Below are 144,179 nucleotides of genomic sequence, written 5' to 3'. Positions count from 1 at the left end.
TGAGTTGGATGAATTCAAAGTTTCCAATTCATATTTTTCATGCCTCACATATAAATGTTTTAACCAAGGCTTACCAGACATTGAGAAAAAATGCAAAAGGAGACAACACAGGTAAACAATAAGAGGCTTAATAGGAACACAAAATTTGGAAATACATATTAGTGGAGATAGAATGTATAATCATTGAGAGACTGAGGGACTCAGTCAATTTGACTGAGGCACAGTTGAATACATGTTGGCAGTAAGAGATGGCTAAGAAGGTATGGAAGGGCCAAACCACAGAGATGTTGTGTATCACCCTAAGGCATTTGTGTTTTAAAGGATTACATAATAGGGAGGTAATGAAGTATATAAAGGGGAATAACACAGTCAGGTTTGTATTCCGACAGGTTTATTCAGTTGACCCTGAGGCAGACAGATAGAAGGGGAAAGAAATTACAGGCAGAGGGACAAATTAAGAGATTATTGAATTAAGACAAGGGAAAATAAAGGGTGGGCCAAAAGCAGATTCACAGTTGTCTGTATGGAAGATAATACAATAATTAATAAAGAATAAGGAGGAATCAAGATGGTGGAGGAGTGGAAGTCACACTGACCTCCTCTCAGGCCCAACCTGGAATTACAACTAAATTGTGGAGAAATCACCTGGAACAAACAACTCAACAATAGCGAGAGAGGAGCCTTGTAACCTTGAGACAGAAGAATCGGTTTTAGCGCAATCTAACTGGTAAGGAGTGCAGTGAAGACTCAAGAAGGCAGGTGGGGCGCCCACATGCCGCAGCACCAGAAGGATATTGACACAGCCAGTTGGATCCTCCTGAGAAGAGCGGGGTCTAAAAACCAAAAGCGGGGATCTCTAGACCACAGCACCAGAGCCCAAAAAGTACACAGAAAAACAGCCAGCTGCGAAAAGCAGCAGGGTTGCTCTCTGCCAGAGACAGGTGGCTGGAGACACAAAGAACTGTTTAAAGGGCGAATGTATAAATTTTTATTTGCAGCCACTTACCCTGGTTTCCGGCAAAGGCCGGGGCAGCGTGGGCTGCAGATGACTAAGGAAAGACTGGGGAAGGAGGCTTTGGGGAGAGAACAGAGAGAGTAGCCAGTGGGCTCTCAGTGCTGACTCACCCCCATGCGGCAGCAGCCGTCTTGCTCAGGCAGAGAGCACTCCCCTGAGCGTCACCAGCATCAGACCCAATAGCCCCGCCTTCTCGAGCCTCTACCGCACTCCTTACCAGTGAGATTGCGCTAAAACCGATTCTTCTGTCTCAAGGTTACAAGGCTCCTCTCTCGCTATTGTTGAGTTGTTTGTTCCAGGTGATTTCTCCACAATTTAGTTGTAATTCCAGGTTGGGCCTGAGAGGAGGTCAGTGTGACTTCCACTCACTCCCCCGCTATCTTGATTCTCCCCTATGCTAATGTTTGTCATGGTTAAACCAAACACTTTTATAAATGCTGTCCCAAGTTTTAAAAATATCAAATATTTACCGTGGTATATACTTTTGTATACAGTGTTGTAATTTAATGTAGTATTTAAATAAATCTTAATTATTCAAATTTTAAAATATTACTGGTACTGTATCTTTGGAAAGTTCTAACTTCTTGTGATTCTGAAAGGGTTTCAGCATTCCTATAATGTTTATCACATTTATCTGTTTTACTTAACTCTGAGTTCAGTACTCTGAGCAGAGAACATAACTCTGCTTCTAACCATTTCTCTTTAGAATGGCTGATGGCAAACATTAAATGTAGAAAGAATTCAGAAATTTAATCGAATAATAAATTTTAAAGGTAACAGTACTCAGATTAGTTGTTACAAATCCTCTTCATTGACCTTAACATTTTTTTCACTCACAGATTTTATAGTTAGACTTAATTAGGGGGACTTAATTGTACTGATTATTCAGGCAGCATAAGGGGGAATTAGCTGTTGGACAATGATGAATAACTGAAGCTTACCTATTTAACTGACAAAATTTATTTCAACTAGTTTTAAAAGAAATATTTCTATAATATTTAACCTACTTTCCTTCCTTTTAGGCAGGATGTACTCAATACAATTTAAAGTTTCGGATGATTTAAGGATATCATCATAGTATTTTAATTATGTACAATGAATGATTCTTAGAGAACCACCACTGATACTTGGATTGTTTGCTCCTTCACAAAGAAGTTCCAGACTGTAACAGATTTTGTTTTCTGTCTTTTCACCTCTTGCTCTCTTTCCTTCCAGGCTACTTACTAAGCTGTCTGTTTACTTGTCTCTAGTAGAACATCCCTACCCTTTCTAATTGGTTTCTCAATTTACAGAAAATAAGAAACAACAAAACAATGAAGTTTCATTCATTAGCCATTTAGAGATGAAAAATATAGGCCAAAGAAAGTGCAAGAATGAGTAGAGGAGTAGATCAAGTGTATAGGCAAAAGAAATAGCATGGTAATAATGATAATTCACATTTATTGAACACTTATTATGTGAATTAACTTATTAAAATCCATACAACTCTATGAGACACAATCATTTCCATTTTAGAAATGAGGAAACTGTGGCACAGAAAAACCCTATTTTGCCCAAGGACACACAACTAATTAACTGGCAAAGGTAGATTTGAACTCAGGCAGCATGCTCTAAAGCAGTGGTCCCCAACCTTTTGGGTACCAGAGACTGGTTTCATGGAAGACAATATTTCCACGGAAGGGGATAGGACAGTGGTTTTGGGATAATTTAAGCACATTACATTCAACCTCACCTCCTGCTGAATGTCCTAGTTCCTCACAGGCCCCAACTGGTACCAGTCCACAGTCTGGAGGTTGGGGACCCCTGCTCTAAAGCTCATACTTTTAACCACCATGCTATATTGCTTATTTATACAAAGTTATGAAAGTAAGAGAGGATCTGGTGTTTTGGGCAAGTTACTACAGGTAATGCATAAAACAGAAAGATTGCAAATGTGCATGAGTGTTGCAGAAGAGAAGGCAGAAACCAGATCTGAGGAACCTTGTCTGCCAGGCACAGGTGTTTGGATTTTATCCCATAGGCAATAAGAGCCATTCAGCTGAAAGGCAGCAGGATCACATTGCCTTTGATAAAGATGTCTTTGAGATTAGAAAGGAGAAAAACAACCAGAGGCTAGAAGTTCATGTAGGAGGCTATTCTAGAACTCTATGTGAGAGGCAATAAAGACCTGAACCAAAGCAACAGGTGGGAATAAAGGCTTCTGGTCAAGACGGTGATGTAAGTAAATGCAGTACTTTAACCCTCCCACAACCACATCAAAATCACAACTAAATTATAGAACAACCATCACTCTAAACTGCCTGAAATCTACCTGAAGTCCTATAACTACCAATATAAAGAAGTCACAATGAGACCGGTAGGGGCGGTGGAAACATGAAATGGGCAGACCCCCACATCCATGTGTGGCTGATAAAGTTGGGAGGGATATTTCTGCTGTAGAAGTCTCCCTTAAAGCCAGGAGTCCCAGCCCCACACCCGTACCCGCTAGCTGAGGGTTCCAGGGCCAGGAAGAGAAGTCCCTATGACTTCTGGCTGCAAAAACCAGCAGAGATTGTGGCTGAATGAGACAGAGGGATGCTGGAGTCCCAGCCAGTTCCTCTTAATGGGCCTGCACACAGATTGACTCGGATTCACTCCCTCTGAGTTCTAGCACTGGAGCAGCATCATGAAAGGAACCAGGGACATATGGGAAGGAATTGAATTGTCTAGTATCAGGGTAAGAGCTGGGAAGGGCAGCTTTCTGCCAGACAAAAATGCTGGCAGAAGCCATTGTTCCTTTTCTGAGCCCTCCTTACAGAGAGCCAGCAGGTGGGGGCCATATGTGAGGCTCCATTAACTTGGCTACCACTGTTTGCCCTGCTCTGGTGAGTCCCTGAGACACCTCACCCAACCTGCAGGCCCATTCATGCTCTTTCCAATGGTTTATCCATACAAATGGCCTGCCTTGGCCCATGTTTCAGACTCTTAAAATCTCTCAAACAAGCAGCATCTGGTTCTGGCATGCCCTGTACCTCTTGCTAAGTGGCCCCAGACTTGGCACTAGTAGCAGATGGCCTTGGTTTGCAGCTCTAAGCCTAGCACAAGTAGCAGCCATCTGGAGATAGCTTTGTAGCTCATGCCAGGTTGTCCCAGGCAGAACTGCAGAGGGAGGTGACCTTGGCCTGCACCTCCTGAAAGGCCCCAGAGCTAGTGAACCCAGTGGCTCCAGACCACTTTCAAGTACCACCCAACCACCGAGTACCAGAGCCCTGCAAAAGTAAGTCCTGCTTTGTGGGGTGAGCTGCTGCACAGGTGATCCTCCACGGTAGTCACAGACAGTCCTTGCAGCTGATCAGCCTAGGGGTAAACTCCTCCCATTGATGAGCCAACAGCAAAAAAGAAGGCTCAACTGCAACAGGAGGGTATATACAGCCCACACAGAATTGGTGGGGAGGGTGCATCTGGAGTGCTCAGCTTGGGTGATCAGGGAGGCTGTGCTGTTGGATCCTATAGAACATCTCCTACCTAAGGGCACTCCAAGCCCAGGAGATGTAGCAGCTCTACCAAATACATAGAAACAAACACAGGGAAGCTGCCAGGATGAGGAGGCCAAGAAACATGTTCCAAATTAAAGAGAACAAAACTCCAGAAAAAGAACTAAAAAAAAATGGAAGCAAGCAATCTACTGGCTGCAGAGTTCAAAACACTGGTTATAAGGATGCTCAATGAACTTAGAGGACGAGTAGATGAACTCAGGGGGAACTTCGACAGCATAAAAAAGGACATGGAAACCATAAAAAAGAACCAGTCAGAAATGAAGGATACACTAACTGAAATGAAGAATTTACAGGGAATCAAGAGTAAAGCCAAGAATCAAATCAGTGAGTTAGAATATAAGGAAGCAAAAACCACCCAAACAAGAAAAAAGAATACAAAAATGAGGATAGTATAAAGAGCCTACTATAGTTGAAGGGACTCCTTCAAGTATACCAACATTTGCATAATGGTGGCACTGTAAGGAGGAGAGCAAAAAATTGAAAACCTATTTGAAAAAATGACAGAAAACTTCCCAAACCTAGACATACAAATCCAGGAAGCATAGGGAGCCCCAAACAAGATGACCCTGAAGAGGCCCAAACTAAAACACATCATAATTAAAATGACAAAGAGAGAATCTTAAAAGAAGCAAGAGAAAAGCAGTTAATTCTCTACAAGGGATCTTCCAAAAGGTTGTAAGCTGATTTCTCAGTAGAAACTTTGTAGACCAGAGGGAGTGGCAAGAAATATTCAAAGTGAGGAAAAGCAAGGACCTACAACCAAGACTGCTCTATCCAGCAAAGCTGTTACTTGGATAAAGAGTTTCCCAGGCAAGAAAAAGCTAAAGGAGTTCATCACCACCAAACCAGTATTACATGAAATTTTAGTTAAAAAGGTCTTTAAAATGAAGAAAATATGATAAAAAATATGAACAATAAAATGGCAATAAAAACATATCTGCCAACAACTGAAAAAAAAAAAACCAAAATAAGTGAACAAGCAGAACTAGAAAAAGAAGAAAGAAGAAGGAAAAAGAAGAGGAGGAGGAGGAGAGAGAGAGAAGGAAGGAGGAGGGAGGAGGAGGGAGAAAGGGGGAAGGAGGTGGTGGGAGGGGGAGGAGTGAGGGGGAGGAGGTGGGAGGGGGAGGAGGAGGAGGAGAAAGAAGGAAGGGGAGGGGAGGAGAGAGGAAAGGGAGAAAGGAGGATGGAGAATGGGGAAGGGGAGGAGGAAAAAGAAAGAAAAAGAAAGAAGAAGAAAAAGAAGAAAGAAGGTGGCTGCCAGATGATTCAGTAACCCTCTTCAGGGTATCTACCCGAAATGCCTGAAAATATTTATTCTTAAGGAGATATGTACCCCTATGTTCACTGCAGCATATGCATGGTGTGTATTCTGCCTTTAATAGACAAGGCAGTTGTATAGATGAGTTTGGCATCCAAGGAGAATAGTTTAAAGATAAGGATTTGGATGTCATCTGTATATAGAGCTGGCTGCTGAAGCTATTACTATTCACTTAGAGTGTGCAGTTTTTCTCTAATATGGTCCTTCAATCACTTAGGTACCAATACTTTGAGTTTATTTGTGAAAAGTGTAGATTCCTGGGCATCACCCAGGTCCACGGAAATAGAATCTCTGGGGATAAGTCCCAGAAATATATAGTTTAACTCCCCAATTGATTTTTATGCAAATTAAAGACTAAACATCACTGATAAGGAGCAAAAAAAAAATGTGTTAACAATGACTTCGAGTTTATTAGAAGTGTGTCTACAACAAGAGTAAACAAGTTCTGAAGAAAGATGGTAAGGGCCTAATAAGAAAGTGTCCAATGGGTCTTTTAGCAAATCTAAGCCCCTACTATAAGGTGCATTATTCCTTTATGTACCAGAAGAAAAAAAACTAGGAGACCTCTCATATAAAACTGGAACAACAGAAAGGCTACAAATGCAGTGTAGGATTAATGGAAAATAAACCCACCATACAGAAAGAGCAAGAAAGTTGAAAGTATCTTTCGAGTACTGGGTACCAGCTTGAGGGGATTTTATCCAAAAGACAGTTCTTAAATACTTTTGTAGTCTGAATTCATACTACCAGTGGGGTAAACAAAAAAAGAAAAAACAACTCTCCAAACAGAATTTAACTGAAAATGGTCTCACGTTGATATTAGCACAAATGACTGGTAGAGGCAAATACAAATCCTCTCTGAGGTAATCTGACCTCAATCCAGGCCAATAAAGATTACAAAATGTATCCCTACTTTAAAAAAATGTTTTAAAGGTGAAAAAATATGTCTTAGAATCATTGAAATTAAGTAAACTGAAGGTACACCAAGCTATTCTGAATGGGGTGGGGAGGCTATTTTCTGGTTCTAAAATGTATTCCATACATAATCTCATATAGGAGTTGATTTATTTTAAAAATAACTATGAGGTAAAGGCAGATTATTAAAAATTCTTTCCTCCCCATCACATCTATTTTTTAAAACAATTCCTCTAAATATAAAGTGTCATCGATTAAAAAAAACAGAAAACAAACAAAACCACCAAGTGAGATCAGGCCCCTTGTACCCCAGAGTTCATGTAAATGCTTCAGCATTCTCTGGGATTTAGCAAACTAGATTACAAAATTCAACACAGGCCCTGGTAACTATCCAGACGCAACAGAAGAAGAGCAAAGTTGGCTCCTGTTCAGGATGACAATTTACAATCCCAGTCCAACACTCAGTATTCCTTCTTTCACTCACAGGCCACGAACACACTAACTTAATGTTTTCGTGATATCCAGAGTACCCTGTCCCTTTATAAGTAAAATTAATATTTTCTCAACAATTCCACCATGAAAAAATTATTTTAGCACTTTTATAATTTTTCAGTAAGGAAATGCATTCCTAGTTCAGACATGCATTTCCATCTTTTCCAAGGGAAGCATAAACATTGCACAAATCACACACCATAGTTGTTCTGGGATCCTATAAAACTGCAATATCATTGTATAGCAAGCACATCATCCAAACAGATCATTAAAGGTCTAAAATGGCTTTAGAGTGAAAATAAGCACCAACGGATCATTGCGGAGAGTTCCATAATTCGAATTTAGAAATAAACCAGTTATACAACCAACCACTGTTAGCATCTCCCTGCTTTGAGTGGGTGAAGGCTTCAAGTCCCTCTCACAGAACAGTCTCATCTAGAGCAACTGATGTAAGACTGATTCGACTCAAATCTGATTCTGAATCTTCCTCAGGGAAGAATCTTCCTACCCCAGAAGCAAATGTATTCATGTACGTACACATGTATGCGAGTATAGGGATTTTCTATGACTACAGAAAGTGAGGTTTCCCACACCCCTATCTATAATTTAATACTTACTTTCTCAAAGAAACAAGGAAACAATGGCCAGATAGTGCCACTGCACTATATGGTTTCTGGGCGGATCTGTGGGAAATCCACTCTGAATGTCAGTGTCAATCCACTCAGTAACTCTTGGAATGAAATTCGTTAGTTCGGTTTGTGTGCTACGTAATAGTTAATTGAAACATTTTCAAAGTGCCTCATAATCCTGTTATTCAGAAACCAATGAAACTTAAAACAGTGTAGAAAAGCACAGAATAAAAAGTAAAAATTTTCTACCGCTATACTGCTGATTTGCAACCACATCTACTGCTCTCCCTCTCTGAAGGTAACCACCATTAACAGCTTCTTGATAAGAGAAAGAAAAACGTTTTTATACGTAAATACTTTGTTTTGGCAATTCTCCAGAGGTAAATAACAGTTAGCCAGCAATGGAGGAAAAGATTCATCAGATTCTAGAAGCACAGTGATTTTTTCAATTACAGCATTACTGGTTCATTCCTCACCATTACATTCCTCTGAACTGTTGCTACTTTCTTTGATTTAGTACTGATAAGACTAATTCTTTTCTTACGCATTCCCCCTCCATTTCTATGGAGTTGAGGACAGGACTGAATCTGCAAGATTCCACTACCAGTGGTGTCCTTTTGGCGTCTCTCGGCCACACTGGAAAGAGTTGTCTTGGGCCACACATTAAATACACAAACACTAACAAAAACTGATGAGGAAAAAAAAGGTTTTAAGTAAATTTACGATTTTGGGTTGGACTGCATTCATAGCCATCTTGGGCCACATGCAGCCCACGGGCCACAGGTTGGACACCCCGCAAGGAATGTGACATGGAAAGGGCTCCAAAGTCCTGGATTCTTTCCTTATGAATAACCTTATGAATATATACCACGTATATCTTAGTTAAGTCACTTCCTTTCTCTTAGCTTTGAAAAATATAAAGTATTATGTAAATATGTAGTAGCAGTGATAAACTATCCTCTGAAAGTTTCAATTTCCTTACAACATGGCCTTTACAAATATTAATCTTGGACATAAACTCTTCCCTTGCCTCCCCATAATAATTCATTTTCCTATATTTGTTTCCCTAAATCTTCAGACTTGTTAGGTTGCGATTCTCCCTAGTAGGCAATGTACGTAATTCCTCTTGAAATTACACACACACACACACACACACACACACACACGTATATATTCTTGACATTAAATTATTCCCAAAGTTCTTACAACTTTACATTTCTAGGAATGTTATCTTTATAGGAGCTTTTGTTCATATAATACATTTTCATGTTTCCATTCTCACATATGAGTGAGTGTACCTGTAACCTATATTATTTGATAAGGCAGTATATCCTAGCTGTTTAGGAGTGGACTCCACAGCAAGACTCTTTAGGGATTAATCCTGCATGATCTGAGGCAAGCTTCTTAAAATTTTTGTGTGTTTTCCCCCTTATGTATAAAATGAGAATACTATCTATCTATTGCAGAGAATTACATGTGAAGAATGGAGCTCGGTTCATAGTAAACACTCAAGTCTCAGTTATTACTGCTATCTAAAAATCTATATATTTTGGATATCACATCCAAAATTTTGTCAGTATGATTCCTGATGTGTATTATCCTGAGAAACCACAAAATCCCTTTTGAACTATCAAAACCTAAATTACATACAGTATCATTTTAATATTATGCCATACTATATCCCAAACCCTCCAAATAGGTAATCCATAAATGCTATATGACTTTTCCACAAAGTAAAGTGCTCCATTCCCCACAATAATTAACCTACTTATAGTAACTTCATATTGCTATTGTGCAAACTCAAGTTTTTTATCTAATACCTTGTCTATGCATAGCCTTCCAAGTGACAGTATCACTTTGGGGGTGTCCCTGATTTATTTTTTTCTGCTCAAGATGATAATTTTTCTTTCTTTCTTTTTTTTTACAAGTACTGACTACCACTTCTCTGAATTTTAAGAGCTCATATTCTCTTGAATATCCTAAAGGCACCTCAAATTCACATCCAAAACTGTATAATCTTCCCCCTAAAAACTGTTTTTCTTTATTTTTAATCTCACTTAATGGTGTCATCCTATTCCCCAACCTTTAGTCCTAGAGATTTCAACACCTAAAACACTTGAGTCATCTACCCTGCCCTGTCTTACCACCAGTGACTAGGTATGCCCCAGCCTGGGCCCCTGCCATTTTTTGTCTGGACTATTACAGTGACCTTCTAAAGTAATTGCCCTGATACTAATCCTGCCCCACTAAGACTATCCTCAACTCTGCCTCTAGAGTGATCTACCTAAAATGACAATCCAGTCACATCATTTCAATGCTTAAAACTCTTCATTGACTCTTCACTGCCTTCAAAGTAAAAATCAAGTACATTCTCAGGGCATATAGGGCCCTCCATGACCTGTTCTCTACCTATCCAGTTCTTTTCTCCTGCCTCTAATGAGTGAACACATGTTTCTGGTGTTCATACTAATTTCTCTCCCTGAAATGTTCTTTCTCATTATGCAAGGCACAGTTTAGAAGTTAATCTGTCCATGAAGCTTTCCCTTTCCTGGCTCCCTGAGGCTGGGTTAATTAATTCTCTTCTGTGTATTCCTAAATGCTTCATATATTATATTGAAATAATCTATTCAAGTCTTCCCCACTAAACTGAAAGCCATGAGGACAGGGACCATGTTTGATTCAACTTTGTAACCTAAACACCTCATTCAATATTCTTAATAAATCCTTGTTAAACTGAAATGGTCATGTAGATCTCCAAGATAAATCCTACTGACAAGTCATCTCAATATAAGGTAAAAGGAAGATGTCTCTGCCATTCAGACAAGAGAGGTTTAGTCCCTAACAGCAGTGTCTGAGTTATTCTGTCAAAAAGCAACCCAAACACCTAGGTTTGTCATAACATTACTTTCCATGACATCCAGAGGCCCATGTTCATCATTCCAATTCTTACTCCTGTTAGCAAGTTATAGTACCTTATCCACACCAATGCTTGACCCATATGTCTGAAGTGAACAACTGATCTAAAGGGCTAAAGTAATCTATCGATGGACAGAGCTGTTGACAGGCTGATCTGTAAACAGACATCATTAAGTCCTTACGTTTTTTCAAACTAGACTTGTTGCCACAGCTGTCAGATCTTAACGTGAGAAATAGCATATATGTTGTAGAATAGCACTGGGGGCAAAAGGATAAAACCTGATTTCCCTCCATGCTGAGGTGGAAGCTTAGTGAAAATGATCAAAATACATTTTACCTTAAATGCACATATGAAAATATGTATTACCTCCTTAAATATTCTAGTTCTTCATCAGTTTCCAAGTTTACTTCTAGGTGACCATGTCAAATACTAAAAGTGCTGAGGGCCCTCTAATGTAGCCCTACCAGCCAAAACACAAGCAGCATAGAGAAGACCCTGTGATGGCTAAACATGAGATCTTTATTGCTCCTAAGAACTTCCCTTGAGTCCAAATACAGGCTGCTCATGACTGTGCCTGCATAATTCAGTTCATTTAATATTGAGATGACTTTTCAACAAAATTAATGTTAAAAATTTGCATAATTTTTAGTTTTAATTCCATTTCAACTCTAATAATATTTGCGGAGTGCCTAACATGTGACAGACTTTGCGCTGAGAGATGGAGGTAGAGAGAGGAGGAGGTTACAATCTCAGGGAAATGCCTAAGCAACTTGGGGCTTTGAACCTGCTCTAAAGTAATACAAATTTGCTGCTGCATAAAACGGAGTTGGCCCCTCCAGTGCGGCCTTCATTACGGTAGTTGGCCAAGCTCGCCAGTCCCATCCACACTAGCTCTGGCTAGGACTGCCTAGCCTCCTTTAATGTGACTAACTTTCCTTTTTCAATTAAAAACTTCAATTAAAAGCTGCAAATTATAGTCCATCAAAAGATAGAGAATTGTAGTGTGGCAAAGCCAAATAGTTAAACACATTTGCAGTGATAAGTTCAATCATTAATATTATTCTTATGAGACTAGAGAGTATTTGAAGAGCTTCAATTATGAAATACATGCTCACCCTATAAACTTTGGAAATTATAGAATAAAAAATCACCATAAATTCTACCCACCTGAGATTGTTAAAATATTGTTAATATTTTCATATCTATTAAATAAATCAGTCTTTTATTAACTTATTCAAAGTTAGGACTGTACCACACAATGTATATGTAAATTGTCTCTACTTAATACTATATGATCACCATTTTCTTGTGTCATTAAATATTCTTTTAACATATTTTTTAATGGCAGTAGATATTTATGTATTACAACTTTTAAAAATTAGGATACAGTCTAGAAATGGTAGCATTAAAGACAGCTTTAATACTTCTGATACATACTGTCAAATTGCCAGGAGCTTTGCTTAGACTGAGACAAAAGTTCTACAGTTGGCAATTCTAATCATGTTTTGAGACTATTTCTCCCGTCAACAATACTCTATTTCAGATCAATTTTCTCTTGGTTAACTTATTAAAGATTTGTAACAATCAGAGCTAGAAAAAAATATAGAAACTGTACATATATAAAGAAAGTAACACATGTTATCAATTTGCCTACTAAGTTGTTGATAAAAGTATCTCTAAAACGCTTACTAGGGAGAAAAGGAGATTCTAAAAAATATTTAAAACAAATATACTTTCCTTTTTTTGACTAAAGCTCATATAGATAAAATTGTTAAACTTAATTCTGCAAAATGTATGTAGTCTTATATAGTATGTTCTTCATATCTGTACTAAAAGGCAAAATCTAAATAGCAACTAATACTTTATAAGTATTAGTTTATACATCATAGTTTGTCTTAATAACCTTAAAAAGTAGTATTATTCTTACTAACGGTCATTTTTTAACACAGAGAAAAACTGAGGCAAAAAGATTGACTCGCATAAGGTCATGTTTCTAATAAATAGCAAAAATAGAAATCAAACTCAGGTTTCCAGACTTTAAATGTGGTGCCTTTCTGTTTCTGCACTGTTTGCCATAAATCATAGATAATCCATTCCCTCGCTATATTTAGCTTAAGGTTAACACGTAAAAAGAAAAAAGATTTTATTTATTTTTAGAGAGAGGGGAAGGGAAGGAGAAAGAGAGGAAAAGAAACATCGATGTGAGAAACATTGATAGGCTGCCGCTCGTATGCGCCCTGACAGGGGATTAAGCCCGTAACCCACACATGTGCCCTGACTAGGAATCCAACCAGTGACCTTTCACTTTGCAGGACAAAACCCAACCAACTAAGCCATCAGTTAGGTTAACATTTTCCCTTGTATAAATCCACACCTGAAGAAACATGTTTGGCTGAGTATAATTCAATTTGTAAATTTTCCAAAGAAAACAAATACTATAGCTACCAGAATTATTTTCCCTTAAAAGAGACTTACTATGGAGACAACTAAGAAAATCATAAAATACATTTAAAATAAACTCTGTTCTCACCTTTAAAAAAAAATGCATATATATCCCTAAAATAAAATTTTCCATTTCTCCTTCCTACTCAATATCCCCAACCACCTCTAACAATGAAAGAATATTTATTTGAAGTTGGTAATTTGTAACTTTTACAAATGAACTGTCATTAATTTAGCATTATCTTCAACATATTTAATTGCAGTTTGTGGGATTTAATTTAGAGTTGCTTTAACAAACATAGTTTTATTTTAGCAATGTCTGCACACATCTGCCTTTCTCTATAGTTCTTTAAGAGGAAGGGACCACATCTTATTCATTATTCTATTATCCACTAGGCTTATGATGCAGTAGTCATTCATTAAGTATTTGTTCCTTATTCTATTACCCACTAGACTTACGATGTGGTAGTCATTCACAAAGTATTTGTTGCACTTAATTCAATTAATGTAGCAGAAATACATACAAAATATACCTTAGTCTAATAGTTAACAAACACTTATCAGCATATGTAATACATACATTTTACTTTTCTGAAATCAGAATTCACCTTTAAGTTTATCTGGCAACATTTTTTCCTTCATTGTGGTACATAAAGTAATACTGTGCCTTGCAATTTTTGACATCTTAGATTCAATGAATAAATTGTTTATAAAAATATATAGCAAGAATATTTTTCTCATGGTCTTAAAGAGGTAAATGCAAAGTGCTGATCATAAATCACTATAATTATGTAAAGATGTGAGGGCATAACCCGCATAGATGGCTCTCCTGCTCTATCAATTCAGTATGTTAGGTCTTCAAGAGTCACAACTTCTTTGTCGTCATCTTCTTCATTGTATTCTAGTATGTGCTCCTTAGGGGCTCAATAAAGATGAGCTATATAAATAAAAACATTTGGTCTGGGGAAGGGAATAATTGGGGGAGAGGGAATGACCCATGTTGTAAATGAAGAAAACATTATAAAGATAACTTGACTTAAAGAAATTTTTTAAAAGTATATTTATGCTAATATTTAAAGATTATAGACCTACAACTCACTAAAGAGTCATACTATTAAACAGTATTTACCAAACTGTGTCCTATGAAATACCGGTTTCATAGGATATTAATTGAAATTATTCCTTAAATTAAACAAATTTCCAGGCAAATCAATTTTGGAAATGGGTAACACAAAATTAAGCAACTTCTTCAACTGCAAGTTTTGTCACTATTTTTAATATTATACTATCATTGTGAATTTCCAAAGTAGAGATACAGCATGTATTTCCCAAACTTATTTGCAGCAGAAACCTTTTTAGGAGGGATTCATCTTGAGAAATCAGCATTCCACAGAACACACTTGAGGTAATATCTATAAACTTCAAAGCAGCTCTGTACAGAAGACAGCTATCAAAATATGATGAGATATGTAATTGATGATATGAAATAACAACAGATAACAAAAATAACAAAGAGGAAATTATCCAAAGCATCCTCATTGCATACATAGAAATTCATACTTCCAATGTAGGAGTGCTAAGGAACAGAAAAAGACTTCATACATTAAAAAAAAGAAAGAAGAGTTAACAATTATTGTGTTCATGTTGTTAAACTCATCTGATTTAGTATTATAGATAACCAATCTGGTAAATCTGACTAAACAGCATGAAAGAACTGTAGAGTATCTTCAAAAGCACCTAACAGAATCATAAAATATAGCCAAATGATTCAGTAGACTATAATAGTTTCTCATTAACATGTGAAATAAAGATGATTTATAAAAGAGACAGTAAAATTGAGCAACAGAATTCAAACAATTGGCATACAAGCAAGAAAGAGAATTTGTCTCATATGTTCTAAATGAATCAAATCTAAAAATAAAACACACCACAACAGGTCTCACAGCCATCAACTGTCCCTCTCTGTACAGAGGAATTTATGAAAATGCAATCAAGTTGAAATAAAATAAGTGAGGAACATTAAATAAGGCCTGGTGTCAGAGACTGCTCCCAAGCACTACTACTTACTGGTGGGGCGTTACATTTGGATTCACTGGTGTAGTGGTGATGATAACAGTTCTAACTAGTTCTGTGATGCTACCCTAATTAGTGCCTTAACATCTCCATAACTTTCTCTATATATAAAATAAAAGGGTTGACTTAGGTAATCTTGAAGCTTTCATTTATTCCTAAAATTCTACTAAAAGAAAGGTAAACATGAAATTTTATTGAAGCTTCTGCCATAATTCTTGAGTTATAAACCCCAGATAATAATAGAAGTTACAGTGAGTAAAATACTCTTATAAATACCTTGATGATCTTAGACAGCCTAAGTGAAGATTTTAGAAACTGAAATGCATATTTTTAGTTATTTCAACATTTATTTACAACACTCTTGTTCTAGAAAGACTTAACTTATTAAATGACATACAATAAAAGGTAAAATAAAATATTAAAAATTCTGATCAGAATATTTAATTAATATAAAATAGAGAAGTTCCACTCCAACCTAAATGCAGAAATAGTGAATGACACACAACATTTAAAAAATATATATAGCCAAACTCAAATCTCAAATTCCAAAAAAGGGAAATATCCAGGTACCAAAATAAAAAAAAAAAAGGACAACACTGATGCCATGGTGGTAAATGGGATCTGGGTTTTTAATTTTAGAAATAAGATTTATTAAATGTGTAAGTCTAATTTATTAGATTTAGAAAAGCTGTGTAATTACTTAGGAAGGAAGATGTTGCTTATTAGACTTGAAGGTTTGTCTTCACAGTTGTTTACAGTATTTTAGAAAACATGGTAAGCAAAACTGAAAAATGTACTTTGAAATGCGTTAGTAATTTAAATTTATAAATGCTATTACATGTTTAAAGAAGTTAATTTCCTATACTTAACTAGTTAACCTAATACTAATCAAAGAAAAAGTCAAAGACCTTATTTCCATGCAGAAACTACTAGATCTAAAAACTAATCTAGTAAAAATTTTAAGTTAGACTCAAAGGCTTAGGAAAAACTAAACTTAAAAAATTACAACTTTAACAAATAAAACACTAATTAAAACAAACTCAAAGTATTATTTTTCACAAACAAAAATCCACCTCAGACACTAAAAATACCATTTGAAACAAGGACGCTCATTACCACTACTATTCAATACTGAACTGGAGATCCTGTCAAAGCTATGAAATGGGGGAAAAGAAAAAAGAAAAAAAAGGAAAAGATGGATAAAAATTTAAAAGAAACAAAATTATTATTTGTAGGTGATACAATTATCTACAAAGAAAATCCAAGATAATCTGGGTAATCTATCTAGAAAATGTAATTTTAAAACATATTCACACAATAGAGTCAGAAACCAAAAGAACCATGGCAATAATCCCAAATAAAAATTTGTAAAATCTTTGTGAAAAGAACAAGGGGAAGGGACTACTTTTCCAGTTATTAAGATTTAATAGCCATATTTAGTAATTAAAACACTGGTACTGGCACAAGGTAAGACAAAGAGACTAATGGAACAGAAGAGTCTAGAAGCTGACATTGACATATATGGGAATTTGGTAAATGAAAAAGAGGGCATTTTCATGGAGAAAGGATAGACTATTCACAATTTATATTGTGAAAAATAAACATATTTCTACCCAATGCCTAACACAAAAATGAATACCTACATATAAACAACAAATATGTAATTGTTTTAGAAGAAAATACAAAATATTGGGTAAGGTTTTGTAATAAACAAGACAATAGCATAAACAGGAAAGGAAAAAGTGATAAAACAAACTATGTTAAAATTAAAATTATATATAATAAAAGACACCATTGACAAAGTTCATTTTAAAAGCCAACATACGTAACAAAAGATTAGTATCCAAATTACAGAAACAACTATTCTACAAATCATCAAGAAAAAGACAAACAGCTTAATTAGTAAAGCAACAAAAGATATAATCAGTAGTTAACAGACGAGAAAATATAAATAATCAAAAACCAAAGATACTTAACTTCAGGAAATGTAATCAGGAAAATGCAAGATAAAACAACAATAAAAAACTATCTCACACCTACTAATTGACAAAAACTTAAAAAAAAAACACCTTGCCAATGTATGGCAAGAAAATGGGGAGATGAAAATTTTCATTAACTGATGGTAGGAATGTAAACTTGTGAAAAACTTTGAAAGACAATTTTAAAACAGTGACGCTGTATATACCCTGTAACTCGGAAATTCCACCCTTTAGTATTTATGAATGAACTCTAGAGAACGTGGCACATGTTAATTTAGAGACCCCCCAAAACACAGAATTTATTAAAAATTATGTATTTACTCTTAGATATTTAAACTTCAGTCACCTTCAGAGTACTGTTCATTTGATGCAATACACCTATTGAGATGTTTCTTCCACTGCTCAACAGTTTTTGAACTCGCTGGTTTTCCTTTTAGTGCTTCTGCCATTTTTATTTCACCTCTTCCACATCAACAAATGTTTCCCTTTGAGGACTTTTTCCATCCAGGGAAACAAAAAAATGTCACTAGCGTCAGATCTGGTAAATACAAAGGGTGGGGCCCAGTGATCATGCCATTTTTCGTCAAAAACTGCTCAACATTTAGCACTGTGTGGGCAGGTGAGCTCATACACCATCCATCATGAACTGGACAAATGCGTGGAGTCTTCAAAAATAATTCACTGAAGCAGAACGCAGCTTTTCACAACAACGCCAGCTAGTACACTGATACAGATGGGTTCCTAGAACACTCAACTAGCAGGGGAAGCCTGTACTACAAGGGGCTTGCCCTCCAGAAGAAACCCCACCTCCTTCTATAGTGATTTTCACTGTAGTCTTGCTTCTTCCAACAGAAAAAATGAAAAAAATAACAGGAGAATGTATAAATTGTGTCATATTCATAAAATGAAACACCACACACCAGCTAAAATAAAGAAAATTTACATTTAGCAACATAGATAGGCTTTGAAATTACATTGTCAAGCAAAAAAAGCAAGTTACAGAATGATAGGTATCATAGATGTCTTTTATATAAAATTGTTTTAAAACAGAAAGACTATATTATGGTACCAAAAGCACTTCCACACACATAATTTTTTATTCCATTAAAAAAATATAACAAATGAGGCAAAATGTTAACATTTGTTCCTTCCAGGGGTAGGTAAAAGGCTGTTTTTTTTATATTATTCTTCTGTTTGACATATTTAACATTTCCTAAAAATTACACAAAATTTCAGTATCTTGTATATATGCATATATTCATATAAAGTAGATAAGGGAAACAAGAGTAGGAAAATAAGAATGAAGATAGCAGTGAGATTGGCTAATAACATTTATGCCATACATTGCGAATATATGCTAGGGTTGGTACACAAATCTATCAATAAGGACAAAATAAATACAGATTAATTAATGTTATAGTTTTAAAAAATATTGAAAAATACACAAGAAATATTGGCAATTTAGACATTCTAAGCACATTCCTGTAAATACAGATACAACAAAGATAAATGAACTGGAGAGAATATTAAAAGTAAACTTGATTTAAGTGGCTTATTCATGAAAGACAGAAGCACATAACATGAAAAAAAAGAGACTGTATTATGAGAATAGAATGTATGATGGTGTTTTAGAAAGTAGATCTCTTAAAAGCTGAAAAGAACATAATTAAAAATCAATTTTGTGAAGGAATGAATTCAAATCAATTTTGTTAAGGACACCTTAAAAATAAAATGTAAAGAATTAAATTTAAAAACCTTCATGATTCATCTGGGCAATACATACATGCATACACACCATACATACAACACATAATTATTAGGTTGGCCAAAAAGTTGTTTGGTTTTTTGTTTCTCTCTATAAGATGGCTCTACTAGCACTTAGTTGTCTTTAACTTCATTTGAAACAATTTTGTTAGATTGTATTGTGACAGCTGCCATAGCAGCGTGCATTTAAAAAAAATCTTTTCAAAATGGATAAATTTTTGTATAGCCACTTTAATATTAAAGATGGAAGAAAATACACAACATTTTCAACATATTATTTTGGAAAATTCACATACATCATGATGGCATAATACAGGCACAGAGTAAACACACTATGAACATTAACCATTAATAACTATTGGATTTTATGTGTCCATGTGTGTGTTAAACAGCGGTCCCAAAACTTATTAGAATGAGACAGAAAAACAAAGAAACAAACACACAAACAGAAGAAATGGTGACAACCACTTAAATGCATGATATACATTATTTTATGGAGTCTTCCTAACAAGCCTATGAGGTAGTCAGCCAGTGGGTCAAGTATTTGGGGAGCATCTACTATGTGTGAATCACTGAGGCACTGGGAGGATAGTGGTAAAAAAAAAAAAAAGACAGAGTCCTCAGAATCAAAATGGCGCAGGAGTGAGCGGAAGTCACACTGACCTCCTTTCAGGACCAATCCGGAATTATAACTAAACTGTGGAGAAATCATCTGGAACAAACAACTGAACAATAGTGAAGGAGGATCCTTATAACTTCTGACAGACAGAAGAATCAACTTTAGCACAACCTAACTGGTAAGGAGTGTGGTAGAAACTTGAGGAGGCAGGCGGGGTCCCCATGGGTGGCAGCACCAGAAGGACATCAAAACGGCCAGTTAGATCTCCAAGAAGAGCAGGGTCTAAACCATAAGTGGGGATTTCCAGCTTACAGCACCAGAGCCCCAAAAGTACACAGATAACAGCCAGCTGTAAAAAGCAGCAGGGTTGCTCTTGGTTGGAGAGGCAAAGAGACATTTACAAGGCCAATGCATAAATTTTTATTTGTAGCCACTTACCATGGTCTCCAGCAAAGGCTAGGGGAGAGTGGGCTGGAGACGCCTGAAGAGAGACTAGGGAAGGAGGCTTTGGGGAAGAGAACAGAGAGAGTAGCTGATGGGATCCCAGTGCTGACTCCTCTCCTATAAGGCAAAACCATCTGGCTCAGGGAGACCATTCCTCTGAGCGGCAGCAGCATGAGAGGACCCAATAGCCCTGCCCCAGGAGGGACTCTGCCCCGGCTCAGTGGTGCTAAATACTGACTGCTGAGTACAGAGTGGCAGCTACAGATAGCAGATCCCTAGCTAAAGGCGACTCAGAGTAGTCTAAAGACACTTGAGGAGAGACTAGAGACAGAGGCTTTGGGGAGAAAACTGAGAGAATACCTGGTGGGATCCTGGTACTGACTCCTCCCCCATACTGCAGCAGCCATCTGGCTCAGAAAGATCAGCCCCTGAGCGTCAACAGTGTGAGAGGACACAACAGCCCCATCCCCAGGAGGGACACAGCCGTAGTCCAGTGGTGCTAAATACTGACTGCTGAGTGCAGAGTGACCAGGTTAATGGCTGAAGGAGACAACCGCAGACAGAAGATTCCTGGAAGTCTCAAACAGACTGCCTAAGGTCAGACAGCGTCAACATCTGACATCATCAGGGGCAGATCCAGAAAGTAAAAACAGTGGTCTTCTACCATAGAAGTTCACACCACAAAGTCAGGAAATCAAGACAGATCAATGTAGGAAGGAAAAGCAAAAAAGAAGAGTCTCACAAATAATGGGAAGACAAAGAAACACCCCGCCCTCAATCGAAGGAAAGGAGGAATCCCCTGAAACAGAACTAAATGAAATAGAGGCAAGTAAACTATCAGATATTGAGTTAAAAACAACGGTTCTAAGGAGGCTCAATGAGCTCAGTGAGCTCATTGGAAATTACAAAAAACTACAGGGAAACTACGAGGAACTTACTGCAAACTATATCAGCATGAAAAAGGGCATAGAAACTATCAATAAGACACAAGAGGAAATGAAGAATACAATTTCTGAATTGAAGAACACAGCAGACGGAATCAAAAGCAGGCTAGATGAGGTAGAGGATCGAATCAGTGAGCTGGAGGAGAAGGTAGAAAACAGCTCCCAGAAAGAGCAAGAAAATGAAAAAAGACTCAAAAAGAATGAAGAGGCACTGAGGGAAATGCAGGACAACCTGCATAATATCCGTGTAATAAGGATACAAGAAGGAGAAGAGGAAGAGGGATGGAGAACCTGTTTGAAAAAGTAATGATGGAAAACTTCCCTAATTGGAGGAGAGAAAAAAATTACACAAATCCAGGAAGCACAGAGGGTCCCATTCAAGAGGAACCCAGTGAGGCCCACTCCAAGACACATCATCATTAAAATGGCAAATATCAAAGACAAACAGAAGCCTAAAGCAAGCAAGGGAGAAACAGGTAGTAACGTATAAGGGAGCCCCAGTATGGCTAGCAACTGACTTCTCAAGAGAAACATTACAAGCCAGAAGGGAATGGCAAGATATTCCAAGTCATGAAAAGCAAAGGCCTAAAACCAAGACTGCTCTACGCAGCAAGGCTCTCAATTAAAATGGAAGGTTAAATGAGGAGTTTCCCAGACAAAAGAAGGCTAAAAGGATACACTTCCACCAAACCAGCATTACAAAATATGCTAAAGGGACTGCTTTAAGATGATGAAGAGAAACAGTCTATGAATGCCCAGTTCCTTTCGCAGTCACCAATACTTGATATTACCAATATTTTTAATACTTATTAATCTGATTGTGACAATGATGTGTTATTGTAATTGTTACATTATTATTTGTTGAAACTAAACCTGTTTTTGTATATTTCTTGCCTATTTCTATTACTTTTAAAGAGCTTTAATTGACTTTTTGGTATTCTTTATCCGTTTTTTTTATTAAATGTTTGTAGAATTTTTTCCCTAAGAAAAAACAACCAAAACTGTTAATCCTTTTTTAGATGTGTTGCAAATACTCTCCTATTCTATTACTTGTCCTTTAACTTTTTTATATGTATATTACTATATAGTCTTAAATGTTTAATGCAGTCATATTGTCAATATATTACTTTATAGCTTCTGGGTTTGAATATGTTACTTCAGGGTAAGAATAATATTATTTTGTATTTTTTCCTAAAACTCCATAGATTTTACATACTGATTTTTAAGTCACCTGATTATTTTTTTGTATAATGTGTGAAATAGGGCTCTATATTTGTTTTATTTCAAGTAATAGTGGTATATGCACCTTATTTGTTAAATAAGCCTTATTTTCCCCATTGATTTGAAATATCCATTTAATCATACATTGTTAGACAGATATATATGTTTGTTTCTAGAATTCTCATTTTATTTCATTGGTCTACTTGATTATTTCTGTGCTGGTGTAATGTTTTAATTGCTGAGATTTTATAATGGATTTAAATTTTCAAATATTTTATCACGGATTTCGACATTTAAAAAGTAAATAAATAAAATCAATCTGTATTTAGAAAGAAAGAAAGAAAAGAGAGAGAGAGAGAGAGAGAAAGAAAGAGAAAGAAAGAAAGAAAGAAAGAAAGAAAGAAAGAAAGAAAGAAAGAAAGAAAGAAAGAAAGAAAGAAAGAAAGAAAGAAACTCCTCCTTTTTGCGACAACATGGATGGAACTGGAGAATATTATGCTAGGTGAAATAAGCCAGTCAGTGAAAGACAAATACCATATGATCTCACCTATAAGTGGAATCTATTCAACAAAATAAACTAATGAATAAAATAAACAACAAGCATGGAAACATGGAGCAGACTGAAAGTGACCAGAGGGGATGGGGAAGGAAGACAATGGTGGAAAGGAGGAGGAAAGACTAAACAAACATCATGTATGAATGACCCATGGACATGGACAACAGAGTGGGAATTGACTGTGGGAGAGGAGGGCAAAGGAGGAAAAACTGAGACAGCTGTAATAGAATAAATATGATTTAAAAAAATTTAAAAAAAGACAGTCCTTGCTCTCAGGGAGCTTCTATCCTCATGTAGAAGAACAAACAATAAACATGAGGCACAAATACATTCAAGTGGGTAACTGAATTGTTTTGAAAAGATTATAAAGTATAATAGGTGTTCTATTTTAGCTAGAATGATGAGTTAAGACATCTCTGAGAATAGGGATTTTGAGATGAGTACAAAACAGTGAAGAAGAAGATCATGTGAAAACCTTAGATAATAGTACTGTGAGTAGAAAAAAAAAGAGCATAGCATATGCAAAGATCTTAAATTTGGTATACTCACAAATCACAAATATAACAATGGATAATAATATACACTGTAATTTAAAGATAAAGAGCACTGTTGGTTGAGCATCATCCCAGACGCCAAGAGGTTGCCGGTCTGATCCCTGTTTGGAGCACATAGTGGAGGCAACAGATCTATATTTCTTACATTGATGTTTCTCCCCCGCTCCACACATCATTCCTTCCTCCCTCTCTCTCTAAAACCAATAAGCATGTCCTTCGGTGAGGATTAAAAAATAAATAAAATGAAATAAAATTTAGAAAAGAAGAAAATGGGGTTTGGTTTTAGGAAGGTAAGCAATCTCTATAAGATAAATGGCAGAGGCACAAATTTGAAGGTCTAACGCCAAATTCAATGGTCTCATGGAAATGCTATGCTGACTTTCTCCTCAAAGTCAGCAAAACATCTCAACCTGTTCTCAGCCATGGAAAAATCCTGTTTTCCAAATGTACTTATGATAAATGTCTATTCATTATGTTGTACACTTGAAACTAATACTGTATGTCAACTGTAATTGAAAAATTAAAAATTAAAATTTAAAAAAATCATAGTGTCACCTGTTCCACTTCCTTATACATTTCCCCTCAAGACTGAAAATAATAAAGTAAATTAAGTGTACTTACAAAAATTTACCAACCTAAAGAAGTTCTTCTAAATTCCATAACGTCTATTTACTTCCTGCAGCAAAAATTAAGGCAAGACATAATTAAAATAAGAAATCCAAATTAAACAGCGTAAAACTATATTACAGTAAATAAAATGTTATGTGACTGGTTAATTAAGTTTTACTAAGCTCCGTATTCTTTTAATATCATATAGATAACGTTAGTGATGAAATATGGTGTTTTAATAATTTCCATAACAAAGATGAATACAGAGTCCTTGCTCAGAAATACAATCTCTTATCCTGCTGTTTTAGGAGAAAAATAATCGTCATATTTTTATTTATAGTAACTTTCCTCAACTTAACCTTAAAATGCAAAATATTATTAAGGCTAAGTTGCAAGCTTGAGAAGAATAAAATGTAAGTCAAGAATCTTATTATAAAATTTTAGAAAATGCTAACAATAGCATTTTTCTGTTCAATTATAAAGCATTTTTATAAATATTTCGTTAATCTCAATCAAAATGAAGGACATATTACTTTACATAAAGACATTTATTTTAAAAACACTGTTTCTTGAGAGTCAATTTACATCAGATGCTAATCTAAAATCTTTATATACATTATCTGATTAAATCTTTACACCAGTGCTGGGAAGGTAGGTACTATCCTCCTTTTACAGGTAAGAAAACTAAGACTATTACATGGCCCACATCCAAAGTTAGTGAAGTGAAACAATTGGTCAAATTCACACTGCTTGTAAGAACACAGTTGGAATTCAAACCCAAGTTTCTATGGCTCCAAGACCCATGGTCTTCTCATAATTTCAACCTCCAGTTACATCTCACAATAGTTGGGGTTTCATTTATAGAGCTGTTCAGCAGTATTAAACATGATTAACATGTTCAAATCTGGAATTAGTATCTTCCCAAGACTGGAGTCCCTACTATAGTTCCTATTCTGATTAATGGAAGGGGTTACTCTTCATCTGAAAAGTAGTCCTCCCAGTCATTTTCATTATTTCTCTCCCATATCCAAATAGTCACTGAATCCTGCTGATTCTACCTCCTTCTCTCATTATCTCTCATACAGACCTTTAGCTCCTACTCTCTCTCTTACCCTCCCTGTTAAGCTAAGGTTTTCAAAGAATGGCCCATAATCCACAAACACTGTATGTTCCTTAAGGGTAGTTTTCAAGGGCAGCTTCTTATGTATGCTGCTGTATACTCAGTGTGAATCACAGAACTTACCCATAATAGCTTTTCAATAAATACTGAACAGAAGGAATGCAAACATCTAGCTTCCATCCCTCCATTCCCTTGCAAGTGCCATGAAAAAGGTCACTGATGAGTTCCTAATAGGAAAATTGCATTGCTTTCATTATTAAGACCCAGATTCTCAGAGGCTGACAATGGAAAAATATCCACAAGGAGAATTTATGAGTTAAATCCATTAGCTTAAATCCTTATCCTCAAAATTCCCCTTGGAAATCTCATTATCACTGTCCCTCCAGCCTCACTGGGAGAAGGGCGCTGCTCCCCTTACAATGCTCTTGCCTTATGGTTATGACTCTCCCTTACATCTTGATACAGCAAAGATAAAGTTATAATATTTAAATAAGACTTTAGCAAGGCTAGATTATAAGAAAAGACAAGTGTAGACACCAAAAGGAAACCAGGCAGTGAATCTGAAAAGTCACGATTTTGTCTCTGGGCCATTTAGGCACCATTCTATCCTAGCTTATGATTCACTTTAAACTGATGAGCACTACTTAAACTCTCACCACATTCCCTCCTTAAAGACTAAGACTAGGAAAGAGCAGCTCAGAGAGATCCTGTGATCTATCCATCCCCACCGAAATCCCTTTATCCAAGTCATAGTTTCCTGACCTGGAACGGACATTTTCTTGGTAAAGGTTGAACAAGAGAAACTCCAGGCCTTTAGGGGAGACTCTCCCATCCTCAGGCAGCATCATGGTTTTACCCTACATGCCACCCCAAATCAATCAATCATTATCTCAATATAGCACAGCAATTCAACGTTTATATGGGAATATACACCAGATGCATATACACTACTGCAGTAGGGACTACTAATGTCAAACCATCTAGAAACTTTAGCTTTCTAGACATGTTGGTAGAATTCTGTGTATTGACTAGTCATTCCTTCTTGAAATTTTCTAATCCTTTGCCCATCTCCTGGTTACTGACTATCTCTGGTTAATTTCAGACTTCCCTGGCTTTTTTCTTATTCTGCATCCTCTCCATAGTCAATAGTGGTTAAGAGTTAGCTTTGGATCAATTCCACCTTTTTTTTTTTAAAGCTATGTAAGGATAAAAGGATATGCAAAGCATTTAACACAGTGCCTGAAACATTGTAAGCACTTAGGCATAGTAACATAAAACAAAATATCCCAATAGGCTGATAGTTTCCAAATATATATCCCTAGCTCAGACCTTGTTGCTGAGTTCAAGATCAATGTACTCCATATGATATGTGGGGCCTAGGAAAACTTGAAAATATTACCCTCTGAGAACTAAACTATAAATCAGTGTACTTGTGTGATGGACCAGAGCAGATATATGCAAAGTTAGCTTAGAGAGACAGAATGGCTCTGAGACCACAGACTAGGCTATAATATAAATGTTTTAACATATTTAAAGAAAGACTATTTTCATCAAAAAGATGTCAGGAATGAAAAAAGAGAAACAGAAGGCAAAAATGGAGGCAAGTAACGCTCTACTGTGGAGGTTCTCATAGCTCACGTAGATGGAGGGAAAGGAATAAATTTGAGAGATATGTGGGAGATAAGATTGATAGGACACAGTAATAATTTGACTATAGAAATAATTTGGCTCTAGAGGTATGAAGAACAGGAAGAAATCAATAAAGCTTAGGTTTCAAATGATCGCAAATGGATGGTAGTGTCTTAACTGAAATAGGAAACACTAAGAATCAGATTCAGAGGAGATGCATGCATTTGGTTTCAGGCATGTTGAGTTTGTGGGGCTTTTGAGATATTTAAGAAGAAACAGTAAAGAGATAGATAATGTGAAGGCTGAAAGTGAAGCTGGATGGAACTATATATTTAATAGTCATCAGTGGTGGTGAAAGCATGGGTGTGGATGAGGTCAGATTCAACTACATGGTAAAATAGGGATTTAAAAAGCTATTCTACCCTTTGTGGGTTGGACAAAGGATGATGAGCACAAAGCGACAAGAAAGGAATGGCTTTTTTGTTTATTATTTGTTTTATGAAATCATAAGAAGTTCTCATTTTTAAATTCTGATTTAAACTGGTAGCATTAGAATGTAGCAAGGCTTTCCAAAAAAAGCCTTATTCTTTGAAATTAAAAAAAACAACACCAGTTCTAAAAAAAAAAAAAACCAGTTCTTTGAAATTATAAAGCTGTTCAAGGATAAGTTACTTTCAGCATCTGTCTGGAAATTTCATAGTACCTGTCTCTTTGCAGCTTCATAGTACATCAACACACAGAACGGTACCCCTCCCAGCATATACACGATTTGGCTTATTGCAGTTTCCTGAAAATACCACCTCTCTCTCACTTCTGGGCCTCTTTTCTCTTGCTGTTCTTTTGCTCTCTCATTGCCTAGAATGAGGATTTCCCTGACTTTCCAAGACTGGGCTAAGTGATCTTTTTAGCCATCCCAATGATATCATGCGGTGCTATAGTTATGTTTAACTATTCGTTTCTCTTAGATAGTTAGGGGCTGTGTCTTTTTCACTGTCGTATACTCAGTACCCAACAAGGCTAAGTTTTTTGAAACACATCTATTCGGCAATGTGAACAATTAAAATCTAATTTAGTTATCAGTCCACTGATGACCTTTCACACTACAACTTGTCTTAAAAGGAATAATTAAAATAAAATAGTACTTTGTAATGGTGAACCTCTTAAATAAATTAGAAGACTTTTTACTGGTCTTTTTTCACATAGTAATTTTAAAGGATGGAAAAATTCAAACCAAGGAATGCTAGTCTTATATAAAATGGATTTGACAACTCTCTTTCAAAGCCCTGCTCGGGATGTCATTTGTGCAAATAAAGCACAGAACACCGCTCGGGCAATGTCAAAGGTGCAATTGCACTGGGGTTCCCTCACCAGAAAGGGCGGAAGCAGAGGCAGGAGCGCAGCGCACCTCCTCCTACAGCATCCTGCTGACCTGGCCTTTTTCCACTTTCTCCGACTCTCAAGATGCCCATCTATTTCTACATCCGCGCCTACTCGCGCCCTCGGTCTTGGGCACCCGGACTAGTCCTTCCCACGCATATTACTGGAAAAAGTCCCTAGACTGAGGAGGACAGCCCTAGATGGCTTCGTCTCTAAAACCCCAGGGGATATGGAGGAAGGGAAAATCCTGTCAAGGAATAAGTGGCGGCCAAGCCGACAGTACCCTCACCGAGCCGACGCTCTCAATCTCGGCGTGTGCTAACCGTTGACTAGCGGACCGTCACAGGAAACGTTGCAAGGGCTCCTGGGGCCTGTAGTTTCTGTCGCAAACAGAACGCGCCAGCAGCATCAAAACTACATTTCCCAGAAGTTAACTAGATGACGCCCTACCTTCTTGAGGGGTTTGGCATAATAAAGAAACCGTCACTATTTTTAGGTTAATCTTAAAATTAGGTTAAGTTTCTTCCAGGAATGTGCCTTTGCCCTCTTTGCTGTGCTTGCCTTATCCGTGAAAGTTACAGTACTTCAACTCCTCCTTACTTTTCTCTCTCCTCCAGGCCGCAGAATCCAAACGTCAAGGTACGGAAAACGCCCCACGGCGCAAACAAGTGTCTCTTAAGGCGCATGCGCCCTTCTCACCATCACGCACGCGTAGCAGCCGGCAACCGTTGGCTGCAGTGCGCGGACTAGGGGTCCGGAGGTAGCCTGCGGAGGGCGGGGCTTTTTCCAATGGCTTTGCCTCTGCGGGTCGCGTCTGCCTGGGCAGGGAAGAGGGCGCTAGGGCAGGGACGGCTCCCGGTTTGTGCCGGGCGGAGAAAGGGGAGGGGCTGGGGGTGAGGACCCCATCTCCCCTCCCTGCCCCCGCCCTGTGGGACGAGCCCCACCGATGGGCCTGGGCGAAGGGGCGGGCTATACGCTTAGGGCCCAGCGGCTCTGCCAGTGCCGCGGCCCATCCCCGCGATCGAGGATTGCCCGGCAGCCGGGTGCTCATCTGATTTAGCGAGCGGTGGGCGAGGACGCAGAGATCGGAAAAGAAGCGGTATCTGGACGAGGGTCTGGAGCCGACCGGGCAGGTGACGCTTTCCTTCCACGTCGCTGCCGAGACATCGACTGCTGGAAGCTGCCGCCCCCGGGAGCGCCTGGATCTTAGGCTGCAGCGGCCAGTGAACTAGAGTTCGGCGAGCTTTACCAGCCAGCGTCCTACCGGCCGCAGAGGCGCAGGGAGGAGCTGCGGAGGGCGGGGACTGGTGCTGGGGAGGGGCGGGGTGGGAACGCACCCGAGAACTCGGTGGCAGCAAGACAAAAAAAAAAAAAAAGAGAGAGAGAGAGAAAGAAACACCTCACACACCAAATGGCTGGAGGGCGTTCAACCGTTACCAGCCTTTTTGGGCAGAGCACGGATTTGACAGCTCCACAACGTGAGGATATCCGCTGATCCTGCAAGACGGAGGCGAACACTTCCCTGTCTAGCAAAGCCAACTTTCAACTTTCCAACTTTTTTCAGTCTGACCAGAAGACTGCCCCTTCGTGTAGAAGGAAAGGGTGAGCTCTACCTTATAGATCGTTTGAAAGACATCAGTATAAAAGACACTCTGGTTCCAAGTGTCACCCAGACGTGTGTTTTCATGAAGATTCGATTTCTCTGATTTTATTCTCAAATTTCTCATATTAAGAAAACACGGTGCTTTTGGGGACATGCTAAAAGGTAACTGAAGACTGCAAAGAAAAATCTCCAGTTGTCATGGCTGAAGGAGAGAATGAAGTGAGATGGGATGGACTGTGCAGTAGGGATTCAGCTACTAGAGAGACAGCACTGGAAAACATTAGGCAAATAATTTTGAGAAAAACTGAGTATCTTCGTTCGGTGAAAGAGACACCTTGTCGTCCATCGGACGGGCTTTCAAATGCTGTTTCTTTGGATGGGTTGAATAAGCTTCTTGCTCATCTGCTTATGCTTTCTAAAAGGTGTCCCTTTAAAGATGTAAGAGAGAAAAGTGAGTTTATTTTGAAGAGCGTCCAGGTAAGGAAGAGCATTATAATTACAACCGTTTATAAAGTATAGTGAAATTTTACCTGCACTTAAATTCACTTTGTATTTACTTCTAATAGGTTATTATATGAACTTATATTATGAATTCACTCTAAATTTTAAATTTAGAGTGTTCTGTAAAACATTGAATGTGTGGCCAAAATTGTACAAGATGAATTAAAGTAAAAAAATTTTCAAATGTGAGTAAACAAGTATTGTCTTTCTAGAAAGCTGTAGCAGAAACTGCATTCCTCCTGGAAAAACGCATGAAAGTTACAGTTAATTGCAAGTAAAGACTTGCTTTTCCTTATATTCATTTTTACATGTTGGAAAGTGTACCCAGTATGTTTTTCACATTATTACAAACTGTTCTGTGTGGAAACTTTTCACATTTGAAAGTCTCTAAAATGATAAAGAATATCAAATGTTTCCTTGTCAGCTTGTTGAAGATAATAGGTAAAAACAATTTTCTCTTGTTCTTAAAAACAAAACAAAAAAAATCCAGGGTTTGTTCTCTAAATGCAACCTTTATTTAAAAAAAAAAAAACCCCACACAATTATGTAAAATAATGAAGGCTTATGTTATAAAAGATGACATCTTCAGATTTAAAATTTGGACCCAGGTGAAGTGTATGGTAGAGACACTTTTATGGTAAATTACTCAACCAACTTTCTCTGTGTTTGCTTAAATTGTTTGTTTCTTTTCATTTTCACATACATACCTATTTAAATAGTGAGTGCAACAGGTTAAACATGTTATAGTTTTCTTCCTGTTTTGTACATAATCAATTTATTCTACTTTATTAGATTTATTAAAAAGGTTCTTTTTAAAAAAAAGAGAGAGAGAGGGAGGTTGTCTCTAGATATTAAGAATGCTCAGTAACCCTCCATGCCTGTCAGTCTAAATTACTCAGTCTGCATGTGTTGTTCAAAGTCATAGTGTGAGCATAGTGTGAAAAAAATCAAGAGCAGTTTTTAAAATTTATAATTTACTTGGGTAAATATAGAAGGTAGGATTACACCTTTTCTATTCTGACTTGAATTTAGTTTAAAGCAATAGAAAAACAATCATGTCCATAAAATGAAGACTCTTCACGATCTTGTGATGATAATTCTTACAAACACTTTGGAAATAATCATTAAAATTTATTTATCTAGAGTTAACCAGAGAGGAATTTATTTTCTACATACCTGAGGTTTACCCTTTTAAGCATCAAGCTACCCTTTTAAGAAAATTATTTCTCTATCTCATAGACTGTAGTGACTACAACCACCTTTTTTTTTTTTGTAATGGGATTGTCATTATGCACATCAAGTACTGTTGCATAGCTAAGGGTGAGTGTATAAGACCATATGATCCATGTTTTTTTAATTTTCGTGTTTAATTTTTGTGTTTAATTTTATCTCTTGCTGTCAGTATACTTCATTTTGCTTTCTTCTTTAACCTTTCATTTTGCTGCTTATTTGTGTTAAAATGGGAAACCAGATAACCGATTTTGTTAAGAGTTATAGTGAAAACAAAAGTAATTAGGCTCTGGGGAGTACAGGGTTGGTCAGAGGACTGTCGTAGAATGGTAAGTAAATGGGTTCTGGAGTCAGACAGATTGTGCTCAAATTAGCTCCTTTATTAATGTACCACATAGCGTCAGACAAGTAAGTCATTTGACATGTTTTAGCCTGGATTTCCACATCTGTACAATGGGAATATTAACATAGAGCTGTCTTGTGAATTAATGTGATGTAAAGGGCCCCACTATATAGTGGATGTTTCTTTCTACTTTCGTAAGTGAAATATATGGACTATATTTCAAGATTCACTCATCCTGCAAAATGATTCAAGAATCTCCTCCACTTCATAGGTTTCAAACTCTCTTTTTCATCTCTGCATCTATTGCACTTTATTCCTGCCACAATTTTAACAGGCACTTTACTTATATCGTGCTATAGATATGTTTATGTGTCTGTATCCCCCAGGGAAGGCTGTAAATTCTCAAGAGTATTGGCTGGGATTTGGAAGCTACTAAATAAATATCTAGTGGATGAACAAATGTATATTTGACTTCTTTTTGTTTCTTATCAGTCTGAATAGATGAAGTTACCGAATTAGGGAGTTTCCATCCCCACATCTTTCAATCATGCCTTCATTCAACAAGTGTTTATGGAACCCCAGATGAATGCCATTCTAAGAATGAGTACCATTGATGAACAATTTTGACAGTCTACTGAAAGGAGACAGACCAAAAAGAAGTAAATAAATAATGTAATTTTAGATAATAAGGGAAGACTTCCCTGAAGAGATGACCATTTAAGCAGAGATTTAATAAATGAATAAATATTATCCTGGCAAAAACAAGATTTTTTCGGGGGGGGGGGGTAGCATTCCAGATGTAGGGAACAATATGTATTGAGGCCTCATGGCAAGAAAGAGCAGATAAGTCCTTGGAACCGAAAGTAATACACTGTGGTTGGAGCATACAGTTTGATGGGGGTGTAAAAGCTTAAGCTCATCCTCTGGAGTCAGACCTGGCCCCAACACTTTATTAGCTCTTCAGCCGTAGTTAAATTACATAATCTCTCATTGACTCAGTTTTCTCATCTGCAAAATGAGGATAATGCTAGTTCTGCCTCTCAATGAGAATAAAATGAAGTAATGCTTGCAATGAGAATAAAATGAAGTAAAATTTCTAATGTGCCTATCACATAAGAAATGCTCAATAATGTTAGGATTCTTATGTTTTTAGGCAGCCAGATAACAGAGGATCTTGTAAGCCATGTTAAAGTATATGGACCTTACCCTAGGAACAATGGGAAGCCACTGAGGGGTTTTGAGCAAGATGGTGACATGATCCATTGTGTATTAGAAGGATTGCTTTGGAAGCAATGTATTCTAAATGTATTTCAGAGGTCAGGAGTGGATGTTCAACATCAACATCAGTTAAGAGATTATCCACTAGCCCAAAACAAAAATGATGGTGGAGTAGGATATAGTGGAGAAAGTCAGAAAAAGTTAATGGGTTAGGGAGATAGCTATAAGTTAAAAACCGTTATAGTGTTTAATTGGATATATAGGGGGTGAAGAAAATAACAATATCAAGGATGGCTCAAAAGTTTCTGGCTTTAACTACTTGGTGAGTAGTTCAGTCATTTCCTGAGACAGAAGAGTGATAGAGGGTCAGTTTAGGGGGAATGATGAGTTTTGTTTTAGACATGTTGAGATTATATTGCCTATGTTACAGCCTATTAGAAATAGCTCACAAGGAGATTTCTGCCCCTGCTACTACTGTTCTCCTTCTTCCATTATCTCCCATTTCTCCAGACTTAACCAATCATCTACCTTTATATCCATCCCTCATGTAACTGCAGAGCCTTTTATCTAAAATGAAAATCTGACCATGTTACTTTTGTGCCTAAAATATTCTAAAATAGGACGTAATCTAAACTTCCTAAGAATTCCAGCATCTTCTGGCTTCTACGTACCATCCTAGCCTCACCGCCCACCACTCTGAGACTCACATGGGAAACCAAATAATTCAAAGTAGTGTTCCATAATGCTTTTCCATACTCGTTAGTTAAGTAGGAAAAGATGAACTGCCTTTGCAATTCCTGCAGGGGTTCCTGAAGACCCTTAATTCTCTAGGTCAGCCCAGATGACTATAGTTAGGAAGGGAGGGATGGCAGGGCAAAGGTAGGATGGGTTCAACTTAAAATGGCTAAACCTGTTACACACACACACACACATGCACGCACGCGTCTTTCCAACACATTTTTGAGAACTGTTCTGTGCCAGGCACTGTACTCAGGACTGGAAGATCAGTATGATTTGTTCTCTGCTTTTGGGGAAAGTCTTCTATTCTCATAGGAGGCTTTTTTAATTTTATTTTTTAAAAAATTACCTCCATAATACCTTTTCGATATGCTTGATTCCCTAAACAAAGGAACAGAGGTAATACATTGGCTTAATACACTAATAGAGCTTACTGGAAAACTATAATTTTTATGATACATGTAATTAGGGGAAATGGGAGTGTATGTAGAGTTGTAGTTGGAGTATTTAGTTAGTATTTCAACTGGTATATTGGAGTATGTAATTGGGGAATATATAGTATGTAGGTTTAACAATAAGAGGGTTATTCTTTTGCATAATACTGGGTTGGCCAAAAAGTCCATATGGTTTTCTCCATAAAATAAAAGACACATTTTTTCATTTTCATGAATAACTTCATTGATTTGTATATTTTGAGTATGTCAGCTGTCTTCTGCATGGTATAACATTGATTGTTCTCAATGTCTCGATTTGATCACTATCAATTTCAACTGGTCTACTCAACTGTGGAGCATCATCCAGCAAGAAATAACACAAATCACTTTTGACATGTTTGATCAGTCATAGCACCTTCTCTGTATACTGCACAAATCTTTTTCTGAGTTTCAGTTGTGTTTTTACCTTTCTTGACATAATAAAGCATAAAATGCTGAAAATGTATTTTCTTGCATCTTCAGTATTAAAATGGATACACAAAAATTCACCAATTTTTTTATATATGTTTAAGAAGGCATATATAAGAGATATAACATATATCTCATAACATATGTTGGTACGGAAGAAGGGGGACAGAAGGCAGTCAGGTTTGGCCAGAGGCTGTGATTAAAACTGTTTTTATATCTAACTAGATAATATATTGTTTTGGTCTAGTTATAATTTTGATTCTTTTTGATTAGAAATAATATATAATGATGCTATAAAATATAGTGTATTAGGGACATTCTGGAAGCAGATTTGACCTTTTTAAATGCTTGTTTTGATTTCTTTTTTACCATGTCTAGTCAAACCTCAAAATTTAAGGTAGTGCCTGTCAAATAGTCACTGCTGACTCTTAGATCACAGCAAATATGAGATTCCTCTTTGAGTATTTATACTACCCTTCTCTTTTCCATATCCACTATATTCTGGTCTTTCTTATTTTATTGATACCCTGAGAACTCTGGGCTTCTCTACTCAGTGCTTCCTCTCATTCCTCTCTGGCCACTATCTTTTCTTGCTTTCGAGCTCAGAAGAGAATTCTGTTTACCTGTGGGTTATCTGGGTTTCTTTGAATGGAAGTTGTGAAGAAATTGAAGGTAAATCTTTAACTTTAGTTTTTCTAAATGGTTTGAGGTCAAGTAAAGAGCCTTTTAAGCCCACTGGCTTATAGGATGAATCATATCTGCACTATCTACCCTGAGTATCTTCTTTTTAACCTAAATACAGCCTGTCCTCTTCTTTTGTTCTGACTTTTCAAAAAGATTGACACTAACAGGGATAATCTTTTTTTTAAGTTTTCAAATTTTAAATATGTTATTCATTTTATTCAAATGGTCTCTAGCATGGAAAAAAACCCAGGACGATTACTTTTAAAAATATTTTTCTAACATAGTTATTGTTTGGTTTATAAATGAGAAGTATTTAGGGAGTTTTTGTAAGATAACCGTTAGGACCATTTATTGGATTTTCCCGGTTGGCATTTTTATTGTTAAATGTCTGCTAGTATTACTAGTTTACTGTCACAGTTTGTGATGTTTCAATTTATAAGAAAAAAAATGAAACTTGGCACACAAGAATTATCTGTCTTCTTATGCTCTAAACTCTTTAAATACTCAGAAAAATCTAATTAGGTTGCAGTGAAATATGTAATTACTTTAGAAAAATGATATACTTTTAGTTTTACATTTTATTTAAATCTTACCCTATTTTTAATTTAAAAAGGGAAAGGTTTTTAAAATAGGTTTATAAAGTATTACTTATTATTAAAAAATTATCTTAAAACAACTTCCTAAGTTTTTAAATTGTACTAAATGGAAATAAAATTAATGATGTGAATTTTGTGAATTATATTAACCAAATCAACTGTCATATATACATATTCATTAAATGTGCAGTATTCACTTAGTTTTTTAACTTAATTGTTTAAATTGACAAGATTATATACATATATCTCGTTTTAAGAAATTAGCTAATTTGTCAATTCTATGTGTAATATTCAGTAAAGTCTAATTAGAATCATAGTTTATTCCACTAAAAGTGAGCATTTACTGTTTTGATACTTCGGTGTTTGACAGGCATTGCATACACATCTTTAAATTTTACATGATTTCATTTTCTAGCAGGTTGGCAGGTGTTAGCTGTCTATAATTATAACTGAGTAATTTTTCAAATGCTATTCATAGCCTAAACACAGCAAGAAATTCTTCCGATCATGTGATAAAGACCAAGCCTTGCAAAATAATGTTAGAGTGGTATGTTCAATGACACTGAAGGACATATTTAGGAGAAGCGTTTCAAAAGTAAAAAGTGATAGGTTTTCTCACAAAATGAGTTCTTTTGAAGTCACTGATGGTGATTATACTTCACCAAATTAAGGTGTACCTACTTTCTCAAGTAATGTATACATTGGCAGACTTAGATTATTAAGTATAACCAAAATTTACTCTGTTTTTTGATGACAGAGGTTATGAATATAAGAAATCATTAAAAATTTTATTGAATCAGTATAGATTTTACCATTTAACCTAGTGAATTATTTCTTACCATTTCATTCATTAGGTGTTTGTTGTGTGCCTACTACATATGCCTACGCTATGCTCATCTGTCTTTTGACACGGCAAAGGAAAGGATATAAGTTTCACTTAATTTTAATAATTATTCTACTTGAAAAAAGAAGCTTGCATTTTCTTTTCTCTCTGCCTTGTGATGTGATTATAAAAATTAAAGGAGATAATATTGATAAAGTGTTTTATAAACTTCAATATACTGTACAAATTTAGTTATGAATAAACTCTTTGGAACTTTTAGTAATCTGTAAAATCAGGGTAATAATACCAATCTCACAGAGTAGTTTTGAGAATCAAATAACATGAAAAGCATGTAGAAGTTGGCCTGGTACGTAGTAAGTGCTTGACAAATATTGGTGATGAGGATGAAGAAAAAGACGCTGAACTTGACCTAGGCCATTTAGCTAAAGAGTCAAACTCCAAACTAGCATTACTTTCAAAATTTTTATGTTTAGAGTTTAGGATTTTTATATAATTGATTTTCATACATGGCACACTTTGTATCTACATGTATTAATACCCCTAATTGCCTTTTTGTACGCTAAATTTGTATATGTTAGCTGGTTAATGAGGATGTCCAACTTTATCATAAGATTTTTCTAACCAGCTACTGCCCCAGGGTAAGCGTTGGCCTTGCCCAGAGCTTTGCTCGAGGGTTGGTGATATGGGAGAAACTCAACTCTTCTTACCAATGCAGTAAAGAATTACAGAGCAGTAAGTCTATTAGTGTGTAAGCAGGGTATATTCGTGATATGTTCTCATGGAAGAGAACGGGTCTTGCCCAGGTTGGGGAGAAAGGCAAGGGCAGGAGTAGCAAGAGCTGCGGTGGCAAGAGCTCCAGGTCCTTTGTTCTGAGGACTTACACAGTTGGTGAGATAGGGATGAAGATTTTACATATTGATTAGCAGATGAAGGCAGTGCCAGCTTTCCTGGGGATGGGGGCTACGAATACCCAAAGCTGTTTATGGGCTTCTTCCATTGGGCACTGTGGGCCGTCTCCCATCTTTCGGGCCTTGGGATGAAAGCACAGTTTCAAAGGCTTTCTTTCCCAGGTAGTGAAGACAATACATAGAATTTCAAGGACTTCCTTCTTCCTGTGTCAACATGGTATTTCTTTTGATATTGTAACACCTGGCAATATTATCAGACCAGGTTCAGGACTGCTGAGCTAGTGGGTGAGACATATCTTCTTCCTCCTCCCTGCCTTGGTTTGCTATCTCTCCTACCTAACAATAGCACATCTATAGCGTCTATACCCTCCTTGGAGTCCAACACCATTCTGGTATGTCAACATGGCAGCAGCAGGGAGGGGTTGTAAACAGACAGCTACATGTGCCATCCAAGTGGTCAGGTGCACATGGAGAGGTCCATGGCCAAGACCTGTGCTTCAGTACCTGGACACAGTTGGAGGATAATGGTCAAGACCATGGGCTTTGGAGTTAGTCGGACCTGGCTTTAAATCCTGCTCTGCCAAACTCTGTGACCTTGGGCAAGTTACATAACCTCCTTCAATCTCAGTTCCCTCACAGAATTTGTGAGGATTAAACACGAGGTAACACGTGCAACACTTGCTGAAACCCAGTAAGCACTCAATGAATGTTAACTGTTAGTATTATGTTCTGCCCACACAGTATGATGGCACAAAACTCATGTGCTTTTTAGGGTACCCTAAGTCTCTGGGCAACCAGAAAAGTTTTCACCTACTTTTCAGGTTCCTTGACCCTAGGGAATAGCACTCCAGAGGAAATAGCACCTCTAGGAACCAAATTAAGGATTTTATAAACATTTGTTTTAGTTTTCTGGGGACTGGATTTCTCCCTTGACATGATGTTAGTCTATTATTCCACTTATGAACATTTGACTTTCAAATATACTTTCAGGGACACATAATATAGGAAGGCAAATGATGACTTGGATGCCAGTGTTGTCAGTAAGCAACTGAATCCTCTGTGGCTGGCTGATTTGTGGTTGATACTTGAGGCAAGTTGTCTACCACAAAGACTGCTTGCCTTGAAGATCTAATGAAGAGACCAGAACTGTACTATCAGTGTTCCTATTTTGAGTCCCCCAATTGGGAATCTGACATATTAAGCAGAAAGTTCCAAAATAGCCCTTTCACTTTTGCCAAATAACTGACCCAGCCTAGGCAGCTTGGTATGATTAAGAACAAAGTAACTAAGCAAAGATTACATTGTCAAAAGGATAACCCAGAAGAGGTACCAGGGCTTGAAGGGAGATTGAACCATGTTGGATTTCTTGAATTTGCCTGATTGTGTGACAGGTGTCTTTGGGACTCCTCCTGAGCTTAAATGACTGCCCCCATTATATTCTGCCATGACAATGGAGCCAGGTTATCCTAAGTGGTCTTCAGCAGTCTCTTAATCTTTCTGCTTTGTAGAATGTATACTTTTGAATGTAATAAAAATAGACATTCTGTATGCAAAGACTAGTGTTAGCCCTTTTCATTCATTAATTCAGCCTTCACAATATCACCATAAAAGTAAGTATTATTATCTCCATTTTATGTATCAGGAAAAAAATCAAGCTGCAGATAGGTTAAATAACTTGCCCAAGGTATCATTGCTAGGGGAACCCGATTTTAAACCCAGGCTGTGAGACTCCATAGTCTACAAGTTTCACCATCCAAGATACTACACTATCTGAATAAAAATTTAATATAAGGTTCCTAACAGTGAAAATATATATTACTTTCTTTTCTAAGATATTTTTCCTTCAGAATGAAATATAAAACTTTGATCTTTCCAGAGGAAACCACATTCTCAAATGTTATTAAATTGCACATCAGATTCTTATTCAAACTCTCATCCATCTTGAAATTGCATTTGAACCCTGTCGAATCTTCACCTTTCACTGTGGTGTGTTAATTTTCATTATGCTGTCATTATAAATTTCAGCTGATGGCAAGGTGGCTCTGCACTGTGATCTTAGAAGTATGGTATACAAAAGGCTGATCTTTACATTAAGAGATGACCAAGTAAGATGATTTTTTTTTTTAGTGAACTGCCTAAAAGAAAATTTGGTATATTTCCATGAGTAATAGAGTCAAGATTAGCTTTGAATGTTAAAAGAACATTCTCCTAGCTAGTTCATTGTTGCCATGACAGTGCTGGCAGGGCAAGTGTTGTAGTAACTCCTTGCAATGATCTTATTTTAGACCCTAACGTTTGCAATGCCGAACATCCCCTTCCCTGCCCTGCAAGTAACTAATGGAAAAGTACTGGTTTTATAACTGGCTCCTGGCTTTGTAGCTGAAAGACTGCACTATTGTGGTCTTAAAAAAATAGTGTAGGAGTGTTGAGTATTTTTCCTGTGGATTATGAATGTTTGAAATTTCCCAAAATATGGTATTGCATTACATGTCATACAGCAAGTTGTTTACAGCTAAAAAGAAAAGGGACCTCAATTGTCTTTTCAGAAATCAACCCCAAAATGTATCATACATTGAGTTCATATAGAAATCATTTTTCCATTTGCATGTCTCCAATGCATACTTTAAAGTTTTTGGATTCTTATTCAGTTATTATGGAAAATTAGCATTAGGACCATAAATTATGTTTAAACAGTGTAGAAAAGGACTTTTTTCTTCTTACCGTAATTGAACATTTATCTGATCAAATCTGAATATTGTAATCTCAATTTACTTAAATTATGAGCTAACAAGTTATATAATAATTTAAAAAAATTACCCAATTTTAAAATTGTATACTTAAACTAACAATTTTTGAGGTGTTTTAAAGTACCTCACTGATATTTTCTAATTGCAAATCATGTTATAACTATACTGTTAAGTAGAAAATATTTTCAAATTCATAATAGTAAGTACCACTTTGTATACTTTTGCATACCATTTGTTCAGAGTTTTGATATCTATGGCATGTGCATTAATGCCATAAAATCTAGTATAACATGATGAAACAAAATGATTTTGACAACAAACCTTGTCAAAGAAGATGGAAAGTTTAATTCTATACTTCCTTCACTAGTGACAATTACTACAAATGATTACATTTGCTTTTTTCCTAAATTCTGCATCAAAAGCTTAGTTCATCTATCTTAGATGCTGATGTAAGCAAATCTTGCACATTTGGGTCTGTACTAAGTCATTGAGTATGAATGTCAGGCAAGCCCTTTTCTTTCCTTTTTCAGTTTAATGTATAAAAATAACTTGCTAAACAAAACATTGATGCCAAGCTAGAGATGTATTTGGATTTTTCACCAATCAATGGGTATTTTAATCTTGATTTTATTTCTTTTAGTGCATTTTATTATATCCTAGTAATTATTCAGATTAAGCAGTGTTTAATTCCAACCAATACCTGCGTTTGATGGCTTTTTCTGGAATTTGGAAGAAACTGTGTTGTAAAATATCAAGAGTCAAACCTTGAGATAAATATTCTGTCATTTTGATACTTCATATTTATATTAAATGTTTTTTGTTGACAGGAATGAAATGAAGTTATGGTTAGTTTTTTCCCCTTTGTTAAAATATTTAGTAACAGGTTTATTTTGTTCCCTCAAACCCCTCAGCACCTCCAGCTGACCTCCCTCCTCATCTAAGGCCAAAATGGGTGTAGTTTTTTTAAAGTAAGAATTCATTTAAAATTTTTCTTTGTGCCTGCAGCTCTTCTGGCACTGTGAAGGATATAAAAAGAAGTAGAAGATAATGACCACCCTTAAGTCTTTTGCAAGACTTAGAGGAAAAAATTTAAGAGCAAATTAAGACTGTGACTAGAAATGTTAAATTTTATGGTAATAAGTTAACAAAAGTGTAACTGTTGGTGGGGGAGTGTATACATAGTAATTTTACATTTAGGAAGCCATCTGAAAAAAGATTTATGTTTGATGATAATTACCATACTGCTATTTATAATATAAATGTATTATCTGTATGTACTTTTATATATAAGTGGGTAATCATCTAAATACCCAATTTAAATTATGGATCAATTAAATTATGGTACATCTATGTAAAAGACTATTATACAGTTATTAAAATCTGTTTTAAAATATAAGAAAAGAAAAAATTACATATATAAATGGAAAAGCAACTTTAAAGCAGTGTGCCAACCATATATATTTTTATAGAGAGGGCAAAAAGTTAAGAAACCTAAATGCACCAAAATATGAACCATAATTCTCTTTTAGAGGTAGAATTATTGGAGACTTAAATTTTTCTTTTTATAATAATAATCCTTACTAAATATTAAATTTTTAGTATTTTTTGAGTTCTTAGTATATGCCAGGCATTGTCATAAGCATTTTACATATAACATTTGCAAAATTTTAAGTGGGTTACAGGTTTTGAGGAAGCTCTCCTCTCAAAACAAAACAAATATACAAATATGAATGCAGCCACTCACTGTAAGTTTTTGGTTTATTTAGCCAGAGAAATAAGAACTTCTCAAAAGCTAGGCTTTCTCATTGAGAAGGAGCACTTGTAGCAAGCCTGGGTGCTTCATTCCTTGGACCTCAGGTCTCCTACAGGGGTTACAGCTGTTGGTGACACTGTATGGGTCATGCCAGACCCGTAAACCGTAATTCTTGGTATATTTGGGGTTTATGTCCACATTCTGGAAGAATTTATACAAACTATGCATTTTCCTTGAAAGCCCATTTGCCTGCAATATCTTTATTTTTTACCTACAGCAATTATGTGAGGTGAGTTTTACCTTTCATAGATGAGAAACACACAAGTAACTTACCTCAACTAGTGAATACTGGGAATCAAGAGACATGTCAAACTATGAATTCTATGTTCTTAATCACTAACCTGTTTTCCTATAGTAGCCTCCCTATTTTGTTGCTTTGTTTTGTTTTTGGTAATGAACTTGCTTTATTTTTGAAAATAAACGCATTGTGGAAAAATGATATATGGAGTGTTATAGCAATTCAAAGCAAGGGAAGGCCAGGATGGATCAGGACAATGAAGGCAGTTTAATGGAGCAAATGAGTTTTAATGTAATAAATAACTTTCCTTTTTCAGTTCATCTATGTGTTTATGCAAGTATACACTGTTTCTATCCCAACATGCCCAAACCAAACCTCTGATGACTGGCTGGAAGTAATTAATGCTCTGTTGTATTTTCCTGCAGACTAAGTTTTGGCCTCATCTTTGTTTCCTTTTTGTGGCCCTTTTATTTTTCTTTCACCATCTGTCGGTGCATGTATGAACATGTAACTATGACTTTTATCAAAGCTCCTTCTCACTATAGTGTTGGGCATTATAAATGAAACGGTTCCAGTTCAGTGGTTTCCATGTAGTAATACCATCATAATTTAAAGATTGAGAGGGCTAAAAGAAATTGTAAAATTTACATTAATTATATTTTACAGCTCATTGACAGGAGGTAGAGCTAGGCAGCATCTTGATGAATTAATCTTAGTATAACCAAGGGCAGATGTTCAGCCAGTATTTATTGGCACAGCAATACATATAAAAATACTGAAGTATTTTCATATCAACTGGATATAGTAAATAGAAACTGCAAAAGCAATAAAATTAATAATACATAGTCAATATGAGTGGTTTATCTTAGAAACCACATAAGCACTTAGGTTCTAAGCCGATCTGGTCACTGAAGCATGGAGCTAGGAAGTTTCTCCAAATGCCTTGTCATTTATTTCGGATGTTGAGGTACAGTAGCCTCTAGATGGGAGAGAGAGATCAGGCAGGTGAACTGAGGAGAACATAATCTGTAACCTACAAAAGAAGTGCCCAGTTGTACTAAGGGTCCAGGCCTTGGTGGTGACTGAAGAGTCTGCCACCAGCCAGAAACAGAAAGACCCTCAGGATGTCTCTCAGGTGGGCTCAAGAAACTTTGATTTGTTTAAGAATTGAATTAGTTATCTGTTGCTTCATAATAAATGTGATGGTTTAAAGCGATACACATTTGTTATCCCACTGTTTCTGCGCAGCATGATTATGGCTATAGCTTACCTAGGATTCTGCTTTAGAGTCTCTCATGAAGCTGCAATTAAGATGGCAGGCAGGATTGTGGTCTCACTTGAAGGCTCAAACAGGGAAGGATTTCCTTTCAAACTCACATAGTTGTTGGCAGAATTCAATTTCCTGAGGGTTGTTGGATTGAGACCCCTAATTCCCGGCTGGTAGTTGACTGGAGGCTGCTCTCAGTTCCTTTCCATGTGGGCTTCTGTACTTGCTTTTCCAGAAAAGGCACCTGAGAAGAGCAAGAGACTAAAGGGTGCCAGCAAGACAGAAGCCACAGTCTTTTATAATCTATTCTTAGAAGAGACATGTCATCACTTTTGCCTCAGTCTGTTCATTAGAAGCAAGTCACTAGGTCCAGCCCATACTCAAGGGAAGCAGATTACACATGGAATAAATACCAGAAGGTAGGGATCATTGGGAACCATTTTAAAAGCAGGCTACCACAACATATCTCCTGAAGCTAGAGTTTCGGCAGAGTGGGCCTTCCTGCTGTGAAGAGAGTTGTGATTTAGGGTATGTGTCCAGGAACCTAATTAATGTCTAGAAGGGAGTGTGTTCAGCAAGTGATAGTATGAGCCCAGGCTCTGTTCCTTCTCCACCTTGCAACCAATCTCCAGTTAAAGGAACCTTACATTAGCCTGGCCAATGGATGCCCTTCCCCAGGCCCTGCCACCTCATTGGCTGGGGCCCATCAAAGCACAGTCGGAGAGGTCAGCCCACCTGCCTCTAGCAGCTTCTTGATCCTTTCTCTTTCTTTTCTACCTTCCCCCATGATGCTTCTGTTCCCCAATTATTCCTGTGTGACCTAGGAAATTTCCTACTTTCCATTCTTTGCACTAACAGTAAAATAGTATTTGTCCAAAAGGTAAGAAGTGGTCAACACCTTCCTTTTCATTGTACAATGGTTATCTAATGAGCTGTGAATCAAATCTCAGCTGTGTCTATGATTTGAAGGAAAAGCATATTAAAAAGAAAGCCCAAAACTTTTATGAGCATTTTCAAAATGAATAATGAATGAGATTAAACGTTATTGCAAATCCAAATTTTTTTCAAATCTCCCAAACTCAAGCTAGTATACTTTACTACCAATTTAATGGTATCTGAATGGGAACAGATGAAACAATTTATATATTTTTTCATTTTATAAACCCCAATCTTTATGGATTTTGGCTATTATAGATCCAGACCAAAATGATTACATATCTGATAGCAATTTAAAAAAATTTTTACCCTACTGAATGCAATGTTAAGTTGAGGCTAAGAAAGTTCTTGATATATATATTTATACATATAAATATATATATATATATATATATATATTTAGAGAGAGAGAGAGAGAGTTCTGTCCAGAAAAAGTCCAGCCATTATAACAAGAATGGTTTATATGACATCGATGTAACCTGGCAGCCAAGAAAAGTGGACTGGAATGTGTATCCATGAACAATGACTGTACTAGTCAGTGGGGTGGTAGAAGCCATTGAGTAAACATGTGTACTGCGTAGCCATCTCATTCAAATGACTGGGTGAGTAGAGCAACAAATCTGCATCAAATTTTGCATGCTAAGCTTCACCGTTCCTCCACAGGAACTATTCAGGTGATTCAGAAGGCTTTCGAGGGTGATACAATTAGAGAAGTGCAAGTTAAAGTGTGGCACAAACGCTTCAAAGATGGTCGAGAATCTGTTGAAAGTGATCCATGTTCTGGAAGGTCTGCAACAAGCAGACCACCTGAGAATGTTGAATGTGCACAGGCTGCAATGAACAAAGATCAGCGACTGACAGTGTGAGAACTAGAAGCTGATCTGGGGATTGTAAAAACTACTATGTCTGAGATTTTGACACAGGATCTTGGCATGAAATGTGTCATGGCAGAATTTGTTCTGTGGCTTCTGCTACTACAGCAGAAGAAACATCGTTCTGCAGTTGTCAATGACTTGAGTCAAATTGCTACCAATGAACCAGATTTCCTCAAGAAGGTCATGACTGGGGATGAATGATGGGTCCACAGCTATGATCTGGAAACAAAGGCCCAGATCCCAATGGAAGTCACCTGGTTCCCATACCTAAAGAACTTGCACAGCAAAACTGCAGCAAGTTCAAGACTATGTTAACTGTGTTTTTTGATTGGGAAGGTGTTGTTCATCATAAGTACTCCCCTTCAGGCCAAAAAATTAATGAGGAGTACTACCTCAATGTTCTTTGTCCATTGGGAGATGCAATGCAATGATAATGGCAGCAGCTATGGGCAACTGGTGATTGGCAACTTCATCGCAAACACATGCCTGCTCATGCGTCACATCTCCTGCAGAGTTTTTTTGTGGAACATCAAGTCATCCGGGTGACTCAGCGCCCTTCAGCCCGGATTTGGTGCCCTGTGACTTCTGGCTTTTCCCAAAACTAAAATCACCTTTGAAAGGGAGAGATTCAGACCGTTGATGAGATTCAGGAAGATATGACGGGGCAGTTGATAGTGATTCCAACAAAGAATTTTGCAGTGTTTTGAACGGTGGAAGAGATGCCAGGAGTACTGCGTGAGGTCCCAAGGTGCCTACTTGGAAGGGGACTGAGGCATAACTGTCCTATGTACAATGTTTCTTGTATCTTATATTTTCAATAAATGTCTCTCATAGTACAGGGCTGGATACTTTCTGGACAGACCTCAAAATACCTCATATATAATTTATTTTCTTGTATTTTGTTTTTAATATCTTGGCCAAATATTTGATTAAAATTAAATTATTTTTCCCATGTATATTTTAAATCTAGAAAATATACATAATCTCTAAATGCTAATAACTTTAATCTCCAGACCATGGTTTATGCTTTTCTACATTTTCCAAAAATTTTCATAATGGGTAAATCTATCTTTCCTAATAAAACCATAACACGTTATTAAAAAGAAAATAATCACAATATACCACTTCCTATTCATAGCAGAATGACCTATGATAAGTAGAACTTCAGTATATTCTTTGACGTAAGTTTCTTCTAATGCACTATATACTGATTTTAAAAGCTGCAATTCTTTAATTTACTTATGAAATGTCTTTCTTTCAAGATTTTGGATGTTGATAAAGCAGATTTTTTCCTAATGAATTTCATTTCTCTTTTTTTTTGTTTGACTTCATCACACTGGATAAAAAATTTACTCTGAATTCTCAGCTTGTTGTAGCTTTTATGAGTACTAGATGGCACTCTTGCTCAATTGAAATCTAGTTTATCACTCATGTTTTGGTGCTATGGGCCTTAAAAGACTTGAGTGTGCAACTTAAAAATGCTTATGTTCCCATTTTTGTCTTAAAGGAGGAAGTTTGGGAAGAAAGGGGAAATTTCCAAGTTTAAATAGTAGAATTTAACTGGTTCAGTTTTTCCATTTATACAGAAATCATGATATTAATGCTAATGATATCAGTCATTCATTACACAAATATTTATGCACCCACTATCTTTAGGCATTGCTCTAGGCACTGCATACGTCAGTGGGCAAAGAGATGAAAATCTCTACCCTCATAAAGCTTACATTCCAATGCTTGGATTTTTTTCCAGGTGCCATTCTATGCTCGTACTTGCACTTACCCATTAGCTCATCATTTAATAAGAGGAAGCTGATGAACAGAGAGGTTATTTAACTTGCCCCTGTTCACCTAGTTAATTGTAGGTAGAAGAATTGGAATTCAAACTCAGACATTTGGTCTTTGGGGTTCTAGTGATCTCAACATTATACTGCCTCTCAAAACTAAAGAGTATTTTATGATTGATTCTGTTGAGTGTAAATAATACAAATTCGCCTATTTATAATTGTCCCTAGATCTGTTCAATTTAAATATTCCCATTTTTACTGAAAAAATACTGAGTAAATAAAATGCTTATTTTTAAAAGTGATTCTGTAGTTAATTAGCTCTGTAGTGTCTTAGCTCTTTTAAGATAATGTAGATCAAGTACAAACATAGCTGGCCTTGCTCAAGTATGTATTTAATCATCCTTATAGCCCTTGTATTAGCCATGTAGTAATTTGGGTATGTTCCATTGATGAGAACTCTACCAGATTGTGATTCAGCTGTTGTATAATGAAACATGGACATCAAGTATCAAAAGTTACTGTTTTACTTGCTTACATGCTATACTATGTCATTTTACACTTTAGTAGTACTGCACTCTGTTTATAAAAAATAGAGTAAGGTCAACAATACACTATGTAGCTGAAAAATTACACTGACTCTTAAATCATTTCTTAGTAGTCTAGGGATGTGTTTCATAATTTGGAGGAGGAGGGGGAAATTTAACTTACTACTCTAGAACATATATATGATTTATATGATTTACACAATTCTGGTTCTTGAGAAATACAAGTATATGTAATTGTAAGTTATCCTAAGTATATGCATATTTGTATTGCTCAGGAACCAGAATTGTATTCAGCAGCATACTTGTTCTAAGCTACTGAGTATACAGGGAAAATCAGCTACTTTATAATAAAAATATTGGCGACTAATTCACACATAGGTAATCAATAAGTAAAACTTGCCTTCAGGGAAGCCGAAATAAACAGTTCTTAAAAACCAGCTAGACTAGGCCTTATATTTTTTCACTCCAGAACTGTGTTAGATAACAAAATTATGTTTTTACTATGCTAATAATTAGAGTTAACTGTCTTTTAATTAAATGAAATAATTAGTAAAAGAAGATCACTCTGTTCACTAGGGAATAGAAGGACATTTTCAGAGCAGAAATTTATTTTGGCAGATGCTACAATTTAAGGATTTTCAGATTGCGGGTTATGGCTTTTATAGGAGCCTGTGTGCCCTTAAATTGAATGCAAAATTGTGTAGACTTTGAGCATATTGCTTGGGAGAGAGCCCAAATTTTATCAGATTTTAAAAGAGATTGTAACCCCAAAAGATTAAGGACCACTGCTAAATCTAGAATGACCTACTGCACATTATTTTCCTTAAACTTTTTAAAGATTTTATTTATTTATTCTTAGAGAGAGGGGGCAGGAGGGAGAAAGAGGAGAGACACAACAATGTGCAAGAGATACATCAATCAATTGCCTCTCACATGCCCCCAACTGGGGACCTGGCCTACAACCCAGTCATGTGCCCTGACTGGGAATTAAAGCAGCGACCTTTCAGTTCACAGGCCAGCACTCATTTCACTGAGCCACACCAGCCAGGGCTATTTTTCTTAAACTTCCAAGGAAAGTTTAAGTAATTAAAATTTGGGAGTTTTAAGCCAACAAAGGGGAAATTCTGTTGATGCAACATTAGGTTATCTTTCTTGGTCTGTTGATCTTTTTGTGGTGTGTTGGTGATATTGGTACTTGAAGTATTCATGATATTTATCATAAACTGTCAAGTCCACTTTTAGAGGTTAAAAGTTCAAGTCTTGCTTCAAGAATATTAAGACACAGGGAGCTTAGCTGAAGCACAGCAGAGCTCCAACCCTCATGTTAACATGATCACTATCTACCTGTGAGCCACTGAGATATTAGGGTTGTGTTTTTTCCTCAGCAAAAGCTAATTAATACAGAAATTGGTACTAGCTAGACTACTAGGGTCCATATCCTTGTTCTGCTTAGCTGTCTGACCTTGGGCAAATTACTTAACATCTCCAAGCTTCAGTTTTATCACCTGTAAAATAAGTCAATTGCACTTTGTATCAATGAGATAATAGCAAAGAGAGCAAAGAGAGTCTTGCTCTCTTTAAGATTCTCAGTACAATGCCTGCCTTAGTACTTTTGGCAAAAAAAACCTTAACTCTTTCCTTGTATATGTCTCAGTTGTCTAAAATATACACCTCTTCTTAGCTTCTAGTTCCTCATCTTGATTTTCTTCTTAGCCCCAAACACTAAATGATACTGTTACTTTTGGTTCTGTCTGTTCCATAAAGATGAAGACTTTTTCTTGTTCATTGTTGGGCTCTGTAGGCCAGTACTAACCCATACAAACAGATGTCCAATAAATATTTGTCAAACAAATGAATTAATGTTAGTTATTATTGACTTTGTGATTTTTGTCTACAACACCCCTCCTCTCCCTAACCCCCCACCACCGGCCCCACCTGCTTAGACCAGCCTTGGCAGCTTTTTAAATGAGATGGGTAGGCGAAGAGGAAAGTCTCTTTTCCTACCTGGAGTAGCCAAAATTATAGCTTCAAAAGGAATATTAATCTCTTACAGGCCATATAATTTCTGTATTCATATACCAGTATAAATTTTACTGGTATATGTCAGAGTGTGTGTCTCTCCCCATCTGCCTTTAATTATTGATGCTTTACACTTTGGCTCTTTCAATATAAAGATCTGAATCTCAATTTATTCCTCTATTACTTCTTTTTGTCCATTATCACTGTTGTATCGGTCCATTTTGATCTGTTGTTAGATAAGTGTTTCAACCTCCATCTTAATCTTCTCCCGTATGTCCTTTCCTTTTTGTCTTTTTACTCTATGTCTTGAAGAGTTTCCTGAATTTACTTTTCAAATTACAAATTTGCTCTTCACCCTGGTTTTATTATATGGTGCTCCTATTTACATGTTTATTCAGCAGTCATGTTTTTAATTTGCAAGAACTCTTATTCTCAGGACAGTTGATTCTTGTATTATAAGTATTTTATTCTCTGTAATTCAAGGAGGTCAATATAATTTTTTAATTAGGTTTTTTTCCCTCCCTGCTGAAACAGCCAGGGTCCTGGCAGGAAATAGATGCACACTTAACTTGGGGTGCCTGAAGAGAATGACGGTGTGGGTGGAGTTCAGGGAAAACCAGCCAAGGATAAAAAGCATTTTAGACTAATGACAGCTGTAAGTCTCAAGAGGCAAGGTTTGGGAGTAGTTACTAGAACCAGTGAAATTACAGCTGTAGGAGAAGGTTGCCTGCCCAATAGGAACTGTGGCCTGTGGTAGAGGAATACACTCACTGCAAGCCCTCAGCCTTGCTGGGAGGGAAGTGGAGGAATAAATACCCTAACCTTCTTCCTCCTTTCCTTCAATCTATTAGTGTCTCCCATTAGAAGAACTTAATTCTAAGTCAGATGGCAGGGGAACCCCAATGATAGTGTCCCCAGAGGTGAGCAATTTGAAGCACAAAACAAAGAGTAGGTCAGAGAGTCAATTCGGAGAGGAAAGTAGAGAATATTCAGCATACCTATACTGTGTCTATTTTATGCTATTTAAGAAGGCCTCTTGATGGGTGGATTGGGGCTGTGAAAAAAATAGCACTTTCGGCTAATCTGGTAGAGGGCAGCAGCGAAAATCAATTGCTCTAGGGAAGAGTCAAGATGAGAGCAGTCAAGGGGCGAGGGAGAGTCAAGATTTGAGGACTCAGAAACAAGGGAAGCGAGATGGAAAAGTCTAGAGAGAGGGACGACAACAAGATAGGGATAGAACCATTGGAATGAGGGTCTGCCAATGAAAGGGATCCCTTTGAAATGTTTACATTTGCTCTTACTTTCTTTTAATTTGGAGGACAATCATATTTTGCATCCAGTTTTAGGGTTTTTTCTCTTCCCATATTGTAAACTCTGTTACCTCCAGAATGTCCATAATAGACTTGTACACTTGGCTACATATTAATGGTGCTTGGGGAAGTGCTAATGGAGTGGGCGCTGTGCAGGGAGGCTGCCAAGAGAGCTCAAGGAAGTGCGTTACAGCATGGAGGGACCCGCGGTGCCGGTGACAGCATTCCTTTGTGCCCAGATAGACTAGATCCTTGGGTCGGGGGCAGTGATAAGTGGGAGACAGTAGGGTCCAGGTTATTCTGTTGACTAATAAGGGCTGCAGGACAGGGGGACATCCAGACTGCAGGCTCTTGGAGTTATATGATCTTTTATTTATCAAGAAAGTAACTGAATTAAATGGTATTAGAATGAAGAGTTAAAACACATATATTTTAAATAAACCTATCTTAGGAAACATAATTAATTTTGTTAATATTGCACCAGAATAACCATCTCCAATGAGGTAATGAGATGATGACAGGCTTTTACATCTTTTTTCCAGAGCTGCATGTGTCTTGCATTCTGGCATCTCTTTGCTACAATACTTCAAATGTGATTTTTGCAGTACTGCAAGTCTTCATTGACACTTGACTCAGGCAAATCATTTTTTCTATGCATGGACTCTCTCAAACTTTTAAGTTTAACACTGTCTTTCACTATTGCAATGTATTCGTTTTGGGGGCAGTGAGTAATTCTTCTTTTATATTTAAAAATATTTCTATCTTTGTTGTTCAAGTGGTTTAGGAGCTTCCACCATTTTACCTATCTTCATGGACCCCTTGCAGCCTCTCTCCCTCTTTGGTGATTTAATATTTGTTCCTTAGACTGAAGTTAATCAATTTTGAATTGTATCATATTCTTAATTTTGTCTTGTTAGGTTTTGGGTATTCTTTTCATTGAATCTGATGGTTTGGTTGTTCTGGGTAGATTTCCTAAGAAAAAGCATTTAACATATTCCATCATATTCCTAAAATCTCTTTAGCTCTCCCCCCTAAAATTAAATAACTATTTGGTAAATTTGGGGGTTTTCACTTTGCTGTTAAGTTATTTAAGTACGTTGCCATTGTTTTTCATCAGTGGTTCCTTCATAGTCTCCTCCAGGCTGAGTTCCTTTTCTACACTGTATCACACATTCCTGAAAATAGATTATCTAGTTGGGTTTCTTTGGTTTCAGCTTTTGTTAAGTTTAAATACCATCAGATAATATCAGTGTTATGATAACATGTTCAGATCTTAATTACTCAAATTTTCCTAAAGGAAATAGACTAGGGTCCTATATGAGTCCTACCTACTTCTTTTTCATCCTATTCCAGAGGGATTCACATGTCTCTGTTACCCTCATTATAGAAGAAAAAGAGAGATAGTAACCCCCACCCCCAAGAAAATAAATATCTTAGTGACTTGAATCTGTGCTCCCTAAAGAGGCTTGTGCTTGCTTCTCCCAACATTAAGAAGCTAGAGCTAAAGGTCTAGGGAGAAAGTTATATAGATAGAAATTGTAGGTTTGTGTCTTTTTATTATTAGTTTATGGATATATTATTAGGCCAAAAAGCAAGATATGGGATCTAAGAAAAGATTATATGTCAATATGAATATTAGTTTGAGAGAATTAATTTGAATGTAAAATCAGGATTTCTAGAGTTTTCTGTGAGTTTCATAACTTTACCGTCCATTGGTGTCTCTTTCAAAATTTAGGGAACAGTTCTCCTTCTTAGCTACTTAAGGTTCTTACCTTACATTAAACTAAAAGAAGTTCCAATCTCTGTAAGAAGTCTTCAATGTGTTGGTTTTAGACTATATTTATTGTTAGAATTTTGTGTTATAATAGGTAAAAGATATTACTATATTTTAAAGAAAATAAATTATATTTTTAAGTTTTGTACTTATTTTGTTTTTAATAAATGGGCAGTATTTTGTGACACTGAGAATATTACTATCACTATGTCTACAAATGTCTGAAGACAAGTGTGTGATCCAGAGCCTTTTCTACACCTGAGTACACATGTATTTTATTTTTTGGCCTTTAGCCTTGTCTCTATGAGGCACAGTAATCTTGTTTTATTTTTTTTTAATTCTCTAGCCATCTCATTCCATCTTTGAAGCCACTTTAGAAAGAACAACGCTGCTTCAGAGTTTCCTTCTCATGTCTTCATAATCAAACAGATGGGAATATGTAGGAAGAACAATGAAATGATTTTAGAAACTAAATTAGTTATATTTTAGTTTTTTAAAGCATAGTGGATTGTTATTTCTTTAAAATTGAATAATAAAAAGAAACAGATCCCTGAACATCAAATGAGTAAATAGAAGTAGGAAAAGGAAAAACTAAATAATAGCATTCATTCTTATAAAGCTAAGAAGCATCATAATAAATAATAACACCATTAGGGGAAAACAATATTTTTATAAACCTATAAGAACACCAATAATGATAATAATTCTCAAATATGCCTATAGTTAAAGAAAATATAACCTTATAAAAGTTAAGGTAAATAGATGTGAAAGTAAGAAATAATAGGAAAATAGAATTATAGAGTTAATGAGCTATTAAATTTGGAGACTGAAGGAAAGAGATACTGAAAATAACTGTAAATTTTAAGTTTGGCTGATTAAAAGTATTTATTGTCCAGTAGCTGGAGAAGTAGTTGGGGTAAATATTAGGGTAAATAACTACCCCAGTTATTTCACACATTTTATTCAAATAACATAATTTCTTATGTGAAAGGATATGTATATGTTGCAGTCGATGAGAAAACTAAGAGTACAGAGTAGTATTATTGGAAACTATTTTTATTTTGTCACAACATGTTTGGCAGTCTGAAGGTTTGTAGACTGATAGATGTAGAAAGTGGAAAAGAAAGGGCTCTTGGTTGTTATTTTGCCTCCTTACACATATAGTGATTGCTGAAGGGTTACTAGTTTAACACTGTATAGCTTTGCCAACATTAAAGTGTATCATCAGTGATGTAGATTTGTTTGCATTTGATATACTCTCTGTGGCTTTCTTTTTTTTCTTATTTCTAATATTGGATATTCTCTAAGCTGGTTAAAAAAAAAACAAATTTATTATGACCCAGGTTTTGATTTGGTGATTGATGATGTCTGTGGCTTTCATATCTTGTCTTTTGTTCTCAAGTATATACTGTCCTTAAATCATTTTCTGTGTTGGCATCAATTAGTACATCATGGAACATCTAGGTAGCTGAATCCATGATGCTTTGGGGTCAAGTATACAACCTCCAATTATAGCCTGGTATGTGGCCTGAGTCACCTTTAGGTTTATTGACTCTGAGCTTACTCTGTAATTATCCATAAGCTTTTATATACATCTTGGCATATAATTCAAGAATATACGGGTATAGATGTTATAGGATTTGGAATAATCATAGCCTGTGGGAAAAAGTTGATGGAGTGGCAGAACCCTAGAAATTGTCAGATGTCAAGCAAGAAGGCTAAGTTCACTAAGATTCTAAGGCTATTTCATGATTATTTTACCATTTATTATTGATTTCCATCTCATGAATTTGAATTCTTTGGATCCCGAATTGTACAGGTGGCACAATTTTTCTACTATTTAATTTAGCATTGATATGAGCAAAGTAAAAAGCTTAAAGTTGGGGTGAAATAGAAGAAAATCTAAGTTTTGTAGGTTATTAAGGGTTTTTTTCTCTTTAAAAGTATAACTATTTTAAGATATTTTTAAATACCAGATGACTTGTGAAGTTTTCCCCCCTCCTTAAAATGCTTTATTTTTTTAATCAATTAAACCTACTTCTTTATTTGCATTTTAAGATCCAAAAAAGGGAGCTATAATTGTACAGGCAATACCTTACTGAATACCGATGCCTACTTTAATGCCTTATTAATTCACAGTATACAATGAATATCTTTCTGTGCAAGTTGTAAAACTCCCCTACTGAGTAATTTGTAAACTGGGTGGCAAAATAATCAGATTTGAAGATGTGCACAAGATGCACATTATACAAAATATCATCAAAAAGTTAAATCAGCAAAGGTACACCAGAAAAATGCAAAGGGAAAACAGCAGTGGTGACAGTATTAATCTCAGAAGAGACATCAGGATTCAAGAATTTAGATAAATGTCATGATAGTGAGTTCCTCAGTGATAGTACCCTAAACTTCCTCTTGGTTACTCTCATCTCCTGAAGATGAACATTTTCCCATCATCTTCATCCCCTCCCATCTCTCATTGTCATTGAAGTGGCCACTGGGTAAGGCCCATGGGGTATTTGGGGTGAATAGATTCTTTAAAATACTTACTCCTGGGCCTGTCCTGGCAGCCTCCTTCTCCTCTATCTCATATATATCTTTCCCCATCTCCTGACAGACAGATGAGGTCTATCCAGAAGGGATCCAGCCATGTAATATGAAAAATAGAAACATTTATTGAAGAAGATATAGGATACAAGAAACATTGTACATAGGACAATTATGCCTCAGTCCCCTTCTAAGTAGGTACCTTGGGTCCTCACACAGTTTTCCCAATTGCCATTAGCTGCCTTGTCATATTTTCCTGAATCTCATCGACAGTATGAAATCCCTTTCCTTTCAAAGGTGATTTTAGTTTTGGGAAAAGCTAGAAGGTGCAGGGTGCCAAACCTGGACCATAGGGAAGCTGAGGCACCAGGGTGATTTTATGTTTCACCAAAAGACTCTGCACCAGTTGTGGTGAATGAGCGACATTGTTGTGATGAAGCTGCCAATTGCCAGTTGCCCATAACTGCAGCCTTCTGAATCATCTGAATAATTTCCACAGAGGAATGTTCAAGCTTAACGTGCAAAATTTGATGCAGATTCGTTGCTCTACTCCCTCCGTCATTTTAAATGAGACCACCACACCATACACATACTCATTCAACGGTGCCTACCACCCACACTGACTAGTACAGTGAAGTTGTTATTGTTCATGCATGCACATTCCAGTCCACTCTCCTGGGCTGTCAGGTTATATTGATGTCATGCAAACCGTTGTCATTATGTTAACAATGGATGGATTTTTGCCCGACAGGCCTCGTATCCCTGCCTCCCTCTACAAGCTAGAAGTCCACCCAACCCCCGTAGGGCTAATGGTTACTGGGACTCAAACAGGGCAGTGACCAAGCACCCAAGGGTTGCTTTACTTTGCACAAAGGTTTTATTGCTCGTTCATTTGGTAAAATTTAAGGTGTCTTGTTCTCTCTGAGACCGGCTGTGAAATGCATTTCAGAATTTTCAGGTGAAGGAATCTCTAACAATTGTATATTTACCTTCATGTTTAGATTCATATTATAATATTTTTATTTTTGGTTGCTCTGTCTTTGTCTCTCTCACATACACACAACTTTAAAATTCTGACATATAATTTCCATTAGTGTTTTGGTCAAGCACACAATTCTATACATGGCCTCACAAAATTTATCCCTGACTGGGACAGTTTGATTATGCCAGATTTATAAGAGTAAACCAGGATGAACAGACACCTTCCCTAAAAGGTCTTATGTGGTCTGGCTTTTGCTTATTTCTGCAGCCTTGCCTTGTAATGTATTCTTTCTTGCTCTGTATGGCCCAGATTCACAAGCTGTCTGCAGCTCCTTTTTCAAGGGTACCGTGCTTCTGAGTGCTTACTCTTACAGACAGCCTTTATACATGCCTTTCCCTCTCCCTGGACAGAGCTTTTCTTCTCTCTCTTTCACCTAATGAACTCCTACTCTCTCAGATCTCAGTCATAACTTCCTCAGGTAAGCTTTCTCAGCCTTTCTTGACTAGACCCATTCTCTCTCATTATTTTTCAGAGCACTATACTTTATCACATTTAGATTATTCTTGAGTTAATTTCCTTCCTCCATTAGAGTTAGGCTTCATATAGGTAGAGGCCATGTCAGGTTTCTCATCATTTATTTCTCCACTCAGTAGGGACGTAGTAAAAGCTAAATAAATATTTGCTAGATAGTTAATTTAAAAAGATAAAGATAAAGATCAAGTTCACTGCATAACCCAAAATATTTATGTGAAGTCAATTCTGGTATGTCTCGGTTTTTGTTTAGAATAAATAATACATTTATATTTATAATTGGAAGTGTTTAAAGTTTTAGAATTTTTTATTTTTACATTATACGAATAATAAAAGGTTCCAAGACAGTAAATTTATTGAAAATTTTTTTTGATTAAGGCTAATTTTTTTCTTATATAACATGCCTTTCACTTATTTAGGTTTAATCTGTGGACTCACATGTGGTTCACAAATCTCTATATTAGTTAGCTCATTATTCTTTCCTCCTAAGGGAACTTTAAATTAGAAAAAATCTATTGCTGCTTTAACTTTAGATTATGCACATTTTAAAATCAGACTTCTGAGCTGTAATATGTATAAGATATTTCCAAGAATTGAATGCATTTTTTAAAGATGTTAACTTTTTGTTATTGTAGCTATTTTAATCACAAATTGAATCAATGCTCATATCCATTTATTGAATCAATCATTTAGATTTATTTGATTTGAAGTCAACCTATCCTGACAGAAAGATTGAGAGGGAAGTTAGAAAAGGTGGTGTTACTTTCCCTCCTGAGATATTGAAAGGCATAAATTTAAAGAGGGAGGGACAGGAAAAACATGATAATTTCTGATTTTCTTGGTCACTTGTCGTGGTGAGAAAATAGCTACTTTTCAGTGACAAATTTTCTGAGGCTTACTAGTTGCTCCATGGCACAATCAGTTCTGATCATATTTAATTATAATTAAAATAATATTGAATTATTCTATGTAGTTAGAGTAGAGCATTCTACAAATGCTGTGCTAATTATAGTTCTTAATGGCCTACTTTTCCTGACCTAAAAAGGTAAATGAAGGAGGGAATTGTCTTTGCCTTTGAGGGATTTTCCCTCTAAAAGAGATTAGCTCACTGTCATTGCTATTTATTTTCACATGTACTTTTCTAGGATCTTTATAAAACTCTACAGTACTGAGCTAATGCATAGAAAAGTCATACTGCATCTTCTCCCATAGGAAAGAAGACTTGGCAGATCAAATCTCTCCCACTCCAATTAGAAATTGTAAAGTTTTATAAATAGGTTCTTTCAATAAAAGAGCTTAGGCATAGATGGTATTTATGGATCAATAATGTACACGGGAAGCATTCATTTAAAAATGCTGTTACAACATTTCTTATAATACATCTCTTAGAAGTATCATTTTATATCTTTTAGAATCTATTTCAGGAAAAAATATTCAACAAATTATCCTTTTTAATGTTTTATATTGTGATGTGGCTTTTTCTACAGATTAGGTGATGTTTACTCTTTAATATAAATGTATATGCATGTTGTTATTATTGTTTATTAATGCACAATGCTTAACAGAGGTCTTGCTTTGGTGCTTTTAATGCACAGTGCTTAACAGAGGACTAGCTTTGGTGCTTTCAGGCTGAGAACTAAAGGGGCAATTTGACCAAAGTAGGTCAAAGAGTACCATGTTGTGGCAGAGGGGAAGTCCCTGAATTTACTCACATTGTCTTGCCTCTGGTGGAGTTCACTTTCATTGTTATGGTTTATGCCTGTCTGCCTTTGAATGGAAGCAATATTCAAATTGCAAAAGAGTCTGGGGAATATTAGCATAAATAACTTTTTAAAATAATAAGTTATTGTCTGTTATGGAGTTGGGGTTGGTAGGGCAGCAAAGGATAGAATAAAAATTAGAACTGAATTTAATCCTAGATTCCATGCAAAATTATGCATAAATATAATACGTTCTCTAAGTATAACATAGGAAGTGCTCTGTAGGCCTCTGTGAAATAGGAACTGATGTTTCAAAATTTGCTTGCCTGTTCTGCTTTTTTATATGCAGAACTATTGTATAAGTGACCATATTTTAGAATTAAGGAGCTGTTCCAGGTTTATCAATTCATGTCAATTTGTTTTGAACAGAGGCAACTAATTAAATATTATAAGCAAATCTACTTACTGATCATTGGAATAGTACCTATCACATTTCTATGAAACACCATTTTGTGCCTGTTTGACTATGTATGATTAAGTTACTATTAGAATCTAGGAGTATACTTCAGCTGCTTCAAAGATCCTAGAAATTTTAAAAAATGGCTTCCTTGGATTGGTTAAATGTTAAGAAGTTATCTATATGTATATCTATACACATATATGTATATATGTACATATACTATATATCTATGTTATATATATCTATGTTATATGTTATATATCTATATGTTATGTGTATATATAGTTATCTGTGTGTGTGTGTGTATACATTTATATACATTTTGGAAAACTATGTTCAATTTGTTGTTTCCTCAAATATAGTATTCCTGGTATCTTGGATCATGTTATCCTTTAGAGCAGGTTTATTTTTCTGGCTAAATGGCCTTTTATTTTTGCTCTCCCCACCCCACCCCCTTTCCTAAGGGCAAAAGACCCGTGAGAACACTGAGTCTTTTAGAGCTCAGAGTTGCTGAAGTTACTTTCTATTCTTACATTTGCCAGGAATTGCTGACAACTTAAAAGCTATCATATGAGTGAATACCAGTTGCCTAGATTGTTTGATGATTTTGGACAAGTGTGGATCAGGATTTCCTGTAATTTTTCTTCCTCTTCTGGGCCATGTTGCCTCTATCTCTGAGCAATTGTACACTTGGAATGAAAAAACAAAGCAAGGTCACTGGATCTAAATTACTTTTACCTCTGTGCCAAATGAAACTTTCCTTCTGTTATGTGTTACAACTTTGGCATCTTTTGGCACCTAGAGAGAGATTTGCAGTTAGGAGGGGGAATGTGGGGTTTTTAAGAGGGGAGATTTTTTTTGAGCTGAAGCCTCCCTTTTTCTGTATTTCAGTCATGGTAGAGACAGTCAGTTCCTGCTCTTTGGCTGAAACATGTTCTAGAATCCTATGGATTATATAATCCAGCAGTTTAGAATTCATTCCTGAATTCTCTGTATTGGGGGAGTATAGCCAAATTAATTTTAAAAAAGGACATGTCAGAGGGAGACATATTTTAAGAAGTAGACATTCTATTGAAAAAATTGTAATTGCTAGCTGAATGAAGGGGATAACCTAAGCCATTGCCTTTAAATCCCAGGAGTGCCTGCAGGACAGCCTGGGCATTTTTTCTGGGTCAGGAAATGAACAGCTGGGTTCCAGAAGATAAGAGAAATATGAACTTCTGAGGAGAGGCAGGTCTTTGAATAAAAGGAACCTCTCTTTGGAATTATTGAATGTGTCAGTTAGGAATGTGTTTGGCTGCAAATAACAGAAAATTTTACTATGTTACTTAATTAGATAGAGGTCTCCCTCCATAAAAAAAAACAACCTTAATTTAGGTAGTCCAGAGCTGATGCTGATGCTCAAGTATATTAATAATGACCCTTTACCATCCTTAGAATGTGATTCTCATTCTCAGGGTAACTAAATCGCTCTTATACCTTCAGGCATCACTGTATTTTTTTATCTATTGCTGTATAACAAATTACTCCAAAGCATATCAACTGAAAACAAACATTTATTATCTCCACAGCTTCTGAGGGTTGTGAATTGAGAGTGGTTTAGCTGGGAGGCTCTGGCTCAAGTCTCTCATGAGGTTTAGTCAAAATAACAGCTGGAGCTATAGTCCAATAAAGGCTTGGTTGAACTGGAGATCTACTTCCAAGCTAACTCATGTGATTATTGGCTGAAGGCTTCAGTTCCTTACCACATGGGGATCCTCATGACATGGCAAAGGGGGAGTAGGGGAGTAGTCTTTTATCTTGGAAGTAAGATATTATCACTTCTGCTATATTATACTGGTTACATACTCTGATACAATATGGGAGGGGACTGCCCAAAGATGTGAAGAACATGAGGCAGGGATCACTGGGGCCCAAAGATGTGAATAACATGAGGCAGGGATCACTGGGGCCCTCTTAGAGGCTGCCTACCATGCTAGGGGGACCCCCAAAATGGAATTTATTTATAAAAAATTGTGTATTTATTCCTACTTGTTTAAACTTCAGTCACCTTCAAAGTACTCTCCATTTGATGTAATATACCTATTGAGATGTTTTTTCCACAGCTCAAAACAGTTTGTGAATTCATTGATTTTGATACCTGTTAATGTTTCTGCCATTTTTTGTTTTACCTCATCCACATTGGCAAAACATTTCCCTTTGAGGACTTTGTCGTCCAGGGAAACACAGAAAAGTCACTTCGTGGTGAGATTGGGTGAATAGAGAGGGTGGGGCGTGGGGGCCATGCTGTTTTTGGTCAAAGACTGATGAACACTCAGCGCAGTGTGGGGTAGGTGTGCTTGTAAATTGCCCATCGTGAAATGAACAAATATGTTGAAAGAGTCTTCAATATAATTTCACTGAAGCCCAACACAGCCTCTCACAACAATGTCAGCTGGTGCACTGATACACATGGGTTCCTAGAACACTCACTTAGCCGAGAAACCTTTACTGCAAGGGGCCTGCCCTCCAGAAGATAATTCCAGGGGTTTTGGGGGGGAGGGGTGCCCCCTATATATCACAAATATGTTTCTGTCAGAAAAAAAAGAGACTGTGCTGACAGACTTCTGTTTGTGTCTCAGCGGCCAGAACTGTGTAACATGGCCTCTCAAAGGAGTCTCAGAAATCAAGTGTTTAGCTTTTACAGCTTCTGTCATAGAGACAGGCAGGGGAGAAGGGTTTGAGAAATGGAGTTTTTCCCAATGTCCATTGTCTGCCATTACCAAGGCTTTTAATGATTGTAACTAATTTTAATTTGTTGTCATTACCTATTCTTAGAGTAATAGGTAATGTTTCTGGGACAGATTTAATCAACAGAAATAGGAATAAGAGGAGCCCTTAAATTTAAAAAAATTTTAATTGAGAAATAATTGACATTCAACATTATATTAGTTTCCAGTATAAAATATAAAGATTCAAAATTTGCATACATTGCAAAATGATCACTATAATAAATCTATTTAACATGTATCACCATAATTACTGAATTAAATGTTTTTAAATGTAGTGACTCCTCTAGTTGTTACAGAAACAAAGTTCTTACTGGTTTCTAGCTATCAGAAAATATCTGAAGTTTACTTAATTATGAATCACAAAATGATTTATTATGCAGAAGGTTTAGGGTTTTTCTCTGTATTCTTTTATACTATTTGCAAAAAAATATTCTGACATTAAAAATTCTGAAATTTGAATCTTCATCCAATGTTTATATTTTTAGACCTAAAAAGATAGTCTTTTCAGTATAATAAACATTTACTGAGGCCTACCATAAATCATGTACAATTAGATTAGTAACTTATACACTTTTTGGAAAATTTGAAAGAATCCCCACCAGGCACTTTTTCAATTGGTGATTTTTTCTGTCTAATGATTGCTAAATTTATGTGAACCATATTGTTGATTGGAATAACCACATTTGCTTCCCATTTAGTCTTTTAGTAGTCAATATAAAATGATATTTTTAAAAAATACCATATAACTGGAAAACATGAGAGTAGGATCTGAAATAAACTGAGGACCCAAGAGGAAGTGGAGAGGAAGGTAGAGGAAGTTGGATGAAAAAAATAAATTAAAGGGAGGTTAGGGCCAGATTGTTTTACTCCTTATTTTCCTCTCTACCTAGATACCAGGTAGGAAAAGAGTTCTCTCTGTAGTAAATAAAGCTGAAGAGCAAGAGGCACCATGGAGCCACTGGCAAGTAGAGGTGAGGATTGGTATCTAGATCATCAAAAATACTATGGGGAGAAGAGACTTGTTCCATAAATGTGCTAGAATAACTGTTTAACTTCTTGAGGAAAATAATGGAGTTTTGAACCTATATAATTGATATTTAATTTGACCTTGAGTTAGGGAAGGTCTTTTAGAGAATAAAGACAAGGGAAGAAACTTAACAGAAAAGATAGTTTTGATTGAATAAAAAATTAAGTACATCAAAAAAATACCATAAAATTAAAATATAAATCACAGATTGGAAACAAAAGTTACTTCAGGTCCACAAAACATTAATATTCCTAATATATTAAAAGCTCTTAAAAATCAGTAAGAAAAAGTAAAAGGCAAAAATAGGTAAGTTATAAATAAGCAAAAATTGCCAACAAATGTGCTACAAGGTTAACTTCACAATAATAGAAGAAATTTTTTAAGGTTTTTTTTCTTTTGCCTACTATACTGAAGGTTTTTAGAAAGTGATAGTCCTCAAGTAGGTCAGGATACACTGCATGTAAATTAATGTAACTTTTCATAGCTTTGTATTCAGTCATTGCACTTAGAACAAAAATATTAATTCACTGTAAATCTCTAATGGAATGCTTTAACTATATTTTTAAAAGATTATAAAAATAAGATATAAAAAATCTGTTAAAACTATGAACTTTAGACTGTACTCTCCTATTAAACTGAGAAAACTAATAAATTTATTATTCCTTTCTCTTCTGTCCTGTTTTTGGTAGTTACTATTTTATATTCTTAAGATTTATAACATTTAAATTTTATTCCATAAGTATAACTCTTAATGTTATTCTTGGTTCTATACTTAGGTAAATTTGTGGTTCATCAATAATATGAATACTCAACAGAAAATTAAATTAATAATAACTTAGAACTATGTTCAGGGAATTTTAGCCAGATCCCTCCACAAAATAAAAACAAACAAACAACAGTAAAGAAACATTTTGCTGGTAACATTAAATACTGACATGGAAAAAGTTTGAGCAAGAAATAATCCCAAAATAAAGGTGAAAACTACTGAAACTGAACAAAGTAAGTTTACCAATTTAAAAAAAAAAGCAAATCATTTTCCCATCACCTTTGAAGAAATTAAACTTGTTAAAAATAATAGTCACAAAAGACAACTCACAATGGCAGAAACCCCCATCATTGTTCAAATTTGATAGGGATGACAAAATTTGATACGGAGAAAAACCTGAGGGATAGTTCAAATCTTTATCATAAAATTTATGGGAAAAGAATTTATTTCAATGAAAATAATTTGAGGAAGCTGAAAATAGAAAAAATTGATTATAATATAGCTATATTATATAGATAATTGATCATAGAATTTAGTTGCCTCAGAAAATGCATTCTAGATGAAATTCATTATTGGTTTAATTAATAATAAGAAATATGGAGTCACACATTCTGAACCTTCAAGATTCAAAAGTCTGCATAAATGAATATATAGCAACTGGTCTATGTGTTAACAGAGATTACAAAAGATTTGTCACCCAAGGGTCCAGTCGACTGAAAGTAACACAGCGTCTACATGACATACGATCTTGTGATTGTTGGCATATAGGGAGGATATTTTAAGTCTGTATCATAAAATACCTTTTATTATAAACTGTCCCTGTACACTCACCTCCCACAGCCTCATGAAGAGCCCAAATTTTTCTAACTTATTCTCAATGGTATGTTTACAGTTTCCATTTTCTTAACTGTTACACCATCCTTCTTAGACTGCTACTATGTCTGAAATCTATGTCAACTTTCCCTGCTTCTTGCTCAGCCCTGGGGCCTCCACATGCCTTTATATTAAATATTGGCTGAGTAACCAAAACCCGTTACAACCTAGCCCAAAGCCATTTTCTAGAACTGTATAGAACTCCCTTCTGTAGTTGCACAACAGACTCAGAAAGAAAAAAGACAAAAACAAATGTCTTTTTAATTTATCTACATTTCACTTCATTTTAAAAGGTATTTAAAAGCTGCAACTTTTGTTCCTAAAGTGTCAAGACTTAGACATAGATATGATAGGTTCCAGAAAATATTTTCAAAACTGAGCAAACGTTCATCCTTCTATTTCTTGCTTCATTGAATCCAACCTTTGTGAATATTCTTCCTCTTCTTTTTGAATTTCAAATAAAAGCAGTAAAAGTGTCTGTGCTTTTTCATTGCATTTACAATTGAAGACAGTATATCCTCTCTTTTTTTTTACTGTCTCAATTTTCCTGCCACCACTTTCCCCTGCTCCTCCCACCCTCACCTCCCACCCTCACTCCTTTCCCACTTTGGCTTTGTCCATGGGTCCTTTATACATGTTCCTTGATTTGACCCTTTCTCTTCTTTTCCCCATTACTCCCCTGAAGCCAACATCCTTAATGTGGCTCATGAGGGCTTTTTCACTGCCTTGGTCCTGCCTCTTCCTCTAGTCTCATCCTCCTGTTTCCCCTTACTCTTGATGTTCCTGCTTAGTTCACTGGCTTTGTTGTTGTTCTCTCTTTGATTCCTGAGGAAGTCCCCGCATCTCAGAGGCTCTCTCATGCCTCTCAGTCTACAAGGAATGTCTGCCCCCTTGTACTCTGCCTCCCCCCTCATCATGCTTTATTAATACCTTCTAATCCTATATATGTCAATATAAATCTGAGCAAAATCTTAATTTTGCTCAGAAGTGGGATATGTCACATATGACTTTAGATCAGCTGCTTTATTGTCTGACTTAGCCCCATGGCTTATTATTTACTAGCTACATAATCTTAAGTAAACTATTTGTCTTCTCTCTGACCCTCAATTTCTTTATCTGTAAAATGAGGGGAAGTAACTTTGACTCTTGAAGGTACTGTGATTATTAAATGAGACAATGAGATAAACCATATAAAATACCCAACACAAGGCCTGATATCATTTAATGTTGTACTCAGTAAATGTTAGATAAAGTTTTTCCCAACCTACCTCCTATCCCCAATTCCCTATAAACACACACACATACAGAGCCAAACAGCCTAGGCCAATTCCTATTACTGTGTAGAGGCATGAACATATATACCTCTTATTCCTAACATTTACAGCTTTACCACATTGTAATTTTAAATTCATTTTTGTATTGTTGTTCAAGTACAGTTGTCTCCATTTTCCCCTTAAAACCCCCTGCTGCCCCATCCTCACCTCCCACCCTCAATCTTACCCCCTGCTTTGGCTTTGTCCATGTGTCCTTTATATATATTACTTGACAACCCTCCCCCTTTTTTCTCCCGTTACCCTCCTTCCTCATCTTCTCCCAGTATGCCACTGGTACCTTTCAAGCTGCTACGCCAGTGCTTAGAGGGAGTGAGTCTGAGTAGGTGAGTCCATGTGTGGGTTCTTTAAGAGGAGCTGCTTGGGACTCCAGAAGTTCCTCCCACAGATTCAATCTCCACTGGTTTTTGCAGCCAGAAGTTGTGGTGACTTATCTCCTGGCACTGGAATCCTGGGTTGGGGGAGTCCTGGTGTGGGTCTGGGACTCCTCATTTCTGAGATATCCCTCCTGAATTTTTATCTACCACATGTGGGTATGGGGCCAGCCTACTCCATGTATGCACCTCTCCTACCAGTCTGGATAGATGTGGTTTCCTTAATTCCATAGTTGTCAGTCTTCCATTCAACTTGATTTCTAATGGTTCTGAGTGATGGTGGTTCTGTATTTTAGTTGTAATTTTGAAGTGGTTGTGCGAAGAGGTGAGCCATGTCTGCCTGTGCTGCCATCTTGACTGGAGGTCCACAAAAAATATTTTTAAAACTTTCTAAAGTATTTCTGCAATGTATGGGGGGGACACTTTTAATTCATTCATTTATTCAGCAAGTGTTTATTGAGCAGCTGCCCAGGGAATGAGGCTATAATAAAATAGCAAAAATCCCTGTTTTTCTAGAATTGCTATTCTGGTATTTTGCATCTACCTTTGTGTCTCTGGTTTGAAACTCCTCTTCGACATCTCTCCTAAAAACTCTTGATGTCACATTAGTGATTTATCATTTTCATCTTGTGTTCAGTTACAGGAAAAAAGAAACCAGTAACTGTAGTTTCCAAACTCTTTGCAGTTCTTCAACCCACCTCAGGTTTTTATACCTTAGAATCATTTTTGATACTATAGTCCAAGGTAAAGGTGATAAAGGGGACTCAATTTAAACATCCCTAAAGGATTACATTTTCTCTTTCAAAGAGTCAATTCAGATAGTGTTTCTCATATAATTTTGCAGCTTGTCCAACTCCCTTAATGTTAAAAATAGTCAGCTTATTTGCTTTATTATCTTTAAAGTAGCACCATTATAGTCCCACTCCACTCACATCTACAGGAAATAAAACTTTTCAATCTTTGTAATAAATGATTCTGATTCTCTTAAAACTTCACAGAACACTGCTAGTTCATAAAACCAACTTTAAAGCCACTAATCCAAAAGAATTTTATTTTTTTATTTTTAAATCATGTTTATTCTATTACAGTTGTCTCAACTCTTCCCTCTTTGCCCTCCGCCCCCCACCCCCCCCCGCCACTGTCAAAACCCACTCTGTTGTCCATGTCCATGGGTCATACATACATGATCTTTGTTTATTCCCTTCTGCTTCTTCCTACTATTGTCCTCCTTCCCCATCCCCTCTGGTCACTTTCAGTCTGCTCCATGTTTCCATGCCTGTGGTTTAGTTTATTCATTAGTTTATTTTGTTGAATAGATTTTACTTATAGGTGAGATCATATGATACTTGTCTTTCACTGACTGGCTTATTTCACTTAACATAATATTCTCCAGTTCCATCCATGTTGTTGCAAAAGGTAGGAGTTCCTTCTTTCATTCTTTCTTCTTTTTAAAATGCAGATTGATTTTTATTTTTTTAAATGTCAAAGTCCATGATAAAATATTTAAAAATTTAAATCCATTATAAAGTCTCAGCAATTAAAACAACATGACACCAGCACAGACCAATGAAATAAAATGAGCATTCTAGAACAAATATATATATATATATATATATATATATATATATCTGTCTAGCAATGTAATACATGATTAAATTGATATTTCAGATCAATGGGGAAAATAAGGCTTATTCAACAAATAAGGTGCATGGACCACTGTTACTTGAAAAACAGCAAATAGAGAGCCCTATTTCACACATTATACAAATAATATTTGGGTGAGTTAAAAATCAATATGTCAAACCAAAGGAGTCTTAGGAGAAATAAAAAAATAATACTTTTCTTACCCTGAAATAAAAATATTAAAACCCAGAAGCTATAAAGTAAAATATTGACAATATGACTAATTAAATATTTAAGATGACATAGTAATATACATATAAAAAAAGTTAAAGGACAAGTAATAGAATAGGAAAGTATTTGCAACACATCTAAAAAGTGTTAACAGTTTTGGGGGATTTTTTAGGGAAAAACTACAAACATCTAATAAAAAAATTGATAAAGAATACCAAAAAGTCATTTACAGCTTTTTAAAAATAATAGAAATTGGCAAGAATATACAAAACAGGTTTAGTTTCAACAAATAATAATTAAAATAACACATCATTGTCACAATCAGATTAATAACTATTAAAAAATACTCATTAAAAATATTGGTCAAGAATACATATCAAGAATTGGTGACTGTGAAAGGAGCTGGGTATTCATAGACTCTTTTTCTTCGTCTTCTTAAAGCAGTCCCTTTAGCATATTTTGCAATGCTGGTTTGGTGGACATGTATTCTTTTAGCCTTCTTTTGTCTGGGAAACTCCTTATTTCACCTTCCATTTTAATTGAGAGCCTTGCTGGGTAGAGCAGTCTTGGTTTCAGGCCTTTGCTTTTCATGACTTGGAATATTTCTTTGCCACTCCCTTCTGCCTTTCAGTGTTTCTGTTGAGAAGTCAGCTGCTAGCCGTATTGGGGCTCCCTTATATGTTACTACCTGTCTCTCCCTTGCTTGCTTTATGATTCTCTGTTTGTCTTTGATATTTGCCATTTTAATGATGATGTGTCTTGGACTGGGCGTCATTGGGTTCCTCTTGAATGGGACCCTCTCTGCTTCCTGGACTTGTGTGACTTTTCCTGTCCTCCAATTAGGGAAGTTTTCCATTACTTTTTCAAACAGGTTCTCTATCCCTTCTCCTCCTCTTCTCCTTCTGGTATCCCTATTATACAGATATTATTACGTTTCAGGTTGTCCTGCATTTCCCTAAATGCCTCTTCATTCTTTTTGAGTCTTTTTTCATTTTCTTGCTCTTTCTGGGAGATTTTTTTCTACCTTAACCTTCTGCTCACTGATTCATTCCTCTGCTTCATCTAGCCTGATTTGATTCCTTCTACTGTGTTCTTCAATTCAGAAATTGTATTCTTCATTTCCTCTTGTGTCTTATTGGTAGTTTCTATGTCCTCTTTCATGCTGATATAATTTGCAAGTAAGTTCCTCGTAGTTTCCCTGCAGTTTTTCGTCATTCTCTCTGAGCTCACTGAGCTCATTGAGCCTCCTTAGAACCATTGTTTTGAACTCAATACCAGATAGTTTATTTGCCTCTATTTCATTTAGTTCTCTTTGTGGGGATTCCTCCTTTCACTTCGAGTGGGGGCGTATTTCTTTGTCTTCCCATTATTTGTGAGACTCTCCTTTTTGCTTCTGCTTCGTACGTTGATCTGTCTTGATTTCCTGACTTTGTGGTGTGAACTTCCATGGTAGAAGACCACTGTTTTTCCTTTCTGGATCTGCCTCTGATGATGTCAGATGTTGACACCGTCTGACCTTAGGCAGTCTGTTTGAGACTTCCAGGAATCTACTGTCTGTGGCTGTCTCCTTCAGCTGTTTATCTAGTCACTCTGCATTCAGCAGGCTGGCTAAGACACCACAGGGTAGGGCAGAGTCCCTCCTAGGAGCAGGGTTATTGGGTCCTCTCACACTGCTGCCATTCAGGGGAGTGGTCTGCCTGAGCCAGATGGCTGCTGCTGTATGGGAGAGGAGTCAATACTTGGATCCCGCCAGCTACTCTCTCCGTTTTCTACTCAAAGCCTCCATCTGCATTCTCTCCTCAAGCATCCCCTCAAGTGTCTCTAGACCACTCTGTGCCCCCTTTAGCCTGGAATCTACTATCTGTGGCTGCCACTCTACTCAGCAGTAAGGCTTTGGCACTCCTGGGCCAGGGCTAAGTCCCTTCTGGGGGCAGGGCTGTTGTGTCCTCTCACATTGTTGCCACTCAGGTGAGTGGTCTACCTGAGCAAGATGGCTGCTGCCATATGACGGAGCAGTCAGCACTGGGATCCTGCCACCTACTCTCTTAGTTCTCTCCCCAAAGAATTTTTAAACTATTGCGAAACTGATCTCTAAAGTGAGTTCCTCCATTTCTTAACAGGAGTTAGTTTGTAAATCAGTTGTTTAGGACTCAGGTAAAGTTCCTATATATATATAGGGCAAGTATTAATACTTGCTGATTATCTTCATGGATCAGCTTGTGGGGGCTAGATATTATTCAGATCTTTCTGACCATAACATCCTACCATTTATAATATTCCTATGGAAGTGTGCATTTTGAGGACCACATCTCCTGTATCTAGGCAGTAAAAGCTGTGTTTTTTTCCTTCTTGCCTTCCCATTCTAGACTGAGATCTAAAGAATGGAAATTGGGTATAGAAAGGAAGGGAGGTGAGTAGCAACTGTTGGCACCAGTATTAATTCTGCACACTTATTAAAAGAAGATAGCTCTCTTGGAAAATTGCTCTGTGGTCAAAACTAGAAAACAGAGCATTTGCTCTGAGGCTTAGAAACCTTAATTAAGGATTATGTGAGACTGGTATTGTGATTTGGGAGATGGGAGGGAACTTCTGCTTGCCCATTTGTATAGACAGGTTATTTGAACATTGGGTACTACTTTCATATTTGTCTGCCTCTCTTAGGAGGCTAATTTCATCAACCTTTTAGACCATTCCAAATAACTTTATTCCTCTCGCAATAATTTTTATACATTTAAAGTCTATTTTAAATATTTAAAGACTGGCCATAATGTCTCTATCCTTAGCAAGATGGTAAATCTATGACTATAAACTGAGATGACTTCTTTTAATTATTAAAAAAAATCCATGTGTCTTTCCTAAGTTGAGAATGTGTTTACTGCTGCCTAATAGGTGCTGTTGCAGACAGACACCACATCAGTTGACAGAACAAGCCTGTCAGTCCATGAACAGCTCCAAGTTGGGTCAGTTATTGCTCTGTTTGAACACTTTTAGATTTGAAGCTCCACCCTTCACTGGCTGTCATGTGATTAGAGCAAGGTTGTGACATGCCGCACAACTTGTTAAGAACTGGAAAAGTAGTTAAGTCAGATGCTTGATAACCACTTTGGCTTTTTCATTGAATTGGCCAATATTTTTACTTCAGATACAGTTTTACAAATCAGTTTTTCCTATACTTACCACCTTTACTTTATTCTTGTTTTAGTTATATTTAATAATACTTTCATTTATGAGTCTTCATTTTAAAATGTCTTTCAAATCCATTTCCTAGGTTTCAGGTCAAAGTCAGGCATATAGTTTTATTTATATCTTCTCTGGGTATTTATATTTATTTTAACATTCATTTCCTGTAGTGTGATTTTCTTGTTGGAAAAAATTTTTTAAAGGACACATGGACATGGACAACAATGTGGTGACTGCTGGGACGAGGGAGGTATAAGGGGTCTAAATGGTAATGGAAAAACATATAATAAAGATTATATTTAAAAAATTAAAAGTTTTATGTAAGTTAACTTCCTTTCAGCTCTATGTTGTTAAAATATATATTAATATAATATGCAACTGACTGCAGGATGTGTTATATATCAATATATAAATATGTACTATGTTAACAAATAATAAATATCTACTCTCCTTTTCTGATGCAAACTTTTCTTACCCTGATGTGCCAAGTTGTTTTCAAAATATTGTAGTGGTGATCTTGGAAGACAAAAGATTAAGTGAGGTCCTCCTCCCCACGTTTTTAATAATTTAAACATTGTTTTAAAAAAAGAAAAAAGCTTATTTGCTCTCCTGAGAGTTTGCACTGTGAAATTATAAATTGCACAGGTTTTTAAATTTTTTTTCCTTTTAAACATGACTGAACATACAATGAAGAACACTAGTTTTGTTTTGTTTTGAGCTAGAACTATGGGTTTTGCTTTCCCCTCTTTTAATTAAACTGTCTCAGGTTTTATGTGGAGAAGCCCCACTAATGATAGGAAGCAAAGAAAAGGGCCAGAAGGCTGGTGTCGGCAGGCTTCTCACCGTGGTCATTTGGCCCGTGAATCAGTCCCTCCTTATTTCAGCCCAGGGTCTGGGAAGTGGGGCCCTTTGTCCAAGAGAAAAAGGGCCTGTTTCCCTTCTTTTTCTTTTATTTATTTATTTTAATTTATTTTTCAATTAAGTTAGCATACTATTTTATTAGATTCAGGTGTACAACATAGTGATTAGACATTTATATACCTTACAAAGTGATTACCCCAGTAAGTTTTGTACCCAGCTGACACCATACATAATTATTGCAAAATTGTTGATTGTATTCCCTGTGCTGTACTTTTACATCCCCATGAGAGGTCCATTTTTGAGGGACATTCTTCTTGTCATTGTTTTAGTGAATGTTGAGAGCAAAAATATTGCATCAAACTTTTTAAACCTTGTAAATACATCATTTTTTTTTACTCCTTATGTACCACAGTGTGTAAGTTATTGAATGTGGAGGCATTGGTTTTCTTTTAGAACAAAGGATAAAATGCACTTTTTTCAATCCATATGGATTCAAAATCTAATTCTTATTTTCATTTAGAATTCTTCCACAGGCAAAGGACTTTCTCTCAAGAAGCTTACAGAAAGGTGGATAGGTAAAAAAAATAGGTAATCAGGCTGTTGTAATACATAGTAATAAGTGCTCTGAAGAAGGTTGTGCAGGGGATTTAGGTGGCTGAAAATGAGGGGTCACAGAAAGGGAATGGTCTTGGAAGGCTATAGAGAAGAGTAAAGCCCCAGCTGGCTCCTGAAGCCTTACTGAGGAGTAGCGAGTTAAAGAGGTGAGAGTTAAGGTGCTCTCATCAAAGAGATTAGAATGTGCAAAAGCACAGAGTCATGAGAGGTATCATGTTTGAGGAACTGTAAATTGAACTCAGTATGATTGGAGAGGTAGGCTGAGACAAGATCCAGAAGGGAATTGTATGCCATGTGAAGAATCTAAATTTTATTTTGAAAGGTAAAGGGAGCCTGTGAAGGATTGTAATATCATCAGATCTGCAATTTAGGAAGATTGCTACAGTGTGGAGAGTAGGCTGGAAGGTGGCACAGACAATGAAACAGAAAAGAGACTGTTGATACAATCTACTGGAGATTATAATCCAGTAGATTGTATCAACAGTAGAGACCAGGACAGAGAGCAAAGTGACAAGGTTGGGTTGATGGTAGGGATAAATTTGACAGTTTTTAGGATGTGGAATATTCAGAACTTGGCAAGAGATTAATGAGAAAGTCAGAGAAGTCTAGAAAAGGACTTGCAGGTTTCTGCATTGGACAACTGGATATATGGTGAGGCCCTCATGGAGACAGAGAATGTAAGAGGTGGTAATATAAAGGGATGGGTAGGAGGAAGGTGATGAGTTTGGCTTTGATGTGTTGAATTCGAGAAGGCTGTTAGATATCAAGGTGTAATACATTAGGTAGCTGGATAAATGTGCCTCAAATGCAGAAAAAAGGACTGAGATGTAATTACAGCCACAGAGTTCATGGTTGGTGTTATGCAAGAGTGAGATCACCCAAGGAGAAGATGTACAGTAAGAAGGCGGATGATGGATAGAACATTGGAGAACATCTATTTAAAACAAAATAGCAGAGGAAGAAGAATCTATACAGGAGATTGATATTGAGTGGGCAGAAACAGAGGATGAAACCTGAAAAGGGATATTACCCCAGACACTAAGGTAGGATAGATTGCAGAAAAGGATTGGTCAACATTGTCAATTGTGGAAGAAGAGAATAAAATTAAGTCAAGACCTATAGGGTATTAATGTCAGAGCTAGAGGTAAAAGAAGGAAGCAATGGAGCAGTATCTGATAGACCCAAGAAGAGGAAAATGCTGAAATAGACAATAGATATTCATTGAAAATATGGCATGCCAACGTGCAAAAAATAGTTGAAATTGAGAGGAATTTTGCCATTTTAAAAGTAGTTGAGCACAAGAGGTCCACTGTAAGAAGACCTGAAAAGGCTGGAGCAACATAGCTTTTATGAACTTAAAAAACTGACTTTTCAGTGTCTTCTTTCTAGGGCAGTGTTCCATATTGAGGGACAGTTGCTGAGAGTGAATAAAAATTAAGGAGAATAGGGACCATATAGATGAAAGGAAAAGAAAGTTTATGGGAGAGGAGAATAAAGCCCAAAGAACTGCAGGAAGCAAGCTGCCATAGTTTTGAACACTATAAAAAAAACAAACAGAAAAAGAAATTTTGTGAAGTTAGAAAATCTGTCCTTACCCTATCTCATTCAAAAAGTTCAAGGAAGCCAATTTCACATAAAAATGAGCAATATATGAAGTTATGATAAGAAAAAAAGAATGAGTTAAATAATATCTCTACAGATAGTGAAAACATGCTTGAAAGATTACCCGAAATACTGTAACCTACTATTTCAAAACAAGTTAAAAGACATTAAGATGTTGATTTAATAAATGAAAGAACAATAAAAATGAGAATTAGAAAAACTCAGAAGTGAGGCAACGTAACTACAAAGAATTAGAAGTATGGGTAAAAGGAAAAATCATTTCAAGAAACTAGAAGGAACACAGGTCCCAATAAGTAATGCCTTAAGAAAAATATAAAGGCGGGGAGGACTTTTAAAATAGAAAAGAAATGAAGAAAACATTTAAAAGGATTTGTGAGAAATGACAGATAGTAAGGATAGGCAGAGAAGATCCTATATAATGAATGATGTTGAATAAATCCTAAAAACTATGCTTCAAGGAAACTTTTCTGAAATTAAAAAATAAAAAACTAGATATGGAAAGATTATAACAATACCAAAGAATATTGACCCAGAATGACCATTATGCCATGATACAGTCATATTAACTTACAAGGGAAAAAATTAAATCACAATTAGACTTTTCAATAACAATACCAGAAGAAAAGAGAGCAACATATTTAAGATACTGCAAGAAAGTGTAAGCCAAGGATTTTCTAACTTTCAAGTGTAGACAAGAAATTTATCAATATGTAAGAGCTCAGAGAATCTGTCTCTGATGATCGCTTTCTCTAATCTATTTAAGAATGAGCCTCAGACCACCAGAATGACTAAAGACATCAAATAGGTGTGCTTACTGCTACTAGGATGTCTTTTTACTGCCTTTGAGACCTCTTAGCAGACAGAATAGTGAAATATATGTGTATACTAATCTGTGTATATACAGGTATCTGTAAGTATTTCTATATGTAACCATCTCTATATTAAGCTAATTAGGAGTTTGTACTGATGTCTCTAATTCTAATCCATTACCACATGGATCATTCTAGAGACCTCTCCTTACTTATCTGTAAATTCCCACTTCAATAGTGAGAAATATGGATCACACCACCCACAGTCTTTTACTTACTCAATTTCAGTACACATGTATAGCAGTAGCCAAATTGTTAACCCATACCGCTATAGGAAACTTTATCAATAGGAGTACAGTGCTTTGCATGCAGTTCCTTTTGCTTTAGTTTTATAGACTTACTTTCAAAGTTGATTAGGTCAGCACATTTTCCTCTACCCTCTTTAAGTGAGGTTGTTTCGTACATTTATTTGTGATTCAGTTAGATTCCCTTGTCACACTTTGCATTCCTTCCTGGGATCTCCGAACCTTCTCAATGATTATGTGAAATTTGTATTAAGTTTTAGTGTTTGTGCTGTAAAGTTCCTTGGGCTTTTACAAGTGCATAATGTTATATATCTCCTGTTGCAATATTATACAGAATAATTTCACCACCTTGGTTCTCCTATTCAACCTTATCCTCTTCCTCTAAACCCTGCCATCCACTGATCTTTGCACTGTCTCTGTAGTTTTACCTTTCCAGAGAGTCATGCAATTGGAATCATACAGTGTGTAGCCATTGCAGATTGGCTCTTTTCACTTGGCAATTTGTGTTTAAGGTTCATCCATGCCCTTCTGTGTTTTGATCACTCATTTCTTTTTGTCACTTAATATTTAATTGATAGTTGTCCCACAGTTTAGTTATCCATTCACCTATTGAAGGACATCTTGGTTGCTTCCAGCGTTTGGCAATTAAGGATAAAGCTGCTATAAACATTCATGTGCATGTGTTTTAATCAGCTGCATAAAAGCCAAGGAACATGATTATTCGATTGTTAGGTAAAATTATCTTTCGCTTTGTAAGAAATAAGAAACTGTCTTTCAAAGTGGCTATACCATTTTGCATTCCCACCAACAATGAATGAATTTCTATTGTTCCACATCCTCACCTGTATTTGGAATTGTCAATTTTTAAAAACTTCAATCATTCTAATAGGTATATAATGATATATCATTGCTATTTAAATTTGCAATTCCCTCATGACAAATGATGTCGAGCGTCTTTTCACATGTTTTTTTGCCAGCTCTTTATCTTGCTTTAATAAGGTATATGTTAGGCCTTTTGTCCATTTTTTTTAATTGGGTCATTTGTTTTCTTATTCTTGAGTTTTAAGAATATTTTTAAATATATTTTTTAGATATGTCTTTTATCAACTAGAGTTGTATATCACTTAATGATAGGGATATGTAATGAGAAATGCATCATTAGGCAATTTCATCATTTTGTGAACATCATAGAGGGCACTTACACAAACTGAGATATAGTCTACTGCATACCTAGGCTGTATGGTACAACCTATTGCTCCTAGGCTACAAACCTGTATAGCATGTTACTGCACTGAATACTGGAGGCAATTGTAACACAATGGCAAGTACTTGTGTATCTAAACATAGAAACATATCTAAATCTAGAAAAGGTACAGTAAAATTACTGGAAAAATAAGTATAAAGGATAAAAAAAAATTGGGCCCGGACTAGTGTGGTTCAGTGGGTTGGGCGTCATCCTGCAGATTGAGGTGTCGCTGGTTCCATATCGGGTCACGGCACACGCCTGGGTTGCAAGCCAGGTCCCTGGTTGGGGGCGTGCAAGAGGCAACCAACTGATGTTTCTCTCCCCCTCTTTCACCCTCCCTTTCTCTCTGTCTCTGAAAATAAATAAATAAAATGTTTTTCTAAATAAAAAGATAAAACATCGTACACCTATATAGAGCACTTCCCATGAATGAAGCTTGCAGGATTGGAAGTTGCTCTGGATGAGTCAGTGAGTGAGTGGAGAGTGAATATGGAGGCCTCGGACATTGCTGTACACTACTGTAGATTTATAAACACTGTCTCAGAAGCCCTCCCCCGCCTGCCTTCTGACAGGGTCAGAAATAGAACATCGAAGATGTCAATGCTGTTCCATAAATGGGATGTGGGCTGGATTGATTGCAAAGAGAAACTGCTGACTGAGGCATAGATCACCATAATAGTGACTGTCAGGAGGGAGTGAAAGTTTGCCTAAAGATCAGTGGAAATAATAAATCAAGATGGGCAGATAAAGGAACATAGGGGATTGCCATGGCAATGTGGTTTTGGCTATTGTATGTTGGGGCAGTGGTCAGATAAGGAACTCTGTGGTTGGTATTCATTAAAAAAAAGTGGGGGTGTTTTAACATGGAGAGGGTGCACAACTGAGGACTCAATATATTGACTTTGGACATTTGTTTTTGGTTCCATTGACCCCATCTGGCAGAAGGGTCTCTCTGGCATTGAATTAATGAAAGAAATAAAACTTACTTATGCTTTACATCATTACAGCTTGAAAATATTCCCAAAGTACAGGGACAGACTGTCTTCACACTGCCACAGAAAGCTTTTACTAAAATGGCAGTGGCACTTAATACTTGTTCAGGTAGCTCCTATGGACCTGTGTCCTTGTACAGGATCCTAGGTTCTCCACAAAGAATTTATAGCAATGTATTCTGAAGACCATCAGACTAGATCTGAGAGGACCGTAGGGGCCATATGAATATGTAGCACTGAGGGTACAGGCTCCTCTGTGCTGAAGAAGGTTAGTTGACTGGGATGTAATCTCTACACTCTTTTAAGTTGAGGTGCTATGAGAGAGAGAGAGAGAGAATTTATTTACAAGCCCCAGATATGTTGCTCCCATCAGAGAAAAACTTCCTCCTGAACCACATATCCTTCCACTTCGTGCAGGAAATTCAGCTTCATTATAATCTTATAGGACCACCATCATATATGTGGTCCATCATTGACCAAACCTTTGTTCCGCAGCAAATGACAATGTGTTTTACAAATATTTTCTCTCATTCTTTGGCTTGTCTTTTCATTCTCTTTAGTGTACCTTTCACAAAACAGAACATTTTAATCCTAATAAAGTATAACATCAATTTTTTCTTTAATGGATCATGATTTTGGTGTTGAAGTTAGTCGTTGCAAAATCTAAAGTCATCTACATGTTTTATATTTTCTTGTAGATTTTCTTTTATAGTTTCATTTGTTATATTTAGGCCTATGATCCATTTTGAGTTAATTGTGTGAAAGATATTATTAGGTCTGTGTCTAAGTTGTTTTCTTTTGGCTTTTTAAAAATTTGCATATGGATGTCCAATTGTTCCAGCATCATTTGTTGAAAAGGATACCCTTTCCTCATGGAATTACTTTAGCTCCTTTGCCAGTGATTGGTTGACTATTTGTGTGGGCTCTGTACTATGTTCCATTGATATATGTCTTATATTCTTTCACTAATGCTGTGCTGTCTTGATCACTGTTAATTTATAGTTAGTCTTGAAATCAGGTAGTTTGACTGTTCTTCAGTATTATGTTGGCTATTTTGGCTTTTGCCTTTTCATATAAACTTAAGAACCAGTTTGTTGATAGGTACAAAATAGCTTGCCAGGATTTTGATTGAAATTGCATTGAACCTATTGATTAAGATGGGAAAAATTGACATGTTAACAGTATGGCATTTTTAAATCCATGAACGTGGAGTATCTCTCCATTTATTTAGATCTTTGATTTCTTTCATCAGAGTTTTGTAGTTTTAGGCATTTAGACCTGTTCATATTCTGTTAGATTTATAACTAATTTTTTGTGCTATTATAATTTTTTAATTTCAATTTTTAATAGTTTGTTTTAGTATATAGGGAAGCAATTGATGGATATATATCAATTTTGTATTCCGTATTTTTTTGTAAATTCCTTGGGATTTTCTGTGTATATAGTCATGTCATCTGCAAATAGGAACAGTTTTATTTTTTCTTTCCTGATTGTTATGCCTTTTATTTCCTTTTCTTATGTTACTGAGCTGACTAGAACTATCAGCACTACCATTCTTAAATGGTGAGAATAGACATCTTTGTTTTGTTTCCAGTCTTAGGGGAAAAGCATTCAGTCTTTCACCACTAAGTATAAAATCAGCTATTGATTTTTTTTTATAGATGCTCTTCATTAAGTTGAAGAAACTCTCCTCTGTTCCTACTCTTCTGAAAGTTTTTTAAAATGCTGATTCAGGGTTCAATTTGCTCAAATACTTCTTTTTACATCAGTTGATACGTAAAATGATGATATGACCAGCTGGTTTTCTTCTTTAGCCTGTTGATATGGTGGGCATACCAATTGATTTTCAGGTATTAATCCAGCCTTACTACATTCCTGGAATCGTTCTACTAAGTTATGGTATATAATGCTTTTAAAATGTTGCTGAATTGTATTTGCTTATATTTTGTTAAGGATTTTTTATATACATATTCATGAGGATTGTACTTTTTTTTTTTCTTTTGTACTGTATTTGTCTGGTTTTGGTATTTAATGCTTGCTTTATAAAATGAATTGGGAAGTGCTCCCTCCCTCCTCTTTTATTTTCTGGAAGAGCCTGTGTGAAATTGGTTTTAGTTTTCTTTAGATGTTTAGTAGAATTACCTAGTGAAGTCACCTGGACTTGGAAATGTCTTTTAGGGGGTTTAAAAAAATCACAATGAATTTTCTTAATAGTTACTATTAAGGACTATTCAGATGGTCTCTATTTCATAGTAAGAGTTGCAGTGAGAATTCATTCATTTCATCTAAATTGTCAAATTTATGAGTGTAGGTGTTTATACAATAGTATTCCCTTATTGTCTTTTGGTTTCTGCAGATTCTTTAATGATAATCCTTGTCTGTCTCATTCCTGATATTGCTAATTTATGTCTTTCCTATTTTTTTCTTTGTCAGTCTTGCTAGAGGGTTTTATTTGTCTATGAAAGATTTTATTTATTTTTAAAGAGGGAGATGGGAGGGAGAAAGAAAGGGAGAAAAACATCTATGTGATAAAACATTGATCAGTTGTCTCCTGTATGCACCCCGACCAGGGACTGAACCTGCAATCCAGGCATGTGACCCAACCTACCTTTCATTTTGCAGGATGATGTTCAACCACTGAGCCACGCTGGTCAGGGCCTTGCTAGAGGTTTTTGAATTTTTCTCTTCAAAGAACCAGCACTTACTTTCAATTATTTTTTTCTATTGTTCTATTTTCAATTTCACTGAATTTTGCCTTTAGCATTATTCTTTTCCTTTTTCTTGCTTCTCAGTTTATATTGCTTTTTTTACTCTAGGTTCTTGAGGGTAGAAACTTAATTTCTTTTAAATTTCCTCTTTCTTAATGTATGGGCTATGTTGACAGTTCTGACTCTCCCCTAGGCCTCTTCCAACACCACTCAAGCAGGGAAGGAGGGATGCTCATTGTAGTGTGAGTGGCATCATCTCCTCCACTAATAAAACCAGCGGTAAAGGGTGAAGAGCATTACTGTCCAGTAGAAATAAAAATCCCAGCTCTCTACTCAACCTTCTCTGACACTACCTTGACAAGTAATTTAGGGTGCCTTACTATAGCCTGACAAGGATGGAAGTGTAGCCTCTCCAGTTAGCACTTTCTAGTGTGAGTGGGAACAGGGCCACAGTTTGGTGGCGGTGGTGGCGGTGGCGGCGGCGGTGGTGATTGATTGCAGTCGAGCGGCTGTTGTTTAAAAATGTTCTGTCTTGCTAGGCTGTCCCTTTCCTGTTCCTTTAGCAGGCTTTTATGTTTCTTGTCTATAATAATTGATTTAAACATGTTAGAAAAAATCCTTTCCAAGTAGGTCTTAATTTAAATATTTGCAAATATATAATCTGTGGTAGATTTCCTATGTACTATGTATGTATGTTTAATAAAATAGATCTAATGCACCAGAATCTTCCCCTTTTTTCAGGGGAAACTCAAAATATTTGAGTATTTACCTACCTAAGCATTCGTATATTCATCATCAGTATTCTGAATGGTTTGCGTAAGCTCTTGAGCATAAGAACGTTAGATGCTTGGAAAATTATCTACTACATTGTCCTAATTTGATTAATTTATACCCCAGGCCTATTGCATTTTTCTTACTGCTACTATTTAAAAGGTTATTTCTCAGTGCTATGTTGGAATTTTTTAATGAAATTTTAAAATATTTCAGGAATTATGACATGGTTTTAGAGAAGAGAGATCCCAGAGTTCTTAGTTGAGCAATCAATTATAAATTGCTCACTGCTACATTATTGAAATATTTTATATTATTCACATTGAGTATGGACCCTATTGTTGTCCTATGACATAAAGAATTTTTTTTGATTAAACTTTGATTCCTTATGTTATGGAAACTTCTACCACTTTTTCATTGTACTCAAAACCCCCTCTTTGGCTCAATGGTTACATGTTAGTGGCACAAGTATTTGTGCAAGTAAATGCGGAGTTGTTCTTGGAGAGAAGAAATGTTAAAATGTTGTCTATTTTTGTATTTCAATTTAAAATGACATACACTCTGCAAACTGAGGACACGTTATTAAAATGTATGCTAGTTTGTCATATACATGGTTAACATTCCATTTGATTTTCAGAAGTTAAAATTAAGGAAGCGATACCAAGGACTCCTGTTTTAATTTAATCACTGTAACAAAGCACCTGATGTAATTTGCTGGAGTTGTCCCAAGAGTCCTTGGACAAACATTTACACAAAGAATGGAGTGGCACAACTAAAATGATAAATGTATAACTTTCCCACATTTAACAGCTAAGTTGACAAAGAAATCAAAAGCCTACGCATTAAACACAACCCTTTCATCTTTCTCAGTCCCCATCACTGGCCCCCCCAAAAACTTTAGTGTGATTCATAAAGAAGTATATTTAAATATAATAAAAAGGGATATCATATAAAGGAATATGTTTAAAGAAGTACATTTAAATATAATGAAAAGGGATATCATATAAATGAGACCTAAAAAACTAAGTTTTTTTCATGAAAGAAGAGTTGCTTTGTTGTCATTTACATAACCTTCATTAGTGCAATAGCTGAAGACTAGCAATTCAAATAATAATCTCTTATCCCATTGCCGGGGTTTTCATGCTAAAGATAATACTTGGTTGGTATCAGCAGGCCATGTGTTTCCAGTTCGTTGTTTTCCCAGTCATGATTCTTAAGTGAGCTCAGCCGTCCATACTCTCTCACAGTCCTCCATTGGACTGAGGTCTGCACAGATTTGTGAAATCCCAGGCACAGCTGTGGAGTAGTGTGTGGACATGAAATAACCTGCCTCAACTGTGCTTTCTCCTCTCTCCCGTCTCTGCCTCCTTTTCAGATATGAAGCCACAATAATTCTCTTGGTTAACCTATTTTCTGCATGAACAAAACTCCAGTTAAAAAAATAAAAAAGGAAATATCAACAAGGGCGTGGAAAGCTGAATTCATAGCCAAAAGAACTTTTAATAGATACTTGATTTGTAAATTCATGAAAATACTTTTTCCCATATGCAGCAGCTTTATTTTGACATTTGGGTCAACCAATTTAGAATCTGTAAATGTAAATTGTCTTTGTATAATTTGGTGATTAGGATTTTTAATAGTAGTGATAGGATTGTGGCCCATCCACTTGAGAGGTTTTAGCAGTGCTTATCAAGATAAAGATAGGCAGTGCTGTCTGGCAGTACTCAGTAAGAGAAGTCACAAGACAGCTCTCTGATTTGCAAATTTGATGTTCTTGTCTCTAAATTACTTTGAATTGGATCTCATCTTGAACTGAAAATAGAAAAATAAGAGATGACACTTTGACACTAATAGTTGCTGTTTGCAAAAGTGAAGGGAAATTACCGTAAACTGTCAGTAATCTGTCAGGTGGAGAATGTAGGAGGTTATAGTTAAGGCATTATGGCTTGAAGTTTTATGCAGCATATGCATATATATACTCTAAACAGATTTTTCAAGTAGGCAGAACTTAACTTTGGCCATAGTCTTTCCCCATCCCGCCTCTGCGGAATCGTCCTTGCTGAATGGCAGTCTGTTCTTTTTTTTTCTGCCCTAATATGCCCATTAAGGGAAACGTCCCTATAATGGAGTTGCACCATTCATACACTTAACTTTTGCAAATGTAACTATTCTTGCTCATCAAACATTTCTAAATGTGAGGCAGTAACTATTTTTAATGTAAATATTATAGGTGGTTCTGCCCAACATCTTACTCAAAGAACATATGCCCTCAAGTGAATATGAAATAAGAAAGAGAAATCTGCTCTGTTCTCCACTGGTCTGAATTCCTGCTTGGTTTTCACAGAGTGAGCATCTCTCCATCCTGAGGGAATTTCAGGTGTAAAGACACGTGCTTTTTTTTTTATCCCAAGCTCCTAAATACAAGCCAATTACCCCAACTAGTGCTCAACCAAATACACAGTCATCTGCTCTGATGCTGGAGAATAAAATGTCTGCTTTGGACTTACTAAGAAGTGGCTTGTCAGTCTCCAGTCTGGTACCTTCCAAAAAGATTTTCAAGTACAATATTTCTACATGATTTTCACTTTACATGCCTATGTAAGGTTTGACTCCATTACATAGTTTAGTGAGTTTTCTCTTTTATAGGGTAGCTACATTTTAATTGATAATAATGGAATTAATTTGCTTATAGAATTCTAGGCATAATTGAACCTCAGCTAAATATGTAAAATAAAGACAACTTGGTATCATTTTACCATTTCCATCTCTGAGGAAGAATTTGGGTGACAAGTTTTTATGTGGGTTTTTAAAAAAAAATAGTATGTCTAAAATTATACCAAATAAGCAGCTACTTCCTCTATCAAATCCTAAGGCAAGACCTGATTTTATACACAGATACCTAAGTTTCTCAAAAGTATAATATGGTAAATATATCAAAATTAAAGCAATATACTTCACCTCTGGTTCTCAATTTTTTTTTTTTTTTTGCATTGGAAAAGTTTAATTTAATTTTTATTGGATGTATTAGGGTGACATTGATAAATAAAATGTTAATAAAATTATATAGGTTTCAGGTTATAATTCCATAATACATCATCTGTATATTGTATTGTGTGTTCACTGCCCCAAGTCAAGTTGGTTCTCAATTTCTAAGTACCAGTGCTCTTAGACACTCTCCAAATTCCTATTCTAGTTCTACTTAGTTTATTTTAATAATACTTTAGCTCTAAAATTCTATGATTATTACATCAGATTTGTACTAACTGAATATAATTGCATCATTTAATTAGAGGGGATTTAAATATCTTGCAGTACTTAAGCATTATCCCTGTTCATTGAGGTTTTCATAATTATTGCTAAGGAAAGATACCAAGCAGTAGAGATTTATAGTTTCTAGGGACTGTTGACTGTATGAAATGAAAATACTATTTTCTTTGCCCTAAATTCAGTTTGAAATAAGAGAAGAAAAAAACTAGATTTTTAGAACCTTGCTGGACAACATTTAAGCTGTGATTTTGATTGAAAGAACACATTTTTATAGAAAACAGTAATGTAAAATTGTTGCATCTAAGAGTCTTAAATAGCATGGTTCATAAATGAGGTAACTTGTTTTTCTGTACTTACTGCCCATTGGGGAGGGAAGGATTGTCTTTATCACTTAGAATGTGTTTGTGCTCTTTCATGCTGTATCAGGAATAAAACAAAAGTTACATTTTGGCTACATGGCAGGGATCTTGTAGAAAAAGACAAGGGATCTTGATCGCTACGAGTTTCCTGGCTTCAGGTGCCGAACAAAAGCCAAAGAAAGTTTTTAAGCATCCTGTAAGCCTTTTTGCTAATATCGATAGGGCAGGATTCCTCTATTTCCCTGTCTCAGATTTTTAATTGTTTTATTATTTTACTATAATTAAAGAGCATTTTTATTAGGTTAGAAAGAGAACTGTAAATGAACATATGCTACTTTCCTAATAGAGAAAAGCTCAGAGTAGTGTTGCTCAAATGGAAATAAGAAAGCTAAAATTGTGGTAGCACTTCCTCCAGGTATTTAGCTCAAGCTTCAGCAGAGTTGTCTGAAAGTTTACAGGAAAAGAAACTACTTGTGAAGTGTTAAAACCACAATCTAAGAAAAAAACTTTTCATAATGTCATATTGTAGAGTATTAAGAACCCAATGTCACAGTCAAACTGGCATAGTAGTATTTAATAAATATACATTCCTTCACCTAAGATTAAAAAAAAAAAAAGCACCTAATCCCAATATCGGTAGCTGAATTGTTTGGTATTTTGTTGTTTTGTTTTGTTTTGTTTTTTCATTCTTCTGGAGCCATTATGTCCAGCAATAGTATTACCATATTTATATTTTAGGTGAAGAATGGTTTTGTGTCTCACAAAGCGTATACAGTCCAGTTAGAATTCATATTAATTATTTGAAACTAGGAACTTATTTTCTCACTCTGGCAAATCCTATCGACAACCTAGTTAATTTTAACTGCATGAGGTTGTTGAACTATAGAGTTAGTAGCAAACATGGTTTTTATATTCTATTTTAGCAGTATTTCTATAAGAAAATTAAACCTAAATTTTTACTGTGGATTTTAACAACACTCCCTCCCCATTCTGCTGAATCAACCTCTTCCCTAAGGAGACACTGGGAGGAGGTTTCAGTGCCAGGTGGGAAGGCATAGAAACGTGAATGGGGGCTAAAATTGGGAAGGAATAGTGGGGAACCTTTTGAGGGTTTCTGAAGGTCTTTGCTTTTAGCATTGCAAAGGCAGGTATAATAATGAGGTCAGTTGCTATGGTGTAGAGGTTCCAGAAGTTTAACAATAAGCTTGTCCATAGTAATCATTAATGTAATGAAAGAGGTTGTGAGGATATATGAAGTCCAGTAAAACTCAGTGAATATGTGTTCCTTTTCTTTCTCTCTCTTTCTTCCTTTGCTATAATTATATTTTTGCCTTTGTCCCTAAAAGTCCTCCTCCATACCTTACTCCCCAATCCTTCTCCAGATGTCTGCTTTCTCCCAGTGTTTGATATTCATGTATCTTTCACTTCAATCCAATAGGAAAATTTGAGAATACAGTGATAAAGTGCAAAAGTAATAAAACGCAGTTCCATCTACATTTTAAAATATGGCCTGACTTAGCTCTCTGAAGTCAGGGTTTAGGTTTTTTTGTTCGTTTGTTTGTTTGTTTTTTTGTCATCTAACAATGCCTAGCACATGGTAGTCACTCAGCAAAAGTTTGTTGAGTGAGTAACAAATGAATGCTCTTTTTGAGGACAGGTTTTTGTTGTTGTTTTTTTTAATGAAGTTGAAATTCTAGAATGAAGGAGCCCTGGCTGGGTTGCTTAGTTGGTTGGCGCATCATCTGTACCAAAAGGCTATGGGTTTGATTTCCAGTCAGGGCACATACCTAGGTTGTGGGTTTGATCCCCAATTGAGGCAGGTACTTGAGGCAACTGATTGATGTTTCTCTCTTACATCAATGTTTCTTTCTCTCTCCCTCTCTCTCTCCCTCTCTCTCTCTCTCTCTCTCCCCCCCTCTCTCCCTCCCTCTTCCTGCCTCCCTCCTGCCCTTCCTCTCTCTTAAAATCAGTAAAAACATGTCCTTGGGTAAGGCTTTAAAAAAGAAAAAAGAAAGAAATTTTAGGATGAAGGAAAAAATGGACCCTGGAGTGGGTCGCGGTAGACTGAAGGATAAGTTAAGAATATGATGGGAACTGCTAGTGGTGAAACAGCTGAATGAATTCATCCTTTTTCTCTCCTTCACTTAATACCATAGAAATGAATCAAAGGTAATATCTACCTTTTACAATATGTAACAGCATTGAGGCTAGGTTGTGTTTAACATTAAATTATTTGCAGATACTTAGTAAATATTGTAATTAGAAGAATTATAGCAGTACAAATATTAAATTTTAAAAAGTACATCAATACCTAATACTTTTTATCCTAAATACACATTGTTCAAGCCCAAAACACCAAAGGGAGGAATAAAATTTGAGTATTGCAAAAATGCTATGCTAAAGAGTTGCTTAATTTATATTCCAAGTAAAATAGTTGTCAGCTGAATGTATTATAGCTCTAATGTATCTCCTACCACTAATATTTACTGATAACTTACAACTTACTGACCAATTACTATTATAGTCACTGTGCAAGATTTCATGAAATCCTGTGACCCCGTAAGACCTCAATGTATTATCATTCCCATTGTACAGGTGAGGACATCAAGGCTAAAAGAGACTAATTAATTTATCCTTGGAACTGAGGGTTGTTCAACCTAATGCCAATGCCATTATACTTTACTGTTTCTTCTTTATAAATAATTAATAGTATAGTCTATCTGATTAACATCTTACATCTACGTAGAAACACAGCTGGAATCATTTGAAAGATGGTGCCAACTGAATGCTTTTTCTTATTTATCGTGACAATTTCTCCTGTCCATATAGCAACCTGATAGTATGAAAGGGCTAAAAAGTTGGCACTGTCAAAATAGTAACTTCCTTGTTTCTAACAGTTTTCATATTACCATGTTTTGTTTTTACAACCTTCCCATGAAGTAAGTAACTCTCATTTTACAATGAAAAATCTAAGACATAAGGAGATAAAATAATGTGCTGGGGTTAGAATCCGTATCTTCATATTTTAAAGTCCAGATTCTTTTGATTTAATTATGCTGCATTAAGCTCTAAAGATAATTACAGACGGACATTATGGAATAAAAACAGCTGGAGGCATCTGTCCACAAGTATACAGTTACAAACAAAAGGTAACCTCAATATTCTGTCAATAACCATCTCCATCAAACAATCTTTGACAACAACACTTTTGCCTTATATTTGTTAAGGTGTGAAGTGGAAAGAATCAAAAGGCTTTTTGGGAAGTAAAATTTCTTCTTATAATTAATCATCAATTTTAAGAATTGACTTTCTTAAATTATTGAATGTGTCCCCTGCATTTCATTTCTACCATAATCACTCTGGTTTATACTCCAGTTACCTCTTAACTAGACCATTGTACTACCTTAAAGCTAAAGTCTAACTGCTTTTAGGTTCTCCGCACAAATCAGACCATCCTATAGGTTTCTCCTAATCTTCTAAAAATCAAAGCTCATTCACCTAATTTCCTTGCTTGAAACGTTTTTAATTATCCCTTGACTTTTTTCCCCTCATCTGAATCCATAGCACTGCTTGTACCTTTAAAATAATTTCACCATATCTGATTCTTTATTGGATTATAAGGCTTCTTAGGGCTTTAGTTACGTGTTTTCATCTTTATATACTCTGAAATACCTTGTTCTTGCAAAGTACTGTGTTCTGTGTAGATAGGTGTTAAGTGAAAGTTGTTAAATCCTTTGCTGCATTTAAGGCCAAAATGTGGTCTAAAAAAATTACAGCCTATTTTCCTCAAGCAATGGTTATAATATCTTTTTTTTCTGTCTTTGTCATGACCCTAATCTAACTTTCCTCTTCATTAAGGGGCTTGGAATAACTCTTTGCCTGAGATTGAGGCCATCTTCCAAATTGTATCATTCCATATTTTAGCATGCCTGTATACGTATCTATCTTGTTTCCTGTTCATATAATCTTACAGAAGATACCCCTAAATCTATTTCCTGATTTTATACCCCTCTTTACTTCCTCTGATTCACCTATTATTTGCCAAGGGATGAAGTCCTAGAAAACTGGGCCATTTCTTACCCCTGGAGCTTTCAGTTTAATAAGGGAAACTGGCTAGCCCATTAGGAATTAGTGTAGAGAGGTTAAGTGCTATAGCATCGGAAATAATCAAAGGGGCTCTTTAACCTAGGGAGGAAGGGGTCAGGGAAGGCTTCTCCAAGGCAGTGACTTCTAATGTCAGACTGAAGGGGAGAAGAGAGCCAGGATTAGAAGGTACTGCTCGTAGTCAGAGGGTAGAGCATGTGCACATGTCCAGGAATGATCTCTCTGGGTGGACTGTGAAGTTCAATAACATCGTGAGGCTGTGAAAAAAAGAAGGGGAGTGGTAAGTCTCACTATCTCTTCTTTAATACAGAAAGATTTCCTTTGCCTGTGCTCATCTTGCACACTTGTGAAAGTCACTGCTTTTACCACTTTATGCTACTAAGAAATATTGTGGGGCTCCATTATTGCCTCCTATTTTGTCCACTCTCCTCTTTGACTGGTTTTTTAGGCTAAAACTGACCCTAACCTATTTCCCACTGCTTACTAACTCACATCCCCCTGCCAGAGCCACAACAATCTCCTTACAGTCTCAAATTTATCCAGCTCATTTTCTCTTCTGTGCTATTTCCCTCTACCCATCTTTCAAGTTTTTACTGATTCTCTACCCCTGGATATTTGCAGTTTATGGCATTCAATTTAACACAAAATTATACATTGCTTAGTGTTGCCCTTTGACTGTTTCTGAGTCTTTTATGATCAACTGGGTTGTAAGCTCCCTGAGGGCTGGATATGAAGATGCATTTTAAACTGTTGAGGAAAGGAAAGGGCAGTGGACCTGAAGTCAGACAGACCTGCATTTGACTTGTAGCTCTGCCACTTTTATCAGCTGCATGACAGGTTTCTTCTTGGGTAACACAGGAATAATGAGATTCATCTCACAAGGTTGTTGTGAGAAACTATACAAGTTACTCTGTGTGAAATTTGTGGGATTGTAAAGTTCTATATACATTTTATATTTTGTTCCACAGTCCCTACGTAGAGTCATATTTATTATATAATGTGAAATTTTTATGGTTCCTTCCAAAACCTTAGTATCTTGAGAATTTCAGACATTTTTTCTTTGAGATGTTTTTCTCTTATCGCAGTCCTGGGTTTTTTCTTTTTTATTTTTTTAAAGATTTATTTACTTTTAGAGAGAAGGGAAGCAAGGGAGAAAGAGAGGAAGAGAAACATCAAAGTGTGAGAGAAACTTGACTGGCTGCCCAACTGGGGATCTGGCCCACAACCCAGGCATGTGCCCTGACCAGGAATCGAACCGGCAACCTTTTGGTTTATAGGCCAGTGCTCAATCTACTGAGCCACACCAGCCAGGGCCAGGTTCTAGTTATTTTTATTCTTCCTGTTTCACCTGTCCCTACCCTATCCTCAAACTTCTGATTAAAATCATTTTAAGCAGCTAAAAAAATATTTTGAGACATGAAAAAATTCAGTTGCCTAATCTGTTGATACACCAAAGAAATTTCCCACTATCTTTCTCCCACAATGTACTCTGCATGCATAAGAACATACTACTAGCAGCACATAAATGCTCTTCATTCCTTAATGGGCATTCATAGTTCTAAGCAGTTTTTCTGATACTCTTGCTTCTCCAGAACCCATTCTTCTTATTCTTGATTTTCATACCTCTCCTTAAACCAGATTCTCTGAGCAGAGGGCTCTAGCAAAGACTTGTTGTCAAGTATTAGAGCTCAGTCTGAGGGTTCCAGAGGTGGGCATCTTGTTCCTGCTAATGCAGGACCAAAAAAAAAGAGAGAATCAGAGGAAGCAGACACATGCCTCTAAGTCCCAAGCATCAGGAAAAGCTGTGGTCAAGTTAAGAGGTCATTTTATTCATTTTTACCTACTACTTATACCAGTGGGTGGAAGTAGCCCAATATTCCAAGGGTTGGTTACCTTAATATCTAAGCACTTATGTTATCAGTCAGTTTTTGACTAAATTTAAGAACCTTACTGAGGCATTGAAGAAGCTCAGCAAAATAGGCTTTAATTGAATACCAATTTATATAGGAAAATAAAGAACAGTTCTTTCCTCACTAAGAAAATGCAGAGAGTACACAAATCTTGTTTTGGGGGGAAAGGAGAAGACAGGAGGAAGGGAAAGTGTTAGAAAGGTGGCAACATTTTAACTTCGGTATTCACAGCATTTTAGGAAATAATTTACACTCAAGAAAGAAGTTTCAATAAAGCAAAATCATCGCTGCTACTCATAAGAATTATTATGAATGCTAAAATTGCCCCGACTCAAGTGCATTTATTCTGGAGACCACCTTTTTGGTACAATTACTGTGTTTTAAACTATGTCTCCATTGTTCCTAATAGAATCTTTAGTCATCAGTGGCTAGGAAAAGAGTCTTTCTAGGACACTGAGCTCTATAAACCTTAACTAGCAACTCTGAAATTCCTTGTAGAATTTAGGACCATTCTTGCTACTTGAGTTCCCCATTTACTGCTGACATTATTTCAAATTTCTAGTGTAAATAATTTTCTAAAAAAATAATAATTTTCTTAAGTAAAGAGGGTAGAAAAGTATCCCAAAATCATTATCTTCATACACTAAAGCTGTTTCAAGTAGGCATAAAACTAAGAATTTTGGATTATTATCTAGTGAACAATTTAGACTTTTAATCTATATGAGACAGCGTACATCTTTTCAAGGTAAACTTCAAACCCAGTTCAAAACACCTTTCATGTCACCAAGATACACCATTGTGTGATCCTAGTGCTGTTGATTCCTTTCTTCAGTTGCAGATATTTTGGAATGTTTCAGGGGTTGTTATTTTCTGATACATAGCACCATGATTTAGGAAGCTTTTTAAAAGGATCTCCTTGTCGAAGCACTGCTTCCATGGCCCAGTTCATTTCTGTGCCAGGTTCTGGGATGGGGGAGTCATTTTAGATAGTGGACTCTCTTTGTCTTTATGGTATGTGTTGCCCAGGTTTCCATATGGCACCAGCTAATAATGCTTTTAAGAAATGTTTTTTGTTTTTGTTTTTTTAATGATCCAATGCTACTAGAAGTAAAACTGTGTTGTTTAACCTTTTCTTACTCCAGTACTTTTGCCTGTCCTACTGTCTGGAAGTAAGACCACTTTCCTTTTTGCTGTATGGAGTTAGTATTCTAGAAAATCATCACAAAGTACTTGATTGAACTACATACATGCAGTATACCAGCAGATGTTAGGGTCAGATTTAGTCCCTAGAAAATAAAAACAAAATTAGCTCTGTTGTTAGAAATATACTTCTCCCTTCCATTCTGCTCCCACCTAAAAGTTCTCTGTACTGTGGAATTTTTCATCATTATAGCAAGAAGATAGTCAGATATAATAGATATATAAGAAAGCAATAGCACCCACTTATAATCCCATTCCCTAGAGAGAAACACTTTAACAATTTGGTTTTCAGATGTAATAAAATTTATATGATCTATTAAATGTGTAAAACTTAAAACTATAAAACTTGTAGAAGAAAACAGGAAAAAAACTTTTGTGACCTTGAGGTAGGCAAAGGTTTCTTAGAATACACATGCATAAAACATCAAAGAAAAAACTGATAGATTGGACCTTATCAAAATAAAAAACTTATTATCTTCAAAATATACAATTACAAAAATGAAAAGACAGGCCACAGACTAACCATAATGTATGTTAGCTATTGTATTAATAATGTGAAATCTGAAACTATGAAGTGTGATATCTATCTACTTATAGAATCAAAAGTTAGACTAAAATCTGAGTTAATTTATTTTAAAGCTCTCCATTAACTCGCTCTCAATTACCTAACTACTACAATAACAATCAGATGTTCAGTATAACACAGAATTCTGCTTTCCAAGTGCTTTGTACCTCTTTGCCTTTGTAGTTTTAAGCCATTTCTCAGTCCAGATACCCTTTTAGGAGCAAAATGACTACAGTGGATGAACCACTATAGGCAATCAGAAGAAGGAAGAGGGAGGAGAAAGGAAGAAGATGTGAATTTTGTTCTTGATGATAGGCTAGGAAGAAAAAAATTACTGACCAGTAGTAGGTGTTTAATTAATATTGCTTGAATGAATGCTGAATGAGTAGGTTCACTATATCCATACATATTAGAGGTTCGTGAATTTAACAGAAACATATACAACCAACCCATGATGTATAGATATGTGCTATTTGATGAAACTTTCAGTACGGGGTTTAAACTATGAAGGTTTAAGAGCCAAAGGAAAACATAAGCATGACACACAGTGTCCCTTTTTAAAATGATGTACTGAAACTACCTTTTTTTCTTGATTCACCATAGTTCAGTTATCTGTGACAACTGAGGATAGAGGAAAAGATTGAAGTTTATCACCAATAAATAAAACCTAAAACTAGTCTCCAAACATTATTTAATTTCCCCCCACCTTCCTAGGGATGTACAGAATACAAAAAAATATTGACAATGTCCTACAGTATTAGTAGCAAACCTATGTTTTAAACTACATAGTGAATTCAGGAGATAATTGATGATATGACAAGTCAGACTTATCTACTTAATTAGTTTTTAAGGAACTAAAAGCAGCAAATGGTTTAAGCAGTTCTTAAAGAAGAAACAAAAGGTGGCTCTTGATGATTTTTACACTGGAAACTGCCTTAGAACACTGTAAATCTGGCAAGCCAAAAGCAATATGAAGAAAATTGTTAACTTGTTTTACAGCATTTTTGTGTCTCTGTTGCTAGTAACACTGTCAATCCGAGCAAATACTGAAAGCTGCTTTAAATAGTGTATTAATGAAATCTGTAACTCTTTGAAAAATCCCTTCTACAGTCTCAGAAAACTTTCTTCTCTCAAAGAAGGATATGTATTGAGTGATATAAATAAAGAGGAAACATTGCATAGAATGGCACTGTGAAATTTGTAGTTTGCTTGCTTCTGTTGAAGGTTGTATTTATATGTGGTTGTTTTTACTCATATTTTATATTTTTGGAATCAGACTGTAGCATTTTTGGGGATTCCACCCCATGATGAATTTTAGAAATTTACTATTAGGGAATTAAAAACTGAAGAATCTTTTTAAATAGGTATTCCCACCCTTATCCTCTATCCACAAACAAGAAAGAAAATTTCCCACAAAATTCTATATTTTACTACACATACACTAATATTTTAAACATAACTTTAATGTATATAGTATCTGACACAGTAAGGATGAAAACAAAATTATCAGTGTGTTATTAAAATCTGATATATTTTGCTAAAGGTTGGTGAAGAGATTTTACCTTTGTTACTTGTTACCTGCTACAGTACATCATGTTTTGTAACTTTTGCTCTGCTCTAACACTGTATAATTTAAAAAAAAAAAACAAACAAAACACTGAATGAGGGTTGGACCTCATTGGTATCTGGAGCAGTTGAGTCCTTACCTGTTTGTCTGCTTTATGATTGGCTGAAAGCTGTTGCTAAGCTTGTTTTTTCTTCTTCAGGAAAGTTAAAAGTTGAATGTGACCTATTTGAACTACATCCTGCTGCTTTCAACTCTGCTCTGCTCTTTCTCCTGATCCACATGCATTTTTCTGTTATCTTTTGAAGCTTAGATATCTTTTAAACCCACTAATTTGTACACTTAGTGTGCAGTATTTTGAGGTTTTAATTTTATATTTCTAATGCACCAAATATTGTGGTTTAATTTTTAAAATCTGGTTGAGTATCTGAAAGCTGAATTTTCTGACATAAACCAAGTTCTAATTGTAGAGAACAGATACATTATCTTATAACCTGTTACAAACATAAAGGATTATTTGGCTATCAATAATATCCTTGTTAATTAAAAAACAATTCCAAATTACTTCAATGAAAAATTTATTAGGTCAATCTTTTGTGATCTAGGATAAAAGCTATTATTGATCATATTGTCATGTATGTCCTTGAATGATAAGATTGATTTTACTCATGTTTTCTGGGGAAGGGCTAGAAGGATTGATAATCCTTTCAGTTATAGACCAGATCCAGGGCAGGCTAAATGAAAGTTCTATTGGAAGGCAAGTTTGGTTTGTAATTCAGTATACCACTGTGAAACGTTGTGATTCTAAGAGTCTGCTCTTTTAAGGCTTTATTTGGCATTGATCAGAATCAGACTTTGAACTAGATTTCCCTAGCCCTCTGTTGGAACCAGCAGAAATCCTTAGAGCATTCCTGAACCTTAAGGCGTGACCCAAGCCTTAGGTGAATAATGTAGGGGGCTACAGACTAGCATGGATCCTTCAAACCTACTGTTAGGGTTCTAGTGTGCAGATCAAGAGATGTGGGGGGGGGTGTATGCATATATTTATGATAAATATTTTATATATAAATATGAAATTATATATGAATATATATCATAAATATATACCTATATTTATATATCATAAAATATATATAAATAGAAATGTAAATAAATAGAAAATAAATAAGTATATAAAATATAAATATATATAATTATATATAATATTTATTAATATTATTAATATATTTACATATTATTAATATATTATTATATATTTATTTAAATATATTATATAATGTTTGTTAAAATATATAATTGTATATATTTAATTTTTACATTAATATTTAATATATAAAATATTCATATATAAAATAGTTTATATATTTATATAAAAGAGTGATATTCAAGTATGTTACTACAATTTTTTGTTAGTAGTCAAACAGTAACCAGAATTCTGATATACACAATATCTAAAACTGGCATTCTATTAATAAATTATGCCTATAAGTTCAAATAAATAAAGTTAAATTATCAGAAAAAGTGAGGCTTTTTTATGTTTTAAAAAATTTGAAGTTAGTGATTAGAATTATAATACTGGATTATAACTCTGTATTATTTTGGACTTTTTTTCTTGTATGTATAACATCAAGGAAATCTGGATTCACATGCTGTAGCAGTCCACTGACTACTATAGCAAATACAGACAGGCATGAATTTTTTAAAAGGCTAGAACACACTAACTATACTCTGCCTAATCACCAACACATTTCCAAGAATATTCAAGCATATATATATATATATATATAGTTCACAGAGATGGTGGAAGAAGCTTTATTTAGTCTGGTAACTGAATTATTAGTGGCAACAAATGAATACTTTGTGGGTTTTAATGTATTTAATATTGATATACATTTGTAGGTTACTTTTAAAAAGAAAGCTCAAATCAAATATTTTATAATATCTCTAAAGTACTTATAAGAAGTGGACCCTAAGAAACACAATTTGAAATGTACAAAGAAGCCTAGTGGAGGAGGAGGCCAGGTTCTAGTTAGTTTAAATCAATGACTCTTGATAAAATCAGCAGTTATCTTGAGATTAGCACTTTTGAGTGGAAATAAAGTTTGAGATATTATAAATTTATATTGCCCCTCATTTTAAATTTGAAAGAACTAAAACTAGAAGGGTTGTTTCCAGACTAGGTTTGCTTTTTTGGTTTTTGGTTTTTGGGTGATTTTTGTTGTTTGTTGGCTGAGGCAATAAACTAAATGAGTTCCCATTTAATGCTCTCTAGCAGAGTCCCGATCTCTATGACTTGAGAGGTTTAAGTCTAAATAAAAGATGCACAATCTCAAATTAAGATGCTTCTCCTTGTTCATAGGATTTAAGAAATTAAATGCATATAATTGGTATTGAGTAGAAATCAGTAATAATGAATAGTTGAATGTTAAATTATTATATAATACTAAGATTTCCGTTAATTGGTAAAATAATAGCATTGGTATCCGTACATAAACCTGTGCCAAATATGTTTTTAAAATTAGAGTTATAACAAATTAAGGAAGAAGACTACATTCTCCAGTTTGTAATACTTTAATAAAATCCTATTTCAGTATTTCTCAATCATTTGCCAAAAATTATGAAAATCAAATTTCCTAGTACTACAAATGAAATTATTTTGAATTCTGTTCAAACTTAAGCTCATGTAAAAAATGTAATTTTTAAAGTGTCATCATCTCTCTTTTTTTAGTATGGTTAGCCAAACAAAAGGATAGTAGCAATAAGCAAAAATAAATATCTTTATATACTAAACTACAGTTCCCTGAATTTACCCAAACCTTTTGGGCAAAGGGAAAAATGGCCCACAGAGGTGTAGTGAGGATTTGAAAGGTAGAACAGATGGGAAAGTCCAGTGAAAGGCATTTTATTTCTAAGATGCTTACTGACATGCAAGTAGTCTCCAGATATGGCCTTGTACTTTGTGACCAGGATAAGGATCTACAACTTAATACCTTCTTGGAAAGATCTCAGATGGAGGCAGAAAAAGAAGATGATTTAAAGGATTAAAGAAACTACAACTGAAGATTATCACAAAGAAACTTAGTGTGGGTTCTTTGAGCTGTGTAAAAAAAGCACATATAATAGAACTCTATTCACTGCTTGGCAGTAATAATCATGGGGGTGGGTCATGGATAGGGAGGTCTGTATAGCTGTTATAAATAAGAAATAACTTGATTAAAATATTTTAGAATACTGTCATTAGGTTCTTTGAATCAAAATTATCTTTAGTATGAATAAAACATTCAAAATTCAGACATGATTAAGCTAAAGGATTCATTAATATACATTTCACCTAAACATTTTAACCATGGGTAAATTCAATTTTATAAAGGAAATACATACTCTAATGTTCAGTTCCACCAAGTCTGTAGACTCAGGATAAATTGAAGATACTGGGTTTGGTTTTAACCTATTTTGAAAAGATAATTTTTTTTTATATTATGCCAGACTAATATATTCCTTGCATATGTAAAATTATGTTTTCTTAACATATAATAATGCTAGTCTGTAGCTCCCTACATTATTCTTTCCTGTGACCACTAACAGAAGAACTTTGAGAGTTTAAAAAATAGTTTCACATGTTTTGAGATATAGATGAAATCCAGCCCCTCGTTTACTATTTTTAAAACTATATATTTAGTATATATGCATAGTCTGAGAAATACCTTATTTTTTTTTTGTTTGTATAATTTCCTTTTTCTCCTTCTCTAAAACCTTCAGTTGTTCCTAAGAAAATATGGAATAAAGAACTCTTAATTTCCTACTACATTCACCTTTTTTCTGTACCTTATCCTGTTCCAAATTAAACCTATTTGCTCTCATTTAATTCAACAATGATGCTAAAAGTAATTAGCCTCTAAAAATTGTCATATTTTTAAATGAATTCTCCCATTTAATTTTAATACCTCAACAGACACTTTCCTGTCATTTCATCTTAGATAGGCTAGAGGATGTTTAAAGCTGAACTTTGTTACAAAATGTTTATGAATCTTGTTAAACAATGATATGTATACAGTCAGTGTCTGACCTATATTGCTGCTATCTTGGTGTCATGAAAGAAAGCAGGCACAGAAAACATCAAAGAAGCTTGGGAGTGGCTGTGGGTTCCCAAGAAGATGGGAAGAGACTATGAAAAATAGAAGCTGCTTAGCAGAATTGAACGTAAGCCCAATCTGATTCCCATGAGAGCCCGCCTGTGTATATAGTGGTCTCAAAGCCTTCAAAAATGTTTGTCTAAATGGCCCACATCTTTTATACATTGAACATTGAACTTGAAATTCATTATTAAACTTTCCGTTGAGCTAGGCTCCTTTTTTTTTATAATGGAAACATTTCTGCAGAGTTCATTCATTCAGTATTGTGTGCTGGCATTAGGGCAATGGAAATATAGCAGTGAACAAAAGACTAACATTCTGATTTAATGGAGTTTACATTCTATTGAGACAGACTAAATAAATTAGTATGAGATATCAGCCTTTATACAATAACCAGTGTGAGTTATTTTAAGAGCCCTGTTTTCTTTTTAACACCTATCAGTTATTCCAAAAGGAATAGGGATAATGTGAGGAGCATTTAAGAGGTTGGGTAGACTCAGGTCTGTTCCTTTATGAAGAAACTTTAGGTAGCATTAAGTCACCAGACACCTGGAAAGAGACACAGAAGAGTGACAAGGATAGAGAAATAAAGAAGAGAAGCTAAGGCCAAGACCACTCATTCCATGATTTCTGTCTTATTTTTTCAACCTTCTAGATCTCACCCTGAGTATAAACAAGGAAGCTAAGTTTTTCTTTCTTCCTTTCCTCTTTACTTGCTCTCACAGTAAAGAACTTAGGCTAATGCATAGTTATCAAAATTTTGAAAACAAAAGAGCCCAGCTTCTGCTGCTTTGGATTCAGACAGACCTGGCTGTAATCTCAGGCTGCATTTTACTACTTTTATAACCTTGGACAAGTTACCCATACTTTGTGAATTTCTGTTTTACAAATATGTAAAACAAATAATTATATCTGCTTTATGGGTGTGTCTTTGGTGTCTGATATGTAGAAGATCATGTTTACTGGTCTTGTTATCAGTAGCCTGGAAAACCTGACCATGATTGAACACACTTATTCTTTGGGGAAAGTGATTTTCTTTTTTTTTAAAGGTTGTGGAGCAACTTGATCTTTCCTTTTTAAAAAATATTTATTTTTAGAGAGAGAGGAAAGGAGGGAGAAGGATAGGGAGAAAAACATCAATGTGTGACTGCCTCTCAAGTGCCCCCTACTGAGGATCTGGCCAACAACCCAGGCATGTGCCCTAATTGGGAATCAAACCAGTGACCTTTTGGTTGAGGCTGGCATTCAATCCACTGAGCCACACCAGCCAGGGTGGAGAGTGATTTTCTAATTTACAACCATAGACACTATTTAGAATACCACTTATTTACAAATATGGGTGATGGATGGCCTATATTTCTGAAAGCCTGTATGGAGATTTAAAACTGCATTTCTAAAAGAAAAAAACCCTATGCCAAGAAAGTAAATCTTAGTTCTCATCACAAGAAAAAAACTGTAACTATGTATGGTGACAGATGTTAACTAGATTTATTATGGTGATCATTTTGAAATATATACAAATATTGAATCATGTTATACACCTGAAGCTAACATTGGGTTGGCCAAAAAGTCCATTTAGTTTTTTTCCCATAAAGTACACACTTTTCACTTTCACAAATAACTTTATTGATTTGGACATTTTGAGTGTGTTAGCTATCTCCCACATGGCATAATGTCAACTGTCCTTAATTAATGTCTCCATATGATCACAATCAACGTCAACCATCCACCTGACCATGGAGCATTGTCCAGAAAGAAATCTCCAGCACACAACTTTACAAACCACTGTTAACATGTTCAGTCAGTCACAGCACCTTCTCTATACACTGCACAAATCTTATTTTGTATTTCAGTTGCATTTTTACCTTTCTTGAAATAATAAAGCATAATATACTGAAAATGTTGTGGATTTTCTTCAATCTTCAATATTAAAATGGCTATTCAAGAGTTCACCAATGTTGATAAGTTCTTTTTTAAATGCATGCTGAGATGACAGCTGTCACAATACAATCTAACAAAATTGTTTCAAATGAAGTTAGATAACTAAGCTCTACTAGAGCCATCCAATGGAAAAAAACAAATGAACTTTTTGGCCAGCCCAATATAATGTTGTTTGTTGATTATACCTGAATTAAAAATAAGTAAATAAAAGAAGAAATACTAAAGGAGAGAAAGAGAGCAAATATTTGTTAACATTCTTGCTCCCTTATAAGTCATATAATTCTAAAAATTAAATTGAAGAAGTGAAAAAAGTAGAGGACAAATAAGAACAATGTAAAATTGAAGTTCAGTGCTAAAAGGATCTCAGTGTACTCAAAACATGGTATTGAAAGGAAAAAAGTGCTTAGCAGAACAAGCTATATATACAAAAACAGGAAGATATCAGCTAGAGGATAAATATCTTGATGAAATTAGTAAGCAGAAGTAATCTCATAAACCAGCATTCATTCTAAATGAAATGTTTAAATGACAATAGGGCATTTTTCATGAATGCTTAAACCACATAAATATAATCTCCCATTCTTAAAGTTCTTTAGTTTAATGGCTAAAAACATTGCTATTCGTGTTTTCCGGTCAATTATTAATATAACTCCTACTCTAATAAATAGATCTACAAATCTATAGTACTTTAAAATAATTCCTTGGGTTAATGAGAAAATTTAAGGTTTAAAATATGGTTCATGAGAGCATGATTATGCCTTTTGGCCTGATTAGTAATTCTACTAAAACACATCTATTCTTTTTCCATGAATTGGCTATATTTTTTCAAATCAAATGAATAGAGAAAGTCACTTGTTCAGGAGAGCAGATAATTTGAGATTTACCTCCTAAATTTCAAAATTGAGAGAATGAGGCATGATTTCCTTTCTCAGCAAACTTATGTTGAAAAAACAAAATCCACCTTCATTCTTATCCTTTGCTTCATTCCCACTGTTCTTCAGACTACCCTCTTGCCTTGCCAAAATTGTCTCAACAACCTTCCTAACTCATCTTCCTGCCTCCAGTTTTGCCCTTTCTAATATATTTTTCTAAGCTTTTGCTGAAATGGAAATCTGATGTCATTCTACTCTTTAAAATTTGAATAACTCCACAGTACACTTAAGAGTGAAATTTTTTTTTCCTTAACTCTTTAACAAGGTCTCCCCTTACCATTTATCTTTCACTTAAACTCCATCCATTACTCTCAACACCCTCTGCTCCAGACCCAATGAACTTCCTTTATTCTGCTTCCCTAATGGACCACTCTCACTTCCCTGCCTCTGGGCCTTTGCACATGCTGGGTTTTTGTTTTGTTTTGTTTTGTTTTGCTTAGAACTCTATCTCTACTCTATGCCCTCCACTCCCACCCTGCCACCCCACACATGATATTCATACTAAGGCCTCTCTTCCAATTCTCTAAGCCCCAGTTCAGATGTTTCTTCCTTCAAGGAGCCTATCTTGAGCCACCACTCCAAGTCTGGACTCTTGAATGCTTCATAGTTCTCTGCTCAGATTAAGGCATTTGACACTACTCTGCTTTTATGTGGGTATATCAGCTTGTATTTGAGAAAGTTAGACTTGAGACCTTACTGCTAATGACAGATGCAGAAGAAACCTCACTTTGGTACAGCTAAGTTTACCAAAACATATTTAGAGGAAAAGAAATATCTCAATTAATATTACATCTTGTATTATATGTCAGAATTCTTAGAAAAAATAAAATTTTGAAATGTTTCAATAACAGACTTTATAAAATAGCTGCTGGCCTATATTGACAACCTCTGGTAAATATCAAAAGCATAGTTCTTTTCAATTACTGTCTTGTACCCAGGACGCTCATCTTTTCAGATGTTTTTTGTGTACCTATCACATGCCTAGCACTTGGGTGTTCGTTAGGAGAAGCACCTTCCGGGCATCTAGACTACTCAAGAAGTGAAATCTTTGGAAAAGACAAACTTTTTATTGAATGATTTGAAACAAAACATTTCCAGAAATAAAATTTACACAGTGATATTTTTAGGTCAATGCATTTGTTGGAATTCTTGGCTACTACAGATTTATTTGAAGGCAACATTTTTATGTTGGAGAATAGAGTGATGAATTCACAGTAGTGCTCTATCAAAAAGAGCAGAAATGAGCATTCTTTGAAGAACATAAGTCAGTCTTTATAGATGCCATAAAGAAATCTTGCCATTTAATGGCTAGAAGGCCCTCAGTAAATTACTGAATTAGAATATGTTAATTTTTTCTTTTTATTTAAGGCAGCACTAAAATAAATATGCCAAAACTTTCTTTTTTAAAAAAGAATCTTAATTGGAGCTTCCTATACAATTTTAGTATATGCTTCTTCAATAAATATCAAGCATTAAGTATCAAACGCTCCTTATCGGTATATAGTTTGCAGTTTTAATTTGCATTTAATTACTTTAAACCATTTTTAGGTTAGCTAAATGCATGTTCCTCCATTGCCTCTCATTAAAAAACAGAAAGGTAAGCATTCTCCATTTTGCAAGTGACATAGTTTTAATGTCACAAACAAGGTTACACCATACTAGATAACTAACCCTACTGTTTTATTCCTTCCAGAAAATAAAATCACAGCACTTTTCTAGAACCAGTTATCTTTGTTTTTGTTTTTTTACATACTTCCTTCATTACCTAACTGGCTTTATAGCTCACAACCCCATACAACAAGTCCGTTTGTGTTTCTAGCATTCATCTACGATCAGTTTATCTTGGAGGGTACATTGTATTGCTGCAAATAGGATGATGTATGTGCTGTTGTTATTGTCGGTTTTGCCTATGTGGCTGACTGGGCATTTGATTATAATGTTTGTTTTTGTGGCTGTACTCAGGAGAGAGCTTGGAAGCCTCTATAGAATTTTCTTCCATATTAGCCCAAAATTGCTGTTCTTGACTAGTAAAAATATCTTGGATGTTTTAACAATTTATAAAAGTGTAGTGTATGAGAACAAGCATTTATTTATCTGGGAAGATAAATAAAAAGTAACCATTTTAAACCTGCTTTTAAAATATGACAGTTTGAGCAAAAAGAGTAACTTAGTCTTATTTGAGACGTTGTAACCTCCCTCCTAAGTCTGAAACTTATTTTCATTTGTAAATCCTGGTTCCAGTGCCTGTCAGAATTTATTGATTTAAACTCCACTTGTTTCTTTCCGTGAGAATGTTTCAGCTTTTTTTTTTTTAAACCTGAACCTGTAAGCTTTGAAAACACAAGGGCAAACATGCAAAAAGATCTAATTTAGGGGTTGATTTTTAAAAAGTTAATGGGGCCATGTAAAGAAATAGAGTTGACACAGGATTTGAGAGATTTGCATTCTGGATCCAACAATGTCAGTTATTCATAGTCCTTTATAACCTATATTCTCTAAAGTTCCTCATCATATTTCAGAGAGAAATTCTTTTATTAGTACCGAAGGCATTTATGAGGGAACATTAGATATTTTAAATCCTTCGAATATACTTGAAAAAAGAAAATTCAGAGATCTGCTACCAAAGCTTATCTTTGTAGGAGAGTGATATTTATAGTTTCTACGTAGCTTACCAAAAACAATTTTACATTGAACATAGGCAGGCGATGTTCCTGCATTCTGCGTTGTTTGGGCATTAGTGGGAAGGAAGAAGGGAAATTTCAAGAGTTTATAAAATGTAAAACGAACTTGATTCCTCCTGGTTGCTGTCTGGCTTTAAGTGAATGGACCCGAGCAGGAGGGAGGACAGGCTCTCGGCTGCTCCTACGTGGGGGGTGGGGGCAGCGGGCAGCGGGCAGGGACACTTGGCCTTTCAGTGGAGCCCAGAGGGCTCGCGCTGCAGAGCTTGCTCACCTCCCAACCGACAGAGCCCGTTCTGAACCTGAGAATTAGCTGTTTTAGGGAGCTGGGCCCCTTGAAGTTGTTTTTCGCTGGGTCCGCGTCAGAACCGCCCTCCAACGCCGGCACTTCCACGCCAAGGGGGCGGGGCTCCGGGCGACGCGGTTCCTAATTGGTGAGCACGGCCTCAGGGGCTGGCGGAATGACAGCGGGGCTGGGCAGTGCGGCTTGTTTTTTCGCCCCGCCCCTCTCCGGTTTGCTCTGCCCCTGCTGTTCTCGCTGACTGAGGCGCTAAAGCCCAAAACCCGGCCGGCCGCTCAGCGCTAGCCTCTTCGGAGCCATCGAGGCTGCTACTCTTCGCGACCGCAGCCGTCTCCGCGCCGGACATGCGCCTGGCCACTGCCGCAGACGAGGCATACACAGCCTCACTAGCCGTCTCGGAGCTGCTTGGCTGCAAGCACTGTGGTGGGGGCCGCGGCCAGGAAGAGGTACCCGGGCGAGGGGCCGAGCGGGCGGGTGCCCCGGGGAAGGGGCCGGGCAGGAGGTTGGGTACCCGACCCAGCTGTCTGGGCTGCTTGGTGGTCGTGCTGCCTCCCCACCTTAAATGACAGCTTCGGATAATTCTCCCCTGGGAGAAAGCCCCCTGAAGCAACTGCCCGGCCGGCCGCCCAGCCCGGGGGTGCATCTGCGGCTGGCCTGCGTCCGCTCAGGTGAAGGGACGGCCTGTGATGGATGGGTGGGGAGACGTTTTCCCTGGGCAGAAACTGCTGAAGCTAGAGGAAACAGCTGTCTCGGTCATTTAAATGGAAGTCTCCAAAACGTAAATAACGTTGCCTTCTGTACAAGTCTCCACAAGTCAGAAACCGAACAAAGCTCTAGTCTCACGGCAGAACAGCCTGTGGATTTTTTTTTTTCCTTCTCAGAGTCTTGTCAAACCAGATTATTCAGTGACCCTTACTTCCTTTGCCTCCTACTTAAAAAGAGAAAAAAAAAAAAATACATTTGAGTCTGTTAAAAGATGATGCTGCCTAGAATAGGTATGTCCTGCCAGCTCCATGACGTTACGCACAGCATTTTCTCATTTATTACCTTCCCTTTTGTGTCTGAATTGGCCTTCAGAAAGAGCTAACTGTAACATTGTGTATTTTTCCTAAGTGGTTGCAAGTGGGGAATCATTTGAATGTCACTAATATAACTTTAAAATTTGAACCTTTGAAAGGCTTTGGTTCAGAAAGTAACAAGGATCAAAGTAGAGAAATAGTCATTAAAATTTGAAATCAGAATGCTGTATTGCCTTAGTTCAAGAAATCTAAATATGAAGTAATTGCTCTGAAGCTTTGCCCACTAAAATGGCTCAGTTTTAGTATTCATCATATTTTAAATGGAATCTACAGTATGAGAATACTTGTGTATTCCTAGAAACTTAAATGGAGACACTTTGTCTCCGTTTTAAAGGTTGTGTAACAGCAAGTACTTTTTCTAGGTTTTAACACTTATGGATATATAGTATGCTCCTTGTTTACAGTTATGACAACAACCTTAAAAACAAACAAAAAAGACCAAATTCTTATAACTTGCCTTGGAAATTTGACCAAAGAGAAAACACTGTGAAGATGTTGAAACAGCATTTACCATTTCTGCTTGCAAACTATACAGATCTTTTCCCATTTTAAGAAGTGAATCCCAGTAATTGTGCCTGAAATTGATTTTGTTATTTCTGGTTATATTTGTGTTGCAAAATCCTCGTTCTTGCCCAGATCTAGACTCTCTAAATATAGCCATGTAAACTGGAAGATAAAGAGATATATTTTAGCTTGCACCTTGATTACCCATGGGATTGTGCTCATGGGACTGTGTTCAGGAAACCAGGAAGCTGTGTATAGTTGTATTTCATTTTTAACACATTGAATGTGTGAGAAGATAAATTAGGAAGTCATACTTTATAGGAAAACGATTTACTTTACAGAAGAACTAACTCTTTCATATAGTAAACTTCCGTAATGCTTTTATATTAAACACTTTCCTGGAATGAAACTCCTGACTAAAATATAGGGCACACTTAGGACTTAAGTCAGCCTTACAAATCTAGTATTGTACTTTGAAGTCAGTGAGTGTTTATTTTTCTAGAATATAGTTTCATAAAAGACCAGATACTAAAAAATGAGGCACCTGAACTTCCCATATTTCTAAATTCCCTAGTAGACTTAATGACAATTTTAAAAGCAACACTAGTATATTTTGTTATAGTAGCAATATTTCTTTATAACCCTTCCTTTAAGATTCCTAAAGATTCCTTTATTTCTGTTTAAAATTTGTGAATGTCAAAAGGCTAGCACCCAGCTATAGGCAGTGATTCTCCTTAAGAAAGAGGAGTGGGATGGAAACTTTCACTTTGCACAATATATCATTGCCTTGTTGAAATGCTTCAAAAAGCACATACTCCGATTAATATCAGTGTTGTAGTTATCAGTATTAAGACATCTATACAGTTTTAAAATGCAACAAGCGCAGTGAGAAAAATACAATTCAAATGATCTGAGTATTTTTACTTTTCAAGTAGTTTTAAAGTGGGTAGATGCCATAAGCCAACTAAAACTTTCATTTTGCATTTGTGGCAAATTATTCATTCTTTCACTTCCAGATAATTATGTAGATTCATAAATGTATGTTTAACAAATGTCTAAAATCTCATTAGAACTGTACTTCCATACAGTGATACATACAGTGATATATCCATAGTCTTTCTGTAGCACTGTCAACATTTGCTCAGAATTTTCATACTGTGAAAGTTAGTGTGTAAGTATTATACACTAGTGCTACTCTGTCAGAGATTTGCAGCAACGTTGTGATAGTGGAGGCTGTTGCTCTCTTTCAAAAGTGCTGATTAGGAGGACTGTTGAAGAGAGGACTGTTAGTTCCCAAGTGAGTTTTTTCCAGCCACACCTTCACCAAGAGCCATTGTCACTTATATTGTGATTAGCATCTACATCTGCTTTTTAACAAGGCTATTTTTTGTTTTCAGTTCTGCTTCCTAAAATCTAAATTGGCCAAAATTTGATGATAGTCTATAATTCAGTTGCTTACAGATACAGATGAAGTCATAATTGAAGTAACCTTTAGGAAGTTTTGAAATCCACTTAGTTTGGCTTATGATAATCCCATTGAAAACATTCAGTACCTTTTTTTGATAAACACCTGTTAGGAAATAAAATAGTAACTAATTTGTCCTGTGATTAGCAAAAGCAGTGTTTCAAAAGTGAGGTTTTCAGAAAATTGAAACTTTTAACCTTTTAGAAACCAAGAATACTATTGTATAATAACAGTGGTATCTAAAAGGACCATTAAGGTATCAAGAGATCTTAAAAAGGCTCAAAAAACACTACCTCTAGAACCAGACTTCTTGGCTGTTTTCAAAGTAATTGTCACCTGCCTGCTTTTCCCAGAAATCAGAACTTAATTTGTGTGTAATGGGAGTCTAGACAGAATCAGTGATCTGCTTCCTGCTAGTATCTGGACTGGGATAAATTGGGATGCAATCTCATGGCTCATCAAGAGCACCCCAGGTCAACCCTTTGTCTCTCTCGGGCATGAGATTAAGTAAAAAAAGATCATATCATGTTCTTGTATCCTTCTCATATACCTACTCTATTAACTAAGAGAGAGAACAAAGGACATCTTTTGAATCCTGCCTCCAAATATATGAGAATAAGTTATGTGAGCAGGAGCCAAATTTCCCATTATATTAATCTTGATATTGTCCCTTTCTATTTGAAAATACTTGCTCTTTAAAAATCTGCCCATCTCCTACCCCTCCCCCGTCTTTTCTTTCACTTCCTCTCTTCTCCCCTATCATTTCCCTTTCTGCTTTTACAGAATGGCACAAACATCTCACAACCTCTTCAGCTTAGTAGGAAATTGACCCTGGTAGCCTAAGGGTGAGCTGGGTAAAATTCTCTCTTATTTAGAACTAGCCTTAGGTAAAACATGAAATCGTAATGTCAGAGACTCCTTTTTATTCCTTTTTTTTTTTCAGTTTTTTTATTCTTCTGTCCCTGTTCCTATTCTTCTGTTCTTTTTTTATAGATGCAGCCTTCTTGCCAGACTGGCAACTCATCAAGGAGTGAACATGATCTTAACACTACGAGGTTATTAGCATAGGGTATCTATAACCCATTTCCAAAAATGTTTGGTTTTCCTTAATATCCTGTTTTAAAATGCGTAGTTTTTCACTTTAAAAGACTGTATTTCTAGCCCTGGCTGGTGTGGCCCAGTGGATTGATTGCTGGCCTGTGAACAGAAGGGTAGTGGGTTCAATTCCCAGTCATGGCACATGCCTGGGTTGTGGGACAGGCCCCCAGTAGAAGGCGCACGAGAGACAACCACACATTGTTTCTCTACCTCTGTTTCCACCTCCATTCCACTCTCTCTAAAAATAAATAAAATCTTTTAAAAAATAAAAATAAAAGAACGTATTTCTAAAGGAACTGGAAGAAAGTATTTGTCTGATGAAGGCAAAGAGGGGAGACAGTGATATCAATATGGCCACTAAATCCCTACAGCTGTAGGAATGGACTTAAAAGATTTGAGAATTACATAGAACCATTGGGAAAGACCCTTGCCATACCTATGGGAAAATACTCTGTTTCTGAAGCACTGAGTAACTTTCTTAGAATTATAAAACTATTGTTTCATAATAGTTTTGTTTATAAACTATACATTTGGTATAAAAACAAAACAAAAATAATATAATTCAAACCAATTTGACGCTTATATGTAATCGATCTGGTCTCATTAAAAAACTTTACATATGCCATCTACATGCTGCTAATGTATTTGTAGAATAAAGTCCTGGAAATGGAATTGGTAAGATTTTTTTTCTTCGCCTTACAAAGAGTAACATAATTATACATATTATGCACTTTATTTTTTTTGCCCTCCACATAATATATCTTGAAGATCTCTTAAAGCCAACTTGTATGGAACCACCTCATTTTGTAAAGACTGCATGTTCATCTAGTCCAACAATTTTCAACCTGTGTGCAAGAGGTACACTGGTGTGCTGCAAGAATTTTTAAAACATGCAATACCTGACTATTTCGTCAAAGGCACTGACTTCTTTTCCCTTAGATTGTCAGATACTAGACAACAGTCAACACAACAATAGCCATCAGGTGTGAATGAATCAAAATTATACCTATTTTTTTGTTAGACCAGCTGAAGGTGTGTATGTGTGTGTGTGTGTGTGTTTTGGTGTGCTGCAGAATTTTAGTAATCTGTTTATGTGTGCCATGAGATGAAAAAAGGTTGAAAATTGCTGTTCTCATCTATGGTCATGCTAAACTGTATTCAAACAGTCCTCTGTTGATGAGCACTTAGGTTGTTTTATATCTTGTACTATTAAAACAATGTTACAGTGATTATCCTTTTACATATAACATTTCACATATGTAACCTATATGACTGTAAGTTAATGTTTAGGATGGAATTGTTGATTCAAAGGGTATGTGACTTTTTCATTTTGATTATTATTATAAATTGCCCGCCCTAGAAGTTGTAGTAATTTATACTCTTTCTGTATTTCTTGATCTTTTTTCCCTATACTTCAGAATATTTCCATCAGAAATGTATAAGCAATGAATGATATTTTCTCCATGCCCTCTCCACAGCCTATTTTCAAGCTTTTGATTTTAAGCAACCTTTTAGGTGAAAACGGTATCTTAGTGTAGTTAAGTTGCAGTTGTTTCATTGTGAGTTATCTTTTTTTTTTTTTTAGCCATTTGCATTTCCTTTTCTTTGAACTGCCTGTGTTCTTTGTTCATTTTTCTATCAGGTTATTGGGGTTTTTTCTTACTGATTTGTGGGAGTCTTTATGTATTAAAGAAATTGAGCCCGTCGATATATGAATTGCAGAAATGTTTCTCCATTTTCTGTTTGCTTTTGACTTTGTATGCTTAATTTTCCCATGTGAAAGTATTTTTGTCATCAAATTTACCAATCTTGTATTTGGATTTGGATTTTGTGACATTCTTAGGCCTGTGCATTTTATGAATGTTTTGTTCTACTGCAATGTTTTTGGTTTTTGGTGTTTTTAAATACATAGCTCTGATTCATTGTGAAGTGAAGTATGATTTAGAGCTCCAACTTCATTTTTTTTCTGAGTTGCTATCCAGTTGTCCCAAGATCATTTGTTGAATAATCTGCCCCATTTGATGTGCAACCTTTTTATATACTTAAGTCCCAAGAATAATGTCTCATTATAAAAGAATAATAAAATCTTGAAATGGGTATTTTTTTAAAATGCATTTTGTTTAAATACTATAGTAAAGAAATAAGAAGGGGTAAATAGCAATTTTAGCCTTAAAGTTTTGCCGAGTATATTTTGTGTGAACTGTATGTAATTAAATGAGAAATTCAGCAGTTAAAAAGGCTAATAGAGTCATCATTTTATATAAATGGCTGCAATTATACCAAGATATATTGAATAGCAGGAATGTGGTTTTTCTCTTGGATTTATTGTAAAATATTAAAACCAAGATACAGCCATGGTCAGACTAGTGAATTGAGTACCTCATCTAATGAAGTGTATGGTTGTTAGAACATTACTGTCTTCAGTGTAAGTGTAGAATAACCAGATTAATAAATCATTGACCTCCAATACAAGATCATTTGAATTATATATATATTATAGATTCATTTGGAAAATATACCCTACTTTGAATATGAATCCTGAGTTTTGTTAATAAAGATTCTCTTCAATTTTGTCCTGCTTGCTTACCTTGTAAAACTCCATTCTGCTCAAAAGGTTTTCATTCACTTGGACCAGATTTCTTGAATTGCTGCCACATGTCCTTTACCCACCCAACCCCCCTTTTTTTCCTTTAAAAGGAAAGCATCTGGTTTATATCATGAAGGACTTTTTGAAGCAGTATTGAGAGGGTAGAAATACTATTTGTATGTAATTTTGTATGTAATATAATTTGTATATAAGCAAGGGTTAATCTTTAGTTCTTAAAACACTAAGAAGTTTTTGTTTTTTGATTTGGTTTTTTTTTTTTTTTCCCCTAGAGAACAGGTGATGAGCTTCCAAAAAAAAAAAAAATAATGTTAAATTATTTTGATTTTATTTTTATAAGCACACTGTATGGGGGGTGAGGAATGGAAGCCTTTTAAGAGTAGATTTTTGAGTTTTGTTAATCATACTATACTGTCACATAAGGTATAGAATTCTTGATTCCAGGTGTAGAATTCTAGATTCACTATGTCAAAAAGCAGAAAACCATTTATTTCTCAATTACTTGAACTTCCCTAAAATATAAGCAAGGTTGATAGCATCTTTTAAATAAAAAAAAACTTAAGGCTCACAACAAAGTTAATTTCTCTAAAATGGTTTTTTCAGCCACAGAGAAAACATGTCCTAGAGTACTTTCTCTTTTGTAGATTTAAACAACTACTTTTTATATTTCTGTTCTTATTGTGAACTGTTATTATAGATGTCTTAAACTGAAAGAAGTATAATTATTACATCTAGGTAGAGGTTACTGCTTTTCATTTCCTGAGTAGATGCACTGAAATTGCTATTTTGGTTGGTTGTATTTTGGATGTACAAACACATTAGGCTGATTTTGTATCACTGACAATCCACAGGGTTGGCTGCTATGTGCTGAACTTTCTGTTCTAGACATTTTGCCAAGTACTTTATGCAAAACTCTGGTTTAAGTGAAACAGGTTTCATTGTTTTTAGTCAGAGTCATATTGTAAGCCGTTGTTAGCTGTGTGATGCAAACAGAGGAGTTGGTATGTATATACAACCATGAAAACAAACCACCAAAACAAGCCCGTCTCTGTTCAACTGGTTGTTTTCCCCCCTCATTCCTGTAGCCTCAGTTCATCTTGTTTACTGCTGGAGGCCTGAGATGGTGTAATTTTCTTTTCTAGGAACTTGGAATTAGAATTCCTCGACCACTAGGACACGGACCAAGCAGATTTATCCCAGAGAAGGAGGTATGCTGTTTGTGAAAGTAAATAGTGAACTGTGTGTTTTTAAGGAAAAGCTTTCATGACCCACATCTTGGCGTCTGAAAAAATGTTAGTCAACAACATGTTTTATGCAGAGTTGATCACAATTAATCATTGTGCTTTGGCAGTGAATCTATGGGATTAGAAAGCTGTTCTAGTCATGTTGATTTCTAGTATTTCTAACGCCCATATTTAATCAAGGAAAGGCAAGACTTGTTTTGACCAGTGATAATCCATCTGATTATATTTAGATGTTATTTCGGTGTGCCCACAGCTGAGTTACTCGGTCTTAACCATCTCCACAGGTTGGCATCAATGCTTGATTGGATCTTTAATTTTAAGTATGTAAATACTTCTATGCTTTGTTTAAAGATTGTTTGCTTTAGTCAATTTTGGTTCTTAAATTGAGAGTGGGCATTGTTGTAAGGAAGGCTTTAGTATCCGTTTGCAAACTCTACAAGTTTGATAATCTAAATTTGCTTATCTAGATTCTGGCCAAGTCTGCAAGCAGGTTTATCTAGATGACCTTTAATGTTTGGCCTTTGTTGTTTATTCTCTTCTACATAATGTGTGACTGTTTATTCTTCTGTCTGCTCCCAGTTGAGTTAAATTTGTGGAATCATAACGTTTCTATTCTCTTAAACCAAATTTAATCTGCTTCTAGATGACACAGAATGCAGTGCATGTATAATTTCTTTAATGCCAATTTACAATTTATGTAACCATGGTTTTCCTCTTTTGTACAGATTCTTCAAGTTGGGAGTGAAGACGCACAGATGCATGCTTTATTTGCAGATTCTTTTGCTGCTTTGGGTCGTTTGGATAATATTACTTTAGTGATGGTTTTTCACCCACAGTATTTGGAAAGTTTCTTAAAAACTCAACACTATCTACTGCAAATGGATGGGCCATTACCCCTACATTACCGGCACTACATTGGAATAATGGTTTGTGAACATTCAGTGAAAAATTCTGCCTGCTTGCTTTATTAATCTTTTTAAGACGTGATTAATGCTTTAAACATGGGGGTAAATACTTACGTTGTGACTTCTAACCGGATTCCTGTTAGGTAGTGTCTTTACTCCTTCTAAATATACTGTCAAGTATAGCAGAAAAAGGAACATGTATTTACATATTCTTGAGAATAATAGAATAATAATAAATAAGAGAATAAAGTAGAACTCAAAATCTATTTCACTGTTATAAATAGTTCACATTGACATAAGTGGTGCTGCTCCTTTTCAATTTGTAAATATCCCATTATTTTATGGTTAACACCTTAAAGCTTCTTTTTAATCTGAGGTTCTGAAAGTTGTATATAATATGAAGTTTCTAATGTGCAAGTACTTTTACCAGATATTTTCTTTGTTCTTGAAATATTTCTGAGGTGCTTTCTATGATGAATTAATTTTTAAACAGTTTATATGAAACCTTCATTTCTGTAGTTCAGGAAAATTTGAAAACATGCTAATCAAAAACTTAATTAGCTGTTTTGCACATTGTAAAGAAAAAGGATTTGTAGTTCAAGATGTTATTATAGTTAGAATAATCTTTTTGTTTTCTCTTAAGGCTGCAGCAAGACATCAATGCTCCTACTTAGTGAACCTCCATGTAAATGATTTCCTTCATGTTGGTGGGGACCCCAAGTGGCTTAATGGCTTAGAAAATGCTCCTCAGAAACTACAAAATTTAGGAGAACTTAACAAATTGTTAGCCCATAGACCTTGGCTTATTACCAAAGAACACATTGAGGTAAGTGGTGTATCTAGAAGACCATTAAAATTTTTTTAATAGATTATTTTTAGAGCAGTTTTAAGTTTACAGAAAAATGGCAATTTCCATATTCTACCCTCTCATCCTCCCCTTTCACACACACACGTGCACCCAAGTTCTCCTATTATTAACATCTACCATTATTAGTGTGGTACATTTTTTATAATTGATGAATCACTATTGTTATATTATTATTAACTAAAGTCTATAGTTTACATTAGGTTTCATTCCTTGAGTTGTATAGCTTTATGGATTTTGACAAATGCATGTCTTATCCACCATAACAGTATCATACAGAACAATTTCACTGCTTTAAATATCTCATTCATTTCCTTCCCCTTCCCCCAAACTCCTGCAACTACTGATGTTTTTATTCTCTCTATAGTTTTGCCTTTTTTAGAATGTCATATAGTTGGAATCATACAGTATATAGCTTTTTCAGACTGGATTCTTTTATTTCTCAGTATGTATTTCAGGTTCCTACATGCCTTTAAATGGCTTGATAGCTCATTTATTTTTGTTGCTGAAAAAATGGTTTAATGTATGCAGGTATCACCATTTGTTTATCCATTCACCTATTGAAGGACATATTGGTTACTCCCAGTTTGGGACAATTATGAATAAAGTTACTACAAACATTCATGTGCAGGTTTTTTGGTGGATTTAAGTTTTAAACTCAGTTGGATAAATAACTAGGTGTGTGATTGCTGGGTTGTATGGTAAGCCTATGTTTAGCTTTGTAAGAAACTGTCTTCCAAAGTGGCTGTACCAGTTTGCATTCCCACCGGCAGTTAATGAGCATTCCTGTTGCTCTACATCCTTGTTAGCATTTGGTGTTTCAGTATTTTGGATTTTAGCCAGTCTGATAGCTGTGAAGTGGCATCTTATTCTATATCTTTTAAAAATACCATCTTAAACTACTTCCTTGTGGTTCATTTATTAAAAAAGATAATAGAATAAAAGTAGATTGACATTCTCTAAAAGTATCAACCATGCAAGAGAAATTCTTGAAAATACATCTTTTTGGTCTTATCTGTTTTATAGAACATTTTAGATGTTACATAATTGAAACATCAAGAAGATATAAGATTTGAATATGATTAATGCAATGACTATTATATTGTCTAGTAATGAAAAATTATACAAGATTATAGAATAGATAATAAAGCAGAAGGGATGCAGATTACAAGACTTTGAAGAATTGTGAACTTTACCTTGCTCAACTTTAAAAATATAATTTGATTTAGGAATATCCAGAGTCAAGTTGTTCAAACCACTGTCTTAAAAATTCCTTGAGAAGGCCTGATAATAAATTAAAAATTCCACATATAAGCATATTTTATACAGTGGCTTCCTCTTTAAACACAAATTACTTTTGGTTTGAAACTTTGAACAACATAATTAATACATTCATAATTTAATATGCCTTTACTGCAGAATGCATTCTGTTTTTAAATCAGAATTTCAGAAAATCAAAAATGATAATGTGCCATTACAAGATTATATAAGCTGTATTGGTGAATACATGTTCATAAAAATTAGCAAATTTTGGGTTCCACATGTCTCAAATTGTTATTTTATACAATGACTAGTTTTATTTTCAATAGATTAAATTCTAAGGTGAACTATATACTTTCACTAACACCATACCCCAGTATAAAAATATCTTTTTTTTTTTCCCTAAGCAACTTTTAAAAGCTGAAGAGCACAGCTGGTCCCTTGCAGAACTGGTACATGCAGTAGTTCTACTCACACACTATCATTCTCTTGCCTCATTCACATTTGGCTGTGGAATCAGTCCAGAAATTCATTGTGATGGTGGCCACACATTCAGACCTCCTTCTGTTAGTAACTACTGCATCTGTGACATTACAAATGGCAATCACAGTGTGGAAGAGAATCAGGTCAACTCAGCAGGAAATGTTTCGGTAAGTGTCTTATTTCTTACAGGATTGTCATAAGACTAATCACAATAATTGCTCTTATATTATTTTTCAATTTGGCCACTATATCTGTTCATTCAGCAAGTATTTATTGACTGTCTCCAGATGTCCAGCACCAGTCTAGTACTAAGGGATATACACAATTATTAAGACCTTATAGGAAGTTATACTTGAGTAATTTTAGGATTAGAAGCCACCAGAATGTGTCCCATCAGAGCCAGCTAGTACTGAATGGCTATTGCAGTGAGAGGAGGGGAGGCTGAGAATAGTGCTACATGGTAGCAGTAACTTCCTAATGCCAATCACATCTTTTTCTTTTGCACAAAAGAGACTGGCTTCTTAATTAGTTTTCTTTTAGAAGATTTATTCTTAATCTGGAAATTTCTCCTTTTAAAATTCTTACTCACATTTAACTTGATACAAATAAATATAAAAGCAAATATAATTTTATCAAAAGGCTTTCACTTCTATTCCTTCTTTTCTCTGGCTTTTATATTTTGTCAGAACAAGTTGAATTTTTTAATAAGCAAATTTTAATTCCTGTATACAATGAGTCAAAATTCCCTCTACTTTCTTTTGCTATTGTGAGAGTACAAGGGTTTATTTTATGTTTCCAAAGAGAAATCAGAGAAACAGCATTACAGCCTTCTGCATACTTTTCACAGATTTTTCTCAGTTGTATTATTCCTTTGAAACAGATTTGGACAGGTTGAATTGCCTTTAATATATATTTGACTCTGGGCAAGTTATCTAGCCTCTGTGAGCTTCTGTTCTTTCATTCTAATTAAAGATCAAACACAAGGTTATTGTGAGGTTTAAATGAAACATCTCTAGGCAGCTTCAAACTGAGTCTCAGTTTCTTGCCTTTCTCCCTGAACAACATGAGCTTTAGCACCTGCTCCAGCTTCTTCACGAACTACTAGACCCTGGGCTCCGTGCAGTTGCCCAGCCACTGGGTCCAGTCAGACAGCAGCACTGCCAGTGTCTATCTGAGTACTTGGGGCTTGGCTCCTGGATCTTGCTCATGCTCCTATGTCCTGCTCCACCAGCATGCAGGGCAGCTGGGGATCTGGGGGCATAGGAGGCATCCAGAGCAATTGTTCAAGGATGGCTAGGGATCTGGCAGGCACAGGTGGCATCGATAGCGAGAAGGAGATTATACAATACCTGAATGACCACTTGGTCCCTACCTAGAGAGGGTGAGAAGCCTAGAGGGTGATAATTGGAGACTGAAGAGCAAAATCCAGGAACACCTGAAGAAGACAGGGCCCCAGGTCAGAGACTAGGGGCATTATTTCAAGATCATCAAGGACCTGAGGGCACAGATCTTTGCAAATTCTGTGGACAATGGCGGCATCATTCTGCAGATTGACATTACCCGTCTTGCTGCTGACTTCAGAGTCTGTTCAGAGACAGAGCTGGCCATGCACCAGGCTGTGGAGAATGACGTCAGTGGGCTCCAAAAGGTCACTGATGACACCAATATCACTCTGCTACAGCTGGAGACAAAGATCGAGGCTCTCAAGGAGGAGCTTCTCTTCATGAAGAAGAACCACGAAGAGGAAGTAAATGGTTTACAAAAGCAGATTGCCAACTCTGGGTTGACAGTGGAGTTGGATGTCCCCAAATCTCAGGACCTCAGCAAGATCGTGGTGGACATCCAAGCCCAGTGTGACAAGCTGGCTCAGAAGAACTGAGAGAAGCTAGACAAGTACTGGTCCTAGCAGAGTGAGGAGAACACCACAGCGGTCACCTCACAGACTGCTGAGATAGGATGCTGAGAGGATACTCACAGAACTGAGACTTATGGTCCATTCCTTGGAGACGGACCTGGACTCAATGAGAAATCTGAAGGCCAGTTTGGAGAACAGCCTGAGGGAGGTGGACATGCACTATGCCAGGCAGATGGAACGACTCAATGGGATCCTGCTGCACCTGGAGTCAAAACTGGCCAGACCCAGGCAGAGGGGCAGCACGAGGCCCAGGAATGTGAGGCCCTCCTGAACATCAAGGTCAAGCTGGAGGCTGAGATCACCACCTACCACTGCCTACTGGAAGAAGGGGAGGACTTTGATCTTGTTGACACCCTGGACAACAGCCACTCCTTACAAACCATCTAAAAGACCACCTCACAGGATTGTGGACAGCAAAGTAGTTTCTGAGATTAATGACACTTAAGTTTTAAGGCGTTAAAGGCAGAGGTAAGGCACCCTTTGGAGGGGCAGGAGGCCACTAAAAAGTTGAGAGATCGTTGAACATCAAAAAAAAAAAAGAAAGAAAAGAAAAGGAAGGGGAAGAAGAAAAAAGAAAAGAACTCTCTAAAGAGATAAAGGGCCTAGTACAGCACTTGGTATTTATCAGATGCTAAATAAGAGGTAGCAGTTACATTACCATGAGATGAACAAATGAAGGAAAATCATTTTCCCAAGGTTGATCAATGTGCTGTGCTGAAAAGGCCATCATTTTCATCCTCTTGAGCTGGCGGGGTTCATGTTATAGGTCTGCATGTGGCCACTAATTATTTATCAAAACTTAGATATTATAAGATGGTCTAAGGGAGAGTGTATCAGTTGCTAGGATGCTTGGAATTGTATTGTCCGTCCTCACCTTTGATATAGTACAACACTAAAGAAGAAGTACTTGATTGTTTTTAGTGATCCTTTTATTAAATAGTCGAAGAACAGAAAATTTTTCTCTAGTAAATAAGCTTCCTATTTTCAGGTGTTGAGTTGGCTACTTTTAGAAGGTTTATGGCCCACACTGATGAGACTTGACAGTAATCTGATATAGCTTATTCTTCAGATACATGCCAGATATCTGACTCAGTTTTTCAGATACAAATGGTAAAAAAATTTCCTGATACAATATTAATATTTTAATATTAAAATGAAATGTCTTAACTTTTTTTTTACACTACTGATAACTTCAATAGATTGTTCAAGGAGCAAAAGAAATATACTTTGTTTCCTTTCCCTCATTTCTAACAAGAATTGTCTCACCTAAGAATACTTAAAATTTGACAGTTTTAGAGGAAAATGGGTGAACACAATAGATAAATTAACACAATGAGAGATAATGGGAGTTGACAGAGATCTTGAAATAAAAGAAAAAAGAAAAACCTTGGGTCAGTCTCTTAAATTTCAGCCCCGTTTTAATTTTTGGTTGGCTATTGAGCCTGTCTCAGGAATAATTATGGAAAGGTATGTATACATCAGAAAAATCATCAATACATCATAGAGGCACTTTCCATCATGAAATTTTGAAAGAAAGTTCTTAGTTACAGGGAGGGCACTTTGGTGTAACTATTAGGATCATATGAAAATAGAAAGTACAAATAATATACACTGTTTTCTCTTAATATAGAATTATTCTGACAGTCATTCTGCAACACAGTGATTGTGTTACACACAATTCTGGCACAGTAGGTATTTCTTAAATATCTCCTATGTGCCAGGCACTATGCAAGGTTCTAAATATACACTAATAAATTAAACAAATAGGTCCCCTGCCCTTATAAACGTTTGGTCTTAGGGAAGCAGGCATTAAACCAGTAACATGCAAAACAATTATAAACACAAACTGTTATTGACTTTCTGAAGGAAAGAACAGAGTGCTATGTAAGAGTAATTAGGGCGGCTGGGTCAGGTTGGGGGCTCATGAGGAGCATGTAACCTGACCTGACTGGTCCTGAAGGACCAGTGCGTGTAAGCCAGGAAGAGTGGAAGAGGAGAGGGAAGAACATTCCTTACAAAAGAAATGTATAAAGGGAAAAACAATGTTTTTTTTATTTGAATACTGTGATTTGAAATTTTAAGGTTTCTTACTATACTTTATGAGATATAAATTCCACAGATTTGATCCAGCTTTCATAGTAAGGACGCAGCACAGTAGAGAAGTGTAAATTGTTTGGCTAGTTCAAGACCTCTTGGCCGGTCCTCTTGTGTCAGACCTGTCATTACAAATGTGCCACTGCTGTAGTCATACCAGCGAGTGACAGCTCCCAGCCCCATTTGCAAAGGTCAAGTGGACAACTCCAGCTCTACAAAGACATGTTTCATTCTTAATTGGTAAATTGAAAAGATAGAGCTGATTACTATAATTTAAAGATGATGGACATATGTTGACAATATGCCCAGCGTACACAGCTGATGCAAAATCACTTATACTTTCTATATCTTACTTGTTTAAACTCATTGAGCAAGTAGAAGTTAACTTTCAAATATCCAGTTCTGTTTTAAATTGACAAGGAATATTAAATTTTAATTTTTGAAACAGCAGTAACAGTAATGAGATTATTACTAATTTTATATATATATTTTATTGATTATGCTATTACAGTTGTCCCACTTTTTTTCTCCCCTTTATTCCCCTCTGCCCTGCACCACCCCTCCCACCAGCATCCCCCACCTCCTGGCTTAGTTCATGTCCATGGGTTGTACATGTAAGTTTTTTGGCTTGTCCATTTCCTATACTGTTACTAACTTCCCCCTGTGTATTTTGTACCTACTATTTATGATTTTTATTCCCTGTGCTTTTTTCCCCATTCTCCCCCCACCCCCTCCCCTCTGATCTCCATTTCTGTTATTCTGTTCCTGTGCTAGTTGTTTGCTTAGTTTGTTTTTATTTTTGTTTTGTTTTTTTAGGTTCAGTTGTGAGTTTGTTGTCATTTTACTGTTCATAGTTTTTGATCTTCTTTTTCTTAGATAAGTTCCTTTAACATTTCATATAATAAGGGCTTGGTGGTGATGAACTCCTTTAATTTTACCTTATCTGGGAAGCTCTTTATCTGCCCTTCCATTCTAAATGATAGCTTTGCTGGACAGAGTAATCTTTGATATTGGTCCTTGTCTTTCATGACTTTGAACACTTCTTTCCAGCCCCTTCTTGCTTGTAAGGTTTCTTTCGAGAAATCAGCTGATAATCTTATGGGAACGCCTTTGTAGGTAACTGTCTCCTTTTCTCTTGCTGCTTTTAAGATTCTCTCCTTACCTTTAATCTTGGGTAATGCAGTTATGATGTGCCTTGGTATGTGCTTCCTTGGGTCCAACTTCTTTGGGATTCTGAGCTTCCTGGATCTCCTGGAAGTCTATTTCCTTAGCCAGATTGGAGAAGTTCCCTTTCATTGTTTTTTCAAATAATATTCCCATTTCTTGCTCTTCCTCTTCTCCTTCTAGCACCCCTGTGATTCGGATGTTGGGTTGTTTAATGCTGTGCTGGAGGTTCCTTCTGAATGCTTGTTTCTTCATTCTGTTCTGGTTGAATGTTTATCTCTTCCTTCTACTCCCAATCGTTGATTTGAGTCACAGTTTCCTTCCCTTCACTGTTGGTTCCCTGTATATTTTTCTTTATTTCACTTTGCGTAGCCTTCACTTTTTCCTCCATTTTGTGACCATACTCAACCATTTCTGTGAGCATCCTGATTACCAGTGTTTTGCACTTAGCATCTAATAAGCTGGCTATCTGTTCATTGCTTAGTTCTATTTTAGGAGCTTTGATATGTTCTTTCATTTGGGCCATATGTTTTTGTCTGGGTATGCCTGTTATGTTGGAAGGGGTGGAGCCTTAGGTATTCACCAGGGCATGGCAAACTAGGCCGCTGAGTTGTGATGCTCTGTGTGGGGAAGGGGTCTGAGGGGGAACCATGCTCCTTGTTCAGCTCTTGAGCCGGCTTTCAGTCACTTCCCTGCTACCCACAAGCAAACTGGGCCCTTCTGGTGCTGATTCCCAGGTGGGTGGGTTTGTGCATGTTCTAGGACCCTCTGGGTCTTTCCAGTGGACTCTCCTGTGAGGCTAGGAGTTTCTCCCACCGCTGCAACCCCCGCAGGTGTTTACAGCCAAAGATTTTGAGGCTTTCTTTTCCCAGGCTGGAACCCTGGGTTGCACGGTCTGTCTCGCTTCCCAGCTGTTCCTCTTGGTTTATCTGCATGCAAATGTGGGACCCCCCTCCCCAGTTCTCCAGTTGCCACCTTGCTGTGTGTCCTCTCCACTCCGGCTGCCCATCTCTGCACCTCCTACCAGTCTGGATAAATGTTTCGTCTTTAACTCCTTGGTTGTCGGACTTCCATACAGTTTGATTTTCTGTCAGTTCTGGTTGTTTTTTGTTTTTAAATTTGTTATTGTTTTTTTGGTTTCCAAGGAGGCAAAGTGTATCTACCTATGCCTCCATTTTGGCCAGAAGTCTCAATCAATTATTACCAATTTTCTAAGGTAAAAACATTAGAATGTGTTCTTAAAGTAATTTTTTTCTTGTTTTAAAATCTTCATGTCTGTGTGTAATAAGCCAAAACCAGTGTTTTATTTATTCATGTATGTTAAAATTGTAAGATTTGTTTTTCTTATATTCTGTTAAAATCCACATTCTTATAAGGTAGCCTTAAAAGAAAATACAAAAGTTTCATCTCTGACTAACATATGTAACATTAATTGTATTTTCTCTTCAGGTGAGTGATTCCTTCTTTGAGGTTGAAGCCCTCATGGAAAAGATGAGGCAATTACAGGAATGTCGAGATGAAGAAGAGGCAAGTCAGGAAGAGATGGCTTCACGTTTTGAAATAGAAAAAAGAGAGAGCATGTTTGTCTTCTCTTCAGGTAAAAACAACTGTTACATACTGATAAAATTCCTATAGTTTACAAAAAAGAGCCCAGTTTTTTAATTTAGAGAATTTAAAAGTTTTTAAACATCCAAATGTGTCTTTCCTTTTAGAGAAGCTGTTGCATAGGTATTCCTACTTATAGATAAAGCAGGCAACCTAGAAAAGGAAGTTATAGTGAAAAGAGCTCTAGACTAGGAGAAAAGACATTTGGAAAAAATCTAATTTGTATACAGGCAAACCTCAGAGATATTGCGGGTTCACTTCCAGACCACTGCAATAAAGCAAGTATCATAGTAACATGAGCCACTGTATTTTTGCAGGTGGAGGGTCTTGCCCTCAATTTGTTAAAAAAAAAAAAAAAAAAAAGCAACATCTGTGAAGTACAATATAATGAGGTTGTCTATAAATAGAGGTTGGGTGTTAGCTTGTTTTTCCTTGAGGAAAAGTTTTTGTTTCTATTTACTTGAAACTATAACCTCATCAACTCCTAAACATAAAGGTAGTTCAGAAAGGCTTTGAACAGTGCAGGAAAGATGGTAAAAGTGATGACACACCCAAACCTCTTTCCTTTATTCACCATTCTAAAACCTTTAAACTGTTAGAGAAATAATATATATTATAGGATAATAATATCCAAAAAAAAAACAGTCCAAGTGCCACAGTTTAGAGAATAGCTGATTTGTTATCACCATAAAGATTATGCAAAACGTGTTCATACTTTAAGTAGAACCTAATATCTATAAATTGGAGTGGAGACAGAGAATGAGTCTGAATGAAAAGCATAAAAAATTTAACCATGAATATTTAATAACAGAGAATCTACTTATATTTCATTTACTGGTAAGCTATTTCTTTTTATAGTTTTAAGACTATTTTAGTTGGTGTTGCTTACTTGTCATATGTAAAGTGAATTTTAACTAGCATCCTGTTTTTGAAAAGTTTCTGGTGGTTTTTTAAATTATTTCAGATGATGAAGAAGTTTCACCAGCAAGAGATATAGCTCGCCACTTTGAGGATACTAGTTATGGCTATAAGGATTTCTCTAGACATGGGATGCACGTTCCAACATTTCGAGTCCAGGTAAAATCACAACATGTTGTATGCACATGGTTGGTTTGAAATAACTCAATTTGACTTAAAATAAGAAAGAGCCACATGGATTTGAAAACTATAAAATGTTGCAGAAAGAAGTAACTTTTCTATATGAGGCAACTCCCTTAGGTATATTTATTGTATTGTTAAAGGTGTATTTATTGTATTGTTAAAGTTCATAAATCAGTAACTCAGAATTTTGAACACATTCACCCATAAAACAAAATAACAGTGGTGGTTATGTTCCCAGATGATGCAGTAAAAGCTCCCTTAAAAGTTCTGATATAACTAAACAATAAATAATAGTTGCATTTGAATGTAGCTAGCATTTATAGCATTAGTTTTTCTTCTCCCCTCCTACTGAGCCCCAGTGTTAAACTGAAGTGATTTACGCCCTGATGTGCCCCAGGCCTGAGTGCGAAGAGAAATGTCCCCAGCATATCAAGCATTATGTATGGGTGGAGGGATGAGAAAAATCAGAGGTGAAACATGTATTTAAATATAGATACCACAGTAAAATAAAGCATGACAATTACAGTATCTCAATTCCCTTGAAAATATGAACTGAATGTTATTTGAAGCAATGAGAATTTTGAGGGTTTCAAATTTAAACCACGGGAGAGGATTCACATAAATATTCCAAAATTACTTAACCCTCTCTCTCGGAGTGAATAAAGTTAGTGATGTAGGGAATAGAATTATTGTTGGTGGGTCCAGTTTCCTTAGCTTCCAAATTATTAACTGTGAAATACACAGTAAATGTCCCCAATAAATTTCTATATACTTGAGTCCATGGAAACAGGATACCAGGATACCAGGCTGCTTCTCTGTCTTTGTTTTGCAAGTGACACTGTGTTAAGTGCTTTGCAGGCATTATCAGAAGTGACAGAAGCTATATCCTCTAGTACCAGAATAAAAGTTGACAGTCATCAGTTAATTAGCAAATGTATGTATCTATTCTGTGCTTTAGTTTTGTAAGACTACCTTCAATCCATCATTAGAAATATACTGTAGTTTAAAGGTATTTTTAAAACAATCTATTGTATAAGTCATTTAGATAGGTAAATATTTAATTCAAATGAGTTGATAGTCCCAAATTTTCTAATTATTGTAAGGGGCCTGAGTTAGTAATAACTATTTTACCAGAATTATGAAAATATTTGAGAACTATAAGATTTTACTCTGTTGCTCAAGGAACTAAGGTTATTTAAGGGGAACAAAAACAGACACAAGAAAGAGTTATAGAATATTTCTACCTGTGAAATTGTCATCAAATATAATAAATTAGAATTGAAGAAATCATGAGGGCTGGAAATTGTACAAAGGGAGATTAGGAATTGAGATAGTTGAATGATCCAAAAGCATGGATATTATAAACAGAGGGCAATACTTGAGCTTAGGTTAAGGGATATCATGAGGGAGGAAATCGTAAAGAAACTGGCTGGGCTGCTAAGAGCTTTAGGCAAAAGGTTCCTACTTCTGACTAGTGGGAAATTAGTTTAAAATTGGTCAGGTTTGTAGGTTTTGACCAGAGTGATTACATAAAAATCAAAGAGGTGTTTTAGGAAAGTAAATACAGAAGCGACATAGAAGTGGGGGCTTTTTAAGTTTTGTTCAAGGTAGAAAGTAAGCAGGGAAATTTAATGTGGGAGAAATAAACTAGGAGACTCAGTTAACAGGGCTGAGAGTCAGAAGAGGGAGGAGGGGGGAAGGGAATGAGTGATGAATGTGTCGAAACAAAACTTGAGAACCATTTGAATGGGTGCAGTAATGGAAAAGGAGAGTGGACTCCGAGATGGTCACCTCTGGATGCTTCATAAGGAGAAAGAGAAAGCTGAATACAGTGGTCTGTGTGTACAGGGGAGAGATTCCAATGGTTTTTAAACTCACTGAGCTATAAAGCAACTTTCTGTACATTGTACTATAGAAATTGAAAATATCAGACTGGAGTGCAAGTGAAGCTGAGAGCTAGGAATGTACTAGAATGGCAATGGATTTCAACTAACAGTCATCTCACCAACACTGCAGAGCAGTAGGCATAGAACTAGACTTGGCCACATTTTAATTATTCACATTTCTTCTACTCTGTATCTAGGACTATTGCTGGGAAGACCATGGTTATTCTTTGGTCAATCGCCTTTATCCAGATGTGGGACAGTTGATTGATGAAAAATTTCACATTGCTTACAATCTTACTTACAATACAATGGCAATGCACAAAGATGTGGATACCTCAATGCTCAGACGGGCTATTTGGAACTATATTCACTGCATGTTTGGAATAAGGTTAGTCTGTTTTCTTACGTTTATAAAGAGGTATTTTCAGTTGGACTAAATTATTCAGGTACTTGGAACACATGTGTACATAGACACAAATTCAAAATGATCCCTTCTCTAGTAGCTTTTTAAATTTGTTTTATTTATTTTTTGATAACTTTTAATCTTTATTATGGACTGTAATGAACATACTGAACTAACAAGGAAAATGGGAACAGACTCATAGATGGAGAGCAGGCTGACAGCCAGTGGTGGGGAGGAAGGTTAGGGGGTGGGGGGGGTTGAGCAAAAAAGGACTCCTGGCCATGGACATGATTGCTGGGGGGTGGGGAGGTTTTAAGGATACTAAAAGGTAATGTTTAAAAAAAAATCCAGAGGCTTATTTTTTTTTGCTTATGTTTCAGAGAACCAATTTATTAAAGCTTGGTTTTAATAGCTAGGCAGGAAGGAGGGTTAGGGACACTGACAAGATGCTTCCAGGGAAGGGGAGGGAGGGCAAATAAGCTGGTTTTAGATCATAGAGGAAAAGAGAAAGTTTGTCACTGAACATCTTTGGTATCTTTTCTCTTTGTATCATCCTCTATTTCCTGAAATACTTACAGTTCTACCTTCTTGGAACTTAGTACTGTTAGAGTATTCCTCTGGCTATACTCATGCTCCTTCTGAAGCTACTCCCTACTCCCATGATAATTCATCAAAATGCAAATCTTTCATGTCCTGTTAGATATTCACCTATATTATTATGTTTTATAGGGAGTGTAGCCATTATATACCACCTTCTAAACATAAGTACACAAACTCCATGCCTCACTACTTTCTGATTATTTTAAGCTGTAAAGTCAGGCTTTTTCTTGGTATTTATCCGTGGCCAGGCTATTGATGTTAGCCTCTAATGGTTTAGGACCAGCTTTGCACTTTCTCCCTTTCCCACTGAAAACCAAATAGGAGATTTCAGTCTCTGGGTGTTCTGGAAATCATCGCCCAGTGGGGTGGAGCAGACAGACACTGGTGCCTTTGCCAGGATAGTGTCTCCTAAAGTGTAATAGACACTGTGAGGCCATTTGTAGGCCACTCTTTCCTTTGGCACGCTCCTCCCCCTCCCCTTATTTTTTTTTTACTCATATGACCTTAGAACTTTTGGGAAACATGAGAAAAATAATTGTAGTTACTTTTATTCACAGAAGTGTACTACAAGTTATATAATAGTACCAATAATAAATATTATTGCCTGATTAATTTCTTAATTTCAGCTATATTCATAAACTCCATTTCTAGAATTTGTTTCTCAGTATGGTTGTTTATGGCTGCAAATACATATTATTGCTAGGGCATTGGCAAATTTTTGGTTCTTCCCCGCAACTTCTCTCTTTCTTATCCTCTTAGACTCACTCATCCACTCCATTTAAATATTGTAAAGTTGTTATTTGGGGGGACAGCTGCCTCCACAAAGAGGGAAAAGGAGTACAGCATTTACTAGTAGTATCTGTACTTAATTTTATAGGAAAACACATTATACATTGAAAATACAATTCTCACTTTGTCTTTAACAGATATGATGACTACGACTATGGTGAAATTAACCAGCTATTGGATCGTAGCTTTAAAGTTTATATCAAAACTATTGTTTGCACTCCTGAAAAGGTTACTAAAAGAATGTATGATAGCTTCTGGAGGCAGTTCAAGCACTCCGAGAAGGTATGCACTTATTGTGGCTTGTTTACTCTACAATTTAGCAGTGGTTCTTAGTCTCCACCTAATCTAAAGCATCTCAAACCTTTCCATCACCTCTACCAATCCAAGAACATTCCAGCACAGCTGTCTCAGATAGCCCTTGGGAGAGAACCTCATTATGGTGCTAGAGTAAAGGAATAAAGATAGGGACAACAGGTGGTCTGGCCTATCTTCAAAGTGCTGGCATGGCTGTCATTACTTAAGAGGAAGAAGAGTGTTTTACAAGATCTCTTTTAAATTGTTTTCAGATAGAAATATCTGTCTTTGATTGATCTTTATAGACATTATTGAATGATGATTTAGCAGGGGAAATCGGTATTCTAATAAAGCACTGTTTAGATTTTCTGAAATATAACAAACCTCCAAGAAATATAGTCAATCATAAATATAAGCTCAAAATATCTATCCAAAAAGAACAGCAAAAAATAGCTTGTTTTGAGAAATTGATATTCTGTTCAGTAAACCCAAGATTTCTAAGTTATTCAGTGGCACACAGAAAATGTACTTGAGTTTTGGTGTCTATTTATTAGATACACTGAAAAACTGATTGTGAATGATTATAACACCACCTTAAATTATGTTGTGTTTTATATGCAGGTTCATGTTAATCTGCTTCTTATAGAAGCTAGGATGCAAGCAGAACTCCTTTATGCTCTGAGAGCGATTACCCGCTATATGACCTGATGCCTTCCCTCCATTAAAGATGATGGAATGATCAGCAGATACAGTCTACAAAGGGGAGGCTCTAAGCCCCCAGGACCAATGGTAGATTAAAGAATTCAGAAATACCTTGTGCCATGATTCCTTTAGTTTCTGCTATTTTACTGTGGAAATACCACTGTTGGCACGAGCAGTGAATGCTTGGCAGCTTCAAGTTTAGAGCTGTGAAGAAGGGTTGCCGTTCACAGTATTTTGCTTTTTGAAGTACAAAATGCTGTATAACTGTTTTTAATACAGCAAATAGTAACTCTCCAAATCCTGTTGCTTTTATGTTAAATAAGATAACAAGAATTGGAGCATGCAAAGAATGGGACTTAGATAATGACATAAGCTTTTTTACATAAAGAATTTCAGATCTTGGTGCTGCTATTCCTGCTGGTGGAATGAATAGAGTGGCTGTTTCAGTTAAGCTATTAGTAATAAAAGTGAACACTGCTACTATCTGAGCCTACATACATAATTTGTGTGGTTTCAAATTAAACTTGCATATGTGTTAATTTTGTTGCATCTAAAAAAGCATAGAATTAGTACTCATAGCTCAGCAAAGACCATTTTGATGGTAACAGTTCAATTCTTTTATTATAGTTGTTTTTTAAATTCAGAGTTCTTGGGAGACATTGAATACAGTGTCCTTGTTAAAGATTCCCTCCAAAAAGCAGTCAAATGAAAATGTGTAAATTATAAAAGCTGGCTATCTCTTAATATGCTGTTTCCCAAGATTCTCTGACACTGGAGGGCAGCCGTCTCGCGCGGTATTTCTGTTTCTAGCACGGGCGCTGTGGGAAATGTCGCTGTAGACTGCCGCGCAGTCCTGGGCGGGTTCTGCTCCTGCCTGCCCCGCTGTCCCCACTTTAAAAATTGTGCGCTCCTTAAATAATAAAGCTGGAAAATATTTTAGGTTATCAACTTTGATTTACAAAAATGGTAACTTTGAAATGCAAACTAGTTCAAAAAATGTATTAAGTACTTTGTATTCTGGAAGCGTGAATTGCTTTTGAAGTCTGTCAGTATTATTGGTATTTTTCAATAAAGAATAAATTTTCTCCAATTTTATTTGCTGTCTTAATCTCTTAAAGTCATGACTTAAGAGTCAGTAACAGTTCTGAGTTTCTTTTTACTTTCATTAGCCAAGTAGATTCACACTTAAATAATGCTGTATCAGATGAGAGGCTGCTGTTAAATGCAGACTCAAAGTTACTGTATCTTGAAGTGTACAAAGAAAAGTGGGCTTCGGGATCTTAGGTAAGACTTTTTCTCTTGGAAATGACTGATAGGGTTCCATGCCTTGCCTCTTTTGAGCTGAGTGTTTTAAATAGGGTTATTAAAAATTATTAGAAAAAAGGACTTATTAGGGAATGACATAAAAAAATGACAACTAGAAATAGCCCCTGTTGTAATTAATAACTCTTTATTGAGCTCAATCTATTACCTACAAATTTATAATATGGGGGTGGGGTAGGAGTGGAGAGTAACACTTTTGAATGGAAGTGGTAACTGCTTCAAAGAAATACACCTCATAAGAAGACAAGACTATCACTAAATAGAGCTTGATTATTTAATATATTTTATATTTAAATAAATGTATAAAGTCCATTTCTAGTTAGCTAACAGTAATATATGTACAGGGTCCTACCCATTGAATTTGCGTCCTGCCTTTGATCTCTTCTGTCTGCTGCTGATCATTTCATCATAGCAATACAGATGAACCCAACAAGTAAGGTTGCACTGGATGTAATTAAACTTTTACTCATTCTCTTCTGCTTTGTCTTGAAAATACAAAGTTTCTAATAGAGATTGATCACAAAATAAGATCAACTGAATGCATTTTCTTAGTTCACTGAAGAAATCACAAGTCGGAATGAAATTTTTAATGAGTAAAAAAGTGTTCTTATACCTAAAGTAATAAGGGCATGCATGTGATACAAAGTTGATGTTTCAATGCCCCCCTCCCTTTAAGAGGTGCTTCCTGTTACTGAGAATGTTTGCTTAAAACTAAACGAACTGGATTTCTAATGTTACTAAAATCTTTGAAACTAATAGTTTCCAAAATATTAGGGAAGGAGAAATAGAATGTATATTCTGTGGACTATCAAAACCCTTACCCCACAAGAGGAAAATTTTTTCTTAAGTAACCATGAAAAAATTTCTCATTGCAGGTTCCAGGATTTCATTTTTAAAATCTGAGGTTTAGGGGGTAAAATTTGGGGAACTTTTATATTAGGCCAAACTTAATTCACTATCTCTTACTATAAAAATAAGGTTAAATATCTGCCCTGGCTGGTGTGGCTCAGCGGACTGAGCTCCCACTGCAAAACAAAGGGTCGCTAATTCAATTCCCAGTCAGGGCACATGCCTGGGTTGCAGGCCAAGTCCCCAGTAGCGGGCACACAAGAGGCAACCACACATTGATGCTTCTCTCCCTGTTCTCTCCCTCCCTTCCCCTCTCTCTAAAAATAAATAAAATCTTTAAAAAAAAAAGATTAAATTCCAAACACTTTTGTATTTACCACAATTACTTAACTTCATATAAACAGTGGTGATATGTTAAACTTAAAATTCATTTAAAAGCTAAAAGATTTTTATTCTTCAAATGGTTTAACTGTTTCCAATTAATTTTGGTAATAGACCATTGGTAGACATATAGATAAATAAAACTTGTTGGATAACCATGTTTTCCAAGCATATTTTTCATTGTAAAGATACTCTGAAAGCTTTGTTAGCATATTTGTGACTAGCGAATATCATAGGTAGGTGGATGGGGAGGTATAGCACCAGGGAAGCTCCAGGTCCTCATTACCCATGGTTACACTGAGTTAACAACAATATAAGGACCAAACTTTGGAAATGAGTTGGGAAGTTCTAGCACCCAGGTGAATACAAAGCCAGGAGGAGGCTGCACGGAAAAGTTTGTGGCATTTGGCTCATCCTAACCCTTCCCCCTACTCAGTAACTGAGTATAACACAATTTGAGAGGAATCTCCCAATTCCAGGCTCTTCCCTTAGGACATAAAGAAAAATGTGGAATTTGTGTCTCACATTCTGGCTTGAGTGAGAGCTGCTTGAGGGACTAGATTCTCAAGCAATTTGGGGTGCTAGTGGGAGGGGTGGCATGGTTTGGATGCTGGTTGAAGGCCACAAAGGAGCACAGAGGTGCATTAGAGGAACAGGGACTCTACAGTTCATTAGGCAGGGGTGCAAAAGCATAAGGACAGGAATACAGTAGAAATTGAAATAGAGAGCTTCTGAGAAGATACATGGACAAATCTCTTAGAGAAATTAAGACAGCTAAAAGCTGACATATATTCTGGAATACACAGCACACACACAAGCTCAGAGAAGATACATCCCCAGAAAAAGTTTGGGAGGTCCCAGAACTTCTAGCCAGGTTAATTGGCAAAGCTGTAAAAGCTTAAAGAGGTGCCTATTTTTCAAATGCCAAGTTCTCAACAAGGTTCACAAGGCATCTAAACAAGTGAACATGGCTCCAATCTAAGAAGCTTCTCCAGGAACCAACCATAAAGAAATGCAGAATGTAAACTGCAATTGGAAAAAATAAAATTTTTTTAAATTAAAAGAAATGCAGATCTCTGAATTACCACTTTTAGTTTTTGTATAGAATTTGAAAGATGAAAGCATAAAAATAACCATAAATCTATGTTGATGGATACAAAATATATCAAGTATAATCAATTACAAATTGGGGGTAGGCAGAGTTATAAAGGAATGTTATGTATACAATTCAAGTTGATATGAGTTTAAAATAGATTGTCATGACTTTATTTTTATATAATCCACATGGTAACCAAAGAAAATACCTCTAGAAATTACACAAAAGGAAATGAAAAGGAAATCAGAGTATGTCACTACAAAAAAAACACACACACAAAGGAGAGAGAAAGAGAGGAAATGAGCAAAACTACAAAACACAAAACAATGAACAAAATGGCAATATCTATCAGTAATTACATTAAATATAAGTGCATCGAATTCCACAATCAATAGATATAGATTGGAGAAATTGATAAATTTGTTTTTAAAAGGGATCCAGCTATACACTGTCTACAAGAGACTAACTTTAGATCCAAGGACACATAGTCTGAAAGTGAAAAGGCTGAAAAAGCTATTTACATGCAAATGATAGCCAAAAGAGAGCAAAAGCAACTCTGCTAATATCAGACAAAAAGGTCAGTTCACCAGAAATACATGATAACTATAAATGTACAAAACACTAGAGCTAAGTATATGAAACAGACATTAACAGTATAAAGAGCAAAATAGATAGCAATCAGTAATAGTACGGGATTTAATACCCCACTTTCAATAATGTTATAAAACAGGCAGAAGTAAGGAAACAGAAAACTTGAACAATACTATAGACTAGCTGAACTGATCAGACATACAGACACTTCATCGAACAGCAGCAAAATATTCTTCTCAAGTACGCATGGAATATTCTCCAGGATTGACCACATGTTAGGCCATGAACAAGTCTTAACAAATTTTAAAAGACTGAAATCATACATAGTATCTCTTGTAATCACAATGCAATGAAACTAGAAACAAACAGCAGAAAGAAAAACTGGACAATTCACAAGTACATGGTAAACAACACATTCTTAAACAACCAATGAATCAAAAAAATCACAAGGGAATTGGAAAATATCTTGAAACAAAACAAAAACACAACATACTAACACTTATGGGATGTAGTGAAAGCAGTGATAAGAGGAATTTTACAGCTATAAATTCTTACACTAAAAAGGAAGAAATGTCTTATTAGGGGGTGGAAGGATCGAGCAAAAAGGAGAAAGGACTCATGTACATGGGCAACGGTATGGTAATTGCGAGGGGGGAAAAGAGTATAAGGGAGACAAATGGTAATGGGAAAAAAAATACAATAAAAGAAAATGAAAGGTCTTCAGGAAAAAAACAGAAAAAAGAAATATCTCAAATCAACAACCTAACTTCATACCTCAAAGAACTAGAGAAAGAACAGTCTAAATCCAAAACAAGCAAAAGGGAGGAAAACCAAACATGAGAGTAGAGATAAGTGAAATAGACAACAGAAAAACAGTAGGAAAAAAACCCAGAATTGTTTGAACAGATCAACAAAATTGACAAACTCTTAACTAGATTAAGAAAAAAGAAAAAAAAAAAGGAAAAATGACTTCCAGTCAAGATAGCAGAGTAGTTAAGATGCTGTGCTCACTTTTTCTCATGACCTCATGAGAATTACAAGTATAGAACAACCATCATTGAGAGCCACCTGAACAGAATTCCTGTAACTGAGCATATACAGCAGCAGCCATATTAAGTAAGAGGGGTGGAGAAGCTGAATGGGCAGGTCCCACACCCACGGTGTGATGATTAAGATTTAATTAAGATTCAGGAGGGATATCTCTGGTGCAGAGGTCCTGCTTGAGGATCGAAGGACCCCACACCACCCCACCCCAAGCTCCCAACCAGGGCACCAGTGGCAGGAAGAGGGGTCCCCATAACATCTGGCTGTGAAAACCAGGAGGGGATTGCATCTGATGATGGGGGGCTGCAGAGAATTTTACCTATTCTGCCATCTTGACTGGAAATAGACATACAAGCACAGGAAGTACAGAGTCCCAAACAAGATGAATCGAAAGAGGCCCACAACAAGATAATTAAACTGCCAAAGGTTAAGTGCCAAGAGAGAACCTTAACAGCAGCAAAAGAAAAGCAGTTACCTACTAGGGAGCCCTCCTAAAACTGTCAGCTGATTTCTCAACAGAAACTTTGTAAGCCAGAGGGGACTGGTATGAAATATTCAAAGTAATGAAAAGCAAGGACCTGCAACCAAGCTTACTCTAGCAAGTACCATTTAGTATTGAAGGAGAGAGAAAGATCTCCCAAACAAAATACAAAAGGAGTTTATCACCACTAAGCCATTATTACAAGAAATGTTAAAAGGACTTTAAGAAGAAAAGATAAAAATGTGAATAAGATACCCTGGCCAGTGTGGCTTAGTTGATTGAAGCATCATTCCATAAACTAAAGCTCGCAGGTTCGATTCCTGGTCAGTCACATACCTAGGTTGTGGGTTCTGTCCCGGTCAGAGCACATACAAGAGGCAACCATTTGTTTCTCCTGCATAGATGTTTCTCTTTTCTCTTTCCCTCCCTTCCCGTCTCCCTAAACTCAAAAGGAGAAGATAAAAAATATGAATAAGAAAATATAGGAAAAAAAATTCTTCACTGACAAAGGCAAACAATAAAAGCAATGGATCAGCCAAGTATAAAGCTGCTACAAATGTTAAAAGGCAAAAGTAGAAAAATTATGTGTAATTACAAAAATAAGTAATACACACAAACACACACACAAAAGAAGTAAAAAATGATGAGCAAAGCAAACATGGAGAGGGTGAGTAAAAATTGTAGTGATTTTAGAATATGTTCAGACTTAACTGGCTATCAACTGAAAATAGACTGCTATAAGCATAGCTTGGTATATATGAAGCACACAGTAACCACAAACCAAAAATCTACAAGAGATATACAAAAAATAAAAAGAAAGGTATCCAAACACCACTATGGAAACTCATCAACATACAAGAGAGCAAGAGAATAAGAAAGAAACAGAGAAGAACTACAAAAACAATCAGAAAACAGTAAAATGGCTACATACCTATCATAACTACATACCTATCAATAATTATTTTAATATAAATGGACTAAATGCTTCAATCAAAAGACATAGGATTGCTGAATGGATAAAAAGTCCCATACATAAGCTGACATAAGAAGAGACCTGCTTGAGATCAAAAGACGTGGAGATTGAAAGTGAAGAACAGAAAAAGATGTTTCCTGAAAATGGAAGTGGGGAGCTGGGGTAGCAATACTTTATCAGACAAAACTGACTTAAAAAAAGACTAACAAAAGACAAAGAAGGGCATTTCATTATGATAAAGTGATCAATCCACTAAGAGGCTGTAACTCTTGTAAACACCTATGCATCCAATGCAGGAACACTTAAATACATGAAACAGATACAGGGTGGTGCAAAAGTAGGTTTACACTTACTCATACAGAAAATAATACAAGAATAAACTCTGTGTTTTGCATGCTTACAACTGTAAACCTACTTTTGTCCCACCCTGCACCGACAGACATAAAGGGAAAGATCAACAGTATGACAGTAATAGCAGGGGACTTTAATGCCCCATTGACATCAATAGATAAGTCATCCAGGCAGAAAATCAACAAGGAAACAGTGTCCTGAAGTGACACATTAAACCAGATGGACTTAAATGATATTTTTGAGGATTTCCCTTATAAGCAGCAGAATATACATTTTTTGAAGTGCACATGAGACACTTTTCAGGATAGACTACATGTTAGACCAAACAAGTCACAATAAAGTTAAAAGGACTGTAATTATGTGAAGCAACTTCTCTGATCACAATGATACGAAACTAGACATCAATTATAAGAAGAAAACTGAAAAACACACAAGCACATGGAGGCTAAATAGCACACTACTAAACAATGAATGGGCTAACGATGAGATCAAGGAAAAAAATAAAAAGAGACCTTGAGACAAATGAAAATGAGCACACAGCAACCCAAAATCTATGGGACATAGCCAAAGCAGTTCTAAGCAATTCAGGCTTACCTCAAGAAACAAGAAAAATCTCAAACCATTTAACCTTACACTTAAAAGAACCAGAAAAAGAACAAACTACCTAAAAGAACCAGGAAAAGAGAAAACTAAGCCCAAAGTGAGCACAAGGAAGGATATAATTAAATTAGAGGGGAAATACAATAGTCTTAAAAAATAGAAAAGATCAATGTAACCAAGAGCTTGTACTTTGGAAAGATAAAATTGATAAACCTTTAGCCAGACTCATCAAGAAAAAAAGAGAGGGGTCAAATAAATACAAAGGACTATATTAAAACACTATGAACAAATATAAGACAATAAATTGGACAATCTAGAAGAAATTTATAAATTCCCAGAAATATACAATCTTCCAAAACAGAATCAGGAGAGAATAGAAAATCTGAATGGACTGATAAGTACTAATAAGATAAAATCAGTAATCAAAAAACTCTCAAGAAAGAAAACTCCTAGACCAGATGTTTTCATAGATGAATTAATATGTTTTTCTCTGAAAAACAGAGAAAGCTGTTGCTTTAAGATCAGGAACAAGACAAGGATGTCCACATCTATTCAACATATTCAGCATAGTACTGGAAGTCCTGTCCACAGCAATCAGACAAGAAAAAGAAATTAAAGGCTTCCAAATTGGAAGGGAAAAAGTAAAACTATCATTATTTGCCAATGACATGATACTACATAGAAAGAACTGTAAAGAGTTCACAAAAAAAACTATTTGAACTGGTAAATGAACTCTACTAGTAAAGTAGCAAGAAACAAAATTAATGTTCAGAAATTGGTTGTATTTTTATATACTAATAATGAATTATTAGAAAGAGAAATTAAAAATAATCTCATTTACAACTATATTAAAAAATAAAATACCTAGCAATAAATTTAAGTGATGAGGTAAAAGACCTATACTTGGAAAATTATAAGACATTGAAGAAAGATACTGAAGAAAATACAAATAAATAGAAGGCAAACAATTAGCATCGTTAAAATATCCACACTGCCCAAAGCAACCTACAGTTCAATGCAATTCCTATCACAACACCAATGGCACCCTGGCCAGTGTGGCTCAGTTGGTTGAGCATTGTCCCATAAACCAAAAGATCTCCAGTTTGATTCCTGGTCAGGGCACACGCCTGAGTTGCAGGATCAGCCCCTGGTTGGGGCATATACAAGAGGCTACCAATTGACGTTTCTCTCTCACATTGATGTTTCTCTGCTTTTAGTTCTCCCCTTCCTTCCCCTCTCTCAAAAAATAAAAAAATAAAATAAGATAAAATAAATTTAGAAAAATACCAATGGCATTTTTCACAGAACTAGAACAAATAATTCTGAAATGTATGTGGAATCACAAAAGATCCCAAACAGCCAAAGCAATCTTGAGAAAGAACAAGTTGGAGGTACCCTGCTACCTCATATGAAAGACTACAAGTAATCAAAACAGCATGATACTAGCATAAAAACTGACATATAGATAAATGGAACAGAATAGAGAGCCCAGAAATAAACCTACACCTATATGAAGAATTACTCTATGACAAAGGAGGCAAGAATATACAATGGGATAAAGACAAGTCTCTTCAATAAATGCTGTTGGGAAAACTAGACAGATATAGACAAAATATATAAAATGAGACCACTTTCTTACACCATAACTAAAAATTAATTAAAAATGGATTAACAAATTAAATGTAAGATCTGAAACCATAAAACTCCTAGAAGAAACATAGGCAGCAAACTCCCTGACAGTCCCTTAGCAATATACATATATATGATGTATCTCCCCAGGCAAGGGAAACAAAAGAAAAACAAATGGGACTACATCAGACTAAAGAGTTTTGGCACAGCAAAGGAAACCATCAAGAAAATGAAAAGACAACCTACTGAATGGGAGAACATATTTGCCAATGATACATCATGTAAAGGGTTATCCAAAATATATAAGAAACCAAAATATATAGGGAACACATACAACTTAACATAAAATAAAACTCTCAAACAATGTGATTTAAAAATAGGTAGAATACCTGAATAAACCTTTTTTTTCCAAAGAGAACATACAGATGGCCAACAGATATATGAAAACATCTTCAACATCACTAATCATCAGGAAAATGCAAATTAAAACCACAATGATATATCACATCATACCTGTCAGAATGGCTATTATCAATAAATTAACAAACAAGTGCTGGTGAGGATGTGGGTAAAAAAAAAATAGAACCCTTGTGCACTGTGGTGGCGTTGTAAATTAGTGCAGCCACTCTGGAAAACAGTATGGAGTTTCCTCAAAAAATTTAAAAATATAATTATCATATGACCCAGCAATTCCACTTTGGGGCATTTACACAAAGAAACCCAAATCCAAAACACTACTTCAAAAAGACACATGCACCCTCATGTTCACTGGAGCATTATTTACAATAACCAAAACATGGAAGCCTCCTAACTGTCCATCCATAGATGAATGGATAAAGAAGATGTGGTACATATTCAATGGAATATTACTCAGCCATAAAAAGAATTAAATCTTAACATTCGCAAGAAAATGAATGAACCTAGAGAGTACTGTGCTAAGTGAAATAAGTCAGAGAGAGAAAGACAAATGCCATATGATTTCACTTTCATATGGAATCTAAAAAGCAAAATAAATGAACAAACAAAACAGAAACAAACTCATAGGTACAGAGAAAAATTGGTGGTTGCCCGCTGAGGGGGGTGTTGGGGGATGGATGAAAAGCTGAAAGGGAAGCACAAGGTGCCAGCTGTTAAAGTATTCACAGGGATATAAAGTGCATTATGGGGAATATAGTTATTAACATTGTAATAACTATATGTTGTCAGATGGGTACTAGACTTATTAGGGTGATCACTTTGTAAGGTATATAAATATCTAATCACTATGTTGTAAATCTGAAACTAATACAGTATGTAAACTGTAGTTGAAAAATAAATTTAAAAGAAATAAAATATTGTTTGTAAAATAAAAAAAATAAAATGAAACTCCCCAAAATTTTTTTTAAAAGAAGACTTAAGTAAAATCAGAAATGAAGAAGGGGTCATTCAAACCAATGTAACAAATAAAAAGGGTTTATAAGAGAATCCTATAAACAGCTATACACCAACAAATTGGATAACAGAAACACTCAGTCTACCAAGATTGAATCGGTAATCAAAAACCTTCCAGGACTACACAGGTTCACTGGAGAATTCTAACAAACATTTAAAGAAGAATTAACAACAATCTTCCTCAAACTCTTCCAAAAGAATTGAAGAGAGAACACTTTCTGACTCATTCTATGAGGTCAGCATTACTTTGATACCAAAGCCAAAGACACTACAAGAAATGAAATCTACAGACCAATGTTCCTGATGAATATCGATGCAAAAATCTTAACAAAATACTAGCAAAGAGAATTCAAGAGCACACTAAAAGGATTAAGTGTGAAATTCCTAGAGTGCAAAAATGTTTCAACATACAAAAATTGATCAATGTAATACACCACATTAAAGAACAAAGGAAAAATACCCATGATCATCTTAATTGATACATAAAAAATGTTTGACATAATTCAACACCATTTCATGATTAAAAAGAAACACTTAAACTAGTAGACAGAAACTACCTCAATGTAATAAAGGCTGTACCTAAAAAGCCCACAAATAACATCATAGTCTATGAAAGACTGACAGCTTTTCCTCTAAGATCAGGAACAAGACAAGGATGCCTACTCTTACCATATACTGAAAGTCCTAGCCAGAGCAATTAAGCAAGAAAAAGAAAAGGCATCCAAATTGGAAAGGAAAAGTAAAATTTTCCGTTTCCAGATGACATGATATTATATGTAGAAAAGCTTTAAAATTCTACATACACACACAAAAACCTGTTAGAATACATCCAACCAAATTTAAAGATACAAAATTAGTATGCAAAAATAAGTTGCATTTCTATAAACTAAAAATGAACAATTGGATAAGGAAATAGAACAACTCCATTTACGATAGAATTAAAAATAATACTTAGGAATAAACTTAACCAAGAAATTAAAAGAGTTGTACCCTGAAAACAAGAAAACGTTGCCCTAAAAAATGTAAAAAGGTACAAATAAATGAAAAGACAGCCTGTGTTCATAGATTGGAAGACTTTATATTAAGATGTCAGTACTAGCTAAAGCAAAATACAGATTCAATGCAATCTCTTAAAAAATACCTTGTTTTACAGAAATAAAAATATCCATCCTAAAATCCTTATAAAGTCTCAAAAGCCCTCAAACAGTCAAAACAATCTTGAAAAAGAACAAAGTTGAGAGTTTCACATGTCCTGATTTCAAAACATACTATAAAGCTACAGTAATTAAAACAATGTGGTATCAGCATAAAGACAGATATATAAAGCAATGCAATAGAACAGATAGCACAGAAATAAATCCTCACTGTATGATCCAATGATCTTTTACAAGGGTTTCAGCATCACTCAATGAGGAAAAGAAGGCAGTCTCTTAAAAAAAAAATGGTGCTAGGAAAACTGGATATTCACATGCAAAGGATGAAGTTAGGCCCTTACCTTATACCATATACAAAAATTAACTAAAATATATTAAAGAAAATGAATATAAGAACCAAAACTATAAAATTTCTAGTAGAAAACATAGGGGAAATCTTTAGGACATTGGATTTGGCAATGATTTCTTGGAAATAACACCAAAAGTAAAGGCAAAAGAAAAAAACAGACAAATGGAACTGAGCCGGCCAAAAAGTTCATTCAGTTTTAAAGTGGAACTAAAAGACACCTTTTTCATTTTCACCAATAACTTTATTGAACAACATATTCACCATTCTGTCCCATTACCTTCTGCCATCTTTCAGGCAACTTCACAATTCCATTTTCCCAAAACTTTCTAGCTTTTTGAGCAAATAACCCTTCCAGGTGCCTTTTGCAGTATTCCAGGGAATTGAAATTTTTTCCATTAAGAGAATTGTAAAGACCTAAATAAATGGAAACCTGAAGGTACATTGCCTGGTGAATATGGATAACTTCCCAGCCAAGCTGTAAAAGTTTTTGCAGGGTCATCATAGACAGTCTTGCATTATCCTGATGGAAGATTATATGTTTTCTGTTGACTAATTCCAGACTCTTTTTGTCGAGTGCTGCTTTCAGTTGGTCTAATTGAGAGCAGTACTTATTGGAATTAATTGTTTGGTTTTCCAGAAGGAGCTCATAATAGCAGACTCCCTTCCATCTCACCATATACACATCATCTTCTTTCGATGAAAACTGGACTTTGATGTGGTTGGTGGTGATTCATTTCACGTGCCCCATGATCTCTTGTGTTTCACATGCTGAGGTGTCCAACTCACAGCCTGCAGGCTGCATGTGGCCCAAGATGGCTATGAATGAGTTGCAAGAGAGAATCATAAATTTACTTAAAACATTATGAGATGTTTTTGTGATTGTGTGTCACAATGTATTTAATGTGTGGACCAAGACAACTCTTCTTTCAGCGTGGCCCAGAGATGCCAAAAGGTTGGACACCCATGTAAGCATCCACTTTTCATTGCCCACCACAATTTGTTTTAAAAACGGAACATTTTCCTTTTGTTTAAGTAGAGAATCACATGCAGAAACACAGTCAAGAAGGTTTTTTATTACTTAATTCATGTGGAACCCAAACATCAAAGCGATTAACAAAACCAAACTGGTGTAAATGATTTTCAGTGCTTGATTTGAATATTTTGAGTATGTTGGCTATCTCCCACATGGTATAACATTGATTAATTTAATGTCTCGATTTGATCACTATCACCTTCTACCAGTCGACCCAACTATAGAGCATTGTCCAATAAGAATCTCCAGCACGAAACCTTGCAAACCATTTTTAATATGTTCAATCAGTCATGGCACCTTCTCCACACACAGCACAATTTTTTTGTGTGTATTTCCGTAGCATTTTTACCTTTCTTGATATAATAAAACATAATATACTGAAAATGTTGCTTATATTCTTCCATCTTCAATATTAAAATGGTTACACAATATTCACCAATTTTGGTAAGTTTTTTAAATACACGCTGATATGACAGCTGCCACAATATAATCTTAAAAAATTGTTTCAAATGAAGTTAAGATATTTAAGCACTACTAGAGCCAGCTTACAAAAAAAATGAACAAACTTTTTGGCCAACCCTAAATAATAGAGAACTGCAAATCAAAACCACAATGAGATATCACTTAACACACCTTAGTATGACTACTCTCAAAAAACAAAACAACAAGAGTTGGCGAAGATGTGAAGAAACTGGAACCTTTATGCACTGTTGATGGTAATGTGAAATGGTACAGCCCGAATGGAAAACAGTATAGGGGCTCCTCAAAAAATTAAAAATTGAATTACTATACGACCCAGTAATTCTTCTTCTAGGTATATATGCGAAAGAATTGAAAGCAGCATCTCAAAGAGATATTTTCATACCCATGTTCATAGCAGCATTATTCACAATAGCCATGAGGTAGAGGCAACCTGAATGTCCTTTGATGGATAAATGGATAAGCAAAATGTGGTGTTTATATACAAGGAAATAGTGTTTAGCCTTAAAAAGGAAGGAAACCCTAACACATGCTACAACATGGATGAACTCTAAAGATGTTATTCTAAGTGAAATAAGTCAGTCACAAAAAAGACAAATTATGTGTGAGTCCATTTATATAAGGTATTTAAGCTAGTCAAATTCATAGAAATAGAAAGTAGACTCAGTTTCTAGGGGTTGGAAGGAGGGGGAAATATTTGGAAGTTGTTTAATATATTTGCAATTTTACAAGATAAAAGAGTCCTAGAGATCTGTTATAGAACAATACAAATGAATATACTTAACACTACTGAATTGTACATTTAAAAATAGTTAAGATGGTATATTTTATGTTGTGATTTTTACCACAAGTTTTTTTAAAGGCAGGTAGATGATTCCAAATGGGCCAGCTTATACCTGAGGGGGAGGAATTTAGTAGGTTAGAGGTCAGGTATAATGGTATTCCACCATGGGTTATTTTATTAGTTATAGATAGTGAGGGACCTGTTTTAGATCGACAGATTGCCTTCCATACATGCCCGGTACGGGTACTGGACTGACCAAAATGGAAATCGAACTGGTGACCTCTCGCTTTGGGGGACAATGTCCAAGCAACTGAGCCGCACAGGTCAGGGCTAGACCCTTAAATGTTTATGAGAGATTAGTTCCTCACACTTTAAGTGATGTCGACTATCAGAATGAATCTACCAGCATATATACTTATGAGTCACAGGCTATAATAAGGTGAGTGTCCCCAGCAATTTTACTGAGCCCTAATCAGGATGAGCCCCAGATTAGAAGAGCCCTTGGGAAATCTATTTGTTTCTGGAAATGTAGGTTTTTCCTAATAGGCTTTGAGAGACTGTCCAGTCTTTGATGCCTGCCCTTGTCCCATTAGTCTTGGTATTTTGTAGGGTGAGAGATGAAGCATTAATATCAGCTTTTCTCCAAGCAGAGCAGTAAACCTACTTTAATTTCCAAGTCTTCATTTGGCTGGTATCCCATAACAGTTATCTCAATTTATGTGGTTTTTATTACTTATTCAGAGGCCAAACTTCTCCGACAAAGGATAACAAACAATAAACTACTATCATAAAGTTAAAATTTATTGAATACCTACTATAAACCAGACACTGCACTGGACAATTTGCCCATTTATTTCCTAAACTATCCTACAGTGAAGTAGGTATTATTCCCATTTTAGAGTTGAAGCTCAAGAAATCAAGTTACTTGTCCAAGGCCCAAGTGGGGGAGAGCTAGAATTCAAACAGTGTATGTAGGCCACACACCTAAGCCTACATTCTTTTTGGTACATTATGTCACCTCCCTTGTCATAGAGAATTTCAGTTGAAAGGACTATCTGGTCTAGTGATTTCATTTCAAATGAGAAGAGATAAAAATACTTCCTTTTTCACCCATTTTACTTATTTAATAAAGAGCAGATGGCCCAAAGTGGTCTTCCCTATTTTTTGTGCTTACTTCTTCTCTTACTGTGAGAAACACAAAAATACTGATGCCTAACCAGAAATTATTAATGACATAAGAATTAGTACAGATGCTTATGTAGTA

The 144,179-nt window shown here is 35.9% G+C and overlaps 1 protein-coding gene across 7 annotated transcripts; it reads left to right on the top strand.

The window, feature by feature from the left end:
- Positions 1-29,543: 29,543 nt before the first annotated feature.
- On the top strand, positions 29,544-129,457 carry SESN1 (sestrin 1). 7 transcript variants are annotated; one of them, XM_054569801.1, is made up of 10 exons: positions 29,544-30,233; positions 112,199-112,264; positions 113,026-113,226; positions 113,849-114,031; positions 115,738-115,980; positions 122,436-122,583; positions 123,556-123,668; positions 125,776-125,966; positions 127,508-127,652; positions 128,286-129,457. In XM_054569801.1, exons 1-10 carry the CDS (start codon positions 29,955-29,957, stop codon positions 128,370-128,372), a joined length of 1,656 nt encoding a protein of 551 aa, XP_054425776.1. In that variant the 5' UTR covers positions 29,544-29,954; the 3' UTR covers positions 128,373-129,457. The 7 variants fall into 7 exon arrangements, with proteins under 7 accessions (XP_054425776.1, XP_054425780.1, XP_054425778.1 ...); XM_054569805.1 differs by having other exon boundaries at positions 29,544-29,755; positions 128,286-129,456; XM_054569802.1 differs by lacking the exon at positions 29,544-30,233 and adding an exon at positions 104,506-104,751.
- Positions 129,458-144,179: the final 14,722 nt, after the last annotated feature.

Source organism: Pteronotus mesoamericanus, unplaced genomic scaffold (assembly GCF_021234165.1).
Source record: "Pteronotus mesoamericanus isolate MK-2021 breed Mesoamerican mustached bat unplaced genomic scaffold, CSHL_Meso_final contig_20, whole genome shotgun sequence".
NCBI lineage: Eukaryota > Metazoa > Chordata > Mammalia > Chiroptera > Mormoopidae > Pteronotus > Pteronotus mesoamericanus.
This window is presented reverse-complemented; position numbering and strand designations above follow the sequence as displayed.

Excerpts from the sequence above, each read along its gene's own strand:
- SESN1 (XM_054569801.1), top strand. The coding sequence starts at position 29,955 with ATGGCTGAAGGAGAGAATGAAGTGAGATGGGATGGACTGTGCAGTAGG. Across the intron at positions 30,234-112,198 it reads TTATTTTGAAGAGCGTCCAG|GAACTTGGAATTAGAATTCC; the intron begins GTAAGGAAGAGC and ends TTTCTTTTCTAG. Across the intron at positions 112,265-113,025 it reads GATTTATCCCAGAGAAGGAG|ATTCTTCAAGTTGGGAGTGA; the intron begins GTATGCTGTTTG and ends TCTTTTGTACAG.